At 41.0% G+C, this 115,973-nt stretch overlaps 1 long non-coding RNA gene across 1 annotated transcript; it reads right to left on the bottom strand.

Annotated features, from left to right (window-relative positions):
* Positions 1 to 38,177: 38,177 nt before the first annotated feature.
* On the bottom strand, positions 38,178 to 98,349 carry LOC114158341 (uncharacterized). Its single transcript, XR_003598398.1, has 5 exons — positions 98,254 to 98,349; positions 97,282 to 97,338; positions 89,698 to 89,805; positions 42,948 to 43,082; positions 38,178 to 38,446 (listed from the first exon to the last, which is right to left on the bottom strand). It is a non-coding gene; the product is annotated as an uncharacterized LOC114158341 (long non-coding RNA).
* Positions 98,350 to 115,973: the final 17,624 nt, after the last annotated feature.

Consider the following 115,973-nt stretch of genomic DNA (forward strand, 5'->3'; position numbering starts at 1 on the left):
TATGAATTGAATCAATGAAGACAGATGTTAACTAAAAGTGTTTTAAAGTGTTGTCAATGTGAAATGTTTAATCCCACACAAGTTGTCCAAAGTACAAATAAAAGGAATATAACTGTCATGGTTATATTGGACGGTTGGTGTGAAACCTCTGACGTTCTCCCTTTGAATTCCAACTTCTGGAAAACTTGCTGATTATTCTCCGAATTGGAACGTGGGATGTTTGGCTTCTAATTCAAAATCTGAGTGATTGGTGCGGTTAGTGCACTATTCATTGTCCGTCACATTCAGGAGAACGTTTTCACTTGACTCTCACCGGGCAGGCAGGGCTAAACCCAAAGACATAACGTGCCATCACACTATTGTGATGGCAAAAACAGCAACTTCTATGTCTCATGCTTGTCGCAAGTCATGATGTTCTTCTTTCTGCCAATCAAAGGACGGTGTTGTGTGACCAGTAGCCCCACCTGAACCATACCACTGTCCAATGGAGCTACAACTCAAGAAGACCCAGGGATGGTAAATGTCCTGTACTTGAATAGAGCTTCATTAAGTTCAGAGGACCCCAAAGTTCTTCACACTTGACATTCAGTCATTCACAAACACACCCCCACGCTAATGGTGGTAAGCTACATTGTAGCCACAGCTTCCTTGGGGAAGTCTGACATGCACCGGCCCCACAGGGCCTTCTGACCACTTCTCGCAGGAAAAGTGGGTAAAGAGTCTTGCTCAAGGACACAATGACTGATACAAATGAACAGGAGTTCAAATCAGGCAAATCCACCGGATACAGGACAAACTCCTACCGCCATGGCACCATTACTCGGTGCTAGCATCGTTGGTGCGGTGCAATGAGGGTTGTGTGGCCCGTTTCTACAAAATAGGATGCCATGGGAACGAGGCAGAAATAACAACCTTACATCAAACAAAGCGTTCTTTATGATCTTTCTGTACTACTGTAACCTGTATTTTAAAAGAAATATCTGAGAAGCACTGTTTTAATCTATGCTGATTAGGCCCTAACAACCACTGCCTGGTTTGAGCATAGTCACCTAAGCAGCCTATCCATTTGGGGGAGCCTCAACATCTCTCTCCCTGTGTGGTGTGTGTGTGTGTGTATGTGTGCATGAGTCAGAGAGTTTGGATGCAGTTGTGTGTGTATGATTGCTGGTACAGGAGAGAGCGGCGGGAGTGACAGCGCCCCTCCTCAAGGTCACGTCCAAGGAGAGTCGAGCCAATTACTATGCAGATCAGAGCTGATGGCGTTTAAGGGGATTGCTCCGATGCAATCACATTAGCTGGCCAGAGAGGAATCTCCAGCCTGACCCCAATCACAAGGGCTACAGCGCCGAGGTCAGCCGGGATGGAGGACTGGAGCCCATGTTTTCTTTTCACAAAACACTTTTTCCTTATCTCAAGCCAGTACGTGATTATCAAGCCAAACAAGTATTTCCCGCCACCCCGGCCTTACAGCAGGCGTGAACTTGCATATGCATGTCTTTTAGGGGAATACATATGCAGTGCAACACATACAGCATAAAGCGACCACAAGGCCATTTTCTGGAGCACAAACACAGTCCAGAATCGCTCACAGTTGACCACAGTTGCCCACGGACGTGTATTCACTCTTTGCCCGCTGTCTATTTTCTCTCCACGCTCCTCTCTTCTCTCCCACTCGTCTTTCAGGTGAGCGCCTGTGTCTGATCTGCGGCGGTCTTGGAGGGCAGATTGCAATTTACTCTATCCCTGTGGGTGAGGTGTGTGTGTCCAGGTTGTAAATATGCCTCCTCTATTTCTTCTCTCCCTTATATCGCACCCTCTCTCTCGCTCTCTCTCCGTCTCTCCTCGCCTTCCCCCTTTCTGTCTGTAGTTTCCCGCCGCTGCCCGCATGGCCAGTAATGAGACTGAGTCTGATCAGGTCGCCCCGGTGTTCCTGGAAAGATCTCACTTGAGCCACTGGCCCGTAATGGAATCTGCATCTAATGCATACATAAATCACACCTCTTTCAGGACATTTTCATATGCATAATGTCTTCCAACCCCCTCCTCTCCTCTTCGTCTCTCTTTCCACCCAATGAGCCTGGGTTGATGGAGAGGAATGGCAAGATAGGAAAGGTGATGAGACCCCCTTTTTTGTGTGTGGTTGTGTGTGTGTGTGTCTTTCTTTTCCAAACCTGTCTGTAATTCCACCTGGTGTATTGTGCTGACAAGACCCGCTGAGTAGTGAGATGATACCAAGGCTTGGGGAGGCTCCTCTTTAGGTAGATCGACATCTGTTCTCACCAAGCGTATCCTGTGTGAATGCAGTGTATGTAGGGGTGTGTGCGCGCGAGAGAATGAGTAAAAAAAAAAAAAAATTATAGAAGAAGTTGAGTAAAAAGAGGATAATTTTAAATAGAAAAGCTAAAAAAAAGTGGTGAGAAATCCTGTAGATTGGTCAGACTTTGGGTACATTTGAAGAGGACAGTTGCTATGGCCTCTTTTTTTTCTTGTTCTTCTTCTTCTCTACCTCATGTCTCTCTCTCTCTCTCTCTCTCTCTCATTCCCCTCGCAGGCTTTGTTATGTTAATGCCGACGGATGTGGCGGATTCACAGTGATTTTTCATCTGTCGGTGACGAGAGATAAAAGGCGAGTGACGAGTTGTCGCGATCGTCCTCACTGTTCGCCTCTCAGTCACTAACAAGCTGCTGCATTGTACCTCCGCCATTTCTCCCCCCCCCGCGCCCCATTTGCATCTGCAAGCCTCCACTTCATCCTCCCTCCTAAAAGTTTATGCCTCCTCGTTAGGGCCACGTAGGTCTGAGATTAAAATGTTGGGCACACTTTCGTTTTTATAAGCGCGCCGACCGAGCCTTTTGAGCGCATGTGGCTGAGACCCTTTCTGTTTCTACGGTCGGGTTAGAGGAGTAGATGGAGGGCATATATGTATCTGTGCATGCTGTAAAGAAAAACATTATCATACACCTTCTATGCTACTCAGTGTTATTTATTTATTTGAGTGCCTCCTTAGTACGTGGCGCTTTTTTCCCCCCCTCCCCGTAGGTGCCGTGCATCTCTTTAGATGATACAAGCTGCCATATCAGCACAGGCTAACCCATTCTTAATCACATTTGCATTTTTATTTTGAGATATTCCTCAAACGTTTGCATTATTGAGGATTTATGATGAGCTCTTCGCCTGATCCTCTATCAACTTCACTCATAAAAAGAGGTTCTCCATAACTCATAGGTGAGTGGAATATGCTGTCCCCCCCTCATTCCCACCCTGAAGTAATTAGATAGCAGAATTCTGATATGGAAAGTTTGAATAAATCACTTTGTTTATGAGGGCTGAGGCCTTGAGAGCGGAAGAGGGCCTTCTGTCACCTTTGAATAAAAAGGGAGCAAATTTTACATTTTAGCAGTTTCACTCCAGTGTTCGCAAATTTCAACACTTGATTTTGATCCGAAAGCGTGAAACATTTCTTCAAAGTTCAACCTTGGTGACATCTCAATAGCAATAGTCCTGTAAAGAAAGAAAACCCCAAACACGAGCTTTCAGATCTGCAAATGTGAGCGTACCAAAAATATCTCTTTGAGAAAAAAAAAGAGAGATACACGTACAGCTGGGTATGGTTGAACCAGGAAGTCGGTCTTGCAGGTGCATCTTGGAAGAATCTTACATTGATGCTGCATTCTGCAGAGCTGAGATAATTTGAGAAGAGATGGTGCCAAGTGATTTTTTTTTAAGTACATTAAATACTCATTAGACGCACTCCTCAAAAAATAAGTCAAGAACGACACACATACTCAATTTAGATATCTAAAGAGTTTGAGTTCAGCATTAGATGAGCCTTAAAATTGTGTCATAAAACTCCAAGAAAGTCTGGCAATGAGATTAGGAAAAATTTTGCAAAATGTAAAAGATCTAATTGTTGATTAAAAGACAAATAAGAACAAGAAATGCACTAATCAGTTCTTTTCTGACGTGGGCCGATTGCCGATTTTCTTACAAGTCTGATCTAAGGATTCTAATTCTGCCTGTTTCCAGGAGTGTCAGAAGTTTTTTTGTGTTTTTTTGTGTACCAATAAATAAATAGTTATAAGATCTTTCCCACAAATGCTTCAAAACATTTGTCCCTGTAACATTTTTTTCTATCAGAAAATTGCATTAATTTGCATTAATGTTGTTGATGTGCTCATATAAGAAAAAGGTACATTTTTAATCTGATGCATTCAGTAAGTAAGTGAAGCTTTATTTACAAAGTCCTTCGACAAGTAGAGAATAAAACACACACTAAACAGAAGCAGATTTAAAAAGGTATGGTTTTTGCTGGCTTTTAAAGGAGGCTACAGAGTCAGTTCATGTCTGTGTCAGGAAGAGTTTCATAGTCTTAGAACTGCAGCAGAAAAGTTAAGTTTCAGTTTTGTAATTGGGATTATAAGCTAGCTTTGATAACAGGACCTCAAGGACCTGGTGGAGATTTAGGTCCATGGATATAAACTGGTGACAGTCCACACGGAGCTCTGCAAGTCAAATACAGGGTTTTGAAATGCACTGTAAAATATACCAAGAGCCAATGTAGCTGCATTAGCAGTGGAGTTACAAGAGAAAATGTTTGATGATTTAGTCAGGAACCTGGCAGCAGCAGGTTTGTGCAGACTGCAACTGCTCCACTTACCGGTTGGGGGAAACGCTCAATTTTTGAGTATTTGACCTGACAAATATCAGTCTGAGCAGATCAAGGGTAAGTTGATGGATACTGATCTCTGGAAGATTTTTTTGTGCATCTACAATAAAAAGATATGAATACTTGATTATAAAAATAAAAAAAATTTCCAATTGCTACTGCTAACACTAGCAATGTGCTAGCACTATAGGTGGTGTGGTTAAAATGAATGCTTGTTTTTCCTGTGTTAGTTTGTTTTCCCCATGCTAGCTTGTTTTCCCCTCTACTAGCTTGTTTTCTCCGTGCTAGCTTGCTATTCCTAAGCTTGAACGGACAGCTGAAATCTACTTCAGGAGTAGATCATTCGTTTCCTTCGCCACTTTGGACCTTTGTGTTTCTGGTCATGTCACACACTATTTTTTCAGGTACAGTATATTTCGTTAATCTGTCACTCATACGCGTCTGAAAACCAATCAGTTAAAGTAATTAATGTGTTTGCATAAGTACCACATCTTCTAACATCCTGTCCTAAAGTTCTGTCACTGGAGCACTGACAGGGGATTTTTTTATTATTACTTTGTCCTTTTTAAGCTGGAGGTCCATTTTTCAAAACTTAAAAAGGAAAAAAACTGCCTTAGCTGATGCACATCCGTTTTAAATTGTATTCATTTAAATTCAGGCTTCCTACAGTCACGAATTCAGATAACTTGTGTGATTTTATAGTAGCCGTCAGTGGCCAAAAGCGATTGCCATTTGGTAAATGAAAGAAGAAAACGGAGAACTAACTTGCAAGGAAGTGAATTGACCTCATGTTCAATTACAAGATGATTGCACCATTTGATCTGTTTTTATCTTTACCTTTAACATTTTTTGGGAGGTGTTTTATAACATATTGTGCTTTGATTTAAGTCCAACCTTCTGCATTGAAACGTGGTTTCAATGATATTTATATCAATGATTGTGGAGGCTTAACCAAAATCCGATTCATCACTGGATGAAGTCACAGGTTCTCCACCTGAAGTGAAACGCAAACTCCTGTACAGTTCTCTACTAACCCTCAACCACTTAGTAAAAGATATATTTCTATCCCCAACCTAACTAAAATATAGAATGTTTTGCTCTTTAAATTACCTAAACGTGTTGCAAGTTGATCAGGTTGATATCAAGATGTCAGTTTTTAATCACATAAAACATCATGGTGGTATGATTGTGAACCAGCTGTAGAATAAAAACATCTTCTAATTGCTTCCCTACAAGCTTGACAACTCTTCGTCAGCCTCAGCTTGATTTTAAAACTTCAATGTGGGATTTTAAAAGGATTTAGTGTAACCTTGTTGAATCTGATGAAAGGAATTTGTTTATTTTCTACAAACTGTTTAAATTGTACGCCGTAAAAAACAGATTTCTTTTATAAGTAGCAGGTGTTTACAGGAAGTTAGGAGGAGATTTGTAGCAAATGGCAGTCATTTTAAACTCTGCACATCCAGTTTAGCTGTAGAGCTGACAAGTGCTTTTTATTCTTCCTATTTGGCCTTCGTCTTTGTTTAAGATATTAAGTGTCTTCAAGTCAAATAAAACAACTCTACATAAAGCTTTGAATCACACATGTAAAAATCCACATCAAGCCTGGTTTTCTTGTTTTCTGGCACCAGCCTCACACACAGTCGCTACTTGACATGTCACAACCGGAAGCAATGAAGATCCTGACAAAGGAGGCTTCTCTCTGCTCTAATAGTTCTACCCAGTTTTGTTCTGAACATATGGGTTTCTGAAATATGGATTTCTGCTGCAGGGTTGACAAGTTCCTATAGGCTGCTTTGTGGTGTGTATTTCTTTTAATAAAGACATTTCAGGATACGGCTTATTGTGTTGAACAGCCACTTCAGTACAGCAATTCAAGAAACAGTGATTTGAAAGAAACCGGATCTCTTTGTTGGTTCCCCCCAGGGTCACGGTAAGTTGGGGCACAAAGGTTATCGGACCATAAAGGGTGATGTTGTGATCATCAGATCAGGTTGATGAAAGACCCCTGTGACTGTATGATGAGTTTGAATGACTTGACATGACTTTCAATTTCTACATGTAAATAGAACAAGGATGTCAGGATTGTTCTTTATTAAGCTGGAGCGAATTTTCAGTCACCCAACTTTTAGCATATTTAGGTTTGTAGTTGTGTAATAAAATGCAGCCTAGAGAACCTCTTGAGGCCCAAAACAGACGTAGAACTGAATATCAGCAGTATGGAAGAGACGGTTAAAAGTGCTCAAAAGGTCATGAAATGTGATATAAATCAGAAATACCAAGGCTCCCAAAACAGAACCCTGATGAACACCATAATGACATGACCTACACAGACTTGCATTGTTGTGTAATTAATGCTTTGATTTTCTACTTCATATTATTTCATTAAAGACACCGCATCCACCTAATTTTTTTCTTGAGATCACATCCTGGAACAAAGGAAACATTAATTTTATTGTGTCACGTGGAAAGATGCTGTGTTTTGTCGAGCCCATTTAGGGTTGAGAAGGTCAAAGTTAAACAGTTTGTTCCTGCTACACTTATTTCTCTCAATAGCTCAATATTTTGATGAAGCTAAATTATCATAAAGATTCTCAAATGTCATTTGTTTCAATATTGTGTACTGTTTTCTGTTACTGTTTTATATTATACCGTAATCCCATCGGTTGTGGTTGTTGAATTTAGGCAAGTTGTCTCTGATGAAATATGGCAACATCTGACGATGATCAAATGAAAATTATGAGTGACCTACTGCTGCTTCATAATGAGTCGTAATGACTCCATAATGAGTCACATTAGCACATCTCCTTGACCAGAACTTCATTTTTAAGAAGCAGTTTAAAAGGTCAAACTCTAAGACTTACTGAATTCAATGCAAATGTCAAGTTGTATTCATATTCATACAAGCCCAACATAAACAACCAGCTCAGACTCTGTAAATGTCAAAATATAATTTCTGCCTAAAACAAGTAGGAGTACTATAGTGCTAGAAAACCAGCAGATTCAACAGCCATGAAATGCAATGTTGCTGATTCATCACTTCAACTCAAAACTTTAGCAAAGTGCAATCAGTCGTTTCAAACATCTTTCACGAAAATATTGATTTGATCATGGTAGGTTGCTCAGCTAAAATGATCCTACATGCTTCAAAACTACAAAGACGATGGAAGAAAACTACAATTTGATTGGATCAAAGGCTCAGTCGATAATCAGTGCCATGGTGATCAAACGTGGTCTCCAGTTACCTGTGACGGCGGTACAATTAGAAGAAGTCTAAGTAAAGTTTTGGCAAGAATCACAGTAGCTGAGGTTTAACGCTACGGGAATGTTTCTCATACTATGGAGCTGAGCCTATTTATGGCGTACCAGGGATGACGGATCAGTTTAAATCTATTAAAATACTTGAAGAGTTCATGTTAAATATAAGCTTAGGGATTCACGGGAATGGCAAATATTTCAACATATTTAACTTCATCCAGGTGAGTGTTTAACTGTCATTTCCGAATTATTACTTTTCCCCCACTTTCTTTAGAGTGACAATAAATTTGATCCACCCTTTCCATGAATTTTTATGGCAATAAAAAGTTATAAGGACTTATTTTTTAAAATATAGATGTTAGTTTGTGAATTTGTACCTCCACTGCAAAAACACTAAATCTTACCAAGTATTTTTGTTTTAGTTTCTAGAGGAAACACTTGAAATAGGACAAACCTAACTTACAAGTAACTTTTAAGCAAGATATAGGAGATTGTTTTACATAAATAATTCCTTAATGCTGATAAATAAAAGTATTAGTTCTTCTGGCAGGTTATTTCCTGTACAACAAGACATTTTCCCATGTTATCAGTGAAATAATCTGCCAGTGGAACTAGAACGTTTTCATCAAAATTAAGTTATTATTGACTTAAACAAGCTCCTATATGTTGCTTAAAAGTTACTCGGAAGTTTGGTTTGTTTTATTTCAAGTGTACTAAAATATTTATACTGGAAACTAGACTAAAAAAACTTGGTAAGATTTTGTGTTTTTGTAGTGTTGGATGTTTTTTGTCACAGATATTGCTTCTTGGATGACATAATATTAGATTCGGATTCATTAATCGTATTCTATAAGAAAAAAACAAAACAATCTAAATCCAACTGAGCATTTGTGCTGAGCATTAGTTTTAACTAATCCAAATATCTCAATGTATTTCTTTTATTTTCCGTGTGCGCACGAGTGCAAAACTCAAGTTTTTACCATTTAAATGTGCTCTAACGTTCACGCATCCAGACAATGGCCTTTACCAGGTGAATACTTCCTCATCCTCCGTCTGTCTCTTCAGCTGAAAAATTCAAATAACGCTCTTTCCAATTCAAAGTGAGCGTTTTTGGCAAATCTACGGGAAATGAATCAAGCTGAGTTTTATTAAAAAGGATTTGAATATTCAAATGAACGCTTGACTGATCTTTTGTTTAAGCCCTCTCCCTGTTACCAGTTATTAGCTCAAGCGGCTGAAAAGTTTCCCGCATTTTGGTGAATTTCACATTGGATTTACACTGGGATGAGGAATCAGAGGAGTGCAGGGGGGCGTTATTAAACCTTTATTTACATTGACTCATTTCCATTTTGGTTCCCTACAGAAAGTTCAAGATTGACATTTTTTGAACAAACTTTGTGTGCGTGTCTTTTTTTTTTTTTTTTTGCTTCCTCGTTTAGTTTTTGTTACAGATTTGCAATGATGCCTCAATAAAAACTGCGCTCGCTGTTTACCGAGACGTAATTGGCTATCTGGAGAAGAGGAGGTATTTGGGTCTGAACTTTAGGATGAAACAGAAATTACCGCCTCGGAGCGTTTCCTCCTAACCGAAGGCAGTTATTCTCCAAATAGAAAATCTCTGCCTGGCGATAATTACTGCCGCGCACTCGCCGAGCGATGCGATATGAATGTGTGAAGCCATTGTACGTGCGGGATCAAAATAATGACATGTCGACCCCACGAGGGGAAAGGGATTAAAAAATGTGATGGATTGTTTTTTTTGCATGAAAAGCAGTTCAGTGATGTTGAACAAGTGGAATTCGGTGCAGTGATTCAAAAAAGGACAACTTGCCCTCTGTGTGAGGCGCGTTAAACAAACCAAGTAATAGTGGCAGACTTCCCATTAATTAAGCTTGAAGGATTCTGTTTCAATCCCCCATTTGTTGATGGGGAATTGCATACTTCACAGCCCCTGCCCTTTTGATGGTACTTTTGGGACCAACAAATTGATTGATGGATCGCTATTTGCATGTATCTTAAAAATGCATCTTTTTTTCTCTTTTTCTTCCCTGTTTTTATTGGAAATAATGGAATGGAAGTAAGTGTGGTGGTGGGGCTGGTTGTGTGTGTTTGAGGTGAGGCGGGGGTGCGGAGGGGGGCTTGTTAAGCAGAATTCATTTTCCACCAGATCATAATGCAATCATGGTAGGCCCGCTTTATTGTGCCAGTCAGCACAAGCGCACACACACACACACTCTCGGCAGCCACACTCACACAAATATATCTTACTCTGTTTAGGAGATTTGATTTTATTATTCCATCTCACTGTGTCCTATTCAAGCATACACAACAGCCAGACAGTCCTATTTATTTATTCTCAGACTTTTGTAATCAGCCATATCAAGCATGAGCGAGGCTGTTACCCACTTCCTTCACGTCGCTCGCGAATATCACAATGCTTTAAAAGAGAAAAAGTAAAGTAACACTTTGTCGGCGGCACACACACACAAAAAAGGCATGGCTCGATTACATGTTGGCCCTGCTGTAAGAAAATTGAAACCCTTTGTAATCCCACCTTAAGGAAATTGCTTTGATTTCCATGTTCGTGGCAATTTCATTATTGATGAGGCAAAGTGAATTGGAAAGAGGTTGCTGTCCAAAAGACCCGCATTAAGTGCAATATTCAAATTGCCCACAACTCTTTCCAGTGTGAGCGGTGACCTTCGGGGGCCGCCTTATCACCGAGGTAGCTAGTTTTGCCTAGGGCATGCAAGACATAAGCATATGTATATTGATATATTGAGGTGGCCTGCTGCCTCGGCGATGCGGGGATATATATTTATATGTCGGTGTCCGGTGGATGCAGAGCCTGTGTCCGCTGATGGGAATGGGTGTCTGGCTTGTGCGGGTGAATTTACTTGAAGGAGTGTATGCAGGGGTTTCAATCTCCCTGCAAAGCATTTGAATATAGGCTGCTGATTTATTACCTTATTTGGTCTGTCTTCTGTATGCAAATGCATTAGTGTGTGTGGGGGTGGTGGTGGGGTGGCAGTGGCTCCGTTGGTGCGCGCTTTGGCTATATGCATAATGAGATTCCCAGGGTCATCCCTCCGGTGTGTCAGGGACCCGAAGTGAAGCCTCCAGGGGGTGTAGAAGTAGATGGGTTGTAGTGAGTGGGTGATATAGGGGGACCTTGTTAGTCTTTGGGTGCCCACACTCCCCCACCACACCACACTGGCAGTACGAATCCCACCCTTCCTAAACTCCTGGCATGGCCGCAGCCTATCTGCTGCCAGCTACATCTACTGCTGCCACGCAAGCTAGCTGGGAGTGAGTGTCTCCTGTGGTTCTTGGCTCGGTGGAAGTGCATTAAGCCTCATGACAATATATTTCCCCCCTCTCCTCCCATTCTCCGTGGCCAATTATGGATCTGATCTGTGTGTTTAATAATTGCCCTCTTCAGAAGCATTCAATTGTGTTCAAATGGGAGTGGAATTGATTTTTTTTTTCCTTTGTACGATATTAGCCGATTACTTTGAGTGCCCCCCTAATTTGAATCGATTTGAATAATGGTTATTCATGTGATCTTTGCCTTTGCTACTGCGCCGCGTGCCAATGACACGCCCTGAAGGTACCGTACTGCCACTGTGATAACCACACTGTAAGCTCCAGTGTTGGCATGCGCACACAGTTTGTGATTACCTGATCTGTCATAACTTTGGAAGTGTAAAATTATTAATACATTAGAGGCAAGGAGACGCAAAAGGAGACCGCAAGGGCATTGATCAACGCAAAATCTGGAGATTGATCCCTCGCGCTGCAAATCAAATCACGTTTGATGATTTCTGCCACTTCTTTTTTTATTTTTTTTTATTTGGGGCGGCTGAAGAAAAGTTGCTGTTAGCATATTCAGGGGATATTTGCTTGTTTATACATAGCCGGGCCTCAAAATGCATAATCCTGGAGGATAGAGGATGAAAATTTATGAAAAAGACCCGCCTTGACTCACTTTGGTTGAGCATGTATGCAAAGTGCGGTCCCGAGTGCTGTCATTCGTAGCAGAATGAATGCTGCCTTGGCCATCATATGTGTCTCAAAGAGACCTGGGGGACACAGACGGTGATTTACCCCCACCAACACCCTTCCAATAGATAGACAATAGGGCTGTCTGACACTTAAAATATTAAAGAGTGGAATATGCACCACTACGTTGATGTTCACTATCAATATTTAACATCCTTTTATGCATGTATGCTGAGTTGTCCAATTTCATTAAGGCCATTTGTCATCCTGGAGGGCACTGGTCTTAGGCACTGAGGAGCCCAGGGACAAAGCAAGGGTAGGGGGGCGACACATGGACCCATAGGGGGGGACGCAATCTGGCTTCTGTGCATTATATGCAAAATTATATAAGTTGAATAAGTCTTTGTCTCTCACAGTTAAAATCTTATTAAATTTTTTGGGGTTGCACTTAAACATTTCAGAACGTCAATAAATGATCTGGTAAAAAGGCAGTTTTCAAATGATTTCACTTTATTAAGGTGAAAAAAAGAGAAAATCTTGGCCTATGTGAAAAAGCAGTCGTTCCCCTTGTAAATCATTAATTACCCATAATAATTAACCACATTTTTTTTAAAAAAGCTGAGGTCATTTCATTAGCCACACCCAAGCCTGGCTTCAGTCTGTTCTGCTTAAGCAAGAAATTAATTAAATACAAAGCTACATTTTTACTCAGTTACATTAACTTGAGTAACGTTTTTGGAAAAACAAAACTTTTAGGATTATTTTTAGCACGCTGTCATTTTTACTTTTACTTAAATGACTTTAATGCTCAATTTGTTGTGAAATCGGATTTTTTCTTGTTCACATTTCCAAATATGTGACTTGTATTTTGTGAGTGTTCACAAAAAAAGTGAACACTCACTTTTTTTGTGAGTGTTCATGTGAACTGCGGACAATCTAAAAGTGTCCGACATGTAATCATGCAGTAAAGGCCGCAGTAATGTCACACGTGGTGCACATGCTCAGTGTTTGTGGACGTAAACATGGATGCTAATTGTGGAGCAAGCACATCTTTAGATTTTAAAGTTGTTGTCCAGCCAGCACATTAACAACCTAATCCTCATTATCATCTACCATGGTTGTTTTTCCTCTCGCTCCCGCGTATCAGGATGGTGACGAGTATCGGTGACGTTAACGTCGGATGAATGCGACCAGACTTGGGTCACGTATAAACTTTAGGACCACATAGCCAGATGGAGTGGATCGCATTCAAAAAATGGATAGATCAGACTTAAGTCACATAAGGGCTAAAAAAAATGAAATAAAACAGAGATTTGGGTCACTTCAGCTTGCAGTGTGAATGTAACCTTTGTTTTGCATCTGCCGTCAAACTGACTCGGTGTTTCAGGAAAAAATGACAAAAACATCATAGTTATAGTGAAACGCGGTGGTGGGAGTATGATACTTTCTTTTTCAGGACCCGGACAAAAAACCCTTACAGGTGGAAGTATGACTTCTGCTCTCTAGCAGAAATCCTGAAGAACAAAGGTCATCAGTTTATGACCTTTGGCTCAAACATGCTTTGCTGTAGGACAAAGATGAAATGTATACCAGAAAGAAAACCTTTGAGTGACTCAAAACCCCTAAGGGAAAAGTTTAGAAAGGCCTAGTTAAAGTCAAAACCTAAATCCAATCGAGATGGCTTGAAAACCCAACAAAGTGGTTCGACTGAACCCATTCTACAAAGAAGGGTGGGTCACAATGACGTAGGTGTTGAAAAGTGAGCATTACTTTTTCACAAGATGCCAAGTTGGTTTGAATAGCTTAAAGAATTAGATCATTTAAAAGCATAATTTCACATTTACGCAAGTTGTTTTACTGTAGTTTGATATTGGAGTTTGTTTTTCCAATTGTAACATTTAAGTGCGACAAAAAAACCAGAGGGTATCTATTGGGGCAAAAAACTTTCTTTTTATTTAAATTTACATCTCTGTTACAGTACGGCAAACAAAAAGCAGCAAACAAATGTACAAAATTTCCGTTGCTGCTGGTGCCAGTGCTAATTGTACACAAAGGTCGATCTACTGAAACGCCATCAGTGGTTTGGATTCCAGGCACCAACATCTCTGTGTCGCTGCACTCAAAGCAAGTACATACAAGCACCTTCTGTGTTTCTGAAATCTGTCATTGCTTTGAACGACTCAACATTTGGTTTGCATCTGTGCTATGAATGTCACCGTGTGGGTACACGCTCCTTTTCTTTTTCTTCTTTTTTTTGTCATTGTAGAGAAAACGTATGAGTTCCTAAAAGAAAGGTGCAAGGAAGCATATAACCACAAATTGTACATTCATCAGTATGTGTCTGTTCTGTGGGCGTCGCTCTGAGCTCGTTGACTAAGACAACGTGATATACGCGGAGCTGTATTTGCTACCCGTACATTTGGCTCGCGTTTATCACATTTCCTCTAACAATACATCTCGATTCCTAAAGGCACAGAATCTCAAATGTGACATTTTAACAACCCTTATTCCTTTCACGCTGCACCATTTCCTTTTTGCACTTTAGTGTCATTTTCATTCCAAACCTGAATTACCAATTTGTCTTTGTGGCACAGGCAATTTACATGCATCCGTTTCAGTTTTTTCTTTTTCTTTTTTTTTTTTATATGCAAAATGCACTAAAGTGTAGCATTTTTCCCATCACAAGGATATTTTCCCGGGTCTAATTTCATGGTTTTGATGGTGAGTGAGTCTGTCTCGGAGGAACTGTACCTCTTGTTCTCATAGCTCCTGGGTGACGTCTTGATGACAAGTGTCTTTAATATGCATGGAGAATGGCAGGTCCCACATTTTGTCCTCACAGTTTTGCATGTTGAGGGGAAATTGCCCGGCGCTGGAGCTGTGGTTACTGTAGGAGACGGATGTCAGTACCCATTCAGAGAGAGACCCAGGCTTTTTATGATTATTGCCTCTGTGTACGGCCATTAAAAAGCCGAGTGGGGGGAATTGTCCGCGTGGCGTTTTCGGCTCTCAGAGTGGTGGCTAAGTTCCAGCAGGAAGGCCTGCACAGACTTTTTCTTCCCTTTTCCCCCCACCCCCACCTTCCCTCTTATCTTTGCCAAATGCAAAAGGCCAACATCTTTTGCCATGCCACAGCCAGACTCAAATGAAATCGCAAAGATTATTTGCTTTGAACACACACACACACCCCCACACACACACACAAAAAAAGATTCTCAGGCTCATAAAGGCATCAAAAGTCTAAATTAAAAACAGAATGAAAAAAAGAAAGACAGATTTAGCTCGCAGGGAAGACATGTTGCTTTCACTTGTGTCACTGTATGTGTTTTGGCTACGTAAACAGAGGTTCGCCGCAATCTCAAACCCCTCTGCACGCAATTAGGCTCTCAGCCATTCCTCAATGTGTACTGAACGGTTTGTGCTTTGCAGTGTGATGATTAAATCTAATTAAAATGCTTGCATTCATGCCTCAAATCTGATAGAACATGCATTGTCTTATGATTTTCTCTGGCTAGTGAATTTTAATGTACGTTTTTAGTTTGGTTTTTTTTGGATGGTTGGTAAATGCACTGCTTATTTGAATTATGGGAAAATAAAGCTACTAGGTTATGTGAAATGGCAACTATATGTATTTTTTTAACTTAAGTTGACGGTTTTCACCTTTTTTTTTTATGTGCAGGATGGATGCACAGCTATACTGCTCCGACTGTCGACGCTGATAAACATGAACCACGCATCAGATTTCTTTTTTTTTTTCTGATGTGACGTCGAGCGCACTTCGCTACCGATAGGTTCAGCCAAATTGGGGTCACATGAAATGTTTGATTTAAATGAAAAGTTTTCTTAAGAAACACCCTTACTGCTTCGAGTTTTGTTTTCTTGTCACAGTGATGCAAGTCATGAACGCGGAGGTGTTCTGAAGTGTAGATAAAAGCGGCACGTATCAAACATGTCTTGTCACATTAAAAAGCTGAAAATGTATCTTTTTGGGATTTTATGCAACATAACACAAAAGCAACTGCATAATTGTAAAGTGAAAGGAAAAGTATGCTGGGTTTTATAGAGCAATTACAGCTGGAAGTCATCAGTCATGCATCTCTGCAAGTACATCATGAGACTGAAGGTTTTTAGCTAATACTTTTACCGAAATAGCTCAAGTTCTCATCCAATACGTGCGCTAACTTTAGTTTTCAAGTCTTGCCAAAAATGATTTTTTTTAGATTTAGGCCAAATATGCTTTGATCCAAACCCTGGACGTTTTGGTTGTTTGTTGTTTAGTTGTTTCTACCTCACAAATCGTTTCCATGCCAGCCAGAAATGTAACTTGGCTCTCATCTGACCAGAGCTCCCCTCTGTACATGAATGCGCCACTTTCTGTGCGTTCATCGGACTTCGTGATGCTCTGTGCTTGCTAATGTTCTTTAAATAACCTCTTAGGCCTTTCACAGCTGAATTAGATTACACACAGGTGCCCTCAGTTTACTCGTTATCTTCTCCGAAAAGTGGTTGACCCGGGTTTTATTTAGGAATTTCAGAGTAAATGTGGCAGAATAAAAAACATATGACAGTTTTTATGCTTTTCATTGTAAACCATGCATATTTTTTATTCATCTTTGTTGGTCAGTTTAAAAAAAATAAAAAATACAGCACAAAATTTATGGTAATGTGACCAAATGTGGAAAAAGATGAAGGTACAAATATTTTTGTCACAAACAAAACTGAGCAAAAAGGTCCAACTGCAGTCAACTGTTGCTGTCAGCACAAAGAAATTATATATCTGTCAACCATTAACTTTTAGTTTTGTAAGGAATGTGCTGCTTAGCAATGTTTCTTAAAGTGCACAACATGACCTGCAATACTGGATGTGTTTTATACGTAATTTCTAATCTCAAAATCAGATTGTTAAAAATGAGTTTGAAAATGAAAACATTGAATTGAGCCGACTTCCACGCAGAAAGACGTACAGCATCCTGAATGGATGAAAAAAAAAAAGAGCATGCTCCCACTCAGTTATCAGTGTGAAGCCAGACTAGGGATTTGCTGCTGTTGCTGCCGGTCAGCTTGCTGAAAGAAGGCTGCTACACTTTTCTCCTTATTCCAAAAACAAATGTAAAAAATAAGCTGATTTGAAATTGTTCTAGTCATGGAAAAATGTAGTGATGAAACTAAAGGAATTGCACCTACAACTCTTAAAAACCTTTTTAAAACTATATTTAGAAACTATGCTTGTAGCTGCTTTACAGTAACGCTACAATAGGCGTCACTGTAAAGCAGTGGAGTGGAGGCTGGCAGAAACTGTCAGCTTGTTATGTAAGTTATTCTATAAAGTGCAGAGCGATAAGATGTGACAATATGAAATAATTACTGATTTGCTTATTGTTTATTATCTGTTTACATCACATTTTGCTTCAGTTTGTCCATAAAAATCAAAACAATAAGCAATACACTGAGAAAATATATATGTTTAGTTATTTTAGGAGGATTAGAAATTCTAGTTCGTATTATATATATAATACAAACTAGTATATAATATAATATAAGATTTTATATACTGTATATACTATATATACTGTATATGTATATATAAAAATAAAGCCAAATTGCTGTAACTTTTGATGCGTTCTTTTGGACTTTGAAAAGAAACTGAAATTCCTCAATATTCTTTCGCAGACGCAGACTATGAGGATGCACAACCTCAAGGCTTCACAAAAAGTGGCACGATCTTTGACAATGACAATGCTTGATAAATCCGCCAAACTTTGATTTGGCATATGCTGAACTTAAAACTTTTAACAATGTCAGCAATAACTTGTTAGAGTGACAGTTATTAGAAAACAAAACGTCATTTTAACTTCTTATGACACTGAGAAATAAGGCCGAACCGAACATATTTTGCTCACATTACATATCGGTTTGAATATTCCTGTCATTTCGCACGATGTGGAGGCTTTTTGTCGTTCGAGCTATTTACGCCTATATTTAGCACTGAAGTCTGACTGTTTGTGGCGAGGAGGAGAAAGGGAAAATTAATCAGCTTTGACAAGAACCGAGAAGTTCTCGTGATGAGCTCCAACTTTTGTCCTGTGGAAGATTTGTTTAGACACAAATACCTCTGTCTTAAAGCAGGGCTGAATAAGACGCATCGCTCCAACTCTACATGGAACACGACAGGTGAACTCCAATCACTGAGAGCTGGAAATATGTTCAGGTATCTCAAGTCAAGGAGATATATTTTCCCCAAGAATGCAGACCATATAACGTGGGTTGTTAGGATTGCTTTATGCTAATGTTTGATGGTCTCAATACATCGAATTTATGAAGGAGAGATCTTGTTTGTCTCTTACTTCAGGCTTTTTTTCCCCCCCTCCCAGCTCTCCGGCGTGTCTCATTTCTCACCTGAATGACACTCTTTGCAGTCAATCCAAACACACACACGCACAGATCACACATAGCAGTGCACTTAACCATACGCAGTTACACCGCTAAGCTCCTTTTCTTTTTCTTTTTGTCTCACACACGCACACATGAATGTACACCTCTGGTGGCCGTATCCGCCACACTTCTTACTGGCGCTAATCAATCTTACAATACATTCATCATCAGCTCCCCACCGCAGGCTCCGTCCTGCTGAGTGAAATCTCATTTAGGCCTCTTTGGATGTTTCTCTGCGGAAATGCAAAATTACATCACGGACACGGAGGGGCTCGGCCTGGCAGGGAGCAGCCAGTGACAATTAGACACCGAACAGACCAGGTGTGAACGGTGTTGCCCCACTCCGCAGAGAGAACGATGGCTCGGGTGAAAAAAAAAAAAAAAAAAACATCTTAAAAACCGTCCGGCTGTCTGTCACATTCAAAGCGATTCAATGACTGTTTTTTGTTTCTGTGGAATAGTAAGAAGTGGAATGGCTGGGAGATGGAGAGAAAAAAAGAAACTGGGAGAATTTGCTGCTTGACTTTATTTCTAGTATACCTTCTTTAACTTATATTTTAAAGTGAAACTAGAAGTCAAATCACTTAGGGTGCATTCACACCAGTCCAGCTTAGTCTGCTTTAACGGGCTCGTTTTCGGGAGTGTGAATGCACAATCGAACTCTGATACGGACCACTCCGTTGGAGTGAACGCTGCCACGGTTCGAATTCATATGTGGAAGAAAGCAGACCAGAGACCGCTCCAAAAGTGAACTACAAACGCAGGGAATTCTGGGTAAATACATCGTAAACAAACACTTGTCTTTTAACTAAGACAAAAATGAAATCCACTCCATTTCTGTTTACATTTTGCAAAGAGGGACGTTGCGCTCATGTCTTCTTCAGAGATTTTTGTGTTGTTTTCTTCAATGGTTGTTGATGCAGCGCCACCACAGGTGAGCGTAGGAACAACTTTTTCAAAGTTATTGGATTATTTGGTGAAGTGCAGTGAAAGCGAACCGCACTGACATGGGATGTAACAAACCCCTTATATTTCTATGTATGTGGCGTTTTGGGGAAATTGTAGTTGGTAATTTTACAAAGGAGCTATGGATTCAACACGTTTAAATGACAACTTTTTATTAACTGTGCAAAGAAAAAGTGTTTGGAGTGCAGTTTTGCGAAATGCATCTATTTCTATATGGCTGAAAAACCACCTCCTCCTAACACAAAAGACGTTTTTACTGAAAAGCATGTTTTTTTTCTAAATTGGCATGTTCAGCTAATTTATTTTTGTACTTTAAATTTGCGCAAATATATGATTAATGGAAACTCAGCTACTGACTGGGTCGTAAATGAAAAGTAAGAGCCTGTATGTCGTCCAACTACTTAATTTAAGTGGCTCTTTGTTCAATTCTGCTTGTCTGGTGTGAATAAAGAAAAGTTATCAAATCATTTACTCCTTTATAATTTATGTGCTTCACCACTGCACAAGGTACAGTTGTTAAATAAAGCAACATCCTCCTAAGATTATGGATTTAAAATAAGAAGTGACTAAACTAAACAATTTAGATAAAATTCAACATTAGAAAGTTCTGGATGGTTTTAGTCACGTTAAGCCGCTGCCGTTTTTCCCACATAACTTGAGCTTAGTTAACACAAGAATTAGCCTGCGAAGCTAAATACCGACGTCCATTTTTCAGAGTCCTAACAATTACAGCGCAGCTGAGACTTAAATTAGGAGTCATGCGGCAGTAATGGGATTATTGTTTCGCCAAATATTTTACACAGCAGTGTTTCCGCTTTAAATGATTCCATCCAAAAAGGAAATTTGTTCCACTCTTTTAATTAATTTTAGGAAATTAATGAACGAAAACTTAAGCACCGCAACGCCTAATTACAATGAACCTGAGCCTCATATTGGGAGTTTTAAGTTTATCAGTGCTGTTAAGTGTAGAAGGGGCGCAGCAATACATCCCCCTCTCACAGCCTATTAACACATAGATACACACTGCAGCGCCGCAGTGGAAAGAAGATATAGATCCAAAATGTCAAACTAGGCTTACTGTAATGCTCTCTCCTCCCCAATATGACCACTTTAAAGTCTTCCTTTTTTTCTGAACTTAACTTGCCTTCAGGCTTGCTTATGAGAGACAGTAGGTGACAGAAAGTGAGCGGTTGCTTGTGCTGTTGTGACAGCAAAGAGATGGAGGAATACAGGAAACTTCTTGAAGAATTCTCGCCTGTGAAAAATCATTTCTTTATTATTCCGAACGCAAAATTCATTGGCACCTCTGCAGACTGCGTTAAAATGCCTTCTCTGGAGTTGGTTCTACAGCTAACAGTGAACTATGTTTACTAAACATTTTTAACTTTAATAAGATTATGTGTGGAACAATACTTTGTGCAACTCCCCTTTGGTCAGTGGACATTTATCTATCATTTCACAAGCCTGGAGCAAACAGAGCGATCTCTGAACAGTTCTGATTTTCACAATCTCTGTAGATTAATAATGGTCTCCAATTTGTTTTGCCACATAAACCACTACTGTCATCTTGTAGGTCATATCAACTTTCTTTTTTTTTTTTATTAATAAACAATATCTATTTTAACTTTTTTAAGATCAAGAGGATTTGTTTTTTTTTCAGGTAATATTTGCCGCAGAAACTCAAATCAGTTAATTCTAGTTAGAGGCCAAACTAAAATCGCTTCAGGGGCAGAAAACGTCCCCGGTGCCACACATTAGACACACCCGATCACAATAATCCAGAGTACCATGTCCTTTTTTTTGTTTTTTTTATGCCGTTTTCTGCTTAGTTCACCCCACAGACTTTATGTCTGGAGACTGAAAATACCACAAATAAAGATTGATTATGTGTCTGGTGAACCAATTCAGTGTTCACTGTGCTTTTGAAAGATCAAATGTTTTCCAATTTTCAGTTTTCTGCCATTTTATTTATAATATCCTGATAACTCCACATAATTACTTTTGTGACAGTAGGTAAGAAGTGGCAACCGGTGAGATGAGGTTTATTGGTTGTTATGATGATTTGGTGATCACTTCTTTACGGTTCTCCAATAGTGAGCCTTTTTTTACCTTTCTTACCGTACTGCTTGCTTTGCATTGTAGTCACTGCCTGACATGACACATTCTCTGTGTCACGTTATATTTCTACCCCAGGGAAACAAAAACTCATGAATAAAAAGCTCCCAGAAACAATATTCAACTTTTGAAAAAGTAAGGTAAACGTAAAAAAGGATTTCCTTTAATATTAAAGAATGCAACATTTTGTTAGTTTGAGAGAAAACAAGTGATTTAATTTGTTTTAAGGCACATATATGATGCAAAGATGCAAAAAATGTTTCCTTTCTTTGTAAAACTGTTAGAACGGAGAACTATCTTCAACACAACCTGAAAGGTGACGTTTAATACGACAGTAAACGAAAACACAGAGCCTCATTCGTTAATTATCACTCTTTCACTCACCAATTTTGGCTAATTTTAATCGCTAATGTTTCAGAAGGGTCATCGCGCAACTGGACGTTGACTTCACCGTGACTACGCGAAGAGATACAAAAAAATCTGTGCTTGTGAAGTATGTTCACGAGTTTGTTTTTTCCTCCATATTCCAGGTGCCTCTTTAGATACATCCAGCCAACTGATAGGAGTGTGAGCATGCAAAGTAGACGTCTTTACAGCGGCAGGAGTGTGTGAGTCGGGGTGTAGGGGTGTGTGTGTTTGTGTGTCCGTGCACGTGTGCCAGCGTGCTCGCGCGGTGCGCAGGGTTCACAGCCCGGGCTTTGACATTCACGCTACACCACCTACGCGCCGGGGTCCCATCTCGAGGTCATTTACATATCTTTGAAAGACAGATTGAAAAGAAAGAGAAAGGAGGTGGCAGAGGGAAAACGGAGGGAGGGTGCGCAGGGAGGAAAGAAAAAAAGAGGGGGAAAGACGAGATAGATGGAGAGGAAGAGGAGTGATGGAGAGAGTGGGAAAAGGGAGGAAAAAAGGGAGAGAAAAAGACCAAGCTGGAAGATTACATCCCCCCCCCCATCTAGCAAAATGAGGGAGGGGGGAGATTTAGAGGGGGGTGTGCAGGGGCCTACTGGGAGGATCCTTATTCATATTTGTGTGTGAATTGTTTATCACGGTGACATAAGCGTGCCAGGGCTGAGATAAAGGCAGCGCTCCATCACGGGGCTGTGACAGCGGGAGGACACGGCGGCGCACTCACCGCAGCAGCCCCAGAAATATTATTAATAGATGCTGACTTGATTTGCCACGATTGCAGCGTCTTGGCACCGCTTGATTGTGGCCTGTGAAGTTCCGTCCAAAGGGGAAGCTATTTTTCATGAAGTGACAGAAGTCTTTGCGATTTCTATCCACACTCCCCGCACCACCACCACCAGCAGCAGCACCTCACCTTCCTCTCTCCCTATCCCCTCCTCCCTCCTCTTCTTCCCTGCAGTTGAGCAGTTGCATCTTTATTTTTTTCTACAGAGCTGATATGCAAGGCTGCTTATTATGAGAGCAGTGTCAGATTTAGAGAAAGAAAGGGGGAGAAGAGGAAAAAAAAATAAAATCGGGAGAAATAGTCGCTCCTTTGATGGGATGGCCTGTGAGATGGCCTGTAGATGATATCCGGTGTGTGTGTGCGTGTGTGTGTGAAGCTGCCAAGCATGCATAAACTTCAGTAGTTTCAAAGAATATCACAGCCTTTGCTATACTGGAAAATTTGTTATCACACATGCACATACATGGATGCATAAGTTCACACAAAGCTAGTAAACACAGATTTTCTTCTTCCCCCCCCCTTATACAGTAGACACACGTCATGATACTTGTGTTAGACCTCATGGCGAGGTTCGAATGAAGGCGGGTTTACAGTACAGAGCAGGAAGCTGACATGCGTTGCTACCATGCTGAAGGCGGCCACCCTGGCGCGGAATGAGGGAGACTCGTTTTCACCCCCTCACTTCCCCCTAATTCGCTCATGTGGCTGTCGGCGCCGCCATGAGAGGGCATTGCAGTCCCACGATATGTGCCGAAAAAGTGAATAAACCCGGATTTTTTTTTTTTTTAAGTAGATGGGGGCTGTCAAAGTTCAGCTTATACACACACCATCTTTGATAAATTTCTCTGCGACTATGATTTGAATTTCAACCCTGGCCCACCAACAAGTTTCACAGGCCTCACACACACACACACACACGAACCTTAGTGCAAAAAAAAAACAAAAAAACACACACACACACACAGGAGGGAAAAGATCTGGGAGGATATTTGACAATGAAATAGAGACACAGAGAGAAAACCTTTGTGCCTAGCTTTTTTTTTTTTTTCTTCATCTCCGAAAAAGAAAAAAACCGCAGACGAGCCTCACTGAGTGGAGTTGAAAGCTGGAGAGTTACAGTGAGATCACGGCTCGCAGACCGCCGTCATAACGGCACGGCCGCCTCACCCTCCCTGACCTTGTTTGCGCGCAGACTTATCAAAACGACCATGAGATCAGAACGCGGCGGAGTTTCTCAGGTCTCTCTCTCTCTGCCGCTTGCGCACACACACACCTGCGCCTGGCAACCGCAGGCTCTGTCCTCATTGGCGTGGAGACGGGAAGGAGCTTGCGGTCGCACAGACAGACACACACGAGCAAACACGGTCGCGCACACAGCACACACTCGTACGCACATTCTGCAGCGGAGTGCTGTGTGCTAGTGGGGGCCCTAACCTCATACAGGATGTGCGCTTGTCTCCGTACAGCCCTTATCTCTGCGCGCTGCACTGCTACTGCAGCCAAGAGGCCACAGTGTGGGTGTGACACCTGCCAGGGAGAGGAGAGGAGGCGGGAGGGAGGGAGCGGGAGAGTTGACTGAACAAACAGCGAGATCGAGAAGGTTGGGGGTGATGAAAATAACTTTTTTAGCTTTATGTTTCTTTTTTTTCTTCTAAAAGAAGCTAGATTTGTCATTTCACCAAGTTTTGTCAGTCGTAATTCTAACGAAATTGCCCTCCTAACTAGCCCCAAAATGGCCGCAAAATGTTTCCCGCGTTTTATCCAAACCGCTGCTTCCTTTGCGCCGGCCATATTCTGCACACGTGTTTCTTTCTGAGAACGGCAATCTTTCCAGTCTCCTGACAAATAGCTGCCACTGTTCAGCGTCGGCCGACAAATTAATTCCAATAATATTCAAATACGATGGCGGCGGCGGCAGGCCATCTTTATTCAGCATTATGCTTTCTCCTCGGAACATTGTTTATCCAATCTGCGCCCGTGCCGGCCGCCGTCTACTTTGGAGTGTTTCGTCTTTTTCAGCAATCTGTTTCTGATATTGCTCTATTTTCCTGGGACAGAGTGATTTTTTTTTTTGCACTGGCCTCATAATATTCCACCCTTAATGGAATCATGGTGCTGAACCCCACCTCCCGACTCCCCCATCCCTGCTACCTCCCGACCCCTCTCAATTTGAATAAACGCATTCAATTAAATCAAAACCTAGAATAGTGTGGCTTTTAATTGAAAGGGAATTATCCTCTATATGATTTCAGGAACGATCTCTGGGGAGGTAGTGGTGCTTTTCAACAACTCACCAATTAGACACTTGTCTCTTAAATGGAAACTACCTCCAAAGGAAATGCCCCGCATTAGGGCTTAATGATTTGGGCACTTACCAATTACGGTAGCAATGAATTTCTTTTCTCGTTAAAACAAGACGTCATTTTATGGATTCATAAAAGCTGCTGCTCTGTATACTGTTGAAGCTTAGAGGGAAGAATGGGGGGCGCTAAATGGTGCAATTACATCATATGTGTTGTAACACATTGTGTATTCATATCTGCATCATAATTCAGATGGGTGGATTTATATATGCTGCGTGGATTGTTTTTTTTTTTAATTGGAAAAAGCAAATCCGCTAATACTTTGTCTTGTAAAAATATTCACACCATTTATGCTTTTTTGACATTTTGCCACTTTACAGACAAATGTCTTCGTATTTTGTTGGGACTTAGATCAACATGTTTTAACGCATAATTGTAGAGGAAGGGACGGTGGAGGGGTTGTTCTTGTTTTTCCACATATAAAACTCTGAACACTTCAACTAAGGCATGTTTTTTCCACCTAATCGGAGTGGGAAAAGTGAGAATTGACCCGAGAAGCAACCAGGAGGCCTATGCTAACTTTTTAGGAGCTGCAGAGACACACAGCTCAGGAGGGAAAATCTTCCCACTGGAAAACTACAGTATTTGTCAAATCCAGCCTTCAATTGGAAAGTGGCAAGAAGAAAGTCATAAAATGTCCTCTTTGTGATCTTTCTGGCATACTTTGCATGCAAACCGCAGTATAATATGATAACAGCAGCATCGTGCAATTAATTTCTTTAATTTGTATATCAGCAGGGAAAAGGAAAACTGGTCACAGTTTATGTAAAGTAAAGAATACAAGCTAATTCTTGAAACTGAAGGTTGCCGAAAACTCAAAACTTTTACCTTAAGCATGCAGTCTGGTTTAGGTCGTAGCATATTAATGTGTGAGAATGTCCCAGTCCAAGTTCAGAACTAAATTCAATTGGGAATCAGTAGTAAGAAGCAAATTTAATGGGTACCTAGCTCTACTTTCAATCTGACTTGGCTTGAGCTGCTTTATAAAGAACAAATACCACAAATATGCATTCAGCTGTATTTGTCAGAAAAGGTAAAAGTACTGACATGAGCAGCTGAATGAAAAAGCACGCCACACTTTTAAGATGTGTTTTTGTTAAAACTTTGGAAATTCAGCAGTTCACAATCATAAGACTGAAACTAGTTAATAGATGTGAATTTTTTTTGCTAGGCATTCTTTTAAAAAACTTATTCTACTCTTTATCAAAATCCTTTTTTGTTCAGTAAAGCCATTGTATTGACAAAAGAGGGCAGCAAGCTGCCACTGAATGACCGTTTCAGCGAAGGGGGAAAGAAACGGGGAGGAGGGGTGATGTTGGCCAGAGGGGAGAATGTGCGTCTGGTTTTGCTCACTGAAGAGGGCCTGCTTGTCTGCTCGCCTCGCCTTCAATAGCTGTCTGTCTGCGTGAGTGACTGCGAGATTGGTTTATTTTAGTTCATCATCTCGCTCATCAATCTTTTACATGGGACCGGGTCAGCAAAGATGACAAAAGCGAATCGCTTATGTGGTCTAAAGTTTCTGGCAGAGACTTGGTGTGAGTAAACACAAAAGACTCACTCTTCCCTTTCTTCTTAAGCCCCCCCTATCCCTCCATTTGCTCTCAAAGTGCTACCCGCCCCTCCTCCCCACCCCGTTTCATTCCCCGGCCATCACACTCTCTCCACTCCCCTCCTCCCCCCACACACACACACACCACCAGTTCCAGAGATATATGAAGGCAATGTGTGGATCTGGATGGCTTTGTGAACTAGGTGCCAGACCACATCTGAGAAGTTGTGCTGAGGGAGCACATTGCGTTGGTGACGTCGTCCTCCTCTCCCCTTCTTCTTTCTCCTCTGCTTGCACTTCTTCTTCTTCTCCTCCGAGGTGTTTGCAAGTGACCACTGATTGATGGGTTTCTCCATTCGGCCAGGCGTCGTACCAGAAAAGTCCCTTCTTCTGCCCAGATTTATTCCCAGGCATGTGCTCTGCTGAGTGACAACTGGATTGCAGCTGGTGAGGGGTGGGGCAACCAGTAACAGTTCTGATCAGGAAGGAGAGTTTCGAAGGGGAAAAGAAAAAAGCAAAAATCAACAGAAGCGCGTGTTGGAAATATCGGTATCTGAGCTTTTTCTGCTGAATTCGAACACATGTCGAGTACTGAACGGATTTGTCAAAGTGCGGAAAAAACCCGGCAGATGCAATGCTGAGGCGTTACTGTGTATGTGAGTGTTTAAGCTGAAGCTTGACCGAAGCCTTCAACAGTTTACCACGGAAGACTTTCTTTAACCTTTCTGCATTTTAAGATTCCCAAACTCATACAGCTGTCATCTCCCGTCTAGAAATGTCACACTTTAAACATGTGATAAGAGGCAGTGGGGGCTGCTTCCTTTGAATAACATGTAAATTTATTTCCTATTTAATTAGTGTGAAAACACATAGAAGTACACTTGATGGGAATAATTAATTAGATTAAAATGTTTCGTGTCTTAAATGCCAAATGTCTTTGAAACCCAAAGTGAAGCTGTGAAAGAGGTTTCAAGCAACTGTCTAAAACTTCGACGACGTTCAGTCTGATTAAAAGAAAACAGCAAATTTCGAAATTAGCCTAGGTCAAAAGAACTGGATGTTTTTCAGTAGACCCAGAGAGCAATGATATTAATTAAATTTGTGCTTCATCAAATAAAAATCTATATCCAAAATCCCTACGTATTAGTCATTTAAAGTATATTAAGGGTAATCAAGCATATTAGTTTTTAAGTGTAATGTTTACATGTGGTTGAGTTCTAACATCATCTACTTCATCTTGACAACAGACTGGCTTTGTGTAAAAAGTATTTTACTGAACATGTTGGTCCAGTCTACCATTAGCCTCATTCATCGTGTACAGTCCAGAGGTAGCTACAGAAAAAGTTCACAGGTTTTTGTAGCGATTAAATAAAACAGCAAACATTAAAAACCGTCATAAGACTTGTGTTTGGGAATGTCTCTGTGTCAGAGCTGGACATTTTAACTTTAGCTAGTTTAGCTAACTTAAACTGACTAGCAGGCTAAACGTCTTAAAGGGTTGGTTCTGAGTCATTAAAGTGAGGTTCTGTAAATGTATTATTGGTAAGCTAATATTACCATCATCTTACCAGAAGTGGAAAGATATTACATCACTGTGAGTTTGTTGAAAAGTAGTTAAACAAATCCGTCTGGTGGAGGAAATTTAACAAGCTAGCCTGGTGTACAGTGGTTGTTTTAGCTAACTAAAAATAATTCAAGCTAAAGGTTTTCACATCAGAATCTACAGTTTTACAGTAGACAAACTTTAAGTTTGTTGTATTTTTCAAGCCAGACATTATCCATGTTACTTTGTAGCATTATGATGGTTGATGTACCATCAACCAGTATTTGGCGAGTTTAAGAGAACTGAGCCCCGAAGCACTGAAATAAAATCTGATAAAATTACAGTTTGACTAGTTTCAAATACACTAACTAAATGGTACGACTAGATTGTTATCTTCACCATGTCAATGATTTAGCTACTTTTAACAAACTCAGGATTTTACGTCTTACTAATATAGGCGAGGCAAAACTTAGGGTCAGCTGTTTTCAGGTTAAGTTTCACTTTTCGCCTTGGTATAATACATGTTACAATTTTAGTCAAAAATAATTATAATTTTATATTTCTTTGTTACATAAGAGGAAAAAACATACACATGAATATTCTTGTTTTGTTGAAATCCACCTGATTTAGTTGTGCAAATTCAACTGGTTTTTTCCCCCCCAGGATGAATAAAATGCACCGTTTCTTTAATCAGTGTAGTTTTCTTTTTTTTTTTTCAGATTTGTTAAGTTTTGCCTAATTAAATTCAAATAGAACTGTATCATAGAACAGGTTAATAATCTCTGAGATGAAAATAAACGGCTGGTGTAATCTGAAGACCACATGTAAAATATTTAATCAATTTGAGAAATACATTTCTTCCTAAGGGAGCAGATGTCCTTGAGCGAGGAGATCATTGGAAAAGAGTTTTGCTGTAGGCACCGGTGTCCTCATGTGCTACTTCTTACTGAGGAACTTTAAGACTAAACTCACACTAAGACTTTAAGCCTGCACTGCTGGTTCATTATCATAAAGTGCTGATGTCGTATGGTGTTGAGAATTATATTGAACTGTTTCTGTAACTTTTTTTTTCTTTCTGCAGCTAACTCCAGAGGCTCCACAGCAGTCCCAGTGCAGAACCGTCTTTGATTTTACTGGTTTGTTCAGTTTCCCGAACACTTATTTCGGTGCCCCAATACACAGTAGCAGTGTCTCACTTTTGTTCTTCGACTTTTAGAAGACATACAAAATCCTCAGCTAAAATTCTTCAGAAAATGCAGTAAAGTTTGGTCTGAGCCTCAGTGTTGCATTTCACGTCTAATCTTTTCCCTCAGGTGAACGCTCAGGTACCTGTAGTTATCATTATCATCATCCCCACATCTTCTCCTAGCATTAATTTTACCAGAACTTCAAGTTCATATTCACCTAATTTCCTATCATATCATGTTCTGAGGGAATTATTTGTCCAAAATCCTAGCTGTAGCTGTTATTAACGTGTAGCCTATCTTTTCATTAACTAATATGGGTGAAAAACATTTGGGTTTTTTTTACTCTAAGCGTTTGTTTGTAGTTCGACTTGTCCTCACATGTAATATCTCTCATGACACATAGTATTGAATGACATTTTCAATATGGGCTAAGATTAATCCAACATAACTCAAACTGTATTCCATCCATTTTTTCAGAAAATATAATTGGCGAAGAATAATCCCGTCTGTTTTAGGCCATGGCAGTTTTTATGACTGTTTAATTTGAAGGTGATCTAAATGCCAAAAAGCACTGATATACAGTATATATATATATATATATATTTTTTTTTTTGCTCTATCCAGATTGTGTCCACCTAAACCGTAAAGGATCTTGCAAGCTCTTCTTTGTGTTTTTCAGAAACAAGATGAAAGCCTCATAGACCTCAAACTGTTTTTAGAAGTGTTTTACAATCTCTGTTCAGTCTGCAATAACCCAGCTCATTTTTGATCAGTTTAGGTTTTTTATATTTTGAACTAGAAATGATTGAATACAGTACAACTTATTAAAAAATGGTGAAATAGATCTTTAGTTTAGTGCCGATTTTGAAAACCAGAAGCTGCAGAAAGACTAGCAATAGCTAGTAAAACACAGCTCCTTGTTCTACGCATTGCATCGTACAGTGGGTCCGGACCGTTTACTGTTAAGAAACGATTGCTTCCTGGAGGCGTAGACTGTTGAAGTTTTAAACTTTACCCAATTGCTAGCGTTTGCCCATGACATAGCTAATGTGCCAGTTTGAAGCCTATGAAGTTTACGAAAAACTACCTGCACTGTAAAACAACCATCCCCACACTGGATGGAAGGATCCCCATCCTCAGAAGACAGAAGTTCTGAGCCGAACAAGATGGCTGATAATGTTAATTCAATATTTGGAAGAATGGCCAACACTGAACGCGCGGCTCTGCTCACTTCCTACGGTGCCATTGCTAAAATTACATACAGACTCCAGTCCTAAAACAGTGCAGAAAATCATTGTTCACAATTTCTCCTTCTGTTTGCTGATTGGCCCGGTTGAAATTATGCCGAAGAAATCCATCTCAAAGGGAGAAAGATCAGATTGTGCTGTGAAGAGAGATTAGAGTCTAACTAAATTGCGCAGGAAGGCGATGGCCAGGTTACGTTAGCAGCAAACGGTTAGCAAGTTGTGCTATTCTCACAAAACATTTGTCTATTGGCTGCTACTCTGTCGCTTAGTTTTTCCCACCGATTACCATATGTGCTTGAACGCAAACAATTAATTGAAAAGTGGTGTGCTGCTCAACAACTACTTCATGTGTCTTCAAATTAAAAGAAACACACACGCCGGTTTTTAACCGTCACATTCAATGCTTAGCCACAAAACAGGAATTTGACTAGAAATATGGTGGCACTTTAAGTCTATGCAAACGTTTTTGTATTACTAGAACTTCAGACTTTGGATAATTTGGGTCCATGTGCAAATTTAAGTCAGTTTTTCAATCTTCATCTTGCATACCCATAATTTGGAGATGTAGATAGAGCTCTATGTTTTTACTTGTTTTTTCTTCATCTAAGACACCAGGAAGGGAGTCCAGAGAGAAAAGTTGTGCCTTCATCCTTATGAGCTGAGGGCAAACACAAAACAAAACCAGAGGAATTTAACTGCGAGGGGAAAAAGAAAGAAAGAAAAAAAAAACAACGCTCGGACTTTGCCAAACGATGAAGACACAACTCTCCAGGAACATGTGACTCACCACACAAACTGCTCCGCCACAGACGTGATCCGCTCTCTTCCAACTTGGCCTCCGGTGCCCTCTCCCTCTGCACCGCTCACACAGAGAGAACACGGGCGCAGGGTCGGCCAGCGCACATTAGGGAGAGACTCTTTGAAAAATAAGCCCTCATTTGGGCAGAGTGAATTCAGATGGTTTGGCTGTGGCTCAAAGGCGAGCGGGTCTCTGGGTCAGCTTATTATTTTGTTGGAGGCGAGGCGCTGATGTTCTCAAGTGTGGCGCACTTCAATCAAACAACCCCGGCAGCCCTGGCACACGGGTCAGGGCTACGGCCTCGTCTGCAGGGTCCAAACCGGCCAAGACGTGTACCGCAGCGGACCAGGATGGGGCCGCTGTCCCCCCGGCATCTCCTGTCAGAGGCAAACCGGGTTCCCACACAAGCGGCGCAAATAAATAAAAGGCTGTAAATTGAATTCGTCTGTGGTTAGGGAATCCCAGACCTGACCAGCGGGAAAAAAACTGAAGGAAATATGACTAAAACGTGCCAAGTTTTTGTAGTTGTGAGTGAGAAGGCAGATGTTTAATTTCCTTTAGTGTGAGTGGTGATGCAGAGAGGTGTGGATTTCTGTGTGTGTGTGTTAGGTGGTGATGGTGGTGGGGGGCTTCTCCTGTTTGCGTTCCGCCTGTGTTTGTGAGGAAAAATATTTTTGACTCTTTTTTTTTCTACATTTTTTTGCTCCCCTCAAACATAGAAGAGCATAATTAACATAAGCAGACTCTCCAAACAAAAACAAACAATTAAACTCATGAGTCACAAAAAAGTATGGAAGTAATCTTTGCCATTTTCGTCTTTAGCTCGCTTTCTTGCCGGTCTCCAGCGACTCCCCGTTCACGCGATTAGCTCTATAAACATACTTTTGTTTGTTCGGCTGAGCTCTGATTATTACCATGAAGGATTGCTTTTCTACTTTTAATGTTGCGGTAGTGAGTTCCTTAAACACCGGCAGCAATTAAATCACACTACAATTGACCACACGGAACAAGATCCACCTCACACACACACACACACACACACACACACACAAAAACACACACACACACACACTCAGAAATGTCCGATCCACACGTGCGTACAAACTCTGAAATGACTAAAACAAATAAACGCTTAACACCACGGAGTGAAACGTGATCGCGGCTGAATGGGAGGCGTCGAGTGTGCTTGACCTACGCTGTTGCTTCCTGACCGGTCGAAGGCAGCCTTGCGAGAAGGTTAACTGGACTATATTTGCTGTTATTCCACCGTGGGCATCTGTTCGCCGGCTTACATTAGCAGTTATCGGCAGCACCAATATTTGTCATGGCCCTGGAGTTGTGTAATTCAGACTTACCAAAGCGTGCCATCCGCCACCATGGTCTGTTTCCCCCCTCTAGCCGTGCCCTGATAGGGTAATGTGGGATGTAATGACGGCCAATTAGATGGGATCACCAAGCAGGACGCGCAAACGGAGCCCAGCAGACCCAGACCTTGGAGGGGAACGTGTCCTGCCAGGGCTGTCGGCAACTTCGCCTTTCACTGATCCCTTATCGACATCGGAGCTCCACTTTGGAGCGACTTCATTAAAGCCGAAATTATCTCAAATCGGAGTCTTTGGCTAAACTCTGCTGGACTTGCAGAACAGCAGGGTTCCTTGACTGAGCCGGGCAGGGGAGGAATAGTTGGACCACCCAATTTCCAGCTGCAACCAAAGGGCCATTGTGAAGCCGGGCAGCCAGCGCCTCAAATCACAGCACGGCTGAGGGTCGGCGGATGAATGAGAGCAGTATGAGGCGAGAGCAGATAACCTCTAGAACTCTGTATCGGTAATTGGACCTAATTAATTGAACAGCCTTTGAGATTAGCTTGGTGCAAATTGAATAACAGAAGTTTTCCTGCTGAAGATTTGTTAGATATTTCACACAATGAATTGATACGCACGAAGTTCATGACTTGATTTACTTAGAGTGCTGTAAAGTATTCACTATATTTCTACTGTGAATTCTTTTCATCACACTTCAATTAGTATCAATATCAGGCAAACATATCAGTAAAAAAGTGCAATTTTGAAATTATGGATTTTTTTAAAGAGAAAGAGCAATCAAAATCCTGCAATGTCAAAAGATTGGTTGCGTTACCTTGGCAACATCTTCCATTGAACTGGCAAGGAGTCTTTGTTTGCTTTACATTTTAGATCCATAAATATTTTAGATTTTCTTTTTTTTTTATCAACATTGCTGTGGAGGAATTATAACACTTCATCTTTGCAGAATAGTTTAAATTTGTCCACACCAGGGATGGGTTCTTGGATGGGTTTTTGAGGTCATGCCACAGCATCTCCATCAGATTCAAATCCAGACTTTGACTAGCCCACTCCAAACCACTATTCTTTTTTAAGCCGTTATAGCTACGGTGTGTAGCTTTTACAAACAACAAAAAAAAATTGTTCTTTACATATTTGCTCAAACTGTCACCATGTTCTGATGTGCACTTAAGCTTTCAACTGTTGAGATTCTGAGGTCTGTTTATTCTGTATTCTTCAGTTTCTCTTTATTAGATCAGTGTTGGCTCTGTTTTACTTTAATTCTTTAATGATTCTAGTTTATTATCTTGCTTTCTCTCCCCCTCTCTCTAGCCTCCCTTTTACTCTCTCCCTTCACACCTGCAACCTGTTACTAATCAACCATTATATATAAACCTCATTCTCAGTCCCTTCTTGCTGGTTCCTCCTGACTAATCCTATTAAATCTTATTACTATCTTGTTGTACCTGGTTCCAGTGATGTTTTTGTTCTGTTCTGGCTCCCTCTGTCCTCCATACATTTGTTTAATGTTTTTTGTTCTTTGTTATTTTTTCAATTTAATTCCACAAAATCTACTTGAAGCTTCCACCTCCAGCATTTGGGTCCATCTACACAAACACATCATGATGTTCAAATTGATAGCTAGTTCCTATTGAATCACCAACACTGACCATAACTGCAGTGCTGTACATGTTGTTCCGGGATGCTTTGTGACTAATTGTGGTTTGCCAGAGCCTAAAAGTCGTAGAAAAGACTTCATATTCCTCTGTCTCTTATTTGTCCTTGCTTTTTCCTTTGACTGGAGCAGGTCAGGTTGCTTTTTGAGATCATACAGCCCACTTTATAGAGTTAGGAGGTTTCCATTCAAGCTATTTGTTGATTCTCCAGGTCTGGGACTAAGCACTAAGTGTGGATGCTTCATAATTTAGAAAGATGTTTGAGATCAAGAAACCCCCTAAGTAAGAGAATAATAGAAGATATATTGCTACTTTTATAGAGGAATACGAATACACCCTCTATTCCAACATACATGCACTATATAAACATGAAAGCTTTGCCAGTCGCAGTGAATGTGTGACGGGCAAAAATATGACAATACTTGATTTTTTGCACAACTGCATCAAGAAAAAAACAACAGATTTTGTTTGAACCAATTGTTGCAATCTCGCCTACAACTGTGTGTGAATATTTGTATGATGTATGAGATGAATTTTTGTTTAAAATAACTAAACATTATTACTAGGTAAGGCAAAAAAAAAAAGGTAAAGTATAAGCAAAAGTCTTTTTTTATGTTTTTTTTTCTGTAAAGACTCCCACTTGACACTAAGTCCGCTGACATCAATGAAATCATGCAACATGAAGGTGACGGTGGAAACAAAGTTACACAGTGGGTGGAATTTGTCATAGAAAGCTGGAGTATTCTTCTTCTCTAATGATCTCTGGATGACACGTCAGTCTGTGTATGCAAACACTACCATGTCTCAACCCAAACTGTAAAACCACACATACCAGAATGTTAATGTGCGATGTTTACGACAGAAATGATCTGGAGCCGCTGCGACAGCAATGAATACGTGACTGGCAAAAAGAAAACACATATTTTTGTCAAAATCCCTCGTAAATACTTTCAAAATATGTATTGTGTTAACAGTTCTCCAGCAGGAAAAAGCCACAACACACGGAAATCTCCCTGGGAACCGTCGTAGCCGCGTCAACAGCTCAGAGAGCCCGAATGATGTCAGAAGCGCCTTATTTCTAGCTATAGGATTAACTTATTTGTATGTGCAACTCACATTGTGAGCCGGCTGCCAGGGAGACGCACATACGAATCTGGTTGTGTGGAGACTTTTACTGTTGACACTTAAGAGGCTGAATCTCACTCTCTGTGACCAAAGATACGGAGAGGCTTCAGATGTTTTACAGTCGGTTTTAGCAGCCGTAAAAGATCGCATCACTTCGTCAACAGCAGTGGCTGTTCGACGTCTGCTGGGTAAAACATGTGGGCATCTTGAAACGGCATGGAAAGCATATAAAACACATCCACGGACAGGGCGACGGGTGGTACCCATTACACCAAGAAGTAACATTTGGAGGACATGTGAATTCACCTCTGAGAGATTAAGTCATGTTGGATGTGGATTTACAGCCACTGAGAAACCTGTTGCACAGACAGGCCTGCAAAAAATATGACCTGTTCTTGGATTTTCTTTTTTTTTTTTTGTGGCTCTGTTTTTACCCCATTTATGATTCTTTGTTTCTTTACGTTTATGCGATGTTTTGCTTTGTATTTGAGTTTGGAGTTTTGTAGTACAAGCATCACCAGGACAAAACAAATCGTAATATTTATTTAAACGTATTTATTTGTTTGCACTGCCTTTGAAAGTCTTTTAAAAATTTTTTTATTTTGTGCTTTTTTGCGCAATGACAATAAAGGCATTCTGGTTTTGATGTTGATATGCCCTTCCCATGTTAAATCATAAGTCATGTTTGTGTATTTCTCCTTTTGATAACCATAAAACGCATGTCTAGGGCACACCTCGGCTTCAAAATGTTAGTTTTTAAACCTTATCGTGGGATGTTTAGCAGAAGGACAATCCAGGTTTTTTTTTCTATGTTCTAATATTTTGTTGTTGAACTACTTTTTTGTCATTTTTTCTATTTCCTGCCACGACTGATGCTGCTTCCAGCCTCTCCCAAACCTGCTGATTAGCTCCCTGCTCTCACCTGTGCCTCGTCTCCTCCTGCTCCTCCAGCTGGCTGCTTTCGCCTGTGCTGCTGCCTATATAAGCTCTTGCTTTGCGCTCACTCAAAGTGAGGTTGTTTGCTGTTTTTGACTGTGGCAAAAAGAATATTTGGAGGAGAAATGGTGAAGCTTTCAAACCTGGTGATGTTGCATCAGGTGTGATAGAGGCGCCATGAAGCTGAAGTTCTGTTACGTTGTCACTGACGAACTGAAAAATGATGGGGGGGGAACCCCTAAAAGTTCTTGCACTTCGCCTCAAATTGATTAGCGGGACGAAACTCGGACACAACTGGGTGCTCTTATAAGACTATCTACAACAAACGCTAACGTAGAATAAAGTGGGCTAACATTGAGCTTCTGGAATGTCCTCCTCATTTAAGACTTCAGAAAATCCTCTAAACTGATTCTACGAACCAGTTGTCCCGTTTCCACTTCGACTCTCTCCCACTACATCAAGAAATAGTTTGCCGTGCTTGAATTGAACGTAGCCTCCGATAGCCAGACGTTTGATCCAATTCCCCGCTGAGTCGTTTTCGAGAGCGCTGTCTCTTTTTCTCTACAACTCCAAGGATCTCTTCTTGGGTGGCTGTGTGCGAACAAACCATCTGCTACATCAGGTTCAAATCTGCAGGCAAAAGAGTTGATGGAGGGGTGGGGGGGGGGTCTGTCCTGACGTGCAACGTTTTGCTTTCGTCCATCCCTGCCTGAAAGGTGGAAGCGATTTAAAAAAATGTTTTCAAGCATCGCAACAAATATTGGGCCGTAAATCTGTCAACCGATTTCACACGCGTGACCGGCTATTTTTGACGAGCAGCAAAACCGTAAGTTATCGTAATTATTTAGAAAAATCTAAGTCGGATTTTTATCTTTTTTTTTTGCGGGGCTTGTAAAAATTACAAGTTTATGACAGCACCTCGAGCCTATTTTACTACCCAGTACGAGGTGTGGAGGAGGGGAGAAACATGCGCGTATAAAAGAATCTGAAAATATTACTTGTAAGCACAGTTTATACATGTAGTAAAGTTGTGTGCTGAAAAAGCTCCAGTTTCCTCCGTTAGAAATGAATGAGCGCAGCTGCCAGATCTGGCTCCTGGCCTCCTCTCTCGTCGTACTTGTCTGGGGGCTTCATCGCCGAGAAACGCATATGCAAACATAAATTACGCTAAGCTACATGCACATGTGCATGCGACCCTCGGTGCATACCACGGGCACGCACGCACTCACGCTTTCGCATCGCCTTTGTGATGCCTCCAGTGGGTCACAAAGCAAAACAGGCGATTGACACCCTCTGGTTTCAACTTCTGTGACCCTTCCAGCAGCCTGTGAAGTAGGCACAGAACAGCAGAGCGGGGGCCCTTTGGAAATATCTGCGGTCAGCTGCGCGGGGAGGAGGGAGCGAAGGAAAGAAACTTGCTTTTAATAAACAAGATAATGGATGCCATACGCCCCTTCTCACACCACTGCTGCTTGCAATCTCTCCCTCCTCTCCCCCCCCTCCCCTCTCTCTTACTACTTTGCCTTTTCCACCTTACATTTTCTATAAAAATTGCATTCATGCTTCAAGAATGGGGGAGGGGGAGGGGAAAGAGAGAAACTGAAAAAACAAGTCAATGGCGTGGAAAGGTTTGGCTTTGGTGGTGGTGGTGGGGGGGTGATCCTCAAACCAACAATTAACTGGCGTCAGGATGTTTATGGGCAGAGTTAGCTTAAGCGACTGGTCCTCAGATACTTTGGCGGTGGCCCTGTGCTCTTTGAACGTGGAAATTATGCAAAAACAAAGCAAAAAAAAAAAGGGGGGGGGAGCAGATCATTTGTCATAGCAAGGGGGTAAAAAAAACATTTTTTAGAAAAGTTGCTCTTGCTGTTTCAGATGTGAAGTCACAGCGCTTCGGTTTTTCTTTTCTTATTTTGCTTTGTGTGTCTCGAAGTGGGTAGAAAACACCTTAAGAGTATTTCTACAGTCAAGTTCAAAACAGATTTAAGCAAATTGGACATCGATACTGATGGGCCGAAGGACTCCTGCACCGGCATCAGAATGGAAAGCTGTGATGCCTGTTTCTTTGGGAACCCAGTTCTTCTGTTATAGAAATGACAGAAACATAGTGTTGAAAACAAAATTTTTCCTATTAGGATTTTTTTTTTTTTGCAGGAAATATGCAGGAAGTGACACTTCATTCTCCACCATTTCCCTAAACGCAGATTAGTGAAGCATTTTGCTGTGATTGCAGCAAATATTGGCAATCTGCATAGTATTCCTCTCAGAAAGCTTGTTTGTCCGTCTAGATCACAGGTGTCAAACTCCAGTCCTCAAGGGCCGCTGTCCTGCAGTTTTTAGATGTGCCACAAGTACAAAACACTGGAATGAAATGGCTTAATTACCTCCTTCTTGTGTAGATCAGTTCTCCAGAGCCTTAATGACCTAGTTATTCTATTCAGGTGTGGTGCAGCACAGGCACATCTAAAAGTTGCAGGACACCGGCCCTTGGGGACTGGAGTTCGACACCCCTGGTCTAGATCAGCTGGAGATCTGATATTAGTTTGAAAATACATTTAAACGACTGACCTTGGATAATCTTAAATCATCTAAAGAGTGAGGAAAGATAACTTTCCAGAAGAGGCAGGAGGTAGGTGTCTTTTTTTTTTTTAGTTTAGTTTTTCCACAATTAGCACCACCGTTGCTACGAATATCACTCAGACAAATACAGGTTGTCACGTCGTAACCTCGCCATGCTGACATTTCAACAGTTTAGCCTCTTTTTGGTTGACAAATGAGCAAAATCAGAGCTGCTCACATCTTCACAGCCAACTATTTATATTAGAACTGAAGGTAGATTAGATTGGAAACAGATCTAATGTCATTGATTTGTGTCAAAACGTGCCATTGTGGTGACACTGGTTTAATTATAATTCTGCTCTTGTAACACAAACCTGAAAAATATTTTTTTATAGTGCCTTGAAAACTTATTTGAACCCTCTTAAAATTATTCATAAAAGAGCCACAAACTTCAGTTTATTTTAAAGAGATTTTAAGTGATTAACCAACACAAAGTAATCATAACTGTGAAGTAAAAGGAAAATGATACGTATTATTGAGTCCATGCTTTGTAGAAGCACCGTTTTGGTGGAATTACAGCAAAGCATTCACACAGCATCATGCTGCCTCCACCATGTCGCTGTTTTGTTTCTTCCATCACATTCAAAACATTTCTATAGCGTCAATTTACAACAAATGTCTCGGTGTACTTTACAAAAAAATAATAATTTAAATTCACACTGACTGATCCCAGTGTCAAACAGTACAGTAATGCTCAATTGGTTACTGAAACTGTGTTGCAGCAATTCCTCACACTGAGCAGGCATGTAGCGACAGTGGAGAGAAAAAACTTTAACAGAACAGTCGTGACTTTTAAAGACAGATGATTGCGATGGATTTTATTTAGAGGTGTCGGGGTTGAATACAAACCCAAGCCACACTTTTCCGATTTTTACTGCTTCATAATTTTGAGCACTGGTTCCTCTTTAATATAAATCAAATAAAGTCCCAATAGAGAGCTTTACAGTTTGTGGATGCAGCAGAACAAAATGTGAAAAAGTTTAAGGGGTTGGAATACTTTTGCTAGGAGCTGGGCATGTCCTGTTAGTTTAGGCTTTTGTGCTGTCTGGTGAGAGAGGGAAGAAAAAAAAAAAAGCACAGGGGATCGGTGTTTTGGATCATTTCAGTGTCAGAGCCCATGACTCCGTATGAACACGTAATTTACATCCAAGGCAACAAAGTGGTTTTCACCGCAGAGTCATAGCTGTAAAACCGCCGCTAACTGGTTGATGTGGATCCCAGCGTCTTGTGAGACTTTATATTATGAAATCTAAAGTCTCTGAAGACTCCATCCTGGCCACCGCTCTGCTGCGCTGGGACTTCTTTTTTTTATTAGCTTGTCCGATCTCTTTTTTTTTTTTTCTTCCCTCATTCCCCATCTCTCCCTCCCCTTTTCTTAATTTTCATTGTCTTTCTCTCTGCTTCACTCTCATCTCCTGGTGCTGGTAAGCCCTGCGAGAACGTCACTGTGGTGTCGCGCCAAGTATTTTTGGCTCAGCGGTGCTTACATGTAAAATGTGAATTGATCTGATGTAATTTACTGCTAAAACCGTGCTTTTAAATGTATTTTTAAGGTAATATCTGTTCTGTCACCACAGCTCTTTACAGACTGACTTTCTCCGACACATTAGTGACGGGGCCTCATGTTTCTACGGAAGATAGAAAAGTTGAATAAAACGTGTCACCACTTGACTTTAAACTGAGAACTCGTAATTGATACGGTAAAGTAATTCAAATTAACTAACCACACAATATCTGTTCTTCTCTCAAATTTAATCACAGGAAGAGCAAACGCCTTCCCAGGTATCTCAGCTTCACCCTTCAACACTAATGTATTGTTTTTCAACCAGTGTAGGGGCAGGGGATTCCCTCCACCCCACCACGCCATCTTTTCCCGCCTTTGGCCAGACACTTGGCCGGCCCAATCCTCTGCTGGCACGGCGTGAGGCGCGGGCCTGCCAGAACACGCTGGAGAGCCAGGATTTAGCTGCTCCGCTCACAGGAATGTGTCAGTCAGCCCCCACCAGTCCGTCGCTGCTGATGATTCAAAATGACGATATAATGAAAGCGGTGAGGTGGAGAGAGTGGGTTACTGTGATGTGCTACTCTTACCCACTTTGCTATCAGCTGAGTGGGAGAGGAGAGGGGACGGTGCGTGGTGCCAAGAGAAATGTCCATTAGGGAATGTTGGTGAGTCAGGGTAAGTATGAGCAACTAATGATCGGTTGTTCGAACTGGGGCCTTGAAAGAATATTCATACCTATTAAACTTTTTCACATTTTATGTCACAAGAGCAAGCTGAAGAATGTTACTTATTAAAAAATATCTTTACATATTTGTTAAAACTGTCACTATGTGGCAAGGGTTGTATGAGACGGATAATCTGTGAAAAACCAGAAAGGTAGATGGATTGACTCCTGACCTCTGAAGCTTTGATGCAAGTCATCTTCCCTTCTCTCCCCGTTTCCTGTCTGCTTACTGTGACTAAATGGCACTAGCAATACAAAATCTAAAAAAAAACAAAAAAACTATTTGTCATGCGGTCCAAAAGTCTGGACTGCATCAAAAAGTGGCAAAAAGGAAGCCATTGTTGAAAGACAGAAAACACGAACAGTGACTATTAAAGCAATGTGTGAGATGAACGTGGGGGAAAAAAATCCCATTTATATTTGTAAAAATATAAAATGTTTGCAATATTAGAAATGATGGGGTGGGAGAGCTGGTTCAACACCAGACTGACTGGTCCATGACCAGATAATTTTGGGTCCCAAGCTGATTGCCTGATTATAAACTCTGGTCCCAAAAGCAAAGTGCTAATCCCAAATTACAGTCAGACTGTTTTATGAAAGATCTCTGGAGAGAAGGGAATCATACAGCAGTGGCTGCAAAATGCTAAATTACTCATTTATTTTTACAGGAATTAATTTTCCTGTGAAAAGTCCCTCCCTTTCTCAAACGGAGGGTCAGTTTACAATCGAATAGCAAATCACAAACAGTCGTCTCAGGAGATTCCACACAGAGTCACATAGGAGAGTCACAATCTGACTTTTTCAGCCTTTCTTGTCAAAAGTTGACCTTGTGTTCTACAACTTTGTATTTCTGTGTGCTTTTATGATGCAGTATTATGAACTCCCTTGTTGCTCACATGTGCTATACAAATACACTTCCCTGTCATTGTACAGAAGCTGAACAAAAAAAGAAACAACATAAGACATGGGTGGACAGGTACCTGTTGACTTTCTAATGTCAAAGACATTAGGTTGATCATCTGTGGATTGGAAGACAATGGACATTTCCAGCACTTTCATTTGGTATTGATAGAGTGGCCCAGTCAAAGCCCAGACCCAAGTTGTAAGTCAGTGTTAAAACTTAAAATGTCCTGTTCATACATGCTCAAGTGGATTTCAAAGACTACACAACAATTTCCCTACTGGTTGACACATGGTGTAGGAGTTGCTGTGAAAGTTGGTTCAACTTAGAACTGACTAATAAATGCAAAATCAACACCAGAACTTACACCATTTACGCTTTTCCTTCTAAATACATTTAAGTAGACCTTTGTGTTGGTTTATCACATTAAATCCCAATTAAATACATTTGAATTTGTGGCTGCACTGATACAAAACGTAAAAAAGTTCAATAGGTTGGGTACTTTTGGACAACATCGTAGGAGACGGTACCAATTTTCTCCAAGTTGCAGACAGACGTGGTGGTTTTTGGTCCAATATTTGTGGAAAATTCTCCTCGTTCGCCCCCCAACCCTTCCGAAAGCATTCAGGAACTAAAAATGACTTCAAGCAAAAGTATTCAAAAAAAGCAAAACAAAGGATCTGGATATAAAAAGGAGAAAGTTTCCATCCGCCCCACTCCCCCACCAACACAACTACTAGATTTCCAGTACATGAAATATTAATCAAGACGGATTGCTTCAACACGGGAGTGGGTGCATGGAGGGATTTGCATATTCAAGCCTCTTTCAGCTCACCCATTATTTCGTCCACCTTGTGGCTTCTGTCAGCTGAAGAATACCTCTGATGAAGGTGTCCTGGTCCGTCTGGGTGCCGTCGCCAGACAGATGTTGGCATTTGAATCAGAACCCTTGTGGGACCAGCGCGCTCCTCTGGGGGGAGAAGGTGGGGGGAACAAATTATATTGACAAACATGCATGAGATTCATCCCTCTGTCAGACAACCTTTTCAGCGGAGGAAACTTCCACCGAGTACGGCAGAACATTAATATTCTTTTTCTTTTTTTTTTTTTAATAAGTGACGACTTGCTTTCTCTTGACTGACGGATTAGTAGAGAAACACACACACAAAAAAGCGCAGTTTTTCCGTTTTCCTCTCAGAAGATTGCCGTTGGAACTTTAACAAAGCGCCGTCTCCTCACTTAACCAGGTGAGCGGAGAGCAATTGTGGCCCCTTTTAGCGCCGGCGTCCCATTTCGGCGTCCCAGCGAGGGTGTTGAGTCTAATCTGTGGCTAAGTATTCTGATACTCCTCGCTTTCCCTGATGTCTCCCGGGGGATGTCCTAGCTTGGCCGTCAGCTCAAGATTAATTAAAACTTCCCGTGTCCCTGCAGACGTATTAGCGAGCTGAGAGCCAGTCAAACACCAGTTAGCGGTTAGTGCAGCAGAGGCTAATACCTTCCGCTTCAAGATGCCGTGCTATAATTAATAACTACTACCTCTCTTCTTGCTCAAGCATCTGAAGTTGGTATTCTGAGCATGTGACCGAAAGACTTTTATCCTTTATACAGGCTGGCACTGGGGAGTGAAAGCAGTGTTTTTGTCTTTTTTCAAGTTAATAACACTCTTCAACATAGCACATGTGAACCATTTTAAAATAAGCGACTCATGTTTTCTTTGCCTTTTTTCAGTATGCGTCTATCAAATGTCTGGAGAGCTTATCTGCAAAGGCTATGTTAGGGTCTTATGGTTATACAGTAATTTTGTATTTGAAATGGTCCATCCTGAAGCTAATCTGATGCAGTGGTCAGAAGTTTACATACGCTCATGATCAGCATCAGCATCAAGAATTTGGGGCTTCTGTAGACACTGTGGAAGGAGTGTTATACAAGAATAGAGGTCTTTTTTTAATCCACACCAGGTGACGATTATAGGTACAAACTCAAAAAATATACATATACCCTCATTAATATTTGGATAAGTTTCTTTTGGCATGATGGATAGGTAACATGGATGGAAATTTAACAACTCGTCTTAATGTTTAAATTGCTTGGTTTCCTGTCTTAGCCCCATCTTAAGCACAGTGTACAACATTTCAGTAAGACTAAGATCAGAGCGATTCAGGAGGTTAAAGTATTTTTTGTCCAGGAACATAGTGCCATTTTCTAGCACAATCAAGTAACTGTTACCTTCCGTTGTTATAAGAAGTTGTATATGTCAAACATAACTTCTAAAAAAATTAGGCTTTGTAATTTAATGCCCTGACGTTGGGCCTCTGGCTCTTTAAAAACTCCTGCTCTTTCTGAAATTCCTCCTTCAAAAAATCTTCATAACATCACTCCCCTATTGACCTTTTAACAAAGTTTTTACCAGCATTGAACTGAGAAGTAGCTTGTCTAATGAGCTCAGCTGATGCACAGTACCAAAAGGTATTTGCTAATTGCTACTGGCTAGTCTGAAGGAGCTGAGTTGTGGTGGATGGGTGCTCTGTGAGGCTCTGAGGAGGAGCTTCATCCCCGAAGGAGGTGCCCCTGCTTCCCCACCCTGTTGCACAGCTGAATGGTTGCCACAGGTGATTCAAGGATTTCTCACACATGCATGAAAGAATCAAGACAACACTGCAGGTGTTTTTTTGATGATAGAATAACATCATAACATGACGTTAAGCTAAAAAAAGTTGATTTTACAACATTTTACATTTCTGCTCGTATTGCACATTTCAGTTATTTTCATACATTGTGAATAGCTGGTTTTTTAATGAAATGCATGCACATTTTGTGCATATTTTTTTAACTGATTCTACTCATTTGCACATTTCTTTGGATGGGAGTTTGCTTCTTCTTTTTAAGTGCAAACGTTTTTTTAAGGTTTGTCCTTACAGTACAGTATCTTATCCCTAATTTGTTTTTCATTTATTTTAATACTTTTGTCTTTGTGCGAACCTCAAAATCCTGCCACTTTGTTGCTGCGGGACAGTAAGGGATTTTTTTCTTCTACTCCATTTAAGCTTCATAGTTTGGCCATCAAGCTGTTCAGGAGCAGATACTTTCTAAGTGTTCATAAATTCTCTTTAACCTTTCCTGGGCTGTGGTCTGAGTTTTCGGTCTGATTCGTACTAAAACTGTGTTTTAGTACGAGGCTGTGTCAGTGTTTCCATTATCTATCCCACTGATTACAATTTTACAGGAACCACTAAGCCTCTAACTGATTGGAAAATAAAAGCTACTGGGACACCAGTATCTATGTCTACAGTGGAGTGAGTCTAGGAGGACAATTAAAATGTACGTCGATTCTGGTAAAATAAGTTATTTAATTTAGCTCTTCTGACTGGAGACATGCTCAGATGTCCAAGCAAATTAATCCAAAGACTTGTTAAAGGCTACAGATAATGCCATGGATATTCATGATATCCATGGCAATCATGTTTGCATATTTGAGAATTGTGTGTGTAGTTCGTACAGTGTGATCTATGATTTGAGAAAATTCATTTGTGACCATAACTTTATGTAGCTTCTTTTTTTAAAAAAACCACGGCAGAAAAACTGGCATTGAAAAGTTGATTAAAAACATGCAAAAAATTAGTTTTGACATTCTGAACATTTCATCTGCCCAATCATCCTGTTATTCAAACTAAAGACATTGATACTTTTGGAATGTCACACAATTCCCTCCATGTTCATATTTGTTGTAAATCCCATTTAAAAAAAACATATTTTAAGAAACTGTAAGGATAATCAATTCAGTTCCTTTGTGAATCCAAAAATAACTTTTAAAGACAACAGCTACACTTTTTGCAACTGCAGCTAAATAAACCAACTGAGATTAGATTCTATTTGCGCGCAACTTTCCTCTTTTGCAAAGCTCGATGATTTTAAATATTTTTCTTCTCTATCTTCACACTTCCTGTTACCAAATGGACCCATGCGCTTTAGATGAGGTTTTATTTTCACTTAAAAGACTCAAGCTGTCTCCAGACCTGGCTTTTGAATAAACATGGGCTTAGGGGTGTGGGGGGGGGGGTTCAGGGGGGACTAGATTGCCTGTGGTTTGGCAAAATGTCACCACAGAGAAACACGGAGCTAGATGGGGCCCTGATCTGCTTGATCACAGAGTCCACTGAAAGGGTAGGAGTGAGATAAATTTAACTAGCACATACAAGGCGAAAATATACAAATACACACAGATAGAGTCTAAGCGGATCATAGTGTTGCCTTTATGTCCAACTGGAAGGCGGGGTGAAACGCTGAATACGAGCTATTCCAGGTTAGAGGACCTGACCAGCACCTTTAAAGGATTCAAGGAAAAGACACGAGGGTGTGGAGAGAGGATCTAAAGAATCCCTGCAATATTAATGTCCAAAATGTCACAGAAAAGTCACTGGAGCTCCTGGTTAGGTTTGCAGAGCAACGCAGAGTCTCGGTGTGAGACTGTGCCTCGTATAATGAATGAACTAAAGGCTCCCGCCATCAATCCCTCTGGACTAAGGTTTGTTTCTGAGTCGCGCATGGTCAGGATTGTCAAGAGACACCGTGTCTAGACATAAAGGGTGGGGGGAAACAAACAGCGCCCCCCATTGGGTTCATTTCAAAGAACAGGATTGTTGTAGGGAAAACCTATGCGGAGATGATTTGCTTATATTCTGGGGCAAAACAGGATCCTGTTGTGAAGAAATTAACCGTAGACGGATATGGCAAGGTCTGTGTTACTCGGATTTGAACTTCCATCTGTAAAAAGTGCTTTTTTTCAGGTCCCTTCAAAATGAACCAGTAGAACCATTGTCCTCACCAAAACAACTCTGGCAACGAAACTCCAAATAATTAGAAGCATATGACACTACTAATTTATTAAGCGTAATGGTGTTATTACATATGCCTGTCAATGAGTACAAAAGTATGGAAAAACTCTGAAATTACTTATAATTTCTAAGTAATTGCACATTTAAGCACTGGTCACTGATTTGTCCATTTTTGTGTATGAGACTGTTTATTTATTCAGTGGAAGATTTATATATGTTCAGTAGTTTCGCACTGCCCAAAGTTCACTTCTGATTAGTTGATCAGTTCCTCCTGTCCTGGACTCGGTGGGTATTTGTGCTACAATCAGAAAGTTGAGGTTTGATTTCAGCTTCATCCTGTTGAATGTTGATGTGGATAATAGGCTGTGTCACTGGATAGAACAGTGAAGGGCGTTCACATCCACGCCCTTCACTGTTCTATGGGTGACCTCAAGATAGCAGATAATTAGCCTACTATTCTAATTAAAAATAAAAGCAAGATGTCAATTATACTTGCTGTTTAAAGCATTCAGCATTCCAGGTGAGTGAAATTTTGTTAGTGTAGACCCCATAGCATTATTCAAGAATACAAAAATAGAAAAAAAAAATCACAATACGCTTTTAAATCTCTGGGTAAGATACCGGTCTGATAAGTCTCTAAGGAACTGCTCGAAGGCAGCATTTCTCCTGAATTCCTCCTCTTCACTGGACAAATCACCATCTAAAGCCTTCAGCTTATGAAGTCACACTTACGCATTTCATTTGAGCACACCTCTATTATCACCCTGGGTCAAAGAATATATGGATATTTGCTTTTGATCACCTCCCCCTATAAAAGACGCTGCACTCAGATTCAAACTCAGGCCGAACGTGCACAGATGAGCCCGCGCAACGTCTCTTTTGAGAGCGTGTAAGCCTCTTATATCGAAATGGTTTGTTTGTCCCCGAGTCACAAATCATTAAGTATTTTGCTCCACTTTTTCGCTCAGTGGGTTGTATGAAAATGAGCAACAAGCCTGTATGCCTCCTGTGTACGGATTATGAGCCCGTGTTTGTGAGGGTCTGACTCTAATGGGCAAGTAATTACAGTTTGTTTATGAGTTTATCGATGCATGCCACCACCATGCCTGCACGGGTTATGGGCAATGCGAGATAAGGATCGCGCATTTATTATTATTCTCCCGCACTCCCTCTAAAGAGCGAGTTAACTCGCATTGTGAACTCCCACCGAGATCATATTACAAGGCCCAATACTTTTAAGCTGTGCTGCCGTTGGTATGAATCTATCCCAGCTTCACCACCTTGGGATGAAGCAAAAATCTAGATTTTTTTTTTAACTTTCATCTGAAGAACAAACGTGGGGAGAAAAAAAATAAAGAAATTACTCATCTACACCTCCTTAAGCAATATTCTTCACCTAACAAGGTCAAGAGTTCGTCTGTGTTTACAATCACTCACAGCTTTGGGGCAAAATCTGTGGGGGCCGGATGGTAGGTCAGGATCCTGCGCCGTCTCGGGGCTCTGGGCGTGTTTTTCTGTGGCGTGTTGTCAGCACGGCAACAACAGCAGGCGGCTTCAGATCCTGCTCTCGTTTCCCGGGCTCCTGACGACCTGCATGGCATATGCTCTGGGAGCGCTTGACGCAGACCTGCTCGCCTCCATTTGTGTTTGTGCGGTCAGATTTAATCAAAATGGCATCTGTTGGTGTTTAATGTGAGTAATTGTTCCATACAATACACGCCTATGTGTGTGTGTGTTCGCGCAAGCGAAAACCAATGTTAGCGCACACCGAAGGGGAATGTTTGGGCAAATGCGGCTTCTCACTGTATGCACTCACTCGGATTACTATTGATGCATAATTTTGCCCCACATGTTGTCAACACCCTGGACTGCTTTCTTCTTCTTCTTTTTTTTCCCCTGCAACTATGTCTTCTTGTTATGAGCACATTCCCTCTGTGACGGCATGCTGGCCTGTGTCAAATTATGTGCCAAAGTAATAACTGTGTTGTATGAATGTACCTGCAACTGGCTGTTGAAATAAATTTCCTCCTCGACAACAAATACATCTCTAATCAAATCTACCCCCTCCTATCTTGCCAGAGCGAAGATACATGGACATATAGCATAGGAGTGTGTGTGGCCGCATGTGTTTCGCTGCCAAGTGTGAGAGCAGAGATGGGAGTGCAAGTGTGTGCATGACTCCAGTATGTGTCTGTGTGTGTGTTTGTGTACAGTATGCGTGTTTGCATTAAGGTTTGCCTAAGAGCCCATTGTTGACTTCAAAAGGATTCCTCTGAGGTTTTAATTATGCTACTGCTTAGCTTGGCACCAGAAAAAGAGAGTGATCCTGGCTGAAGCCTATAAATCTCTCACTGCGTTCACATCCACGCCCTTCAAAGTCATCGACTTGCCTGGACCTCCCAGACGCATTAAGAAGAAGTGTTCATATAGGGCCCAAGGACTCACCTCGCTGACAAACACAAACACATACACACACGGTCGGGAGCAAAGAGCAGAGGACACATGGGCTAACAGCTGCCGGAGCTGATTTGTCCACACGTGTGTTCGTTTATGCTGCCGACCATGCTTGTAGGTGTGCAAAAAGACTCATTAATAAAGAATACATTTCTTTATGTACGCTGCTAAACGACTGTTGAGTCGTTTAGCAGCGTATGTTCTTCAAAAAGAATATTGCATGTCTGAATTTCTTTTCATAGGCCCCTTTAGACAGTGTTAAAAAAAATCACAGTATAGTGATAAGAATCAACAAGAACATTGATATTCAAACCTAGTCCGGTAGACTCGGTTTGATTGGGGACCAAAATTGCAACATTTTCAATTGATGCGGTTCGCTTTCTGTGTCAAACGATCCAAACTATTTGAAAAACCTGTTCCCCTCCTCACCTGTGGTGGCGCTGCCCCAAGAACCACTGAAGGAAACAACAGGAAAATATCCAAAGAAGACATGAGCGCAACTTCCTTCTTTACAAAATGTAAACAAAAATTGAGCAGCATCAGATTCTAGTGGTTGTAGAATTTCTCTTGTCTTTGGTAAAAGGCCACATCCCGCTAATACTAGACTAGCATGATTGTTTGGGTTGTATTTACCCAGAATGCTCTACGCCGCAATCTGCTTCCTGCTTTTGGAACAGTCTATGGTGCGCTTGCATCCCCATACTCAGTCAGACCGCATCAAAATTCGATTACGTAATCACACCTCCGCAAACAAAAATTTGTTTGATTAAAGCGGACTAAACAGGGCTGGTGTTTAATGCACCCTTAATAATGTGTTGGCAGAGCTTTCATTTGGATATCAAAAGTGTAAAATGATTCTAAGTATTTAAGATGGATCATGAAGGTTTTCCCTTCTTGGTTGTCCTTTATCATATTGTTAGCTTATCTGGGCGTTGAATGCACTGTTATTGAGCCCAATAGCGGCACTAGCCAGTACCATGGCCTCATACCAAAGCTAAAACCTCATCACACAGAGACCAGGCAGGCAGTGATCCAAGTATATTATTGTTTCAACACCCACGCTGCTGTGTACCCTTGACTTCTCTGGATTCAATCAAACTCTCATCAAGCAACTGCTACAAACAGTCCACTATCCATTACAAAAATGGTGCACCATGTCAAGGCCCGCACGTACAAGTTTGAATGCACTGAAACTGGGCTCCCAACTGGACTGTAGTCCACGCACCTCCAAATCGTGCATATACTCGAATTTGCTGGATAGTTGGAGACTGGGGAAAATTTGAGGTTTTCAGCATTTTTCAACTCAAGATGTATTTGTTGAGCTGTCAAAGAAAAACCCCAGAACCATATTTTGGACTAAGGTAGGAGAAGAAAAAAGTAAGACATTGCTCAAAGGGTATTGGTAAAAAAATAAAAAATAAATCTAATTATTGCCTACTTCAGCTCTCAGTTCCAGTATGATTCAATAACAATGATCAGTAAAAAACTCAGATTTTTCATTTTGTTTACTGTTTCTTAATGAACCACTTGAATTATGAAAAATAGTGTATTTACAGAAAAACCTTTCATTTAGACCCTTGCATGCTACTGATGAACAGATGAAAGTGCTGATGTCATTTCCTCATCTATAAGAAGGCTTAAACTACTGGTGAAAGTGCAGATACCTCTTACGTGTAGCACACACAGAAAATCTACAGTCTGAGAGGAAACAAGCTGGTTCCAAATTTGCTGAACACAAGGCATATTTGGAGGCCATATCACAGTTATCCACTACAAAAGTGGCCTTATGCAACATCTTCTAGCTAACCTTTGCTTGAAATCACAATTTTTATCAAAAACAATTACTTCATGTAAAAATCGATCTATTTAACTAAGACTAGGTTTGGATGTGGTACTGCAAAAAATAATCCCAAGAAAATGCACTAAAGTATGCGGCAAAATATAGGAGGAGCGTGAATACTTTTGCAAGGCACTGCAACACTTTTTTAGAATCTAATTTTGTTAGAAAGAACTCAGAGGATTCTCAGTAGAGGTGTATGTTAAAGACACTTGCCTCAAAATGTTCTATTACCTTCCAAGGAGCTTGCAGTTAGGCTGCAGTAAGGAGATAAACCTGGAGGTTGTAAGTCTCAATACCATCAGATTCTGAACCATAAATCCAGCTGATGATCCAGAACGGGTTGTTTAGTTTTTTTAACTTCTAAGATTTGCAAAGAAGTCTGCCAACAGAGAGGCAAACGAGACAAGCAAACCTGCACACTCACACCTAAGGGCAATTCAGATCACCTATCAAGCAAGTTTTTGGATGATGGGAAGAAGGTAGAGAGAGTACTCAGGGAAAGCCCACGCACGCACAGGAAGAACATATCAACTCCAAACACAGAGACCACTGTCAAACATTTAGCTGGGAACCTTCTAGCTGTTAGGCTTAAACATGTGTCTGCTCCAATTGGAGCTGTGTCCGATGTTTCAACTCTGCATGTTGGCATGAGTCCCCACATTAAGTAGAATTCAATTAATCATTTGAGCAAAGAACTTCAGAACTCTCATTGGTGAAAGCGTGATAGTAGGATTTAGTTGATAACAACAAGTGTGGACTTGGTCTTCAAGTCTGATGACCTGAGTCTTGAGTGCTTGCATTAACTCCCCATTACAATTCCTCTAAGAGGTTTTGTTGCAGTGATACAAAAATAATAATAAAAAAATGTCTTCCACTAGCAATAACAGCAGAAAATGTTTTTGTGCCTGTATTTTTACCATGAAATGACTTTCTTGATGTCTTCCAGAGAGGGTGACATATAGTTAATGTAGTGTATCCCCCTCCTCCGTCTTACCCATATGCCTCTGAATCTGAAGTGGAATAACCGGAATTATCTCAAAGGCAAATGATGGTTGTTGGTAGCAGACAATCTTCAAATGACTGTATCTTTTATCCGTGTACCCTTATTTAGGGTAAAACAGAAGGAGTGAGGGACTTGAAAAGTGATACATCTCCGTACCTACTTAAAAGAGTTTCCCCTCTCAGCGAGAGATTAAGAGCAAGATGGTATTTTTCTTTCGTTTTTTTCTTGTTATTCTTCACCATTGCACTCCACCCTCCTCATTAGAGACCATGCATATTCTCCCAGGAGAGTCCTCCGACGTTACAACCCTTCTCCACAGGTACAGGTCTCTGGGGTCCTTCACTTTTTCTTCATCCTGTTCCATCTCCTCCCCTTTCCTCCTTTTTGCTCTCCTTCCATGTTATCTACTCGTCAGTCTCCCAGTCCATCACCCTTCTTTTTATGTACTTCCCACTCCCTACGCCTTTAGATCATCTCTACCTCCATCTCCCCACCTATACCTCTGTACCTTTACCTCGGTTGGGGCTCGGTGCGCTCGCTCCCATCTTCGCTCTTTCTCGCCTTCCTCCTCTCTCACCTTCCATCTGCATATGCAAGTGCTTATTTTGAAGTCGTGGCCCACAACAGATATTCAATATTAATGAGGACCCTCATGAATTTTTGAGCTCTAATTAGACGACTCACAGTTCGTTAACTGAGAGGGTTTCAGTGCTCAGTAGTGGTGATGGAGGGCTTGAGAGGGGTGTGTGCTGCGAGAGAGGGACAGTTCCACCCTTATCCGCCACCTCTGCACTCCCCGCACCACCACCCCGGATGATATTCCTGAATGGTGGTGACAACATTGTAAGGGGGGCCGTGATCGGCAGGCCTCATTAGAAGACAGCTGGCCATTAGTTTGCGAGGCCCGTGCATTGTATCATCTCTGCTATCCGTCTCCTGCTGGGACATTATTTAGTTATTCTATTTTATCGTCACTTCAAATGATGCAACGGCTTTTTCAGGCACAAGGAGACAGATGTAGGATTGAATCAAGAAGTTGACACCTCCACCCATCTGTAGCAAGAGACGCATCCTTTATATAGACATGAATGGCCAAGTCATCCATCCATGACTTGTGTGTCTCCTCTTGGTTGGGTTTACAAGCTTTAAAGGTTAACACGTCCCCAATGTCCACACATTCCTCAATTTCGCAATCCTTCCCCCAAGAGTCTTTTCAATGCATTCCATCTGCCCTTCTTTGGTGTTTGATACCCAAAGGTGTGTCATGATGAGCAGATACTACAGGCATCCTCGCCTACCGCCAGCCCACCCTCCCATTCAGACCCCATTCCCAATCCCCACCCACCCTTTTCCCTGCTTACTTGTGCATATGCAGAGGAAGGAAGCATCTCCGCTGTGGCAGCAGCAAAACACCGAACTACAAAAGAGATGCGCACCTCTGACAGTAACCATCAAGAAGGGCGTTGACAGAATAAGGGCGGGAGATGATGATCTGAGAGGCAGAGATGTGCAGGAGGAGGTGAGAAGGAAAGAGAAAGGGCTTTCTTTCCTCACACTCCCCCTTTCTTCATACTTTTTTTCCTTCTTTTTTCCCAAGATTCATCAAGTCCCACTTGACATATGTCTGACTGAGGTGACGTTAATCTCCCCAGAGGGTAGGGTCCCCCTTTCTCCTCTCTGTGCCACTCCTTCACCGAGCCCTTTCCTTTTTCCCGTCAATTTACATTTCAAAACAGGCGATGAGCCGATCAAAGACGGTCACTAACGATGAGGCCTTTCATCAGTGGCTGGCGTGGAATACGGAGATAGTATACAGTCAGGTTTCATTGATCATAAGCAGGTGGGTGTGCTGTTTGGCAATGGGGCTGTGTGCTCGCAGGGCTCCTGTCATTCTTTTACCCCCAAGTTTGTCTCTTGGGGCAAGGCGTTGCTAACGAGCGGTGTGCCAGCAGGTCTCACCCGGGAACGTCTTTGTCAACCGGCAGCCTTACATGCCAGTGAATTAATTGCAAGCACCTGCAATTGCATGAAATGCAAATAAAGATGGAAATGTTATTTTAATGGGGGAGTTTTGATGGTCACCTGACTGTATAAAATAGCAGGGCAGCAGATGGAGGCACAAATTGGCAACTTAAAAACAAAAACATTTTATATATACTTGTAGTTTTGTCAAGTGGGAACTTTCCTTCGGTTTGTCATGAGAACAAAATTACAACTTTTGCGCAAGCAAAAGCAGTGAATATTAACAATAAATACTGAGTCAGACCCATAATCTTGGGATCATGCCCCCCTTCACTCCCCAAGGGCGTGAGATTATATTAGCAGAGACATTCATCTCCAATAATTTAGTAATGTAGATAGTAGATTAACTCTATTCCCTCCTGTCTGCCAACACCTGGGGCATAACTCATATTCAATACCTCCTTGTTCTCACACTACATTCAAATGGTTGTAGGTGGCCTGGCCTACCCACTACGCTCATTTGACTCCAAATTACCGTGCTCTCCGGGGAGACGATTCAATAGAAGCTGACCAAGAGACCTCACCTACCGCACCCCCCTCCTTTCTCCAACACCATCACCCCCTCCCCATTCACACAAGGCTACAGACACTTTTTCACTCAATTACTATTGCAGATCGCGCCACTAAGGTGTAAAAAGAGCCGGATCATGAACATTAATGCCTAATCACGTGTCATTTCATAGCACTCACTTCCAATGAAAACCAGTGCCGCTTTTTCCTGTAATTATAACAAAGTGGCAGAAGGAAGGCACGCAAAAAATCGTCTTTGAGGGAGGAATGGCAAAAAAACCCCTGCAGAGATAGATTTCAGATGGCATATTTGCACTGAGGAATTTTGACTTTTTTTTCCGCCCTTCTTTGCTTTCCTTCCAAAAAGCAACCCGCCGTTTTGCCGAGCCTGCAGCTCCCGGGGTAGTATGCTTTTTATTATTTTTCCAATTAGAGTCAATTGACCTGACAGAATGGAGGGCAATTAGTGATATTTCCCCCTCCTCGCAGGCCTGCGGGGTAATTTGCTGGAGGTTCTCTGCAGTGCTTTATGCGGATACACGCCCCGCCCCGTAAACCCTTTCTGGAGCATAATAGCTTATGATTTTTCCAGGGTATATCTCCTCTTAGTTTCCTCTTTCTCCCAAAAGAAGTACAATTTCAAGCTGGTGAAGGGTGTCATCTCTTAGACGGCCTATAAATTCCCTTTATCGCACAAAAAGAGGGTCTAGTAAAGGCATCGCTTTAGCGTTTATGCATGGAAATGAGGTTTTTTTTTACTCATGTTTGGGGATTGTTGCCAGAGTGGTAGCTGTAGCTGTGTTGGTTTCATAACATATCCATCCAAGGAGGCATAATTGTGAGTGGATCAATTATCCGAGTGTATGCAGAATCAACTTGTGGCATTGAAAGATGTACTTACGGAGGATGGAGAGGAGGTGTTGCGGGGCGAGCTCGTTGGCTTAAATCTCGCCTTGCTATTGATAAACTTGATGAATGTAATTTGTGCCTGCAACCCTGGGTTTTTGTCCCCCGTTTTTATACCTGCGATGCCAGAATGCTCTGCTCCTGTATGCAGAAAAAGCACAATGGCCCAGTCCACGTTGGCTCCCGTCTGAATACCTGTATCTGCCTGTGCCTCTGCTGACGAGCCTGACACACAAAGAAGAAAATAATCTTCTGAACTAAGCTCGTCTGGCACATCCACTGCTGAGTCTATAAGTGCGGAGGAAATCTCCTCAAACTGATGCACTGAAATAAATACGCTTAATTTACCGATGATGAAGCTGCGGCGGAAACTGTAAAGGCCGTCAAATAAAGGAGCCATCGGCGGAGCCGCATCGAGACCGAGACGCGAGACAGTATGGGTTAGTGGCGCATGCTATGTGTATAGTTAAATGCAAATTCACCCTGAGATGAGGGTGTTTGGGGGGGGGGGGGGATAAGGAGAGGAGGAGGCAACAAAAACACATTTGATTCATTGGGTAAAATTTATTCCATGCATGCGAATGCACTGCCCCAACCCGAGCACATCATTTGCTCGACATTCAGTACATCTGTTGTGTTAAGTGACTGTAATTTAGGTGACATTGGCACAAAGCCTCTTAATGTAGCCCCGGTGGACCCCCTGTAAGAGGGGGCATGCGGGAATAAACAGAGGCATCTCGCAGCTGGAGCTGCGTCAAGGATCATTTCCCTCTTCACATGATTAATTACAGTTTGATCACTTGAATCTAAATCTGATTAATTTTGGTCACATGTCAGGGAGGCATCGGCGGTCCGCGATGTATACTGTGTTAATCTGCGGCAAACTCTCCTTGAGAATCCTTTTTTTTTATTTTTTTTTTTTATGAGGCTACAACATGTGCAACTAATGTCGTGCACATGTGAGGAGCTGAAATGATCACTTTGTGTTGTTCAAGCATAAATCTTTGCGGTCTCATCTGTAAATGTGTGAAACTGGCACTGGGAAAATGAAATATGCTTCCTCTAATGGGCCATCCTTGCAATGGGGTGATTTGAGATATACATTTATGGTCTCTGCGTTCTGCATAAGTTTAAAAAAAAAGAAAGGGAGAGAGAGAGACAAGCTGCTAACTGTTGTCCAACATTAACCTTCCTGTGATATTTGGTTGATGGGGCTGGTTTGATTAGTTTAAGGTGAAACGGTTTTATGTTTCACCTTAAGCTGTATATTCACTGCGACCAGCAGTGGATATACAGCAAAAACAGCCGTGATATAGACATGCAGATCGTAAGGAGGACCTCTTTAGCGGTCAAAGCTTCGCCATGACCACAAGTTTACAGTATGACTCTCCATTGTTTACCCGCCTTTCTCTCTGCTGCAGCCTAAAAACCCACATAAAGACTTTCTAAATTCACTTATTTCATGCCACTTTAGTTCTGTTGGGGTATTGACTAAAATCCTCAAAATCCTCCAGAAAGTTGTCAAAGAGTTAGCCAGTTGGAGACAACATGCAATCGTAGAGTGGAACACCAAAACCTTGAGCCACAACAGAATTTTAATAATGCTAGGATGGGGGTGGTGTGGGGTTGGAGTCAGGTGTTAATGGAAGACAAAGATGTAGCATGAGTATGAATGACAAAAATGATCACAAGCATAGCTATAACTGATTGATTAAATAACTGAAATGTTAAGTAAAAACTTGTTAGAAATCTTCTACCCCAAATTCATATTTGCCACAAACAAATAAATCACTCACTTGTGAGTTTTTGAGCAGACCAGGACACTGGAGGGCAATGCAAATTAATAAGGGTAGCCATAGCCCCACTGGTGTCCCCGCCTCTACTGCTGTCACTGTTTCCAAATTGGATTTTTTTCCCTGCAAACTCTTTTTTTTTTATTTGCAATATATATTAAAAAATAGATTACAATGATTTGTAAATTAGGCAAAATGGATATTTTTTTTAATCTTATACTTTTGTGACATTATTGCGGCTCACATTTCTTTAACCTTGTTGGTGTATTCACTTTATAGATAATCGTAAAGTTTTTTAAGAGCTAGCAAGTTGTAGATAATGTAATATTTTAGGGTGGAACACCAAAACCTACGGATAAAACATAATTTTAATATGCTGTTGCTATATAGATTGGGTGGTGTTAATGGAGGACATAAAGATGCAACACGACAAAATATATCACATGCATAACTATTATTGATTGATTAAATAATAAATACACCTTTTTAGAAATCTTGTCTTAAATTCATATTTCCCCAAAACCATGTACATTTTGTACCTGGAACATTGACATCGTCACACTGGAGGCCCATGCAATTTTTAATGTTTGTTTTTTTTTAAAAGGTAGGTATTCCCCACTTATATTGCTATTTGAATATATTATATTTAATTTTTTTGTCTTTTTTGTCACAAACTTTTTTTTAGAGTAGATTACAAAAAATTTATAATTTGGCTAATTTGATATTTTATGAAAATGTATTTTTTAATCATATAATACGTAAGTTACTTTGTTGCAGCACCAATTTTTAAAACATATTCTAAATGTTAGGCGAGGAGTTCAGCTGCTCAACTTCAGTGTTTTATTCCCAATTCAATGCAGAGGGGGAAAAAAGTTTGAAATCAATTTCTACTCTGCTCTAGCTTGAATAGTTCTAGCTTTGCTAAAGTGAAAATTGAAAGAAAGTAAAAAAACAACACAGTGAAAGATAGCCTCAGCGAGTGTGAGGGGAATCCATTGTGCAACACATAAATGCTGTCATCTTAGCCGCGTGTTTGCAAATTATCATCCACCCTGAAAGTTATTACGACTGCACATTTGTTGCGCACATGCGCGCTGCACCTCTGTGTGTAAAACGTCTATCTGCTGGAATGTTTTTCTCAGTGTGGAAACTGAGAATAATTGGCTTGTCACCCTGGAGTCAATTTGGGCGTACCACTACCTTCCTCACCCATCCTCCAAATGCAGATGCATGATGCAGATGCTATTTTCTAGAGAATATGGCAGTGGCTTTGAAATGTTTATGCAGACCTTATGCTGTTAGGAAAGTACATTTGAAACTTTTTCTTAGTTTTTTTCTTTTTATTACTATTTTCTATATAATTAAAGAAGCATATATTTAATATGGAGTTGCGCAGAAAGGATGTTTTCTAGTTGATTATTTTATAGTGCATTCTCAGGTTTCATTGAGTGCTAAGTTTGTATTTTAAGCTCCTTATAATATCCACAATTCTTTTATTTAACAAAAAGCCTAATTAGGGACAGGCATCACATTTTAGTTACTCAACAAATAAATACATATTCTCCCATCTTTAGTGCAATGAAAGTTAGGGTATAATGTAAAATGGAGCCAGATTTTTCATTTTCTTTTAATCCTAACAGTTGAGATGTTTTTATTATTATTATTATTATTATTTTAAAACTTAATTTGACCACGTTCCTCACAACATGTTCTTGTGTTCGCCATCTTTTTTTATGTAGGTTTTTGAGTGTGTTTCTGAATTAGTCGTACTGACTAATGAACGGTTGTGATTTATTGTTTTGGATTGTTTGTGTTTTATTATCATCATGATTAGTTTCAAATCCTCCTTTTTATAAACATTTAAAATATTGTTTTTGATCTACTTCCAGTTACTCACTGAACTACACTGTAAAAATGAATTTTGGAGAGAATTAGATATCTGTCGTTAAGTCTGTTTAAAGTTTTAATTATGCAGATTGGTTTTCAAATGTAACGTTAAAAAATGGTTAAATTCCATGAACTCTTGCTACTTTATTTTGGTAACACATTGTACTTAAAAGTTATTGCTTTAGTAATCAGTGTAAACTTAAAAAGACAAATTTTACTATTACTATTTCAGTACGTTTTGTTTATTAACAAATTCTTTCATTTCAACATGGGAGGACAAATCAGATGAACAAAAATTTAGTAAGGTATGAATTTAACTATTTTAAGTGTATAAAACCTTGAAGGTTCATTGCACTACTAAAGTTACACTTCTAAAACATTAGTTAAACCTATTCCAATAAATAAATGCATGTAAGAAGAGTGTGATACCAACTTTTTTAGTTTAATGGGTTTTTTTAATCAATGTGGTTTTCAAATGGCCTACCAGCTGATACAAACGCCAAAACTTATAAATGTGCAGCTGTTCGATTCTAAAAAGCAGCTCTAAATATGAAAACTGGTTCTACAAACACATTTTATAATGCAGGAAATGCTACGCCTATGATTTCGCCCATGAATTCATTAAGAAATTAAGATTTCATAAGTGTCCTTACTTTCAAGTTTTATTTGTAGGATCGTTCTTTTAAGGATTTGAAAATAGGTTTAACACATGGAAGTGGCGGTATCATGTTGTGTTAGTGTTTTGCTGCAGGAGGGGCTGGTGCACTTCACAAAACAGAGAGCAATTATTAGGCAACAGAACATCAAGAGGAAATACTGAAAGGAAAATCTGAAGGCATCCGATTGAAAGTTAAAGCTTGTGCACAAATAAGTCAAACCAAGTGAACCTAAACTTGAAATCTAATTAGTTGCAAAGTGGCTTAAAGGCAACAGAGTCAACATTTTAAAGAGGCCAACACAAAGACTTGGTCTAAGACTCATGGAAAATGTGTGTAGTCAACAAACCCGACTCAGTTACAGCGGTTTTATCAAGAGGAAAGGGCAAAAATTCCAGCTGTGCAAAGCTTGTAGAAAGATTCAGAAAGTACCTGAGCAGGTCATGCAGTTTAGATTAGAAATTCTCATAATAAAGCGTAAATATTCTAAATTTGAAGAATGTTAAAGTATTTCTACCTAAAGTAGAGAAGGTTTGATTCGATTTGATGGCAGTGAGAAATAAAAAAAAGGCACGCTACATTTTCTATACATTTATATGAAAACCTGGATCTAAACGTTGTTAAGATTAAGATATTCTGCAGCAGCACAGCTCCGTGTCTAGCATCGTCCGTCACATTACAAATATGAGAGGAATGTGTTAGGAGTACAAACTGTACACGTTTGAGGCTATAGCTCACCTTAGAGAACTCGAAGGCCCCGAGGCCTTTCTCTCGTTTCCCTCTCTCTGCCTCTGTGTGTGTGAATCTTGTGGTCATAACTCATCATTTAGCAACAGAATCAACATTTCTGCCAAACCCCTATAATTAGATAAGAATTACAAAACATACTAGAGTTAGTTTAGGTTTTTAACTGAACCGAGTATCCGGTAATTTACGAAGTTTCGCAAACGGTGTCTGGACGCTGCGTTTACGTCTAACCCCCGTTCCAGTGGGCTTGTTCCAGCCGACAGATGACAGCTCACTCACCGCGGCGCGATTTTCCAATCCTGCGATGATAAAATAATTTGTCAGTGTCAAACAATGTTTGGTCTAATAGAACTCACCTTCACCAGGCTTTGTGGACAAACAGAGGAGAAGCTGTAATTGTAGATTTGCTGTGTGTGTTTACCAGAGAGTAGACTCCAAAAAGAGGAGCGAGATGGTGGTTGTGGGGGGGTGATGGTGGAAGTGGGAGTGGGAGGGTGATACTCACAGGGAAGCTTTGTGAAGAGTGTGAGCTCTGGAACTGTGATCCTCAAGGGCGAAGCAGCGGAAAACAAAAGCGCACTACAGTCGTGGCCTACATTCACGTTGCGGGTGCTTTCAACGCTAACAGAGCTTATTTTAATACGCCATTAATTGCCTGAATAGATTGCCTGTTGAATTCTTAATATGCTATAAATTTCATGTTTGTTTTTGCCCGAGTTGACAGGCACATTGTGTCAGGCCTTGCCCTGTAATCAGCACTGGCCTTGGAAAAAACTCATTTAGGAAGAAAACCAAACAAACAACAACAAAAAAAGCTTTTTAGTCTTTTTCTCTTCAACTTTACGCTCCCGTGGGCCTTTGTGACCAGGTTTGTGCCTCCGACTCATTCCTCCGACTACAGATCGGCCCCCTTTGGATCCGCGGTGGCCTTGTGTTTCGCGCACATTAGGCGGACTCTTTGTGCTCATCTTCCCTATTCAAAACGTGGGCGTGAAAACTGGAGAGGGTCACCAGGCAGCGTGCGGCATTGCCAAGCAGATTATCCTGCGGCGTGGTGAGGAGTTGGACAGCGGTTAAGGGACATTTCTGGCGGGTTTTTGTCTGCCTCAAAGTGCAGAATCATTCACTCCGGGGCTTTTACCTGTAGGAGTCAAACCCCTGCTTCCAATCCATTTTAATGCATAACCAGCAGTGCTTTCCTTTCCAGCTTAATTCGTACACGGGGACTTTGCATGTTTAAAGCTCTATGCAAATATTATTGGATTTTCCAAGGATTTGGGCGGATTTCCTGCCATGGATTTTCCTTTACAAATGTCTTTAGAAAATAAAGTGAACCTATTTTATTTAAATTCGGTTTAAGGAGGCAAACAAATATTTAGATGCTAAAAATACTGAAGGATCTTCTGAAGTGGGAAGAATCTAACTTTGGAATGTTTTTGTGCGTGTGACTGCGTTTACTTTCCCACTAATCTTTTTGATGGGAAATTTACTTTTTGCTCAGTAAATTCACAGCTTGATCAGCATCAGTGAATTGACTCAGAGGTAGCAGAATTCTATAGACGCAAAGAAGAAAGAGAAAAGACGAAAAAAGGATTGGCGCCATGCATCTCCGTAATGATCTTCTGCATTGTTTTTTTTTTTTGCACAACGTTGACAGATAGTATATGAACCCAGCCTTGAAAGGAAGCCCTGACAACATCACATCCTTGAGCAAACCAAAAGGCTGTCCGGAATAATGGGCTGCTGTTGCAGTCGTGTCATCCGAGAGGGGAGTCGTATTCAGGAATATGATGAGGTTCAGGGAGTGGAGGGAGTAGAGCAGGGGGGGACTTGGTTTGTTTGGACATGGCCGTGGCGGCGCCGCACCATCTCCTGTAGCCATGGAAAAATGACACTGAGAAGCATACAAGAAAAAAAAAGATAGCGGAAGACTCTCAAAGGTGGCCCAGATGAGTGATAAAAACTTCGAAGAAACCTCGCTTGTGTATACCGTGCTCCTAATTGCAAAAAAAAAAAAAAAAAAAAAAGCCACCCCCAACGGCGCAAGAAAGACTATAATCAGATGAGTGGAATTCGAGCAGCACATGTTTTTCATTAGTTGTAAATGTGCTCTCCTTCTGTGTTGCCATATTTAACTGGGCAGACTTTTTAAATTTTGCCACACAAAATGCTTCCATTTTTTGTATTCGGGACAACAAAGCCCTCCACCAAAGTAAGGCGCAAGTTTGAAGCTCATTGCCTCACACCCCGAACCCCTCTAAACCCCCAGCGTCCTTCGTTTCTATCATAGTTTTGTCTGTTGGTAGCTTTTCTGGCTGGGAGTGGGGTAGGCCCCGGCCTCAAGCTGAAGGCTTGATTACAGTCCTGGCAAGAGAACAGAAAGCTGAGGGGCAGGAGAGAGATGGAGCAAGATGGTGAAGGTTGGGGTGGGGGTGCTGGAGGGACCTCAGGGCCTAACTGAAAGCAGCTGTGGAGTGAGCTGGGGTGAAGGTCCTGTTTGCTCTTAAAGGGCTATAATGTTCGCTGACCTCAGCAGAGCTACAGTACAAACACGCTGTGAATGGGATCATTTAACCTTACAGGCCGTTTTTCTCTAAGAACAGGTTACTTTTTTTGTTTCACAGCTAAAGTACTGACCGTAAAACCGTTGACTATTGTGTCTATAACTCTACGTCCAAGGAAGAGCCAAGACTGGGAAGCACTTTGAGAATTTCAATTAAATAAATAATTTGCATGAAAAACTGTCAAAAAAACCCCCAACAGTATTATGTAAAATTGACTTTTTGGAGTTTATATGATGTTATTCCTTCATCAAAAACATACCTGAGGTGTTGCTTTGATTCTTTCATGCATGTTTGAGAAACCCTTAAATCTTCATGACAATCATCCAGCAGTGAGAAACGCCTGGGTATACCTACTGTACCGCCGCCTTTAAGGATGAAGCTCTTCCTTGGCGCTGGAGCTTCCAAGTTTCACCAAGCAACTCAGTTGTTTGACAACTCAGCTCCTTCAAACCTGCCAGCGGTAATTAGCAAACACCTGGTGGAACTGTGCAAATAAGTCACGTTTGATATATACAGATTTTTTATAACAACTAAAGGTGACATAGCTACTAGACTGTGCTATAAAATGACACTATGTTGCTGGAAACACAATACCGCTTCTTTAAGAACAACATTGTTGGAAACAACAAAAAAATCTCACCTAAACAGTACCTGTCTGACAACATCAAGTTCCATACAAGATCTCAAAAACTTATCGCTTTAAGAAGAAATTAGAAACAAAGTCAAGAAAAGCTAACAGTTTGGAACAGATTACAAAGCTATTTCTGCAACTGTGGGAATCCAGCAAACCACAAATGCAGAAAACACAGAATACGGGTGAACCTTCCAGGTGTGGATGGCCAATCATGACCCACATCGACAACTGATCCAGGAGGTTACATAAGAGGGACAAGCAGGGACGGCTGGTATAAATGGGCTAGTAGGGCTAAGCCCTCCCTGACATTTACAATAAAGTTGTTCAAATAAACAACTTAAAATTAAATACCTAAAAATAAATATGTCTTAGAAATAATGTATCACATTTTCTTAAATTTTCAACAAACCTGGTGTAAAAACCGCCTGGGGAAAATCCCGGGGTCTTTCTGAAGGCCTAACATTTGACAGCCCCATTCAGTGTTACTGTCTGTCACGGCTCAGAATGATTGACAGTAACACTGCCCCCTAGGTTTGCGGCTCATTTTGGTCAGCCCAGGACCAGCCCTCTGCCACAGGATTCATCCAATCTGGATGGACTTTCCTCGAGCAGGAGTGTGTGTGGGCGTGGTTTGGCGTAGACTGAGTAGGTGCGATGGCGAGCAATATTAGCATAAACGAGTTGGATTATTTAACCTTTTTGCATCCCAGAAAAGTCGTCAGACTGAGCTTCTCTTTAAATAAGGTAGGCCTCATTTAAAAACATATTGTATCTTCTTTCCTTTTATCAGTGTGATTGTACGGAAGTGCATTGCTATCACGAAGGAAAAAAAATTCTGAACACTATCACGTTATGACGTGTTGTTAAGATAACTATCACGTTTAAACAAGATACGTATCACGTTATAACGTGATAGCGCTCAGAATTTTATATATATATATACACACACACACACACACACACACTAGCCCACCCTTAAAATATCACCACCAGCCGCCACTGGGGACAAGCAATGTTGAGAATACTGCAAGTCTCACCTGCCCCTGTTAATGTCAATGCTTATGATTCAACAATAAAGAGGCTAGGCAAAAATGGCAGGCATGGGAGAATCTCTATCAAAAGCAACGCAATTGCTCCTTTTCACATTCGCAAAAATATGGGAAAATATTCTGTACCGGGAGGAATCAAAAAACGTTTTGGAAGGCGCTCATCCTGTTACATAAAGTGCTAAATGAATGCAGTAAAAAAAACACCATACTGTGAGTCAAAAATGGAGGTTGCTTGCTGTTTCAGGACAACTTCCCTTAGTTGACCGGACCATGAATACTGCTTTGAAGGAGAATCTCTGGCTATCAGTTCTTGACCTTAAGCTTAAACATACTTGGATCATATAGCAGGATATTGATAAGGAGCACACATCTAACCTCTGAATGACTCAAAAAAACATGAGGTCTTTAATTGCGATGCTGCAGTATTGATTATTTAGGATTCTCTTGCTCAAAGTCCTTCTGTTGTAACTAAATGAATTCTCAAAATTTTGTAATTGCGGTGTTTCCATTAAATACCAAATGCTGTTAAAATCACACATGAATAAGTTTGTTTATGCGATGAGTCATTTAAAAAAAAAAAGCTACGTCATCATCCTCCGACCATTTTCTTTCGTCTTTGCCGCTATTGATAACATCCAGTTGTTGATCACGCGACTCGTGTGATGCGCAGTTTTGCGAAATACACTAATTTTGATACAGCCACAAAACCACCTCAAAACTTTTTATCTAAAGATGTGTGTTTTTTTTTCTTGAAACTGTTCCGTCTGCCTTGAGTGAATTTGTTTCCGTAATATAAATTTTTTAAAGTCAACGGAAAAGCAGCTATTCTTATCTCTTATCTCATCTCAAACGCCAACTCTGCCATCAAGGGTAAAACAAGTTGTTAGATTTGGGAAGCAATTATTTTTTCAAATGGGATAATTTAGGTTTGTTTCGCTACCTTTCTCCCAATGAGTGAAATCATCATTTGAAAACTTTTGTTGTTGATTTTGCTCAGGTTGTCTATGTCTCATACTTTTTAAGTGTCACAAATAGGTAAAAACAGAATCTTTGAAGGTACAAATCATCAATAATAATCATGTAAAAAAGGGGTTTGACAATGGCAACAAATGTTTTCCCTTTGTTGTGGCTCCCTGCACGTCTATTCATGGGCTTTTTTTTTTTAACAATACAAATGTTGATTGAGTTTAGTAAAACCTCCAATGATGTCTGGTAGGTAATGAATGGGTTGGTATGAGAAGGAAAGGGAGCTGACCATGCTGAAAGAGTGATGATGTACAGAATTCAGTGTGCTTGGAGACTGAAGCTGAACAGCAAAGCTATTTAAGCTGACATGCATTAATGCATTTCTGTACATCACACATTTTTTATGCTAATGTTGCTTGGATAACAAAACAGATTTTTTTACCACAACACAACCACACATACAGCACGGACCTCTGTAGACTGCTGCATGTTTGGTTTTGACCAAGTACACAGCAGTGTTGTAGTCAAGACCACCTAACCCGAGACCAAGACAAGACCAACGCCAGAGTGTATTGAGACCAAGACAAGACCAAGACCGTGGGAAGTCGAGACCAAGACAAGACCAAGACCAGCGCCCCGCTCTACATGACACAATAAAATGTGAAATATGATCAAAATATGCCATTATAAGGCATCAAGAGAGGTGACAGGTCTTTGATATCGTACTTCTAAACAAAAATGTTACTTTAATATTTAGACCAGTTTATCTGGACAAGATAAACTCAATTTTATGTCAATATATCCTTTAAAACATTTATAATGGCAGAAAAAAAGCCCGTTTCTCGTGTGTAGAAAAAAATCTAAAATTAAATTCAATTTCTAAGCAGTAAATAATATCATCGGCTACCGCTTACGCATATTTTAATGTTGCAGCGCATCCCTGATTATTCTCCATATTACCTCCACCCGTGTTCCCAATCCTGATTCCAGCCCTGTGTTTCTTGGCTTGAAGTCCTCGCCAATTTGCTTTGTTTGTCTCTGGACAGCGTAATCTGATTGGCCGAAGAAGAGATTGCTTCCCTAATTGCAGGAAACAGACACAGTGAGAATGTGGCCAAATGCTCCCAGCAGGTGACGGTATCATCACAGGATACCTCCTGCGACAGCTGAGAAAACTCCTACAGAGGAGAGAGCCCAGGGAGCATTTCACAGCTCTAAAGGCGTTTTAACAGATCCTGTTGTCAATGTCAGAAAAGACTGAAAAATTTGTTTAAAGTAATATATATTTTTCTTTTGCTTTCTTTAGAACCTCTAAAGGGGGACTGGGCTTAAAATTGATCTTGTATTACATTTATCATATTGCTTCCTTTACAGATTACAAGCTCTGAATGTGTGCAATATAATAACACATTTGTTGTTGATATTAAAAGTTTACATCCAACATGGAAAAAGTCCATGTTTGCTTCATTTTCCAACGTGGACTCCATTTCCCAATTAGTAAAATCACCTAATTAGTAAAAATTAGGCGACCTCCACAGGCAGTTACTATTTTATTTAAGGATATTAACACAAACGGAACTAAAGATAAAGTGCATGTCACACTTTTCAGATTTGCATTTGTATTGAAAACAATAATTTTTGTGTCGCTTTATGATTATGCACTACTTTGTTTTGTTCCGTCACATTGAATCCCCCCAAATTTACATTGTGAATTATAGGGTTGAAGAGGTTTGACCCCTTAAAAAATAGTTAAAAGTAACAGGGTGAGGGGTAAAAAATCTTTTACATAGTAAAGTCAATATTTGTGGATTCACTTTTAAAATTTCTCTGTGACACAAATAGGCACAAATCTGCCTATTTGTGAATTTTTTTTTAGTAGCGCATATGTAAAACATAAAATTGGGCGCCGTTCATTTTTCTTGATGCTAATTTGATGTCCAATGTCCAGAGTGTGGATGTTAACTTCTTCAGTGCTAAGATGATTTCCAATGTGCGAAGTAATTCATAGTTGGTGTTTCCAGACCGAAAGGAGCGCCAACGAACAAGAAAGATTTGCAGTACTGTAATTCCACCATATTTTGCGCTATCTGATATATTCCAACGGTTATCAGGTTATTATGGTAATTTCACCCCTGCCATAGCAGGAAACGAAATTATTCTGAGGGGCACTCTTTTAATAGACGGTAACTTGCGAAAATAATTAGCTAGATATTGAAAGTTCTTGTTGTTATGGTTAAATGAGCAAATATAATTTCCTCAAAGGATATTTAAAGAACTGTGTTCAATTAAAATAAGCTAAAATATCCAGGTGGACATTTGAAACTTAGGTCATAAAGGGTTAAACATTTTGTAAAGGGGGTTTCAAGTGATCACAGACTTGTGACTTCAAAGGGGGTTCAAAGAGGAGTTTGCAGTATTCAGCGTGATTTGTATCCATAGTTTTATATTAGGTACATAAACTTTAAAGAATCCTCCTTTGATAGTGGATTAAAAAAAAGGTTAAAAGAAATATCTTACTTTTATAGTTTTTTAAATAATATTTTACAGGGTATCTAAAAGTGAATCTCAAGATTTTCTTAATTTTCAAATGCTTTGCCAACTAACTTGTGTTTTCTGAGCTGAAGTTAGCATGTGACTTGTCACCAGTTTAAAAAGCTATTTTACTCTTAAACCTGAAATTCAGTTTTGTGTTTTCCAATGCAATGTGTGAACCACCGTGTAGGAGTTTAGCAGCTAGACGGTTAATGGACAGTATTGCGTCTTTGAATAGAAAAAGGAGAGTCTATGGCATGTCCAAAAAATCTAAGATGTATTCCAACCAAAGCAAGCATTTTTAATCAAACGAAATAAAGGTGTTGGCTCCTTATATCTCCTCACTTACCTAACTTTTTTTTAGGTTCAGTTAAAGTGTCACCTGATAAAATGGGGCTTTTTTTTACCCACCAATGAAGACTTTGATGGCAGGAAGCAGACCAAGCTTTTGTTTTTACAGGAAACCTGCACATATGCATGTGCACATAGCACTCAATGGGCAATTTCAACAATGTGGAAACTCCTAATTGACGCACAAAGCTATGTAAATGTTGTGTTAACATCAACAAAGCCAATATTAATTTACCTTGATGGACTTCTTTGTGCAATCCAAATCTAGTTAATTAATTCGTTCGAGGCAAGCATAATTGACACTAGCGATGGCCGAACATGAAAATTAAATTGATAGCCTTTGTTAATGCACTACTAATCATATTGCTTTTTTTCTTCACTAGGACTGAATGCGCATTCATTTTTATGACATTAAAAATAGAATGCATCTGGAATTAAACCACCACACCTGAAAAATAGCCAGGGCATTTTCCCATTAAAAGTGACGCGGCGTGCTCTTTTCATGAAGTTTTCATGAATTCAAAACAGATGGAAAAGGAGACAAACGATGATGAGCTGGAAGTGTTGCCAGAATGATAATATATTCAAAATAAAGGCAGCGAGAGAGATAGAAAGACAGAGAGAAAGAGCTCCCTAATGGCGATGTTCAGGAGGAGAGCTTTGCAAGAAACTACGGCGGAGCTGACTTGGGCAAAGGATTTACTAGCCAGAAACTCCCACTCTTTTCCTCACTATCTGAGAGGGGGTGGTTCCTTACACAGACTACACACATTGTGTCCCAGTATAGCTTTCTCACACACTCCCACAAACCGTCTGTTAGCATTTAAGACAGTGGGCTCCAGAGACGATCTAGATTTGGGAAGCGACTAGATCTGAGCTGGCAGTGAAGATCAAAAATAAACAAGCAACCAGAACCTGATCTGAATCGCAACTTTGAGTGGGGAAGATTTATTAAAGGGGCTGTATTACGTAAAGTCGATTTTTTTTAGCTTTATGTCTTATTATGTTATTCCCTCGTCAAAAATATACCCAAGGTTTTGCCATGATTTTTTCATGCATTCTTGAGAAATCCTTAAATCTCTCCATGGCAACCATTCAGCTGTGCAAAACGCCTGGGTGCACCTAGCCCCGCCTTCAAGACGCAGCTCCTCCTCTGAGCTGCAGTTTCCAAGCTTCCGCGACTTCCCCACTCAACTCCTTCAGACTAGCCAACACCAATTATCAAACCACCTGGTGGGACGGCACTGCTGAGCTCATTGGAGCTATTTCTCAGTGAAACGCTGGTAGAAACGTTGTTAAAGGGTTAACAGAGGAGCGATGTTGTGATGACTTCTTGAAGGCGGAGTTTTGAAAAAAGCTGATTTTAAAGCAATAGAGGCCCAATTTCAAGACAATAAATTAAAGCAAAATCTCTTTTCAGTCATTTAATACATATAGCACTTTTTCAACAACTGAAGTTACTTGATTGTGCTGTAAAATGTCATGCCTGGAAAACACATAATACTGCCACTGTAAGGGGAGAGATCATCAAACCGTACCATGTAAATATTTCTAGTTTTGACCAACGACTTAAGTTTGGATTAAAGTGACAAGAGGCCATCCTCTAAGCGGCAGAGGTCGAGGATCTGCCCCTGCAGGAACGTGCATTTCGCGGTTCAAGCGCCTTTTGTTTTGGAACGGGACTCTAATGCGAAGATCACATGTTGTTGTTGTTTGAAAATTTTGAAATGCATTCTTAAGTATCCCTCTTGAATGTGAATCATCTCATTACCAGGCATTCTCACACTGAGATAATGTGAAGCATAATGTGTTTTATATCATCATGGTATGAAACAGGGCCAGCAGTGCACTGTGTAAAAATCCCCTTCAGTGGCATTATTTTGGTCGTCACAAGCATAAATTTGGATGTGAGAAACATCAAAGCCCCCATATAAATGCCTTTCTCTTCATGTTGTCAGCCTATCTTTGAATCACTCCCCCTCCCCCCTAGGGCCATGGTTATTTACATTTTCAAATCTGCATTTTTCATATAGATCTGTCTGCCTCTGATTTTAATATCAGTGATGTTTCCCACGACACCTTTTGTTTTATTATGCATTATGAATTTCTTCCCCTCTCACTCCTCCCTTTTCTTTCTTTCCCTCTCTCTGTCTCGCCTCCATCTTTTTCTAATCCTTATCCCCCACACTAGGCTTATGAGTCCCAGTGTTTTATCATGGGGAGAGAGATTTATCATTTCAATCTCATTTCAATAAATAAAATAATCTCTCTTCTCCTGTACGTGACAGCAGCTAATAGTATTTTGTTATCGTGGAGTGAAACTTTGGAGACTTGGCGCTCTGGCTGGAATGCTTTGCAGATCTGCAGTACAGTTGCACTGCCTGCATTGAGGCATACTTAGCACGCTAAATGTATTTAAAGTGATGGTTTGGATTTGTTTTTTTTGTGTCAAGTAAAAATATGTCGTAAGTTTTGTGGAAAAGTGTGATGTAAGGTTCAAAATTTGTGGGATAAGACAGTCATCAGAATATATGCGTTTATTTTTTTCTATTAAACAATTCGTTGCCTTGTTGGCGACGTACACCACTAAGTGGTGTACGTCTGTGGTTACAACCTTCTTCTGACAAAACAGTCCTTTGCTGTGCTAAAGTAAAAGGTTCTGTCTTAGCGTACTTTAGCACAACAAATAAATTGCTGCATATCAATTCAAGTGACTCACCACATCTACTAGTAAACAGATGTTAACCTCTACCTTCACAGGTAGCCAAGTAACTCAGCACACACATGCTGCAGGCTTTATCAATCAACTCAATCAGCTGATTGTGAATCTGGCAGAAAAAATGTCCAAAAAACAACTCAGGACAAAAATAAAAAGCAGTGATATTCAATGAGCTTGTTACAAAATCCCAAACTCCTAGATGTGGTTCCGCCCAAAAAACTACCAACAAAGCTAAAAACAGTTTCTTGTGAAGCAAATAGGAACATTTGGATAGATTGCAGTCAGATTCTGTGTACTATTTGTCTCACCTGGGATATAAATGTGTCACAACAAGGAGACTGAATGAAAACGTGAAAAGATCCTAAGAGTGATTGTTTTTGGTCCTGTTTTTGCTTTTGTTAAGTCATATAAAATACATCACACTTTAGATGTTGATACAAAATTATGCTAGTGGATGTTAACTGGCTTTTTAAGAAGATGAAGGTGGTAAGATGTCAATTTTGTCACCGTTTTCTCACTTCAACATTGTCTGTGTTACTATGCAAAATTATGATAAGAATAAAGAATGTTATAAACTCAGCATATTCTGCAGGTAAAGTCAAAACTACAACAGATGCTGTGTGGCTAGAAGGGTGACAAACCTAAGAACAATATCCTATAAAATTGTAAACCAGATGTGTTCAAATTGCTGCCAGAATGGTACAAATTTGGGTTGCTAACAAAGGTGGTTGATACATATTAAAATATTCCTTTCAGTTCTTTAGGGGAAACAATTCACTGAAAAATGTCAATCTTTTTCAAGTAGAACATTTTATGTGGAACCCAAAGTTTTTGCCTTTCTGTTTTTATTTCAGTTTTCAAGTGAACAGAACCTCAAACATCCAATGACATTTTCCCCAAAGCAGATTGAGCCTAATGATTGAGCTTGAATAAAAGATCCGCAAGCACCACCCACATCCTGTTGTTGCCGAGAAGAGATGAAAAAGAAATTTCTCAAGCAAAAAACGGAAAACAACTGACCCCAAAAAAGGCAACAGCTTTTCCGTTTTCAAATCTACAAAGATCTAAAGCTTTTTTTTTTTTCCTCAAAAATCTAAAGGCTTTATTAGCTTCATTCAACAATTCCCTGGTTAGGTTTTTATGAGTAGGTAAAAAGTAAAAGAAATTCACAGAAAATTTAATTAGCGTTTTCAATTTCCACATTCAGCAAGTACCTTTAACTTCACAATTTTCATCTGTGTGGAAAAAAGTTTGGGCACTGCCGCTATAGGCTGCTAACATCCACTGCTATAATGTTGTATCTGTGGACGTGAGCCTTTTGCAGTTTGAGTTGCTAATATTGGCTAAAAAATAAAGCTAGCTATTACCCTTCCACCGCTATGATTGTTTCCCTATTTTAATAACATCACCAACATTAAATTTTTCTAGATCAGCTAACGGTTATTAATAATAATAATAATGCCACCCCAGAACCTTACTGCAAAGAAAAAAAATCCCAGCTATCCTTGAAAAGAAATGTCGCTCAGCTCTCACTTATTAAAGCGAAGCACAGTGTTGAACCATTATATTTGCTGTTCCTATACATGTAACGGCATAAAACGCCCCTGTTCCAACATGCATTTGTCTGTTGCTCCACTGTCACTCAGAGGTTAAACTTAACATCATGTTAGACGCTCGGTTATTAGACGAGTAATGCACTTATTGCGTTTTTGGTTTGTTCTCATTTCAGCTCCAATATGGGGAGCCACTCGCAGCCTCCTGAAAGCTACTGGGCTGCACTCGTGTATGCTTTTATCTCTCAGCCAGGATATGTTCTTAAAGCACGGTCTGTCAGATCCGCCTGCACCGTGGTGTGCAGGAGAACAAGAGCAGCCATCAAGACGACAGTTTTATTTTAATTGCTATCTCCCTTTCCTCCCGGTCCTTCATTTTCCCTTACCCCTGGAGCAAATCAACAGAAAAAATGTAAAAGGACTGACAGGAAAACAATTGCGTTTCAAATTGAACTCCCTGCAGAGTGTGTTCACTTCCTTAACCTGACATCCCTCCCTTCCCTGCACATGGCAGAGGAGAAGGCAAGGCAACCGCACTAAAGCCGGTGGAGAAGTGGTGGAGGGTGGAGAGAAGGGGATGAGAGAGAGGGGTGGGGGGAGACCGTCCTTTTGAATATGTGTTTTCTGTTTATCATTAGCTGACTGGGTGCTTCATCATTCGGCGAAAATCCCTATCTGCTGAACATAAGGCCGAGAGACAGCGGGGAATCAATCTTTTGTGCTTGGGCAGATAAACACAGGACGCAATCAGGGGGAGACGGAGCGACGGAGCAGGCCGCGGGACTCACGCCGCCGGTGATGGATGGCGGAAGTGAAAGTGTCAGGATGGCATTATGCAAATGGGGGAGGCATCCGAGCATCGCCCCGGTGATTATGGGAGATGGGAGAGCAGCCTGTGGTCCCCCTGGCACCGAGGCAGCCATTTTGGGGGGCTCTCGTTGTTTCCTGCTGAAGCCGAGTGAGGGGGGTGGATGGATAGAGTAGTGGGAGAGAGGGAAGGAGGAGATGAAGGAGGAGAGGGGAGGAAAGAACGTGTCATGGTATCATTCCCTCACATACACCGCCAACCCTCCTCAAAACCCCCCACCTATTACCCCCCCACAAAAAGGGGGGGAGGAGGAATAAGTCTATAAGCAGAGTGAGAGGCATCTGTGTCATTTACTGAAACAAATGATCAGCCTTCTCTTTCTGTGGGGATTGAATGAGGAGGGTGAGGTGGCCCAGTGATAGAGATAGAACACTGATGGAACAATCATGAATAATGAACTTGAACTGGACAGAAATAAAAGCCGGTTGGGGTGATTGCGACAGCTGCCGCGTTCCTGTTACTTTTTTTCTCTCCCCCCATTTTATTATTATTTTTTTATTTCATTTTATTTTTTTTCAGACAAGGGGAAACCGAGCAGCTCTCAGAGACCAACGTGACCCCTGGGTACAGTAGCATCCATCCTGACTGCGTCAATTTGACAGACGCACGCACACACGCACGCATGCTGATCTCAATGACAAGCGGCAGGCAGGACACACACTTTCACGGTAATGACCAAGGATGCCGCTTGTATTCAAATGAGGGTTGAAGTGAGAGCAAGAGCAGATACTTGTGGGAGCAGCCTGGCCCAGAGGGGAGATCCACTCTCAGTCCCCGCTGCACCATTACAGTAAGATTGGATGAAGATGGAAAAGATGATGGTGTGTGTGTGTGTGAGAGAGGATGAGGACGGAGCAAGGAGACTGGCTGCCTGGCCCCTGATGATCTGTGTATGTGTGTGAGTAGGGGGAATTAGCACCTTGACAGGCAAACGAGGTCGTTTTGCTCGTGTTTAGATCGTGACTCTCGTAGTGTAAACGTTTCAGAATGTCTCGGCGTCCGACCCCGGTCATTAAAACCGCACGCTGTCCGTCCTCGGCGAGACAAAGCGCGCCGAGGTGCCCCGTCCTCCACCTCTAACTTCAAGCGCTCGCCACAACATGCCAGACACTACCCCTCCGTTCCGCCTGATTGGATCCATTTGCATTGGACACCTCCTCTGCATATTGATTGATGGGTTTAATCAGCGAATCAGGGGGAGCGCTCAGACATCAATCTCTGTCAGGCCCCTGCCTTTTTTTTTTTTTTTTTTCCTCCCCGAGCCTCTGATTCCCTGCTAGGACTCATCAAGGGAAGCAAGTTTAGACAGAAGGAAAGAGGGAGGGAGCGGGAACAGAGAAGAACAAAAAAAGGGGGGAGAGAAAGGAAGAAAGGTATGGCAGTAGAGTGGAAGGACGACTTAGTGGAAATAAAAGAAAGAACTTGGGTGGATTTATTTATTTTTTGATTGGTCCCAGTGAAAATACATCAAGTGTGGAGACAGAAAGAAAGAAAGAGGCCGGTCAACTGAGTGAATCCATGTAGGAGATTTAAAAATGAGAAAGTAACCAAACACAGGTTTACACATTTTATCCATGGACAGGAACGCAAAACATGAAAGCATCGAGCAAGCAGGAGGAGTTCAAATGATGCCGGTATTATGTTTTACATGTGAGGATCCACTGTTATCACTGTTCACTCTTCTGAATCCTTCACACTGCCTTGCAAAAATATTCCTGTGCCTTGAACTTATTCACATTGCAACCATATATGCTTGCGTTTTACTTAATGATAATGAAATGTCATATGAAAATTATTTTTGACTTTCCTAATTTTTTTAACAAATGTATGTCACACATTTATAATTAGCCCCCATTAGTCTGATACCCATGAATAAAATGCAACAAATCTCAGAGACTTTCACAGAATAACTGTGTTTATTCTGACACTGACATCAGACTTTTCTGTTTTTGTTTCAAGTTTAAGTTCAGCTCACTTGAATTTCTAGAGGATATTTCACTATTTTGATTAAACTTTAATGTTATCTGCAGTGCTCTTTATGCTGCACATAAGATAAGTTTTATCATAAAGATAAAACTTCTAGATAAAATCTTGTGCAAGCATCTTTCTTAAGAAGTCAGCCAGTTAGTAAAAAGTGTTAAAATGTGTATATTTTAAAGATACTTAGTTTTTTTAATGTAAAATGACTCAAAACTATAACTGCATGATTAAACACAGATTTCCACAGTCAGATTCACAAAATAAACTCTTGAAAATAGATCATCTTGATTTGTTTTGTGTCTTGGTTGATGACAACACAAGAGGTAAACAAACTGAGTCAGTTAGCTGACATTATATTATATTATTGAACAATGTTTGAAATAACTTTTAATAAATGTGGATGTAAATTTTGAAGCAAGGTGTTGTCAAATATGGCTTGAGTGCTTTAAGGCAGACCTACACAAAACAAGTAAGCAACTTTAAAGGCAAGAATGAGACAAAAGCATGTTCTTAAAGAAAAGAAGATAAAAACAAGAATAATTCAAAAGGACATACTCAAACAAAGTCATATCGAGTCATGCCTTTTGTGATGTCATCAGAGGTAAGTGGAGATTTTTTTTTGTAGGAAGCTGGATTTTATCTTGGTTAAACAAATTAGCAAAACAAGTCTAAACACTGAGTTGTGTTGCGTCTATAGTTGGCAAAATAAATGCAAAGTTAGTTTGACTGACTGTATAAAGTCTGGAAAGCAACCTAAAAGCAGCAGTATGCAACATTTATAAAAAAAAAAATTTTTAAAAGTACACCAGTACACAAGATTGATTGACAGCGCAAAGATCCTCCCCCTAACTCTGATTGGTTGCTTCTGATTAGGACCTCTCATTAGAGGTTGTTTCTCTGACAAGAAGGCAGAGAAGCTTAATTTTTTTTTTTCACAGATCATCTGTGCCATACTATTGCAGCATTGTGACAGTTTTATTTTATTTGGGAGTATCACTGTACACCACATGATTATTTTGAAGCAGTAATTATCATCCCCTTTGTATTGGTTTGTCACATGAAATCCAAGTAAAACATAAAAACCTTGTAGTTGTAGCGTGACAAAATGTAACAAAAAAATAAAAGGTAGATAAATCATTTTACAAAGCACAACAATTACCTGTCATATTGTGAAAACGTTAAGTCTTTATTTCCACATGACCCCACAAAGAAGACAAAACTTCTCTCTTTTTTTAACCCCCATTTGTCTCTTTCTAAACTTCGCTGCTTGGAAGTGGCACGTGACAAAACAGCAAGTTAATTGGTAGCAACCGCCAGACTCTTCCGAGTGCTCCTTTTCCTGTCTAATTTCACAGGTCCTCCAACAGGTGTAGCTGTCACAGTCACAGGATCAATATAAGGGGGCTTGGAAAACAGCCCGTTCGCTCCTCTACGAGCAGTTTGTGTGCGCACACGCATGCATGTGCTTCTTTGTCTGCACAATTGTATATATAGAAAGTGTTAATTGAGTTGTGATTGCCATTGTGCTCCTCGTCGGGCGGGGGGGAGGAACGAGACCCCCCGCCGACACCGCCTCACCCTTCCCATGTCAGTGTGAGTGTACCTGCGACACATTGAGCTGACAGACGTTTCGTTTCCTTCTCACTTGATAATTACTGTAATACAAATTCAATTAAAAGTAAAGCAGCTCGAAAAGGCATGAGGAATTAAAATCGGAATGAAAACAGAGATCTGAGAATGCATATTTTTACGGATGTGTGCAAAAGGTAGAAGCAGGTTTGCAATGAATGCATCAAATTTTTGTGTCTGAGACTTAGAATTCTTCATTTGAAAACTTTAATATCTGATTTTGATATGTTGCTTGTTTATCATTTTAAGATGTTTAATTAACCCAAATAGCCACTTAGAAAAGATGCCACAGCAGAACATCTGAATTGAAGGTTTGTCAAATTAACAAACATCTTATAATAGCAGCACTCTCCTTAGATTAGTTTACCATGGATAAGTTCCAGTGCTGTGAAAAGGTATTTGCCCTCTAGTTTTTCTTATTCAATTTTGTCACACGCACACATTCCAGATCAATGTCAAACTTTTAAATGAAAGAAAAAAAAAAACGTATGTGAAAAAGTAATTAGCGTTTTGCTAAATTATGAAATCAAAGTTCTCAGAGTGGTGGATGTTACCACCTAGTCAGAAGTACAAAATCTGTTTCAGCTTACTTTAGTCTAAAGCAATTCAAACTGAAAATGTTTATATCAGTGAGATACAACTCTGTGTTATATTATTAGCTTACAGTTTCACAAGAGACTGATGTTTGATGCTGCATTGTTCAGTCAAATAACATCTATGTTCCTATGTGGAGTTACGTTGTTTGAGTATATCTGAAAAATCAACTGTGCCTTAACAGTCCACTCTAGCTCCACTAAGAACTGAGTAAACCTTTAGATTTTGAGTAGGTTGTACAGCTGAGTAAAATGTGGGGTTTTTTTTGCGTTTTCCAGGTCTGGTTGTTGTGTGAAAATGATCCCGGCGGACCCACGATTAGCCGATCTGCCAAAGATAATGATGAGGTGGATTAATACAACATACATCTGAATAGCTTGTTAGTTTTCAACTACTTTGAAGAATTATTTACTTTGATATGAGCTCTTTTTACTACAGGTAAATAATAAATAGGGAAATAGCACTTAAATAAGAGATTTCCAGAACTGAAGTATTAGGGTGCATTCACACCAGCCCTGTTTAGTCCACTTGAACCAAACTCTAGTTTGTTTGCATTGAAAACCTGATTCGCTTGGGTAGGTGTGAATGCACAAACTCTGATGGAGACCAAAAAAGCAAACTCTGCTCTGCCTAAAAACCTAGGTCTCTGATTAAAGTGAACTCTGGTACCGTTTAATGCATCCTAAAGCAGAAAGCGGATTGTAGCGCAGGGCATTCTGGTAAATACAACCAAAACAAATGTGGGAGTCTAGCACAAGCGGGAAAAATGGCTTGTGTTCTTTTACCAAAGACAAAAGGGAAAACTTACAACCGCTCAAATCTGATGCTACTCCATTTTTGTTGACATTTTGTGAAGGAAGATGCGCTCAGTTTCTTCTTCAGAGGTTTTCCTGTCATTTCCTTCAGTAGTTCTTGGTGCAGCACCTCCTCAGGCGAGGAGGATGTGACTGTTTTTTCATTTAGTTGGTATCTTTTCACACAGCATAGTGTGAAAGTGAACCGCAACAACTGAACAGGTAACAAATGTTGCAATTTTGGTCCGATATCAAACCCAAATACACTGCATACATATAAGGGTGTAAAGAAACCCTTGGATAACCCTTTGCCTAGAACTTGCCTGACAACATGACATAGGCTAAAAGATCTCAAAAGCCAACTGATCTTAAAGACCAACACATACTCCAGAAGATCAGACATGTCTTCGGGCTCTCAATACTGCAAGAACAACAAAGCGTTCTTCTGTTCTTGTTCTCGACAGTTGCACGTGCAGCAGCAGGACGGATCTCTGAGACTTCCCAGTAGTTCTGCACTTAGGTTTTTTTGAAGCCCATGTTCTGCCCAGAAAACAGATGTTCTTGTTCTTTCCACCTCAGGAAACAAACAGATGTCCCTGATCTTGCGGCGTGTCTATTTGACTTGAGTTTTTCCAGAAAAGATGAGATACAAAATCAGTGACATCTACCAGTATGGAAAGTGTTGCAAAGCCAATGCTAACGTTCTGGGACTCCACTGAACCATACTGAGAGCCATTCTCAACAAAGATTGATGACGATCTTTGTAGTTTATTGGTTTGGATGCAATTACTTTTTTGTGTAGGTCCAGGTTGGTTTGGAGTTCCTCTGGTTATCTTTGTGAGATATGAAAATTAGTTTGATAATCTGAAACATCTAAGTATGGCCAAAATAAAGAGAAAAAGAATGGGTTTGGGTATATTTTTTGTTACACTGTAAAAGTCGTGAGACAGCATCACAAACAATGAGTTAAAACATTAAATGAGCTCCATTCCTCTGGATTTCATTTTTATACTTCTGTCTATTAAACTCAATTACTTCCTGTGTGAACTTGGCCTTGATGAAAAAGAGTCCCATAATTCTGTTCTGAAGAAGAAAAAAAAAATCATGAAGAAAAAAAAAAACATTGCAACATGCCCGTTTTTTGGAGGAAGAAACTTTTAATACCCACAGCTCTTAATGACGGCACTGCAATTAGAGTGGCTGCATTTTTGCTCTAGCCGCGAGTCAAAGGAAAACAAATAAAGCAGCTCGATTTAGAAACCTTATTAGACTTTGAGTCCCTGAGCAATTAAAGTATTACAGCTGAAGTGCTTCTGTGAACCCAGCGATGGAAAGCATTTATAGGTGGTCTCTACTTTACTGGTGGTCTGTTCCTGTTGCCTTTTTTTTTTTTTGCTCCTTTATTTGTGGCATTCAGCTCTGCAGACGCTCAAGTGTTTATATGTAAGTACGCTGTGAAAAGGTATTGGACAATGAAAGCTCTTGAAATTACAGTGTCTTTCAAGGGCAAATTACACACATACAAACTTTTACGGCCTATGCTCGCTATTCATGCTCCGGTTTATGGCAAAATATTACCGTGCGCGTCACAGATTTACACAAACTGTAATTATTTAGGGCCTAATTCCAGCAGGAGAAGGAAAAAATGATTAAAATGAAACGCATCTCGTCTATTTTATCATTCATTCTTTAATCTTCTCGCTGCAGTGTTTGCCCCACGCAGTGTCTAAATTGGCTTGGCTGTGATGATGCCCTTTGCAACGCAATCTCTCCAATTTGATGCCTTATCAAATTACTAACCCAGAGGAAATTAATGGTATCATCTATGTCAAGGCATTGATGTAGTTTCACTTAGCCTGAAACACTGAGCTCCTAATTGAAAGATTAGATTCCTTTAGATTTTCTATCCATCTTTACACTAATTACAATTGAAGAGGAAAAGCGGCTGCCCCACATGTCAATTTAACAAATAAAACCAGGTAAAGATTAGAGGGGGATGTTTCACTCACTCAAAAAAAGAAAAAAAAAATTCAATAACACATTAATGTAATTGGCTGTAATTGGAGTAGAAGTGCTCTGCAGACAGGCAGAATTTCATTTTCTAATATATATTTTACTTTAATGAGTTGTAATACATGTCTGGACTGCAAACATTGACTAAAACCCGCAGTGCCACTAGGGGGGGTGGTGATGCTTTATGCGCTGCTGGTGAGCACATGGCTCGCTCCGAAAGTACATTCAAGAGTTGTTTCTCATTCACACACACAAGATGCAGACAGAGGGGAGGTGTCTAGGGGGGAAAATGAGGGAAAAAATGCAAAAGAAAAAAAAAAGAAGAAAAAATTGGATCACATGACTGCCTGAGTTGCTGCTGCAGCAGCCGGTCTGCCTCGTGTAACACCGGTGTGCAGTCTCACCCTCAGCCTGTTAATACCATAATCCCCCCACTGCGATGACCTTCGCCTCCCCGGACCACTTCCGACACCTCCAGTTCGGCCACCTCTGCCCTTACCCCTCTTCTTCTCGATCACCCAGTGAGTCCCCTCCACCACAACCACCACCGTAATTGACTAATGACCCCATATCAATATTTGACTGTGGTCACAGGCTTTCAGTACTATTGTAATTTAAAGTGGATTAGTGTTCGCCTCAGCACGTTTCTTTTGGCAGCCAGCCAGTGGGACGAGCTTTTGATAACAGGTTCCTTCTTGCGTGAGTGTGTGTTTCCAGAGTATGTGTGTGTGGCTGGGAGTGCATGCCTGTCTTGATGTGAACTGAATAAGCTGCCCATTGCCCCACGGGACTTAGAGACACCAAAGCAACTAAAAAAAAAAATGCTGCAGTGTTTCCTGATGAGAAGATGGGAAAGCACACACACACACATTTGCGGTCACAGGGTGACTAACTAACTGCCTGAGCCTGTTCCTGAGAAATGTCCCAGCCCAGTTTTTGTTCCTCTCTGACAATGACACACGAAGGCCAAGACTACAGTGAATACCTGCAAAAAAACAAAAATTAAAAATCATGGAAGACTGATATAAGAATGCTGGCAGATCATCAACAAATCACAAACTCAGGATTTTTTGTGATTTATTGATACCTCCAACTTTTTTTTATTTTTTTTTACTTTGTACACATAATGTTAGCTATAATCAAACTGAATACAATGGCCTCAAAATTATTCATACTCCTAAAACTAGTTGCAAGAGTTTATGTATTTCATCTGTTTTGTGTGGTGACCAACACCAAGTAGCTTATAATTGTGTAAAAAGCATTATTATTTTCATATTTTATTACAAATAAATCTAAATTGATATCCCAGCTACAACCAGTGCAACCAGCTTTGTTCAGAAGTCACCTAATTACAAAAGAGTTGGGGAATCTGCTGACTGGACAACTAGTAGTCATGGAATTCACTAATCTGGTCATAGTGGAAGAGTGGCAAGAGAAAAAGCAATTTCTGAAGGAAGACCAAGAGGAGTTTTTGCCGTTTCCTTTAGGTCAAGTTGGGGGCGATGTGGAAGAAGATGTTCCATTCAGAGGAGACCAAATTTAAACCATTTGGCCTATATGCAAAACCCTAATCATGGAGAAACAATACCAATGCTGAACAAGGTGTTGATAACATCATGACGTGGGGATGCTTTTCTTCAGTGGGGACAAAAAAGCTGGTCAATGGGAAGATAGATAGAGCTATCTACAGAAAATTCTAGAAAGAAAACCTGGTAGAGGCCGCAAAAGATAGCAAGAGCTACAATAGATTGGGTTTCAAACTCCAGTCCTCGAGGGTCAGTGTCCTGCAACTTTTGGACCCGTCAAATGACTCAATCGCCTAGTAATGCACTTGCGTTCTACAGAGTCCTGCCAATGACCAAATTACGTCATTCAGGTGTGTTGACAGAAACACAGTTAAATGTCGAAAGTCAGCTGGACAACTGTGGTTTAGATAAAAGAATGTTAATGTGTTAGAATGGTCCAGTCAAAGTCCAGGACCAAATCCAATGAACAATCTGTGGTAAGACTTGAAAGCTGATGTTCACGGACATTGTGTGTTAAATCTGAATGAACCTTAGCTGCTTTACGAAGAAAAACCGTCAAAGAAATTGATGTGCAAAGCTGAGACCAAAAAGGCTGGTAGTTGAAGCAGCAATAAAAGATGATTATGCAGAGTATTGATAAACATTTTGTTAAAACCATACATTAGTTTACTTTCACACAATTAAAAAACAAAAATATTTGTTGGTCTGTCACACAACTTCTTAATATAGTACATTGAAGAAATCCTTGAAAAAATATGAGAAGTTGAAGGAGTATGAATACTTTTGTCAGAAACTGGTGATTCATTCAAGCCTCTCAAGCTATGTTAATGAGAGCAAATTTTAACTGAATTCTTACTTGATTTATCTATCTTCACTCTATTAAGATTTATGGACTCCTTTCCTCCTGTTTTATGTCTGCATTACTGGTCCAGACTTGTCAGGATACACTGTCTGCCTCTCTGCTGCGCTAAACAAACCATCCAGCTGAACTATGGCAGTGCGGAAACACACAGACAAGACAAACAGAGGGAGTAAAAAAAAAGAAAAAGAGACTTTGAATCTTACTTTGTATCCTGCGCCGTTGCTTTCTGCATGCAGAGCACGCGGGCAGTGTTTATCTCGCTTGCCGGTGGAATGTTTGTGTAACCGAACCTTACGCTGATCGAGTTCAAATCACGGGAAGGATAATTAAAAACATGTTGATCCCTTCAGTCACGGCAAAAGGGGGTAGATTTATTAATGATACTCTTGCGGCAGTGGCGGACTGCGTGCTGCAACTGAAGAGATGGCGACATTGCTGGAAATCATTGGTTAGATTGTCGTTTACCTGCAGGCCCGTGCCGGCATGAGTGGTCTTTCATGTAAATGAATTTGTCTAGAGAATGAGAGAAACGAGAGACAGAGGGAGGAGTGTGAGATTGAATTAATAGCTTCAGGTCATGTGGGGGTACAGGGGGGATGATGATTTCTTCATGGACATAGAGTCAAATGGCCCGGGCATCTTGTTCTGTTCTTTGAAGGAGGAATGAAAGGGTGAAACATTACATGGAACAGGGGCATTTGCTGAATATGTAAATGTATATGCTTTTACGACACAGTCTACATGCCAATAACGCTTTCAAATGACCCACTTTCTATTTACGCAATGCAAATTTTCCCAACACGCCGTTAGATCTCATCAATTGAGTTGTGCGCTCATATGTTGAACATAATTTCCTTACAATATCGAAACATTTTGACATGCCGATTGTTTCCGCACTATTTTCTGTCTGTCCAGTCAAGGTTTAGCTTAGTCAAATGCCTGTTCTGCTTCCAAACCAAGATATGCCCCTCAAGCATTAACTGTACAGCTCCCTCAAACAAAGATCCAGGTGTTTCAGAGGCTGCGTCAAAACCTGGAGGTCAATGCCTTTGCGCGTTGTTTTGTGAAGTGAGCCTCCATGGACACGTGAACATAAAAAGACATACCTCCAACCTCCAACAGCCCATGCCGAAAGAGCCCCATGGGGGTCTGGAAGCAATGGGTGGGAGGGGGGGTTCTAGTCTAGGGTCTAATGGTGGGAACAGTGCCGAGGTGAATCCGTCTTTTTGTTCATTGTGGATAAAGGGGACTTTTGAGAGGCAGCATGTGTTTTTGTTCAAGGGAGGGCCACCGAAAGCTGCAGGCCATGCTTGTTCTGAGCTGCGTTGTTTAGGTGCGTGGGGGGTGCAGGAGTTTGGACACGGACAGGGGACAGAGTTACTCGCTCCAGGGAGAGAAATATGCTGCTGCAAGAATGTTGGAAGCAGGACAGCATATCATCTGTCTGAGAGAGAGAAAGAAGTGAGAGAGAGTAAGATGGGGCAATAGAAAGAAACAGATGGACCGGGGGTAGAAAGTGAGACAGAGAAGGAAAGGTGTGAAGGTGCTTTATGGGGTACTTAGTGGCTCATGTATCCAGGCTACTGTCATCTCAAGACATCCATTGTGACGTCTGCGGCTGAATAATCTTGATTTTTACCTCCGAGATTATCCGGAAATGTTTAAATTTTTAACTACTAAAATAACTGAGTAAGTGACTCCACATCTCTGTAACAAGCATTTGCTATTCAGCATGACCGAGAGATTGCTTCAGGCAGCCGGCAGTGAACTCTCCATGCTCTCTGACCTGTCTGACCCATCCAACAGTTCCACTTCCACAGAGCAGCTCTGATTGATGGGCCTTCAGGAACTCTAGATTGCTCCTTGTCTCCTGGGTAGATGGTGAACAGGAATTTGGCCATTTCTACCTGATACCTAATCATTGCAAAAGATCTGAAGGAGACTGTGGTTCATTGTTGCCCTCTGAGCCAATACAGTGATTTTAAAAGAGTCTCAGGTGTATTTACCAGTTTGTTTTTGTAATTCATTTGATTTGTGTTTTTTATGTTGTTTGGATTTCAGGAAACCTATCTCATCTGAAACTACTGCTTAAGAAAGATTGGCAAGTCCACACGTTTTATAGCCATGAGCAAGTTTCTGGCTTAATTCTAACTGTATGTCAAACCACTCTTCCTGGCTGAACTTAGCTCTTTTTCATGTCATGGACCCAACCATTAAATATATTCCACGTATTATTCACAGGTGGATGTTAAGACTTTAGAGAGGCCATTTAAGAAGCGCAATGTAAATCATTCAAAACTAAATCTGATGCGTGTCTTTGGATCTCTGTCCCATTGGCAACCCCAACTGTGTCCAAGTTCCGACATCTCACCCAGTCTTTATCATCTAATGAATATAATTTAGTAACAAAGGTCAAGCACAATTCAAAAACTGATGGAAAACTGGAGTCACAGTCCACAATGATGGAAGCTTTACATTCCAGTGGCCTGATATAGCAGCAAACAAAAATTGAGCCCTCCGCCACCAAAAGATCAGCATGTTCAAAGTTAATTTGCAACTATGGCAACCTAAATGGTTTCTGGAGAAAAGTCTTCTTGTCAGACAAGCCAACAATCAAGCTGGAGAACACTGGATCAACATCATATAGAGGTTAGAGTGCTTTGTACAAACTCAACAAAACTGGTTTTGAAGTGAGTTAATGGTAAACTTGTAAACAGGAAATGACCTCGACCCTTTAGCTTAAAAGCTGGTTCCTTGGCAGGAAACCAGCAAATATAACTGAACTCTGACAATTCTGCCAAACAGAGCAAACAAATATTCATCCAAAACGATAGTAGGTCCAAGTTGATGACTACAAAAAGTATATGCCTTCTCTACAACTCTTTATAAGACATTTAGCGCAATAATAATTGGTGTGAATGTTTACATTAGGGCATGTAAGTGTATTTTTTACACTGGGTGATTTAGAGCACATGTACAATTTATGGGCTTTTCATACAAAGCCCATAAATTATTATATTTACGTCAATGATGAGCTTATGTACATGACTGACCTTAACCGTTTTTTTATAGTATCTCATACAATTATGAAGCAGTTTGTTAGAGTTTATTGTGGAAATCAAGAAGTAAACTAGATGACTTATTTCATCATCACATGTTTAACATTGCACTTGCACTAGAGGAAAGTCATGAGGGCCTTGCAATGGTGTAGCTGTTAAATGACCCAGTGGGGATTTTTCTTTGGTCTTAACTTTTCAATTGATTGTCAAGCCTCTAAGCTCTTAAAACATCTATTAATTTGTAAAGGAGCACTGGTCTCTTCCACAGCTCATTGCAATGGATGAGATCACATGGCTTTTTGAAACAGCAGAGCCAGACAGGTTCCTTAGAAGTAAGCGGTGAGATGCCCGTAAAGCCGTCTGTCCTGTCAAAACAGGTTCTAATGTGTTTAAAAATAGGATACATATGCTGTGGGACATGTACATAGTGAACAAGATGTTCTGGAAGACTTTGCTTTAAGGTTAAAAAAATTAGCTTAATCCATGTTTGAACACTTTGCAACATTAATGTCTCTAAAATGTGTCTCTCCTCATCTTACAATGCAGCATATCATGGTTTAATGTAATGTTACACGGCCAATTAACACATTAATACTCAGTCAGCCACAGAGCTCGGAGGTCAGAAGTCTCAGTCTGTGTTGTGTGAGGCTCAGTAAGACAAAAACAGAGGTAGTCCCGCAAAAAAATCGATGTATTGTGCTTATAAGTCAGTCAGAAAAAAACAGAAACGTCATTAAATAATAGGCCTATAGTACAGATAAAAGGAGCAGACGAGTATAGGCTTCTTGAAGTCATTGGTGATCCTTTTAATACTCCAATGCGTTCATGCTGGGTAAACCTTCCTTCGAAGGGCATAACAATGCACACAGTCGGCTGTAAAAGGCAAATTAACGCTAATAATAGCTTTGATTTGAGCGCTAATTGCCGTAATCCATAAAGCAACCTCCCAGATGACATCATGTGAAGGCTGTCAAGTATCCGAGATGCATGAAAGAGATTCAGAAAGAGCTAATAACCTCTGACAAAGTATACAAAATGATTGAATGACTTCCCGGTAGACGAAGCTGCTGTATGGATAAGCTTGGACATGCAGTGAACGAGGAATATTGATGTCCGAGTATTTTGTTGTGTACTGACACATACAGTACATGTAGCTTTTCAAAAACACAACTCTCCCATTCTTGTCTGCATGACCCTCTGTTAACATGGCCATGAGTTACATTACAGGGGTCGCCTCAAAAATGATTTTAATTCCTTCCCCCCATCCCCCCAACCAATGATTATTTATCACATGTAAAATAGGCTGGGACACGGTGATGTATGTTATCGGCAGTGACAATGATAAGCAGGACAATAATTACACAAAGCCCAGCTCATCCATCACAGTCACTTATCACTTAAACAATCAGGCATTAAACAGACAAAGGTGTGGAGACGAGAGGAAAGATGCAGGACTGGGATTGTTGCCCCATACCTCTGTCAAAGCACATGCAGCCCTGTTGCTTTTACACACACCGTGTCATGGGGGCTTTTGGTGGGTCACTATGCAGTGCTTCCACAGACGTGAAGGAATTATGCTCCAGTTTCAAGAGATAATCCATGAGAAAGAAATGCACTTTTTGACTAGGGGTTTTATCTGGTGAAAAGTCATAGGAACGAATTAAATAAATGTGATTTAAAGAGAAAAAATAGGGAGTTTTTAAACTGTCCCTCCCAAAAAAAATTTTTTTTTAAAAGTCTATCTGCCAGATAACGCATAAACTTCCAACAAGGCAATGGCTCTTTTTAATACCACAGGAAAAAAAAAAAGTTCCATTGTATATTGAAAACAGTTGAAAGTCCTTTAAATGAGATGCTTGAGAAAATTCAGACTGACTCATATTTGCAGAGAGTAGTGCAACCCGTTGCCTCCCTAAGATCTCTATTAGGTTCAGGTCAGGTCTGTTTGATGGCCAATCAGACACAGTAACGCCATGGTTACTGAACCAGCTTTTGGTATCTTTGAGTGGACAGATTTCAAGTCCTATTGGAAAAAAGTAGGACTCATGAAGTTCTTCAAAATATCCTGGTTGAAGGCTAAATTGACTGTGTACTTCAGAAAACCCCAGTAACTTTTTCTACAGTTTACTATTTTTCCTATAAAATTCAAACATACAATAAAACAGATCTTACAAAATTTGGAATGAAGTTCTATTACTTTTTAAGTAACACACATTTATTTCCTACAAGCGACAAATTATGACTTTCTTTGTTATAAATCCATATTATTTTGTTTGTGAGTGTGACGCTAACAAATAGTCAGTAAAGAGGCTAAACCAAAAGTGGACTTCTACTGCTCTAATCAGAAAAAAAACACCATAAGTATAAGCTTCTGATTTTTTAAGCTATTCCACTGCTTGTATTGGGTTTTCTTTTACCAAGATTATAATTTACATGGGAATAGATGGCTGGAGCCAGGGAATAGAACATGTAGTGTTTATATGTTAACTGGTAAAAAATGAAGGCAATGCAAAAATATTATGAAACAGAGTTCACTTAAACAATTATGATACTTTTTTATTTCTCTGCACTTACAAGATGTTAGGTTTTCAGTAAGGATTTCAAACAGGAAGCTTATCGATGGTGCAGAGTCATAAAGTACCTTTATAAATAATTATCAGTTTCTGTGTAAATAGTTGTTCAACATCAACACAAAAGTTTAATAAAACAGCTTTTTGCATACATTGTAAAAATGGTTTTGAGCTTGGAGATTATTTCAGATGGGAGCGACTTTGGTCTCACTCTGACTAGCCATTCAAGCTCAGCAACCAATCATTTGGATTTATATTAAACAAATATAACAGGAGAAATCTTTTTACAATTGGTTAGATATTAACTGCTTATAACATTTGAACAACTTTTTATATAAATTGTGACTTGCCCTTTATTTTGGCAAGACAAAAACTTGAAATTCATTTCCTAAAATTACATCCTACTACATCCTAAAATTAAATGCTAAAATTTCTCATCTTACCCGCTACCTAACTCACTTTTATCAAAATGACCCTATACTAATTGGATTTTTACTTTATGCATGTACTTTGTGGTTCCTGTGTGTACGCGGTGGATTGCCTCGACATGTCACTGATCATGAACTTGAACCCCAAAGCCCACGGCCACAGAGCGGAGATGGAAACTGGAGACTGCACAGCTTGAGTGACAGAAAGAGTGAGCTTCCCTAGCAGCAAGAGGTCAGAGGTTACCTAAATACTCAGAGAGCCCCCTGGGCTGGGTTGATCCACTCTGGGGTAATGAGGTTGACACCTCCTGGGACTTGTAACCCTTCAACCCCGGACCATCGATGTATTGGCCTGTTGGGAGAAAAGAGGACATTTATCCAAAGAGGCAACCAGAACTGCAGTAAGGCAGAGACACAAGGTATCTGACCTTTTGCCCAGCACCGTGAAATATAAGACTAAACACCATCGGCTTAACATATTATTTACAGTAGAAAGCAGAGAGACTGAATGACCTAATGGGAGAGAATGTGGTGAAAAAAACTGCAGAAAAAAGAGAGTGAAGAGCAAACATCTGCTTCATTCAAGTAAAAAAAAATAAATAAAATAAATGCACTTTCCAGCAGAGTTTTATTCCCTTGTTTATTGCTGAAGGATTGTGAATAAGTTTTCTTTGAACATGATGGATCATTAAAGTAATGGTGTACTGTGGTTTTGTTCTTTTTCTGCTTAGATGTTTCTTCTTTTTAATACAAATTTCTATCTGTGTCTTTGTCTCTCCTGAGAGCCGCTTTTGCTCTACTTACCAGGAAACACTTTCTAGATATGCAAATGTATTGAAACAAGAAAGAGTGAAAAAAGTGAGTATGTGTGCGTGGGAGAGAGAAGGAGGCATATTGTTGGATTTGTTTTAACACTGAGAAATCGGAGACAACTATGTGTCTCAAGGCAACACGTGTGTCTCTGGGAACATGCATGATTTTTTTCTTTTTGTTTGTGTGCATACTTGCATTAAATCTGAACTGGTCAATTTAGTTTGTAGGGGTTTCTTCCAGTAGGTTTAAGCTGCAAGTTTATTCATTTTTCTATGTTAAACTACAATATGTGTTTAATCCGTAATAAAATTTCAGTCTGCATTTTATACAGGAAACATAATAAAACCAATAGTTAATGCAACAATTTATAAACGTATCATTGAACAGTTTCACTTTTTTTTCTAATGTCTAAAATAGAGCATCACAAAGTAGTGCATGATTATGAGTAGAAAAATAGGGACACATCTTAAACATTTAACAATTAAATGTTTAAGATTTAACATTTTTATCACACTATAATTATGCACACTATTATTATAGTGTGGATAATAACTATTGAATTATTCACACTATAATTCAACAGTGTGAATTTTTGTAATGTAATATGCAATACATAATCCTGAAAAGACTACGCAAAAGATTAAAGATCTGGTGGTGGCAGAATCATGCCAAAAAGGGAAACTTTATTTGGGGACAAAAAAAGACTGTTTGGACTTGAGGAGTAAATGGATGGAGTGAAATTCAGGAGAATCCTTGAAGAAAATCTTTTGGAAGTTACAAAGAACTATCCATTCATCCATCCATCTTCTTCCGCTTATCCGAGGTCGGGTCGCGGGGGTAGCAGCTTCAGAAGGGAGGCCCAGACTTCCCTCTCCCCGGCCACTTCTTCCAGCTCTTCCGGGGGAATCCCGAGGCGTTCCCAGGCCAGCCGAGAGACATAGTCTCTCCAGCGTGTCCTGGGTCTTCCCCGGGGCCTCCTCCCGGTGGGACGTGCCCGGAACACCTCACCAGGGAGGCGTCCAGGAGGCATCCTGACCAGATGCCCAAGCCACCTCAACTGGCTCCTCTCGATGTGAAGGAGCAGCGGCTCTACTCTGAGTCCCTCCCGGATGACTGAGCTTCTCACCCTATCTCTAAGGGAGAGCCCAGCCACCCTACGGAGAAAACCCATTTCGGCCGCTTGTATCCGCGATCTCGTTCTTTCGGTCATGACCCAAAGCTCATGACCATAGATGAGGGTGGGAACGTAGATCGACCGGTAAATCGAGAGCTTCGCTTTTTGGCTCAGCTCTCTCTTCACCACGACGGACCGGTACAGCGCCCGCTTGACAGTAGACGCTGCGCCAATCCGCCTGTCGATCTCCCGCTCCCTTCTTCCCCCATTTGTGAACAAGATCCCGAGATACTTAAACTCCTCCACTTGGGGCAGGACACCCCCCCTGACCCGGAGAAGGCACTCTACCCTTTTCCGGCTCAAGACCATGGCCTCGGATTTGGAGGCACTGATCCCCATCCCGGCCGCTTCACACTCGGCTGCGAACCGCTCCAGCGAGAGCTGCAGATCACGATCTGATGAAGCCAAAAGGACCACATCGTCTGCAAAAAGCAGAGATGAGATCCTAAGGCCACCAAATCGGATCCCCTCAACACCTTGGCTGCGCCTAGAAATTCTGTCCATAAAAGTGATGAACAGAATCGGTGACAAAGGGCAGCCCTGGCGGAGTCCAACTCTCACCGGAAACGAGCCCGACTTACTGCCGGCAATGCGGACCAGACTCTGACACCGGTCATACAGGGACCTGACAGCCCGTATCAAAGGGCCCGGTACCCCATACTCCCGGAGAACCCCCCACAGGGCTCCCCGAGGGACACGGTCGAACGCCTTCTCCAAGTCCACAAAACACATGTAGACTGGTTGGGCGAACTCCCATGCACCCTCCAGGACCCTGCCGAGGGTGTAGAGCTGGTCCAGTGTTCCACGACCAGGACGAAAACCACACTGCTCTTCCTGAATCCGAGGTTCGACTGTCCGACGGACCCTCCTCTCCAGGACCCCTGAATAGACCTTGCCAGGGAGGCTTAAGAGTGTGACCCCTCTATAATTGGAGCACACCCTCCGGTCCCCCTTTTTGAACAGGGGGACCACCACCCCAGTCTGCCAATCCAGGGGAACTGCCCCCGATGTCCATGCGATATTGCAGAGTCGCGTCAACCAACACAGCCCTACAACATCCAGAGCCTTAAGGAACTCCGGGCGGACCTCATCCACCCCCGGGGCCCTGCCACCGAGGAGCTTTTTAACCACCTCGGCGACCTCGTCCCCAGAGATTGGAGAGCCCAACCCAGAGTCCCCAGGCTCCGCTTCCTCAGTGGAAGGCATGTTGGTGGGATTGAGGAGGTCTTCAAAGTACTCTGCCCACCGACCCACAACGTCCCGAGTAGAGGTCAGCAGCACACCATCCCCACTATAAACAGTGTTTGTGCTGCACCGCTTCCCCCCCCTGAGACGCCGGATGGTGGACCAGAATCGCCTCGAAGCCGTGCGGAAGTCTTTCTCCATGGCCTCTCCAAACTCCTCCCACGCCCGAGTTTTTGCCTCAGCAACCGCCCGAGCCGCATGCCGCTTCGCCCGCCGGTACCCATCAGCTGCTTCCGGAGTCCCACAGGCCAAAAAGGCCCGATAGGACTCCTTCTTCAGCCTGACGGCATCCCTCACCGAAGGTGTCCACCAACGGGTTCGAGGGTTGCCGCCGCGACAGGCACCGACAACCTTGCGGCCACAGCTCCGATCAGCCGCCTCGACAATGGAGGCACGGAACACGGTCCACTCAGACTCCATGTCCCCCACCTCCCCCGGGACGTGTTCGAAGTTTTGCCGGAGATGGGAGTTAAAGCTCCGTCTCACAGGGGATTCCGCCAGACGTTCCCAGCAGACCCTCACAACACGTTTGGGCCTGCCAGGTCTGACCGGCTTTCGCCCCCACCACCGGAGCCAACTCACCACCAGGTAGTGGTCAGTGGACAGCTAAGCACCTCTCTTCACCCGAGGGTCCAAGACATACGGCCGCAGATCCGATGAAACGATGACAAAGTCGATCATCGAACTGCGGCCTAGGGTGTCCTGGTGCCAAGTGCACATATGGACACCCTTATGCTTGAACATGGTGTTCGTTATGGACAATCCATGGCGAGCACAGAAGTCCAGCAACAGAACACCGCTCGAGTTCAGGTCGGGCGGGCCGTTCCTCCCAACCACGCCCCTCCAGGTCTCACTGTCGTTGCCCACGTGAGCGTTGAAGTCCCCCAGCAGAACAAGGGAGTCCCCAGGAGGAGCACTCTCCAGTACCCCCTCTAAGGACTCCAAAAAGGGTGGGTAATCTGAACTGTCGTTCGGCCCGTAAGCACAAACGACAGTCAGAACCCGTCCCCCCACCCGTAGGCGGAGGGATGCTACCCTCTCGTTCACCGGGGTGAACCCCAACGTACAGGCGCCGAGATGGGGAGCAACAAGTATGCCCACTCCTGCCCGACGTCTCTCTCCCTGGGCAACTCCAGAGTGGAAGTATGTCCAGCCCCTCTCAAGGAGACTGGTTCCAGAACCAGAGCCATGCGTCGAGGTGAGACCGACTATTTCTAGCCGGAACCTCTCGACCTCACGCACTAGCTCTGGCTCCTTCCCCACCAGAGAGGTGACATTCCACGTCCCAAGAGCCAGTTTCTGCAACCGAGGATCGGACCGCCAGGGTCCCCTCCCTTGGCCGCCACCCATCACACAATGCACCCGACCCCTTTGGCCCCTCCCACGGGTGGTGGGCCCATGGGAGGGGGGGCCCATGTTTCCTCTTCGGGCTGAGCCCGGCCGGGCTCCATGGGTAAAAGCCCGGCCACCAGACGCTCGCCATCGTGCCCCCCCTCCAGGCCTGGCTCCAGAGTGGTGACCCGCGTCCGGGCGAGGGAACACCAAGTCCAATGTTTTTACTCATCATTGGGGTCTTCGGGCTGCACTTTGTCTGGTCCCTCACCTAGGACCTGTCTGCCTTGGGTGACCCTACCAGGGGCATGAAGCCCCAGACAGCATAGCTCCTAGGATCATTGGGGCACTCAAACCCCTCCACCACGATAAGGTGGCAGCCCATGGAGGGGACAAAGAACTATAAACAAATATATTTATGTGTTAAAAAGGCCTAGTCAAAACTCCAGCTGAGAATCTGTGGGGTGACTTAAACAGTTATGTTCACAGACACTCTCCGTCCTGTGACTTATGTTGGGTTCGTTTACAAGAGGACTGGGGACCAGTTTTAGTCTTTAGGTGTGCAGCGCTGGCAAATATATGAAAGACGCTTCACAATTATTTATTTAGTAAACAAAGACCTCTGAGAGACATTGAAGTTTGTGGTTGCAATCTGACACAATGTGAAAAAACTCAAATGTCGTGGACGATTTTGCAAAGCGGTGTATAATTATTGACAGGAAATCAAATCCATTTCCTCCAAACACGTTTATAGACAGATGGACACAACATGTTTGAAAGGAGCAACCATCCCCCAGAAAGGTCTTTGTGAGCTCAGAACCGGTATGTTTCTTCAAGGCAAAAGCAAACAGCAATCATTAATTTGAGCTTGCGCATCAGCGTAGCAGCTTTCTGAGACTTCACCTTAGTGACCCGTGTCAGAAAGTCAATAACGAGACATACGCCGTTCTTCACTGGAGGCCCGGCGCACCACTTTAGCAGCCAATTTCCTTCACAGTCATTAGCTAACTGCTAAATCACAACTCAGGCACGGCTAAATAACAGAGCCTGATTAAAGCACAAAAGCAGGTGATTAGAAATTACAGGAAACATGTTGTATTTTTTTACGCAAACTCGTTCCGAGTGGAAAATGAGCATATGTTCGAAAATGAGCCTGTAAAGTGATTTTGGATTTCTCCCACCACCCCTCAACAGCGCTGGCAGCGAGTGTCATTCAAGATGTGGCCTTTCCACACTCATAAAGAACACATAAAACACACATTGTGCACTCGTTAAGTACTTACAGAGGTGAGATTTATGTGCCGAGGTCTGGTTTTCCAAATAGAGACCGGCGCTGTCTATTGAAATGCCTGTGATATACTTAAAAAGCGCTCCGGCATGAATGCCAATATGATTGCGTAAAACAGGGGAATTATGTTTCCTTTGACAAAGGAGAGTATGAATGAAGAAGGTCCCAAAGCAGAATCCTGTTCAGGCAATTACAGTGGATATAAAAAGTCTACACACCCCATCTTAAAAGCCTTGTTGTTGTGATGCAGAAAAAAGAAACCATAATAGATCATAGCAGATCTTTTTCCAACTTTACTGTGAAATATACAATATATAAGTCCACTATAACAGAAAAAAAACATCTGGGAAGAACAAACTCATACATTTGATTCAGTTCTAGGACACTTGATAATATCCAGCAACCCTCACCTAATCAGCCTTTTAAATGTTCTACTAATCCCTCACATTGGGAAGAGATCTCTTGTCCATAGTGCCCATCTAACATCTGTGACATTCTAGTTCAGCATTCCAACTGAGCCATTCCAAAGTTTACATTTTCTTCTGGGAAAGCTGCTCTTTTGTTGTTTTGGATGTATTGCTTGGTCTTACTACGACTCTAGAAAATACAATAACTCTTCTTGTTCAGCTTCCTAGCAAACATTAGAGGGTTTTGGGTCAAAATGGACTAGTGTTTAGAGTATCTAGCACTGTGATTAATCACGATTTATCACTAAATCAAAGTTGTGGTTCTTACAGGAATGGAGCCCCAGGCAAGCTTTTCCTTCTGCTGTATTCCAGCCAATTACAATGCAAGAAATGTTAGTTGTTGTTTTTTTGTATTACAGCAAAACAGCTTTACAGCAACTAAGGGAAACTTACTTCTCTACTCATGCATGAAAGTACAAGCAACCTTGTACAGTGGACAACTGACAGATATTTTATGCAATTATTAATGTGTCTTTTAACACATGTCTTCCTGTGGATCATTTTTGTGCCCTTCATACAATATCATATTGGCCTATTGTGACCTTTTTACAAGTTGTGGTTAAATCATGAAATTGAGGAACATGTTAAGAAAATCCTAACAGGACGGCTCAACCTTATTCATTGTTCGCTGATTTACAACAACTGAGGACATCAAAAAAGACTGAATACTGGCAATTAATCAATACATGCTTTTTTTGGACAATGGATTAATATAAGAGTGTGTACTCCTGTCAGTTATTTCAGCTTATTTTATCTCATTTTCCTCCTTAGTAGATTAGCTCATTAATCGTGTCAATTGTTTCTGAAATGATTTTGAAACATCACAAAAACCTGGCCAGTGGTACAAGTTTTTAACTTGTTACCGAACAAATATGAAATGGGTAGCATGGGTTTCATTCATTGATGTTGTGTGGAGTGACTAACAACTGGCAGTCTAAGTCTGAAGACGGGGGGGAAAAAAAGTTCTGAGCAGAGATTTTAGCAAAAAGTGGGAAAGAGACTAATAGCCGTTTCAAAACAACTTCAGTCTTAAACAGTTCATAAGAATACAACAGATGATTTACATGCTTTTACCTACCTCTATCTGGTTACTGCAACCCCACAGAATCCCATTATAAGAAATTCAAGCCTCCCCTTTAAAACACTTCAAGGCATGCACTCAAGAAAAAGCCAACATGAATCAAATGAGAGTCCAAAGAACAGGTACTGGCATGACAAAAACCAAAAGAAGGTGAGGAAAACCCATACAACAGAAACTAGGCAGTATATACACAACAGGAGCTAATAATAATGAACAGGTGTGTGATTCATGAAGATCAGACGAATGACAAGTGAGACAGACTTCAACCAGAGAGTTGTAAAAAAAAGTGAAAAAGAAGTGAAAGAGAAGTAACAAAACATTAGCTTTATTTTTTTTTAAAGAGTTGAATTTAGGGGTAGACCAGTACACTAACAAATCACAGTTCTGCACAATAAGAAAAAGTATCCTTCAATGTTTTCTACCGTTACCTGGCAACCTTGGATGGGCTGAGGGTAATGTGGTAATTTTGTCATCTCAACGTGACGCTGCAATATAGAAAAGAAGAGACACACATGTTTCGATTAATATTAGCATTTAACAGAAAGGTTTATTCTTCTTCTGTGTAATGTACATGCTCCATTTATAATACTTCATATGCAATACTTCAGGTATCACTGAGTAACTGCAATAGACAGCCCTTTGACTGAGTACATTACCAATGGCTATAATATCCCTTTAAACCAAACGAGAATTCTTTTAACATGCTCCGTTTAACATGATGAATTTGATCAAATAAAATCTATTCATAGATGGCTTTTAATTCTCTAAACCATATTAGTTTTTTAAGTTAGGGCTTTAACTCAAATTTCTCGTCCCTTTTTCTCAGACCTTTTACTAACAAAAATATATATATATGAATTGGCTTTTAAGCATTTCAGTAGCTTTTACAATTTTTATTCTGTACTAATAAAATATACTTTAATACTAAAGCATTTTAGCTTTTAATGGTATCGACTGTTTAAAAGTACAACAATATTTTAACTCTTACACAAAAACTGAAAAAGGTGCAATGCTCCTTTAATGCTGTGTCTCTTTACTAAGCTTCACACATAGGCAGCCATTAATGACATAATATGGCTTCTTTGTGGGTTACTGGCTTTTGCAATAACCCACAATTTTACAAAAAGACACCAAAACAACGTCTTTTGTGAGAACCGTTCGAAAAAAGTGCAAATGCAATAAGTTCATAATGAATTCAGTAGCCTTCTCTCAACTAGCTCAACACACGTACAAAGTCCGATAGCATTAGCATTAATTAGCCTCCAGAAATACATGCCGTTTTCTACACAATACTACTCAGAAACCGTGTAACGTGGCTTACTAGTTGACTATAGATTCAAAAATCTCTTCAATTCTTAAACGGAACCAATAAAAATGCATCAAAAAGCATTTTTACTCACCTGTGATATAGGAAAGAAGGAATGAGCTTCCGTTAGTACAGGTCTATTCTTCTTCTGTGTGCCCAACCTTCTCTTCCCACCAATGCGACAGGCGCCTCCTAGCTGTTGTATGTGGAATCGCACTGAAAAATAAAATAAATAAAAAAACACTAGAGAACGTATTGCAACGAGAACTTAAGGATAGAAAAGAAAAAATGGTGTTGGGGTGCTTATTTTTATACTTAGTATTTTCATTACTTATAATATGGATCTAAAGTCAAATAAGTTGGACAAGTGTAGTTTTAAGACAATAAGATACAATTGAAGTAAATAATACAAAGCACTTAACTACAATACAAAATATATATTTTAAAAAAGTTAAATATTTAAATTTAACTACAATTTAAAAACAAGTGAGTGCTTGTTTCAACTTAATCCTTCTAAATTTGAAAGCAAAAATTAAATTACATGTTGAACACTCGCTACCATGACATCGTTTCACCAATGTCTGTAAATCAAAGCATACATCCACCAATGACGCTCCGCTCTTACCATTGGTCACCAGGCAACCAAATGTTTTTCACTTTGCTGTTTAAGAGCAAGCAGTGTGATTTCACTCTCTTCTATTCCTGTATTGCTTTGGTGTCAAGTGCATTAGATATTATCCTCCATTTAATCATTTTTTGACACAAGCAAGGGATGAAAGCAGGATCAAGTGTGACCAAGGTATTCTTGGTTTGAATGAGCGTGCCAAACTAGGACTTTTGTACTGCAAAAGTTAAGTTTAAGAACTGTACTGTGACAATTTAATATGTTACATGCCTATAGTACTGAAGTTATAAAAGAATAAAGAATGTTCATTTGTTCCATTGGCCTCAATTTGGAGGGAATAAAAGAGAAATGAAGAGAACTGCTTGATGAGCAATGGAGTCAAATGAAAGATTTTAGTATGATTTTTTTGTTGTTGTTTTTGCCCATTTTTAGACTGAGTTAAAATCATTTGCCAGCAAAGATGAGCTTCTGGTTTCTATTCTACTTCCAATTTCTCTCAGTTATAGTTCAGTTTTAAAGAAATTGATTAGACTTTTTTGAAGTGAAGTGTTTGTGGCGTATTATGAATAATAGTTCCATCATCTGTAGTAAACAGATGTCATGTCCCAGTGATAAGACCCTTTTTCATTGATTTTACAAATATAAAACAACTCTAGTGGACAATGTTCATATCCTTGGGATACACTATATCAAGTGATAAACTATTGACTAAGCACTAATCAGTGTCTTTGATTGGTTGTAACTGGTTCGTCCACTCCACTCTAAGTCCACTAAAAGCAGAGTGAAATTTTGGATTTTCAAACAAGCTGTCAATTGTGACATGATATGGAAGATGGTATGCACCTGTGACTTTCTAGGTCTCATTGAAGTTTCAAAAGTAATAATTTCACAATGATGATCAGTTGATTGCCAATTGATACAGGCAGTAGCCCCTACACCAGTAAATCTGCATAGAAACCAAGGCTGCACAATATAGCTGCAATATTTTCTCATTGCAATGTCAAGATGTGCAACACTGATGCTGCAAAAGAGTGTATGTAATGCAAAATATGTTGCTTAAAACATGAGGAATTCACCCTTTGCATACCAATAGGATATTCAGCCTGTTGGATGGAGACTCATAGCAATAGATAACAATATCAATGACTAATTTACTAAAGGTAGCAGTGACAACCATGGTCACAGGAATGGTACAAGAAGGAGGACTGATGAAGGTATCACTCAAAAATCTCAGCATCTCATGATTTATTATATCAGGTAGGTCTAAAAGTAGCACAGATGTTGTTTGGCTCAGAAGCTTGCAGATCTGCTAATTCTCACCACGACAAATGCACTAACTAAAGATTTCTCTGATTGTGCAGCACCAAAAACACAGAATGCATCTCGAAATTCTTCCCTCGGAGATCATAGGTTATCTCCTCACCTTTAGCTTATCAAAGTGATGAAGTCCCTCTTCAAGGGAAGGCGTCACACTTGACGCTAATGTGTCTTTAATGCAGCCGGTTACACCCGTAGACGTTAGAATCAAAACATTTAAGCAGACCTGCTCACCGGAGGCAGAAGCGAACCTTGTAAAAATGAATTATTGATGGCATACAAGGCTCCTTTCTGACTGGGAACAATGTAGCCAGTACATCTGAGCTCTTTAAAATCAAGGTCTCTCTGCTCGCTTTCATGTTCTGACGAGAGCTCAGCCTCCAAGCCACAAGACATTCCTTGATTAACCGGTGATGTCCAAGTCTCTTTCTCGGAGGCACCGCAGTCCTGTCGGGACAGAGCACGTTATTGTTGGGATACCTGCATAGCTGCATGATTGGTGTCAAATAAACATGGTACTAAAGCTGCAGTGCTAGAGGTCTTTTTACCTGTAATTATTGCATGGCTAGCTTTCTACTGTGGGACGGCTGCCAGCTTGCTTTGGCTTTTATGGGGCTTCTGGTCTTTTCTTGTGGTTGTCATGCTGCAATTAAAACCGTCTCCAATCGCTGGGTGGCAAAAGGCACTGAGACAGACTCTTGTCTCTCTCTCACACAGACACACATACAATGTGCATGTGTACGAATGCGCACACACGCAAACACACTGTGGAGTCTCTGGCTGGAGGCAATGGGAAAGCGTATGATATAGGAAAAACATAGTTAATTACATTTGACAGGTATCTATTAAAGTGCATTCTTAGACCTTAGAGGCCTTCACACATCTAATGGAAACACACACTCAACTGCTGCCCATGAATAATAGGGCTTCCAAGCCAAAAGCTTTTGGGTTCCCCCCCACCTTATCTCACCAACATCAAGCATCTGTCAGCGAATAGACAAATCACCACTAATCAAATTCACAAAAGTATAAACCAAGGTCTTACGCTGGTATTCAGGTGCTTTTTAATTAGTTATTCAGGGATTCTTTTCACTTTTGAGTTAACACACACTTGAATCCCTCATGAGAAGGAGCAAAAGCTCTCCTGTTTATTACAGACAATAGTGGTGTGATTATAATCACGCCACTTTTCCTCCTGATTCCGCCATCAAAGGGAAGATGTATGGACTGCAGAAATGTCGGAGTTGTGATCTGCAGGGGAAACGTCCACGTGCATGGAAAGGTGTACCTATGCATTAAGGTGGACGTAGTTTCTGGCTTTTTCTCTCTTCATGCTCTGATCAAAGACTGAACATTTGTGTTCAGTCTTTGCTGTTATTTCATCTAATCTTTGAGAGACTTCAGAGATTACTGAAATCTGTCAGTAATCTCTGAAATCACATTTGGACAACTGATTTTAAAAAATACTCTGGAAAACAACACAGGAGGCTAGATGGAATTAAACACTAGAGAAATAATGACTATGTAAATCCAGAGTGTGCAACTATGATGGATACATTCATAGTTATTAATATAATATTGTTACTTAGTAGATGAACCTTATATTGCTGTTTTTAAAAATTGAAACTTTTGTTTCAGTACATTTAGTAGAAATAATGCACTTAACAAAATTACAGGTACCACAGTTATTGTTCCTCCTGACAATTTCTCTAAAATAAATATAACTACAGCGTTTCTATAATTTTAGAATAGAATAGAATAGAATAGAATTACTTTATTCATCCCAGCAGGGAAATTATTTCGCAGTTACACCAGCATAGAGACAAGACACACAACAACCACCACTGAGTACCATTGCTGTTTAAGTTCACTAGTCTTCCTAGGAAGATTTAAACAGTGTTACATAATTTCCTGTTTCCCCTTAGGAATATTAGGTAACACGAAAACCCCTTTTCTCCTGGTCACTCTACAGAATGGAGTAACAAGGAAACAGCTACCAGACTAAATATGCCCATAAAATCAGGCCAGTATATACAGTATATATATATATATGTATATATATATATATAATGAACTTCTCTCTCTCAAAAAAAAGGAGAAGGAGGCACTTTGTGGCTCAGTGGTACAGCAGGAACTGTAAACAAAGGTTACAGTCCTCAACACAGTTGTCACCAGTTCGATTCCTGACCCTGGTGATTTGGTGCCTTTCTTCACCTTTTCTTTCTCTGCCATTCTTCTTGCCTAGCTACTGTTGAGTAAAAGTCACTAAAGTCAGAAAAAATTTGAGCAAGAGGAATAAAAACCCCTTCTATGAATACCATTAAACTGAGTGAGTTAGGTAGAACACAAACGTAAATGCTATTGCAGAAGATGTAAAACCCCTGGAATGAAGTCTGAATTTTAGGTTTACATTTGATGTTTATATTGATATTTATGCTGCTGCACTGTTGTCTAAGGTTATAAATTTGATTATACGTACAGAGTGCCATCTCTATTACTTGTCAGTAATTGTTCCAAAGCTTGGGCTTAGGCTGGAAATTGGATTCACAAAGTCTGGAAAGTCCTGCTGATATGCTTGCTTTTAGTAACATAAAAAATAGACAGTGGTAAGTATTTTTTAGAAGAATAGCATATGTTCGAAACATATAAATGAAACAGAAATTGGTTAAGGGGGAAATTGCAGAAAATAAAAAAGGTGCAAGAGCCTCGCTTGCTTTTCTAGGTGCAAGCTAGGCTACTTGTTTGTCCTGGCTCAACTGCCAGGTCAAAGAATGCAAAAAAGCAGGTTTAAATAGAAACAGATATATTTATTTTGACTAATATTAAATAGAAAACCTCAAAGAAAATCCATACGACATGGAAGACAGTGAAAACATACAGTAACTGTCCATATATGGATGTAAGAACAAAAGTCATCCTTTTTTAGGACTGAAAATTTTTGAACTGCTTGTACATTTGTGCTCACTGAGAATCCTTGGTCAGGTCCTGCTGTGTGGCCTAAATAGGTTACATTTGTTTGAAGAACTCAAAATTAGCTAAATCCCGGACAGGCCCCCAATTTCTAACGACCTGCTTCAACAGTCACAATAAAGCATGGAGAGACACAGGTAAAGCTCTGATAAGATTTTGACAACCAAGACTAAAGAATTTCTTGACATTTTTTTATTTACATGTTTTGGCCAATAATTTCAGTGAGCCCACAATGAACAATGTGATCTAACATTAACAAGGCACCAGTCAGGAGAAGAGTACTAAACTTCTCAGAATTATAGTTACAATCCCAGAAAAAAAAAAATGGTTTCACCAGCAGGAAATCACAATTTGGCAATTCTTCAGTCAAAACTCATAAGTGACAGAAGTTTGGTGGGAAAGTGAACAAAATATTTTTGCAAGACAGAGGGAGCAGATATTACTAAGCCAAAATGTGGGATGCTGACAGGTTCTCGCCAAAAATGACTAAAACGGAATCAAAAGGTGACTCAGCAAAGTTTTAATTTAAGGAGGCCCACAATGATGACACCATGTTGACACAGATTTGTACTCATCTTCCATACGATTGTACAAACTAAATCCCACATTTTGGAGGAAATGAAATGTTAATATGAATGATAACGGTTTAATTATTCAGGAGACATATTTAGAGCTACCGCTCTCTACATTAGGCATTCATGTATGCATGGTTTGGTATGAAAAAAATTCCCTTGCATCAGACGAATGTCTTTGGGGTTAATCATTAACGATAAAACCCAGGAATTGTGTAGTAGTGACCATTTTTCCCCCGTCTTGACTTAATCTACTCAGAGTAACTATTTTATGCTAAATGTCTCCATTTAAGTAAAGCCCCAGTACCGGTGTGGGAATTTCCTCCCTGAACGGATCGGCGACATTGTTTTAGCCTTTTTTCACACTGTTTCTGAGTTTTATTTTCATAAAACATCCCCTCCCACAGCTCCAGGTTTCTCCCTGTCCAATCTCCTATCATTATGAGGGCTAAAGGATCACACACAAAGCCAGGAAAAGATTATGATGATAGTTTTGCTGCCTGCCCCCCTTTGTCCGCATTCCTCTGAAATGAAAGGCGGTGAAAATTACCCGAGGGTTTGATGCTTCAAGTCTTTTGACATCTACCTGGAGGTGCAGGTCTGGCCTTCGTAGATGTAGGGGGTTTCTTCTTTGTTGTCACTGTCCAAGTACAAGAAAAGGCCTGGAAAAACAGGGAGTGCCCAGTCCCTTCATGAAGTCGCACACATTTATAAGCCGTTTATTGGCACGGAGAGCTGTTCCTCATGTACTTGCCAGCATTTTGGAGAACAACTGACAAGTGCTCCAAGTGTTAGTTACAGTCACGGACAGCTAGTCAGGATTCACTCTAAGTACCACGGCAGGTCAGGGGGAAAAGCAGCGTGTAGGTATTTAAATAGGCCATACATCAAAACATTTTAGAGTGACATGTGTGTGTGTGTGGAAAGTGCTAATACTCCCCCCGAGCTGATTCCATCCAACCTCCTGCCAATGTCAGAATCCAGCTGAATTTGCTTTCCAAGATGTTCTTCTGAGGTGAAAGCCAGCAGTCAGTTGTAGCTCCGCTGGTAGCCGTTTCCGACGCTTTGGTAGTGTAGCATCAAAGTCGCGGGGCACACATATATTCCGCAGGATTAGAGCGGCGTAAAAGGACAGCCCCAGCCCATTCACTGTTGGCACGGCCGCCACAGCCTCGGCACAAGTGAGTTTTTAATGCATTCCATTTAACTTTAATTACTCCAATCTCTGCGAGGGCACACAGGAAGAAAAGGCCCGGGCGTTTGTGTCGAGCAGATTACCCCACTGCCCTGCCAAGTCCGCGGCGCGCTGCATCCTAAGATAGAATTCAAATTCAAATGTGGGCTAAAGAAAGTGCAGCTGTCACCCCTCTGGCCTGCGAAGCCCCAGCCGGATCAAAGATGAGCTGTCCTCCTCCCCTGCCCGTGTAAAAATGAGCTGTCCTGGCCGTGCCAGTGTCTCGTCCCCCTGGGGCACCTAATCCTCCTCTCCTGACTCCACACTGACAGTCTGAATAAAGGCATTAAACCCCGCAAAATAATTACCAATTAAAACGGATGGAGAAGTCATCAGGTAGTGACTGGGGTGCTGTGGGGGGGTTTGCAGGCAGAGGCTGAGGAGAGGGATGGAGCTGTGGTGGGTTCCTTTCCTTCCTGCCAAGAACAACCTGTATTCCTCCTTTATGGGTTATGCCTTTGCAGTTCTGGATGAGTGAGTGACCTTACAGAGTCGTATCAGACCGGGAACAGATTTCTCAAAGCTTTGAGGATGTCAAGGAAAATGTTTGTGAGGCATCCCAACTGAGCCAAAGCTAGAAGTAAGTGTATAAGTTTTTTTTAAGCTGCTTTATGTAGGAGTAGTTGTCTTATCTGGTGCTATTCCATCTGGGCAACTTCTGCACATGCTCGGGATATTGTGAAATTGTAGAGATCAGTGAGTATTTGTTCGCAGGTCTCAGGAAGTCTATGGAAGTGTGTGGCAGGTACACAAGTGGGTGTGCGTTAGGGAGTGAAGTCCACTGCGCTGTGAATGAGCATGTGTGTGCTCGTACCTGTTGTCGGGTGTTATGGGGGTGTTTGCAGACTAGCGTGCCATGAGGCCCGAGGCACTAATCCACCAGCGCCGCACTGCCGAATCCAGGTAAAGTGATCCTAAAGCCTTCTTACCTCTCTCCCTCCCCTGTTCTCCTTGCTCCCCTTTGAGCTCCGACTATTAGCAATGGCAGAGATCAGACTAGAGAATATCCACTCAACAGACCCGTCTGGACCAGGACCCACAGTTTGACAACTTAATCTCGTCTTTGACGGGAGGCAAAAAACAATAAAATAAAAATAACAGAGCGTACAAAGGGGGTTCAGACTTGACCGAGTTCCTTAGAGACTCCTATCATCGGTATGTGAGATGGACTGTATTCCTCTCCTTTATGTAACATCATAACTGTGATTGTTTCAGTTCCTTCTTCAGGTTACAACCAACATTTTCTAATAAAACACATAAAATAAATTTATGTTTATTTTATCTTTGTCCTTATAAGATATACATATATCTTGAGTGTTTATTCGCCAGACTACACAACTGCTTATCCACCATTTTCCATTCTCTTTTTTAAGTATTTGTTGTGTAATCTGTTTGCTTTTGATTTCAAACTTTACATGATTTCATTGTGTGTCTCTATGTCTTTTAACCCCGGTAAAGCACTTAGTGATACACTTGAGTGATCAGACTGGCTGCATATTTAGAGCCGTTGTCCTGCTGAAGGTAAACAGGCAAAAAAAGTTCAAGACTTTTTCATATTCTAACAGGAGGCCCTGTATTTAGCTCCATCCATCTTCTGGTCAACTCCAACTAGCTTCCCAATCTCTGCTAAAAAGAAAAATAGAGTGTTCCCACAACATTATAACTCCACCATCATGTTTCAACCCATATGGTGTGTTCAGGGAAATTTGCAAGGGTTTTTGGTCACATCTTTGCTTTTGTATTCTATGTAGGGTTTTTTTCGCAGGACTTTTCTGTCATTTGAGTCCTGCGCTGCCGTCTTCATTCCTTTCTGTGATTCAAAGCGGTTGATGATCGGTAACTAGCTAGCTAGACACCTTTTTTGTCTGTCTTGGGTAAATACAAATTTATCTCCAGTTGACTAGCTAACATTCACTTTGGTTGCCAACCCATGCCAGGATAGGTGCGTTCAATGCAACCCCCCCCCCAAAAAAAAAAAAAAAAAACTATTAAGCAAGACACTGTGTGGGTTAAGGCTGTAGAGAGCCATATGCAGTGTGAAAAGCACAAAACTCTTGCTGAGAGCCATAAACAGACCCTTTAAATTTGACCGTTCTTCACTTTGCTTGATTGTAATACAGCAGCATCCTCCAGCCATCCTCTATATTTATAGTTTTTTTTGTCTTAAATTTAATTCAAAGTGGCATTAAGAAGTCTCAAATATGACTTGCTTAAACCTGCAGACACCCCGGTTCAAAGGCATCACCATTTTCCAGTGAGACCTTTAAGAAGTAGACTGATGTGGAGAGTCTGGTTTCAGTCTGGAAACCATGCACCATAAATCAAAGTTAAAATGCAAATGAATAATTTCTTTTTCGTCACGCTTCGTTTCATAACCACGGTTGTGCAAGGTGGAGCGCTGCAGCTTTTGCAGCTTACTGCTCTGTTTGCAACCTGCTGCGCCGTTTTACTGACGTTGATCACTTTTGACCGGAGGGAAGGTTTGCAGCGCTGATGTGACTTGTCTTTCGGTTCTTGTACCTGTGCCAGAACATCCCCGGGCTAAATACACTTGGACCGTGGGTGTTTGCGATGCGAGCACATGCACACATGCTTATGAGTAAGAGTGTGAGTGATGAACAGTGGGTTTTCTTGTTTTTATTGTGCAGTTCTGTGGAACCCGTAATTACATCTAGATTTAGCCACCCAGTCGAGCACATTTTTGCTGTCTGCTTGCCTCCAGATCACAGGCTACACTCACCTTCAGCAGGAATTTATACCTGATACCAAAGAGTGTTTTAATTTTTCACTCATTCTCTGTATTAAACCAAAGATCAGTTATTGTGATCTGGTCAAGTTATTATCTTGATTTATGAACCGAGGGGCAGTCAGTTAAAAACATGTTAATCTTTATTTCAAGTTATTGCCAAGGGCAGGCCGGGGGCATTTTCAGCCTAACCCTTGACCTGCAGTCATCACTTATCTATAAATTCCCCCCCCCCTTTACCAATTGACATAATTTACATGCAAGTGCAACAGAATAAAATTACGCATAATGACTAGTTATAGTTTTCACTTGAGCGCTCCAATCCTGGAGGAGATATTTCAGTTGAGATATACTGTAGCTCACTTTTCCCAAAAATGCCCAGAAGACACACCGGTGAAAGATTTTATAAATACAAATGACCTTGCGAAAGTAACTGCACCCCCTGAAAGAGACGTCGATATAATTAATCTGAATTTTATGTAATTGACCAACACTGGCGACAAGCATGACTGTGAAGCCGAAGGAAAACGTTCCATGGGTCGCAGTTTGCCTCAAGCTGGCCTGGGGGCGGGGTCAGTAAAAAAAGTGGAAGTCAGTTCTCGGCTTAGATAAGCCCAAAGTTGAACCTTTTGGTCAACCCGCTGTACACTTTCTACAACTCGTCAAACACCAGTCCGAACTGGGAAACATGGAGGTGCCGGCATCATGCTGTTTGATTGATTGACGGCATTAAATACAGCATCACTGTGGAAGGAAAGCTGTTAGAGGACGCAAAAGACTTGAAAGGTTAGCAGAAAAAACAACTAAAAGCAAAAAGCATATTCCCAGAGCTAAACTGGAATGAGTCATTCATGTGTGGGGAATGGCCTAGTCAAAGTCACCTAAATCCAATTGAGAATCTGTGACAAGGCATAAACATTACGTTTCATAGAGTCTCAATACAATCTGACTGAGCTTGACAAAAAAAAGTTAAATATTATTATCTAGATGTAAAGTTTGGTGGTTATGCACCAGGGAATAGCAGGAATAGGGGGCCAAGATATTAACACAGAGGGCAGAATCCAGATGAAAACCATATGTCCTTTTCTGCCCTCTTCACATTTCGATGTTGTCTTGTTTTGGTCTGTCACATAAAAGCTGCGTAGCAAAGTGTGTGATTGCAATGTGAAGGAATGTGAAGAAGTACAAGTGGATGGTAACACTCTTTACTTTGAATAACCTTAGGGACCAGCCAGAGGCCCTGAAAGGATAAACGGGTAAAACCAATTGAGAGGTTGATGGACTTCAGTGTTGCTTTCCACTTACTGTTAAAGTACTTTTAATATACTCAAAATAATGTGACGGCGACATAATCTCGGTTTCTAAAGCATCTTAACAGCAGTTTTCTAGTCTTGCTGATCATTTCAAATAACTGTCAACAGATCCGAGCGACATGGGATCCACAGAGTTGCCCTATGGACACTTCAACATGTACGTTTCGGAAACCAGGATCAAAGTATCAACTTTGACAAACAAATCTGACAAACAAATCACTTTTTCCTCCTTATTTCACAGCCATCTTTCAGTGTGCAAGAAGTGTTGAAAAATTCTTGATGAAATAAACCGTCGCACTCAACCAACAGGCACAACAAACTGCTTAGGAACTTCAAAAACCAATGTGATGTTGCAAACCTATCCTGTCTGGTGACCATCCTGCAACCCACTACTTTTTTTTTTTACCCCCTCCAGGGGTTCTTTTGTGGGCTCTAGTGTCCCTTATGTGACAGTAGGCTGACAGGAAACAGGGAAGGAGAGGGGGGAAGACATGCGGCAAATGTCGTCGGGTCCGGGAGTCGAACCCGCGACGGCCGCGTCGAGGACTCAAGGCCTCCAAATACGGGTCGCGCTAACCCCTACGCTACCACGGCATGCCCCGCAACTCACTACTTTTAAGGCTTCAGCAATCTCTTGTCTCTTACACATCTACCTCTGCTTATTTTCCCTAAAAGTGTAGATCTAAATAGATCTAAAAGCAGCATGATGTCTTGCTTTAAAAAGCTCTACCATGACTGGGGCGTGCTGTGGTGGCACAAGGGGTTAGCACGCCCCACGTTTGGAGGCCTTAGTCCTCGACGCGGACGTCGCGGGTTCGACTCCCGGTCCCGATGACCTTTACCGCATGTCTTCTCCTCACCCTCCTTCCTGTCTGCCTACTGTACAAAAAATACGAGCCACTAGCGCTGCAAAAACTCTTTGGAGAAAAAAAAGGAAAAAAAAAAAAAAAGCTCTACCATGACTGAGAGACCAAGAACTTTACACAGTCACCAACAAAAGTTTTTCCTTCAGTATATTTGATACAATAATTCAAATTCTACTTAACACTTTCGAGTAGAAAGTGTCTCTTTTTCACATCCACATGGCTGCCATCCAGGCGCGACGGCGTCAGCTCGATATTAACATGTTATTGTTTCAAAAATCAACTAAGACCGCTTTCCATTCCTGCTCTCCATTAAGTCTGAAAAGAAAGGCCTCTCAAATCAAATATGGCACTTAAGCAAATGCAGCGTTCAGTGTGTTTAAAAGTGCCTTTGATAAGGGAGATGAGAAACTTTGTGATACACTAAGGTCGAAGGACAAGTTGATAATTTAAGGAGGGCAAAAAATTCTGTTTTCATCAAAAGAAAGCCTTCGCTAATAGGAAGAAAAGGCCTTCGAGCCTTGTCAAACATCTTCATTAGAAGCCCCACTTTAATCTTAATGCATCTCCAGTCATTATCCGCACACAATATGTCACAATCCTCTCCAGCGGGGTGGGGGGGGGGATACATACACCTTTTCAAATAATTGCTCTGTGAAGGACAAACAAGCAGCGCATAGAAAAGGTGTCATTATTTAGGTGCAATCTCAGGCAAGGCCTCCGAGGCCTTCGCTCCACCGTGCCATTGTTGTAGAAGGCCACTCGGTGCCAAAGTGCCCGAGTCATTTGGCAAAAAGCAGCATGAGGGCAAACGTGGGCTTCCACTGTGGTTAATCAGAGCGGAAGCCATGGTAAACACTTAAAGGTTCACAATTCCTAGTCTAAGTCGAACTGGGTGCTTTCTGCTTTTAATTCAAACCAACGCCGTTAGCTGTCGCCGCACAAAACTCTGACACCCTTCAGGAACGCCACCCTCCTTGTTGTCAATCAGCTGTTGTCGGTCTCGGGGTTTTTTTTTTTTCTTTTTTCAAATTAATATGCATAGTTAATTAGCTTCTTTCTGTCAGGCAGTGGTAAAATGACAGCTTGCTGAGCTAACCAACGTCACTATGCATGGATGGCTGCCATATTGCCTTCTTTACTATAGTTACTTTTTCCTGATGTCAAATTCAATACCGGCTCTGAAGAAGTGCAGAATTAGTCACCTCCCCTACGGGGCAATAAAGCTGTTTAAAAAAAAAAAAAAAAAAGTACAGAAAATGTCTTGTGCATGCTATATTAGTGACATGTTTGGACATGAGAGCTATAAAACCCCTCAACGGTGCTGAATGAGACAGTTTGTGCAACGGGATGTAAAATTATGCTTAGCATATTTATAACTCAGTTGAACATTGGTAGCTAGGTTTTGGACACGGGAAATGTTTCTGTTATCTGCCCACGATGTGACCCGGTGAAAATCTAGACAATGTGGTAAGTCTTTAAAAAAAACAAAAAACTATTAAAAGTCAAAATGATATTTTTGGAAAAGAAAAATAGCAAGTTGGATGGATTTGGTGTAAATTGGATTTATTCCGTGTTTCTGACTTTCTTAGAAATCATCCACGATATCTTGAGAGCGCCGAGATAACAGTTTTTTGGGGTCAATTATTAGATTAATAGGTTTCTGATCAATTTTGGCAGTAAAATATTTGGCTTGTGGTTTATATTTGGAGAATGGGCTTCATATAGGGAGTGTGTTTGTTTGCAAAAATAAGGGTTTGTCCCGGGTGTTCACTAGATTAGAAAACTGTCCATAGATTATGTCCAATTGAAAATCAACAATCAACACCCACCTCTGTGAAAATAGACAAGGGCAAATCTACATATTTTTCCCAAATTATCATTTTAAGAAGGAAGTGGTGGAAGGTGTACAAAGGTCAGATGAAAGGTTATTTCAAAAATTGACTTAAAAAAGGTATTTTTTGTTTTTTATATTTTTATTTTTTTGAAGAAACCTTCTAAAGTGCCAAATGATCTCAACTCATTGGGGCCTGCCCATAGCAATGCATGGAGGCAGTACTGACTTGCTTCGCAAGTCAGTACTGCCTCCATGCATTGCATGGCAGGCACCTATTATTCTACACCCAATAGAATGTCTCTTTATTGGGGCCTGCCCATAGCAATGCATAGGGATGTATGCATTGCATGGCAGGCACCTATTGTTCTACACCTCAAAATAACTGCCGCTTCCTACTACCGTTAATGCGGCTCGTACCGCTGCATGCCCCCTCACAATATATATATCAAAACGTGAGGCTCAATCCCGTGAGGGGAGCTATTACTTTTGTTGGCATTTCGAGTAACTGTGGCGACATAATTAACAAAAAACGAGCCAAATTTAACTCAAAACAAAAGTCTAACTGACACAAAACAGTGTCAGTTAGACTCAAAATAGACATAGAATTTAGTCTGCCTCTCTGAACTGCTCTTTAGAACTACAATGACTGAAGGTTAGAACTACAACATGGCGGACACTGAGTGCCTACAAAAGAGGTCTGAGCTGAATGTCAGAACTACAACATGGAGGAACTGTCAGTTACTACAGAGGAGGACTGAGCTGGCCTTTAGAACTACTTGTGTTTTGGGCATTATATAACTGATTTTACCCAACCATTGTTACACATGGGATTAGTGTGGCAATTTAAAATGAAGCTTACTGAAAATTTCAAAATAAAAGCCTTGAATATTTTTACATCATGTAGTTGCTCTTTTTGGCTTTATTTGACTTTTTCATCCAAAGCACTGTTACACATGATATTAGTTTAGCTCTTTGAAATGAAGCATACTGAAAATTTCAAAATAAAAGCCTTGAATATTTTTACATCAGATAATTGCTCTTTTTGGCTTTATGTGACTTTTTTATCCAAAGCACTGTTACACATGGGATTAGTGTGGCAATTTAAAATTAAGCTTAACAAAAATTTCAAAATAAAAGCCTTGACAATTTTTACATCAGATAATTGCTCTTTTCAGCATTATATAACTGATTTAACCCAGCAATTGTTACACATGGGATTAGTGTGGAACTTTGAAATTAAGCTTAACAAAAATTTCAAAATAAAAGCCTCAACATGCCCCTGAGGTTAGTGCACCGCCTGCGGCGGTGCAATAATATTATTCTGCATTATCTGTTTCTCTGAGGTTAGGGAACTGCCTTGCGCAGCAAGGCAGTTCATTAGCATTAGCATTTTAGCTTTAATAAGCTATTAGCTATTTATTTTACTTTTTAGCCATGTTTAGTATACTGAATGGAGTAAGTCCATTATAGAAAACATCCTAGTGATGTCCCACATGCCAGTGACAGCAATGATGCTAACATTAGCATTTTTGCTAATTTTAGCTGATACACTTACTTTATCATACTGAACGGTGCAAGTACATGTTAGTCAACATTCTTGTCATTGTCCTCATATGATTGCAGCTTTCTTTAGCATTGATGCTAATTTCTAGCATCATAACGCTGGGTCCAAACCGACGGGCACACTTTGGCAGGCCCCGGTTAAATTTCTTCAGGAATTTTCTAGTTTGTATTTGTTTTGGCTTTTGCTATGTGGCAATTGTTGTCTAAGTGCCAAGGTGATGCTCAACACAATTACTTTCACGAGTTTCCACTGTAATGTTCTGCTTGATGTAAATGTGAAAGACTTTTTTTTTATGTCTTTGCCTTTATTTCAGATGCAACACACAGAGATGAATAAAACGGAAAAAGATGCAAATGAGAAAGGTGGGGAAAATGTTTAAAAAGAAAGAAGGAACGGAAGAACACAAGGCGACACCCTGGAAGTCTGCTTCTGCATCTGCAGAAAGAGAGAAAAACAGAGGGCTGAGAAATCACAACAACATATGGATATGTAGTAATAACAACAGCAAACAGCAGCATCACTGAAAAGTACAAGGTACAAATTAATACAAGATGTATTTAGTGGGAACAGCAGCCGCATGGAGAGTATCTGTAAACACCTGAATCCAAACACCTGTCTGGGGGCGTGTACGTGTGTGGGGTGTGTGTGCGTGTGTGTGTGGATGTGAGCGCGCTTGTGTGTATAAGGTTTCTCCATAAGAATGTTCAATAGCAGGTGTGAGGAGCCACAGACCTGCCCCCCCACGCTAAAGACCTGGGGCAGAATTGAGCAGATTAGAGCCCTGGAGGAAGCAACCAGCAGAAGCCCCAGGAGGCCACAGAGACGAGCCCACACACTCCGCCGCAACCGGCTATGCTGGATCAGATCCAGCCCTGGACACAGAGACCGGAGGCCCAAGGGCACGCCACTCCCTAGCAGAGGCTTGACGGAGTCAGGGGACCCGGGCCCCGCCAAGCAGCCACTGACAAGACACAAATATAAGGTGGTTTTATCTCAGATTACATTGAATCGCAAATGTTCACACATCTTTAAAAAGTTGCTATTTTTCTCTGCTGTGTGCTTTTGTTTTTGATGAAGTATTTGAAAAATGTTCCTATAACCTGGCCTCTTTTTTTTTTTTTTTTACAGCTACATGTACAATTTGTAGAAGTCACTTTATCCAATGTTTGTGGATTTCTGGTTGGGTTTGCCATCATTCTTTCGATCGGCATCTTCAATTCAGTTCAAAAGTACTTTATTGATACCAAATTGTTGTAGATGATGACAAACTTCCAGAAAACTGCAAAACAGCTGAAACACTGAGTTCCTTTAAACCAAGACTAAAAACCCCACCTGATTGGATTAGCTTTTTTTTTTTTTTTTTTGCCTTTAATAAATGAAACGTTGACCAACATATTTGCTGTGTATGTTTTTGGTGATGGCGCTCATCAACATGCAATGCTTGTTCAATTGTTGACTGTGTGGTGTTTTCTTTAAAACTTTGTAATTTTTTTTAGTTTTTATTATATAAAGCACCTTGAACCGCCTTGCTTCCGAAATGTGCTTTACAAATAAACTTGATTGATCGATTGATGATTGTTTATATTGAGGCTCTATCCGTCCAAGTGTACAGAAATCCTGTCTTAGAATATATTCTTAATTTATATATCACCTGCACTGAATCTTTACTCCATAGACATTCTGATAAGAATAACTTGAGAAACGGGGTGAATATGCCAACATGAAGTTAACATCCACGCAATGTCTGCCAAAACGGGAAAAGCAAGGGTAAAATAGGACACTTTTTTTTTTGGCAGCCCTTCATCTAAAGCATAAAGCAGTGGCCACAAGGGGAGAAGTAAACAGATTAGGAAAGCTATTGACATTTCCCTGTAGCAATGAAGGGGTGTCGAATGGCAGCATGGATGATAAGGTGTACAGGCATTCAGCACCCCCTCGCCCCCAACTCATGTTTTATGTATCTGCGATCACAACCGATCGTGAGAGAAATTAATCAATACCAACGCCGCCACGATGTGTGGATGACACATGCCGTTGCCCACCTCCCAACCCCCACACTGCTGCCTCCTGTGCCCCCCTCTCAACCTTGCCACACTCCCCCGTTTCTTCACCCACCCCGTCTTCATTCTCCTCGCCCCATCCATTTTGATTCGGGGGGCTTGTTGTTCGCCCACGTCTAGGTGAGGGATTTTTACATCCCCGGCGTGCTTGGAGGAACTCCATATGGCCGGGATCAAAGGTGTTGCTGGGTGCATGGTTCTGCTTGGTTGCCAGCCACCGCCGTTAATTAGAAAACAAGATCAGAGGCGGTATTAAAATCCAATTAAGCCCGTATGAACAGATTGCCAAGTGATGTTCACTAATGCATTACTGAGCACCATGCAAATTTTAGTGGCAGCATTTGGCTTTATGTTATGTGTTTGTGTCATTAGGAGTGTGCGTGCGCGCGCGCGCATCAGGGAGTGGAGGGGGGGAAGTGTACTTGAACGCGCGCCCGAGTGTGTCTTGTGCACGCGTCACTTGCCGGCTATTCAAGGCTCTGTGACATTGCTTGATCTTTTTTTTCCCTGATACACAGCGCTAATCTCATATAAACAATCAGCTAAAGCTCTGCAGAGCAACAACACCTATCCTCCCAATAAGATTGGATGATATTGCTTCTCACAATTAAAGCATAATTGAGAATGCTGAATTATTGATCCGTCATAATTGAGTTCTCGTCATTTGATTTGCGCAAAGAAACTTAATATGATGCACGGAAAGACGAAAAAGA

This window comes from Xiphophorus couchianus, chromosome 15, assembly GCF_001444195.1.
Source record: "Xiphophorus couchianus chromosome 15, X_couchianus-1.0, whole genome shotgun sequence".
Taxonomy (NCBI): Eukaryota; Metazoa; Chordata; class Actinopteri; order Cyprinodontiformes; family Poeciliidae; genus Xiphophorus; species Xiphophorus couchianus.